This window comes from Carassius gibelio, chromosome A4 (genome assembly GCF_023724105.1).
Source record: "Carassius gibelio isolate Cgi1373 ecotype wild population from Czech Republic chromosome A4, carGib1.2-hapl.c, whole genome shotgun sequence".
Classification (NCBI taxonomy): domain Eukaryota; kingdom Metazoa; phylum Chordata; class Actinopteri; order Cypriniformes; family Cyprinidae; genus Carassius; species Carassius gibelio.
In genome coordinates this window covers 28,455,346-28,595,533 of record NC_068374.1, presented here as the reverse complement: position 1 = coordinate 28,595,533, position 140,188 = coordinate 28,455,346, and the positions used below count along the sequence as shown (strand labels likewise).

General features: G+C 38.2%; 1 protein-coding gene and 1 long non-coding RNA gene across 7 annotated transcripts; one reads left to right on the top strand and one right to left on the bottom strand.

Moving 5' to 3' along the window:
* Positions 1 to 39,669: 39,669 nt before the first annotated feature.
* LOC127976073 (uncharacterized) lies at positions 39,670 to 137,497 on the bottom strand. 4 transcript variants are annotated; one of them, XR_008157731.1, is made up of 4 exons: positions 137,101 to 137,497; positions 80,047 to 80,167; positions 40,300 to 40,343; positions 39,670 to 40,194 (listed from the first exon to the last, which is right to left on the bottom strand). It is a non-coding gene; the product is annotated as an uncharacterized LOC127976073 (long non-coding RNA). The 4 variants fall into 4 exon arrangements; XR_008157733.1 differs by lacking the exon at positions 137,101 to 137,497 and adding an exon at positions 124,595 to 124,675; XR_008157730.1 differs by lacking the exons at positions 39,670 to 40,194; positions 40,300 to 40,343; positions 80,047 to 80,167 and adding exons at positions 81,594 to 82,774; positions 129,818 to 129,899 and having other exon boundaries at positions 137,101 to 137,460.
* On the top strand, positions 67,890 to 108,962 carry LOC127976050 (LIM domain only protein 3). Of its 3 annotated transcripts, none has more exons than XM_052580167.1 (4): positions 67,890 to 68,095; positions 76,366 to 76,579; positions 99,753 to 99,878; positions 107,434 to 108,962. In XM_052580167.1, the coding sequence occupies exons 2-4, from the start codon at positions 76,374 to 76,376 to the stop codon at positions 107,537 to 107,539; spliced, it is 438 nt and encodes a 145-aa protein (XP_052436127.1). In that variant the 5' UTR covers positions 67,890 to 68,095; positions 76,366 to 76,373; the 3' UTR covers positions 107,540 to 108,962. The 3 variants fall into 3 exon arrangements, with proteins under 3 accessions (XP_052436127.1, XP_052436118.1, XP_052436117.1); XM_052580158.1 differs by lacking the exon at positions 67,890 to 68,095 and adding an exon at positions 71,165 to 71,481; XM_052580157.1 differs by lacking the exon at positions 67,890 to 68,095 and adding an exon at positions 72,009 to 72,538.
* Positions 137,498 to 140,188: the final 2,691 nt, after the last annotated feature.

Here is a 140,188-nt window from a genome sequence, read left to right as displayed (position 1 = left end):
TCTGAAAGTGTCAATCCTCTGACCGACATGACAGATCCAGCATCTGCATGTAAAGCATTACCAACAGGCATGATTTTATAGTCCTCTTGCATTCTGTCCAGTTCTGCCTATATATATATTTACATAATCTATCTGTATATTATGTTCATAGTACACCTATCTGTACATCATGCTGATAGTATTTATAATCTGTAAATTATGCCCATAATACTTATCTGTATAGTTATTACACATATTGTACACCTTGTATATTCTGTACTTACTGCTTATAGCTCTTCTGGTTAGATGATAACTGCATTTTGTTGCTTTGTACCTTACATGTGCAGTTACAATAAAGTTGAATCTAATCTAATTATGAACTTTTTAATAATTAGACATGTTTAGAGTGCATGATCTTCTCTTAAAAGGATAGCTCTCCCAAAAATCATTTACTTAAGCCCATGTGGTTCCAAAACTATATGACTGACTTTCTTCTGTGTTTTTGTGTAATGAACGTCAATGGTATGAAAGCCTTTTGCTGCCATGAGATAAAAAAATATAATTATAATAGTAACAATAAAAAGGTAATTGCGACTTTTTATCTCACAATTCAGACTTTTCTTCCTCACAATTCTGAGCTTTTATTTACATTTATATTTACATTTAGTCATTTAGCAGATGCTGTTATCCAAAGCGACTTACAATTGAGGACAATAGAAGCAATCAAACCAACAAAACAGCAACAACATGTGAGTGCATGTGACAAGTCCAGGTAAGTTTCATTGTTTTGTTTTTTTAACCTCACAATTCTGACCCTTCTTCTCTCAATTCTGAAAAAACGTCTGAATTAGGTACTCTAAGAACTCTAGAAGTTTCAATTGTGAGATAAAAATTCTAAATTACATTTTAAATTCTATATTCTATAACAGAAACAAAACCACAGAATAGCAAGCTTTAAAATCAGAATTCAAAGAAAAAGATTTAATTCTATAAAAACAGCCAGAATTCTGATATATAAGTTTTTTTTTTCCAGAAAAGCCTTATTATTAAGAATTATTATTATTATTATTAATATTATTATTATTTTAAATTCCATGCTGGAAGCAGGCTTTATACAAGGAGGTCCAAAACAACAATGGATTATTTTCACATAGTTTTGGAAACGAAACACCTATAAATCATGTACTGTATACAAACCATTAAATACACTTTAATTGGATAGTTCAGCCAAAAGTTTTAATTCTGTCACCCTCATGTCATTCCAAACCCATAGGACTTACTTATTTACTGCCAATACAATGAAACTCAATGGGGTCCAAAACAACACGCAGCCTGGAAATATGGAAATGTCCTCTTTTGCATTCCACAGAATTCCAAAGTCATTTAAATTTGGAACAAAATAAGGCTGGCAGAATTTTCTTTTTTGGCTGAAGTATCCTATTAAAGCCATGCAGGACACCGTGCACATAGAATCCATTATCACTCAACATGTTCATAAATACGACAACACTTACACTGTGCGATGTTCCCGTTTACATAAGGACTTTTTCTCGAGCGCCAGATGAGAACTCGTCCTTGAGGTATATGTTTTCTTGGTGAGCTGAAAGCTTTTTGTGAACATACCTAAGACATCAATGTCAGAAGCAATAACATCTTCAGTTAGAACTAGAATAGATAAACTAAAACATTAGTTTTGGTGTTGGAAGAACAACAGGCTGTATATTATACATATATGCTATTAAATCTTACAATTACACTCAAAAGGTGAAAAATAGGAGCACTGCAAATCGCCAAACTGTTAAAATACATCTTTAATGAGAGATTCATTAAAATGTCTGACAATATTGGCGGCTCTGCTCTTTATTGTTTTCAATTGTATTGTGTTTCCAGAACATTTGGTATTATAATAATTGGCCCCCAAAACAGACCTGTGCAAATTAGGCCCCATTTTGCCTCCAGGCTACTGAGGCATGAACAGTCAGAGACACCGCAGACAAAGGGTCCTTTTTCACCTGAGGAGAGGGGAAGGGGGGAAAAAAGCGGTAGGAGCGTCAATAATCTACACAAGTAAAGCAAGTCTCCCAAGGTTTTTCAGCCCTGTGGTGCATTATACATACTCACTGTAGCCAGAGGACTCTTAATTGACCCTTGCTCCTCGCAAAACTTCATGAGATGAAAGAATGCAATGTTTTGTAATTCAGTCCCCCTCACTCCAACTCAATAGTATTGGATTGCTGTTCATGAATTTATTCAGAAGCACAAAAAAAAAGAGAGGTAACCCTAAGCTTAGAGATGTCATAAGAAACTATGCTGCAGCTGCAGAACATATCGAATCACTTTGACAAAAACAAACACGGGCCCCATCACAACAAATAGTGTTCGGGCCCTGTGATGCTGAAGCCTTCTGAGGAATTTACAGGTCAATATCCTTATTTAACAGCTGTGATAAGAGCAAGGAAATGGACTTTTCATTTGTAACAAATGAGGCCTGCTGTGAAACCGGACGTTAAGTGGCTTCATGAACAGACTGTTTGCTGCTGAAGTACATGATTGTTCTCGTTAGTCTTAATTAAAGGGATTTGTAATACACTGAGGGCATTAGATGCTAGAAATTGTTTCAAACGTCTCCCAGGCAGTTTCTCTAGTGATTATAAACCCCATGAAATCTTTTTTGGGGGGTTTTGATCCAAATCTGTTTACTTGGAGGACAGTTATATGCAATTCTAGTTATTGTTTTTGTCTTTTGATGAAAATTTCCTTTAAATGATTAATAAAATACAAGAATAAATAAAACAACAACAAGAATTAACAGCAAAATGTAAACAAATATTAAAAGAAGTTAAACATTAATTTAACCTAAATCAGACATTTTATAAAAGCAATACTTTTTCAGTGTTTCAGTTCAGCTTTTTAATTGAAATAAAGCTGAAATAAAATACATATTACATAATAATTACTTAAACTTAAAAAATGAAGTGAAAAGTGAAAATGTTGCCTTTGCAATGAAAACTACAATAAATATAGAAGACTGGAAATATATATATATATATATATAAAAAAATATCAAAACTATTTAAAAACATAATTAAAAAATACAAATGCACATTACATTTCTAAAATTTAAACAAAAATATGAAAATTGAAAATAATAACTTATTTTACATCATAATAGTATATAAATAAATTACAATATTTTTAATTGTTTAATACCTTGCATGTTATTTTTCTTGTCATATTTTATCAATATTTAAAATGTAATTACCACCTTGATGTGCACTTTTCATCTCGTCTTGTTGTTAATGATGAAATAAAAAAGTAATTTTTATGAAAATAACATTTCTAAAGGTAGTCAAAACTCACTTTCAGCATGTAGTTGAAAATTTGTCTCTCACAGCCAAAAAAAAAGAAAAAAAAGACTGAGATAGATATCTTAAAAATACTGTCTCATCTTGTGCAGCAAATTACTGTCCAATCAAATGCCCTCTAGTATGAGACTGCCCAACTCCCTAATATCTAACTGATTCTTTAACAAATCCCACCCAGAACAGAAAACACACAAACACGGGCCCTTGAGAAGCCTTTTTAATCTCTACACTTTAAAAGCCTTATCTGAACCAACTTTATAATTTCCCTGCTTTATTTGAGCTTAAATTCAAACCTTTAAAGTGTGCGTGCACTCATTAGCTTATAAGGTAAATGACAGATTAAGAGCTAAGTCATGGACAATGCCAAAATCACATCAGCAGAGAAACGAAGGGAGTGAACAAGGCAAACAAATTGAAAGAGTGCTGCTGAGGATTTTCAAAAGCAATTTATTGTAATTGCCTATTGGTTGCCTTGATTAAAGTTTTCAATCGGCCCCCGCAACCCGACTCTCAATACTTATCGCATGTTTGAAAACGGTGAGCTCATTAAAGTAAAATGACTGTTTGGCCCTGGGGGAAAAAATAATGACATGGAAACAAACAGACACAAAAAAGTGGATTGACTCTCCAGTTGAGAAGGGCCATTGAAAAAATGAGTGCAAAACCCAGCGGTTTTCATGGATAATGATAAACTGTCATGCCTGCAATTACCGCAAGCACATGATGGCAGGGTTTTATGTGTGTCAATGAGGTTTGCTCCTTATTGAAAATGGGGGACAGTAACTCTCTTGAAAGCTGTCATTCAACCATCAAACAATGTGACGAAAGGCTCACCTATTGAATTTTTGCGTGCGAAAATTCTCCAGGTTGCGCGAGGGTGTTGTGTTTGTCATTTGTGAGCATCTATCACCAATACATTTGTTCTCTGGTGTCCACTTTTGGGAATGGAAATTAGAGCGTAAAAGTTTGCTCTGTGCACGGAGGGCCGGCTGTCAAGTTTTCACTGGAGATGCATCTAAAGTTAAACTCTTATGACACTAAATGTCCACGCCGCGTTTTACCTGCGGGACAGAGTGAATGTTTAGAGTTATGCTTGGGTTGTCACTGCATGTGTTTAACCAGTACCCAGACCTCTGGGATCCCATTTAAGTCAAAGCTGTGCTAGCAGTGCAGCAGTGCAAGTCATAGTGAACAAACAAGAGGCAGCAAATTCTTTTTCATTGCAACCGTATTTTTAGCTGCCTTTTATCTCATTATAATTGGTTTATTCTCTTGAGATGTTTTGTCTTTTATTTCAAAGTGATTAACTGCAAAGAGGGTCTGGTGGGCTCATGTTGCCTGTTTCATTTGAACATATTATTAGCACTCTGCTGTTCCTAATATGTCTGTTTTCATTATTGGGATTCATCCACGTTCAAATGTGACTTGACAATGCAAACGCACTCTTGGAAATGTCAAAAAACGACATATTAGCTACTTCCCAAGATAAACTTTTGAAATGCAGTCACAAATGCAGCCTTTATTCATGGTGATTTTTGCCTGTAGCAGCTCAGCTGTTTACCAGAATCCAGCAACTCTTTTGTTGATGGCAGTATGGCTCAGCAGGCGAACCGTGATGAACTGATGTGTGAGGTCAGCTCAGTTACCATCATCACCCTTGTTTGCCATATTATCCACCTGCTTTACTTTCTAGCTGCACATCCAGAAACAAGGTGCCTCGTTCATCTAATGATTCACCTTCCAGAATCCCCCCACAGCTAATTCTCCCAACGGGTGCCATGCTTTTAAACTCAGCAGAAAGCCTATTTACCCACAAATTAAAGCACTGCATCAGTGTGGCACCAGATCCGGTGCATTCAGAAAAACAGGGCAATTACTTGGAAAGAGCGCACCTTGGGAATAGCGCTCATCGCAGGAGAGTGGGTGCGAGGCTCGGAGTGAGCAGTCTCAAACTCCAGGCTCGCACTGAATATGCAGGGAAAAACTTTCAGCATGAAGTAAAAACAGAGGCATATCCAAAAAAAGAGCGAAGTCGGAAAGCTGCAAAGAGTTTTGGGAAGGGGGCAAACCTTGCTCGTTCATTACATCATGGGCGTGGAGAGTTTCTTCTCGGCGCTACGCTTCTGAGGATGGTCTGGTTCCAGTGGGGATTCCTTTGTTGTCTTTGTTTTGGGTGTGGATTGACAGGCTCTTGGGAAAGGACGGAAAAGGGAATACTGCTGGAGAGGATAAGGAAATATCAGCTTCATGAGTTTCATGATTCTTCACACCCACCCTCATCTTCCCATCCGTGTTAAATGCAAATATACTTGCAAGAAATTCACAAAACTTGCTACCTTCTTGTGGTCCCTCTGGGACAGCCGGCCTTGGGGAGCTTCAAACTCCAAATGGAGGCACTGGATACCAGTCACTATGGGAATGGCAAGATGTGTGCGCTGGTTTATAGAAAGTTTATGATCACTCACAGTGGAAGTTGTCAGCAGGGTTCTCTGTATGCTACTTACCACAAATCAGAGTCATTCGTATATCATGGTTTGCGCTTTTTGTTCACTGGGGATATTTTACCTCTCGTTACTAACGCTGAAGTGTACGTGAAACTCGCTGGCAATAACTTTCAGTAACCATCTCGTGCTTTCACATCATTAAAAAGCTATACTGAGGTAATCCAACTAATTCAAAGGGTTTGAGAAAAAAGTTTATTTCTTACAGCAGACAAATATTTACCAGAAAGATCTCAAATAACTTCTTGAATGCTAGTGCGAGGGTTTAAAGTGTTGCTCACTTGGGAAATACATTTTCCAACCGCTTCATGCATAGAAATTATCATTTGCAACCAATTATTCTTCCGAAAAGTGCAGTATTTCACTCATCAATGAAATAAAATAACAATAAACCAACAGAACCAATATAATCACAATAAAACCAAGAAGAGGCTTGAGTACGAAGTTGAAGTACTAAAATAACTCAAACTAAATAGACTACTAAATAAACTAAAGACCAAAACTAAAATTAAATACTAAACATACATATTTAAATATCAAACTGTTGTGAAAAAAACACACAACAAAATAGCTAAAATGTAAACTACAATTAAAAAAATAAAATAAAAATACGATAATAGTAAATACTGAAATAAGGTCTATTTAGCCACGTTGACTTATAATGACAATACTTAAAAATATCAAATATACTAATATTTCATGTTTCCATTCTGTCCGAATTCAAAAGGTGCATTATTTGTTATGTCCTTCCTTTAATATGCCTTCAACAGCATAAACCATTTTGATTATAACGGCTTTTAGTTTCTTTTAAAGAAATGAAAAAAAAAATGCTGATCATTTGCAGTATTTTTTTCCATTAATCTTTCATTAACTAAACTTAATGAAAAGGTAAAAATGAAAAGCAGATGCCTTTGAGCTTGCATCAGTGGCCTTTCTGTCTTATTATTACAACATGTGCCATTGCCTCAAATTATATTTAACCTGCTGCCCTCTGTTCAGATAGCTTTTGACTGTAATAAATTGCCTTCTGAGTTTTCACCTCATAAATGGCTCCTAAATCGAGATGTGGAGTGGTCTGATGATGTTTTAATTGTAACTTGCAAAATGTTTTTGCCGTGACCTACAGACTTTTCGTGGCAGCTTCTATTCAATATGTATGTGTGCTCTGACACCTTGGGGTTTAAAAAGGTTAATTAACCTCTGGTGGTAGACCTTTCCTTTGCACTTAACTTGGTCTATGTCCTGATAGTACCATTAACCCATGCCCTAGCCTCTTAACCCCCTCTATCATTACCCACATAAAATCCATTAAAACTTCCTTATTGATCTTTCGTGTTCTAACAAGACGTGTTTTTAGCAGCTGGTTTGCAATTGCAACTAGCTCACATATAGGCCGTAAGTGAAGACACAAACAAAGCTTTTAGAGTTTCTATGTGTGAAACTTTACCACACTTAATTTGAGACCATAATTGGCTGTGATTAACCTGATATATGCACTGTGTGCTATCCTACTGCATGCACTTTAAATCACCAATTCTCAAAATGTAACATCCAAACCGGGAGAAGCACTTGTACGTGATGATTTGTGGTGAGAGTTTAAAGAGGAAGGCATAAATGCGTTTGTCTCTCTATAAGCTGTGAGTGAGTCAGACGATAATTGATTAAAACATTCTCTGGTGGTGAGGTGTTACTAGTTAATGGAAACAACGTCCAGACTAAGTTTGATGGAGAGACATCAGGCTAAAATGACAACATTGTCTCTATGAGCAGACATCAAACTGAAGCCCCCTTTGCTCTGCCTGCTCTGTCTGAAATTATAAAGCACAATTAGCGGGGGATTCAGGACTCGCTGTTTGTTCTGTTACTGTGGCAGCAGCATTGATTAAAACTTCAGCAGTCTCCAAATTAATGATGGAAAAGCTCCTATAAAGGGGACAGTATGCTTTCTTTAATGCTTCAATGTCCGTGTCAAATTATTGCATCAGCTAACATAACAATAAAGCTACGTGTGCAAACAATTTAACATTAAAAGCAGCTTTGTAAATTGCTACTTGTTGAAAACATTAGCCTGTTACTGGTAAAGCTATACTATAGGAAAACATCAAAACTGCTATCATGCTACTTTAAAATGTAGTTAAGTCAATAGAGCATCTGCACAGCACCATAAACAGCACAGGAGATTTTGTGCAATTCAAAGCAGTTCAAAATCTGAGCGAAGAAAAAGACAGGTAGGTATGGCCAGTTCAATGCAAAGAGCACTACAGCCCACCTCCACAAACGCACTTGTAATCACCATTGATGTGGGCTTAACGCAGCACTCCGTGGGTAGCACAACCGAGAGAAACATCAACTCCCATTAGCCACAGCCTCATGCCAGGAGTAAGGCAGCTGATCAAAGGTGGAACGCTTGGGAATCAGAAAATGTGGGCTTTGTTCAGATATCTTAAAAGTAGCAGGGATTTAATTATGCCATGGATTAGCAATAGGGCAGGAAAGAATAGGCTTGCTGCTAGCCAAAGGTCTGAAAAGCTCTTGAAGACACAGATATAGACTATAAACTCATGATATTACAGGTAAGGATTTATACAAAACACATATTTGTCTATAATGACGCAATTGGAAAGGTGTATTAAAAGGCTATTGGTGCATTCACATAGCTAAGTTTATTTGCCTGATTTAGCAATTAGCGCTTCTTTAACATTTTGGCCTTCACTTACTGCTACCATAGTCAACAGAAAACAAAAGTACACACCCCACACAAAATGCATATTTTTCTATAATGGTGGAACTGGACAGGTGTTTTAAAAAGCTATGGGAAGAAATAACTACGGCAAGGATAGGCAACGTCGGTCTCGGAGTGCCGCTGTTCTGCAAAGTTTAGCTGTAACTCTAATTAAACACACCTGAACAAGCTAATCAAGGTCTTCAGGATTACGAAGGCTACAGACAAGTGACGTTTCTTTACTGTGTTGGAACTTAACTCTGCAGGACATCAGCACTCCATGACCTATGTTGCCTATACCCTATACCAGGTTCAGCTGCTGGAGTTGGGGTTGGAGGAGGGAGTTAATTGCAAGCAGCGATGCGAGGGAAGAGACACTGAAGAATGGGAATTTAAAAAGGCCGCATGTGATCGGTGTCAAGACTGGATTGGTACACGTCAGGAACAGCTGACTGTCGGCTGATGCAAGCGTGACTAACGTGGCCTGACTGAACTAACGCGATGCTCAATTTATGTTTATTTGCATGTTGTCTGCTTTGTTTTAGCAACTGATTTAGCAATACTTCTTTATCATTTCATCTGTTTCGACCTTAACAGCCTACTTTCTGTGGGTGCTAATTGATAAAAGTTTTTCTTATGAGGCGCAAAAAAGTGACAATAACTTGATAATTTCAGTTACTGGTTAGGTGCCATTTCCACTTAATGCATTAATATTTCATCTTAGGATCAGCCTCGGGCATCCCATCTTCAGATTTAAACCTCAGTGTGTGGCAATGACAATATCCTTTTCCTGCTCATTTAGCCCGCTAAATTCAAGGCACTCGTCGGCTTTAACAAAGTGACAGGTGGGACGCACGGCAAGACAGCAAGTTCACAAAGGTTGACTCTCATTAGGTTTCCAAAGCCCCACCGACAGGCCCTCGCAGCTGCCTCCTGATGCATGTTCATCTGCACCTGCATCTGTTAACTGCAACGAGACAGCGAGCCAGAGCAGACGAGGAGGACTCAGGAGGTGGGGGGCTTAAAGGAAGTGGGGAAAACCATTTTTGAATCCTGCAGTCAACAGCGGGTGAACTTCCTGCCCTCAGACATCTTCCCGGCCTAACTCCTGTCATGCATACCCTGACACGCTGCACACTCCAGACTACTCGCTTTATGATCCCTAATCCCAATTAATGTCCAAGAGATGTAATGGAGAGAGAATCAAAAGAAAATCTGTCCCAGAGATGGGGCATGATGGGAAAGGGGGAGTGTGGTAGAGGAGGGGTGGAGGGTGGTTGGCTGAACCAATTATTTTGAAGCGTATTAAGTCATCAGATTTACTTTTATCTTGATTGCATTGTGGAAATCGTGCATAATTAATGGAGGGAGCTTATTAGGAAAAGATGATTAGGCAAATTACACAGGTGTCGGATGCATTTTTCATGATGAATTTTGCTGGGACAATCCTGTATTTCCATCTGTTCTGCTCCTATCAGAATGTCACTGCAGGGGAAATTAATGCAACGGCATCAATACCAAATAAATGAGGAGCTGAAGGAACACAACAGAAGTAAATAAGTCTTTAGAGGTTGACGTCCTTTTTCACTAAGTAACTCAATTGTTAGCAATAGAAAGACTTCATCAATAAAATGACTTTCTAATGGCTATTTCAGCCTCCTGTTTTATGACTGCATGGTGCATGACCCATCATGTGATACAAGTTCTTCTATCGATAGGCTGAGGTCATTTATGCTTTAAGGTTAACATATTTTGACACTTATAATGAAGACTTTCTTCCACTTAGCTCACTAAAAGGAAAGAACATATGGGAAGAGCTCAATATTATGACCCTTTTACTTCCTCTGGACATTAATTTGGGTTTATGGGTCATTCAGCAATCCTTCCTTTATAATAGTACTAACGTAATTCAACACAGAAGCCGTGGACATGCATGACGGTAAAAGTGAAATGGTGTTAAACCTATTTCACTTTAACTAAACTGGATTTTCAAAAAGGGAACAAAAAAATGTAGGGCGGAATTAGATTTTATCCACCAAAAACAATGAAGCCAACTGAAAAGAAAGTATTTTCTAAGGCATCAAGTTAATATATTTTGATAAAGTACCATAGCCGTTTTAATGTGTAGTGACTTAATTTTTACTTGCTTTTTCACTTCTGTTGTTACAGTCATGTATATTTATATATACCATTTGATGCATATTGTATGTATTTGAACAACAAAAATAACATTTATTTGATCAAAATTACAGAATTATCAAGACGTGGTGAATGTAAATATATATATATATATAGTGCAGGTAATGTTTACATGGTTTCTAACCAATGCGACGCTACATTTTATTCGAAATTCATTGGATATTGACTAAATCTTTTTATAAGATTTCCCCAAGAAAGAGGCAAGCATGAACCTGCCATCCTTCATGGAATTTGACCCAGAAATGCTCTTATAGGAATTAAAAAAACCAAATTTTGCTTGTATATCAACATGCTTCCATTCTGTAATCAACTGAAAGTGTAAAATTACATTTAAACAAACTCTGGCCATTTTTCCATTTCCATTCCATTTACATTTTTTCGACCATAAGGTTCATTATTTCAAAGGTAAACTAGCTTGAAATATATTTACATGCCAACTATTTATTGGTGCATTTTAAAACCTTGTTTTTCAGGCAACCCCTCACAAAGATCTAACCATAGTGCCGTAACTATATCTCTACCACAATCTTACCCCCGATTCTTACATTATACACAAATCTTCTTCTATGTGTTGTGGGGTTCCCCAAGGAGTACTTCAAGGACCCCTCTTGATCATTAGATGCAGTGCGGTACCTATTCTCACCTCATGCACCTGTGCCACTAGTGAGTCCTCATCAGAAATTCTTCCTCCTCCTGTTCACCTTCTTCTGCAGGCTAGTCATTAAAGCCCTGTGTTCTCTTTCCTCTCACACTTCTCTGTTAGTCTGCTATTCCTTTGTTTTGTCTGGGTGGCATGCGACTGCTGTAAATCAGCCAAATCGCAAACATTCTTGTTTGGTCTGCTTAGGCATTAATTTGAGCTTCACAAACAAACATTCTCACCCAATGTGACTAATATGTAGGTGTGAGGCTTCAACCATCTGCCTCAGTGTGTTTTTAAAAGAAGGTGATAGAGTTTGTCTATACTATTTAGAGCAGAAGGTGCCTCTTTGTGGCTTCTTAAGCATTATATGGGTAGGATTAGTTTTCGAAATTACATTTGAGTTACAGTTATTAATATAGGACTTCCAATTCGGATTGTATTGGGTGACCTAACCATTGTTGGGGCCAACATATTACAAGTAACGTGAGTTATGTAAGCAGATTGCTAAGTAAAGTAGGCATTATGATTTACAATAAAACATCCAAGAAACTTTTTCAAATAAGTAACCCAAGTTATTCTGTTTTCCCATTTATCCACTGAAACTCTCCTGTCCCTTTGTTGAAGGAAATAGGGAGTCAGGTGTAGAGGCAATTCCCTTAGGCAAAGGCTTGTTCAGTGGAAAAAGGCCCTTAAAGTTGCCAAAAATTTAACTTTTTTGTTTTTTTGGTATTTAAGATAAATAAACAACCCACCTCAGTTGACAAAAGTAACTCAAATGTAACAATGCATTCATTACTTACAATAAAAAACAACTAAGTCACAGTTATTTTTTTAATGCAGAACCACAAAATGCATTAGTTTTAAAAGTAAATTTCCCAACACTGGAACTATCAGTAGGGGCACATTCTAAGGGTAATAATTTAATATGTAATATGTAATACTATAAATCATCTATAAAATGTAATCTATCTGATATCAAAGAATATATTAAATATTGTACCTGAAAGAGATGGGACTTTCCTTGCAAATATAATTCACTTTATCCATTGGATTTACCAGCATTACTTGAACCACCAACTGTAACTTTACACTAAAAAGGTCCAAATAAATAACAAACCAGTGCAGAATATAGCTTTAATTATTCAAACGAAATTTCTAATAGATTAGGAGAAGGGTTGTGAAAATATACTGCAATCACATACATTTCTTCTCAAATAGGATTAGATTTCTCAGAGGACCGCTGAATTAGCCAAAAACAGGCCATTTTCTCAATAATTTTGTTGTGTAAGAAACCATGTTCAATTTGGATGGGATTAAAACCACAAATGAAATCACAAAAACACAAATGTACTCCCTCTGGGAAACCCAGTCTAGTCCGGAAAGGCCTTAAACACCCTAGAGGTGCTGTCCGTTGGAAAAGGGCATGAGAAAATGAGTGCTAAGGGTTTGATGGATGAATGGACAGACATGAGACTGTAGAGGAGAAATTGGATCTGGCTCTTGTCTCTTGGCACTGAAGGTGGCGCAGAGCTTTGCAAACAAGTGGATGCCGTTTCAACTGCTTTTTTTTTTTTTTTGCGAAGCATGAAATTAAAGCTATTTATAACCTGAGTGATAATTACATTGTATGTATTCCATCATGATTAGATTCCTGCTTTTTATGGTAGAATGTCACGGTTTTAATTAAAACATCTCTCAGGCAGCTCGGCAGGCCAACTGCGCTGTTTGTTCATTTGCTCTAGTTTTCATGGGGGTCCTCCTCGACTTTGCATGCTGACAGTGTCAGCTATGCTTAAAACTTCAGATTAACTTGACCTAGAACACACAAACTTAAATCATAATGTTAATTTGGATGATTTGTCATCAATGTGTACATACTTATTTGAAATTAATGGCATGAGGCTGAGTACTGAGTAGACCTTGACCATCTGTCAAGCTTTCATTTGCTAATTTAATAGCTAATTGTACTGAAAATCACATTTAATTTGAAAGAACTGGCATGGGCCCTCTTAGATTTTTTTAATCAATTTTTATTTAGAATGCAATTTTCCCAAATATTTAATAAATAAAAAGTAAAATAAAAAATAATTGCAAAAGGATTTAGCTATTTTAGCTATTGTATACAGGTTTTTAAATAGATGATTTAAACCTGAGTCCCATTGCACTCTTAACGAAGAAGACAGAGCTACAAGTCTTAAAAAAATAAGACATTTCTCTTTGGTCATGTTTTATTTTGCATAAGACACAAAGTGACCCATAACTGCCACTGGTGTTTAGCGGCCTGCTTTAAATCTTGAAGGATTTATGTTAAAATTATGGAACATAAACTCCTGAAGTAGTTCAGAAAAGTTTTGAGTTAATGTTAGCAGATACTTGAGAAAAAACTAAAAAACTAAGAATATGGGAACACCCTGTAGGTATTGTGCACTGAGACCTAACTTAGGGCGAAGAAAGAAGTAGGCAATACTCTGTAAATTTTTTATGGATGATATATACTCAATAATAAATAGCTGATAAATAAAATATGATTTCATGTCTTGATTAAGGTGAGTGCATTCCCTTCCCCTGATGCCAACATGTCTTTGATTCTCATATCTGTGGTTGTGCAGTCCTCCTTCCTTTCTGTATTCAACATTTCCACTTTGTGTTGCACACTTGAAAAGAGAACGGTTCTTGGCTGGAGGGTTGCTGTACAGAAATGAACCGTAGAAACGTTTCGCCGAAGGTATTGGCCCGGGGTATTGTTCGAAGTTGAGGCCACCCCGGATATTCATTCATGTTTTATGGTGAAGAGGCTATCACTTTAAACGTGTCCCACTTGAGTGAGTTTTGGCGATACGGCACCAGGTGATGGAGCGGAGCAGTAATTAATACCTTGTGTATATTCCACATATCTAAAGATCAATGAAATCATGCAAAACACTTCTAATTATAAAGCATAGCCAATGGATGTTTCATTACTTACTGCTAACCGCTAATGTCATGGTAAGCAACAGGATTTAGATGATTATTATTACACTGACTGCTCTGAAATATTATGTATCAGGTCATGTCATCTCTGGTTCCCTTTCTGTGACATTTCCGTGACATTTCATAGATCTGTCTGTTAGGCAGCACCAATTCACAATATCCATTATCATTGGACATTTCCAAATTATATAAAGGCATATGTCCTGCATCATCTGCTGGAATGCCACTCTCCTTTGTGAACGTGTATGACAGTTAGCAGAAGCTAGAGATTACACTTTATAAAGTTTTATATTTCTTACACAAACGCATCGCTTCACTTCGGAAGGCCTTTATTAACCCCCGTTCCAAGGGGAGTACTTTTATGATGGATGGATGCACTTTTTTGGGCTTCAAAATCTTGATCTCCATTGACTGCCATTATTAAGCTTGAAAGAGCCAAGACATTTTTTTTATGTAACTCTGACTGTTTATTTGTCTGAATGAAAAAATGCACACCTAGGATGGCTTGAGGGTGAGTAAATCAATGGGGTCATTTCCATGTGTAGTGATCACGGGTAGACTATAGGTTTTTGATTTAATATCCCCTCAAACTATCCTCTGACATTTACCTTTGTAGCCTGACACAGTTCCCAGTTCAATGAGTTGATAGATATTCAAGTCAGATAACTGTTCTTTAAACCCTGGGAGACAGAACTAAAGGGTACAGTGGAGTAAACAGAATATATGGCCTTTAAGGTGATGTTTGGGTGTGGTGGGCTGCGTTCTTCAGTCGAGGGACTCTAAATGTTGCACACCTTTCTCTCTGCAAAGATCTGAACAGTTTTGACAGTCCCTCGCCAAACACCCTTCCTGGTGGCAAAGCAAAATGACCAGTAAGGTTTCTGCAAGAAGTAAACCTGACCTTTTCTCGGCAAAGAACGTAAAGGAGAGGTTCGCTGGGAGCACAGGCCTGAATCACAGCTGGTTTCATCCACCTAGAGTGAACTTAACATAAAGCCCAGTTGACAGTTCCTGTTGAAAGACTGGTAAATTACTCTGAACAACAGCCTGACCTTCTCAGTAGTTCCTGTACAGAATGTTTATGGCTATCATTTATAGATCTAAGCACAGGCGCACTGCTTTTTGTTTGTTTGTTATTTAACTTTCAGCTGTACTGTATAGGCACTAGAATCAACAGTCAAGTCAGATACATCGTTTCCTGCAATCAGGGTTACTGGGTAAGTATATAACTGCTACCAGATTTGCAAACTATTAATTGCATTAAGCCACCAAATCGACTGATAATATCATATTTAAAAAACAACATCAAATTATATATTAATAAAAAGATATGTATTCCTTCAATAAACAAATAAACTAATTAATTAATAATTAAAAAATAAATTAATTCAAAATGATGTTTGCTCATAAAGAGGTGGGATAAAAATAAATACAGAGAAATACAGGTGTGGGAAATAGCCCAGCAGTTTTTCTATGATCTCAGTGGCCAGATGGCAATTCAACCTTATGGTTGTTACAATTAGGTTTAGAGGAATTTAAAAATATCCCTATTTTAAAGGTCTTCTCTTCACAAGTATGCTTTCATTAAGATGGGGAAAATAACACATCATCAATAAACAAAGACCTTTTCACATGGGCTTACTCAAGAGACTGCATTAAAACACTCTAGTTAATGAACACCTTTTCAGAAGTTGCATGTTGGAATGTCTCATTATGCCGCACTTAAACTGACTGACCTTTCATTTTTGGAGGACACATACCTCTTAGTGAGCCAGTCCCAGCTGATTCACTGAAGTAGCTGCAATTTCTATATACATTTGAGTGCAATGATTTATCTCAAGGGTCTTCAACAGGATGTCTGACCATTTTTGATTGGGGGAGACTGGGGGCAATTGAAAAAAAAATTTCCTTCATAACTTGAAATACACTAGTCAACTTTTGATACAGGAAACAAATATAGGTGCACTAATTAATAATGCAATTGATATACTTTCACTAATAAGGACAAAACTATAATATAAAGTAAAATGCAAGAAATCAGAGTGTTAAAATTGCCCACTTGGTGTGGACAATTGTAAGTGTTTGGGGTCAATTAAAACGCTGAAAAATAACTCATACTAACCCGCTGTATTTCAAATAAAAGACTATGCACATAGTGAATGCACATATCCTCACAGAAACTGATGTATGATGTTACAGTTATGTAAAGTTGTCCCGATTAGTGGCTACATCTTCAAAAACACTCCAATCAGTGCAGTGGAAGCAGGCTTGTAAATCCCGCTCTGTCCATATTTGAATAGTCCTTAATACAGGTTTAGCTGATTTCAGTTTCTGCCTGTAGGTTGGTATGGCATGGAACTAGACAGTGATCAGAGAGCCCCAAAACTGCCAGTGGGACAGAGCATCCTTTATTGTGGTGTAACAATGATCCAATATATTACTGTCTCTGGTGGGATTTACATTTCTACAAAAACCTTGTCTTTTATGCCTGTATGTCTGAGATTTGTCTTTTTTTTTTTTTTATCGGGATCCTATAAAAATAACATTGACATTTTATATAAATATAAAAGGCATTCAATAATGATAAGTGAACGGAACCTAAACATATGATCCCTGAAAAAAATGTTAATTAACAAAAATCAAAAAATAAAAAATAAAAAAAAAAATTCTCAGACATATTTTGAGGTTTTAGTATTCGAAGTGTTGCATTAAACAAAAACAATGTATTAAGATTATTTGTTAAATGTTAAGCATTCCAGTTTCACAGTATAATAGAAGCCATTATCTACTGCAAAAAGAGACAAAAATAAAAAGTCTGGGTTTCCTTGTAGTTGGCCTGTGGTGCCGTTTAATATGTTTCCAGCAGGTAAGTGTTTGAAGGTACATTTATGGGGGGGAGGGCTTTACATACAATCACAAGTCCCTAATAGCTCAATCTGAGGGCAAGCAGCAATTCTAATTTTAAAGGCAGTCGCAACACTTTCATTAATGAGCACGCGGCCACCTCTCTCCACGGCAGCCGTCTCCATTGTGAAGTCGGCCACTCTGCTTTCATTAAGCTCCCACACTCTGACGGAGACAATAGAGCAATTCCAAACTGTGCTCAAGGTAATCTTTGTGGAAGGGTAGAAAACAATGGGTCGCCGAGGGGGAGTTCACATGGTAATAAGTGGACAAACCCAGAAGCGATTAACTATGTTGTAATCCCACTGAGTTCAATCAAAGGGAGCAAGCAGGGACTTTTTTCCAGAAATCATGAGCCAAAGAAAATGGTTGACTTTGAGTGCGGCACCTGTAGAAATCCTGGAAATGACATTTTGCTATTGTAGTTTTGATGGTTGGTGGAAGTTTGTTATAGATTTGTAAAACCATATGCTTGAACGCAATACTAAGTATTCAATGAGTTTCGATTGCTTCTGTAACAGTAGTGGACCTATTTAGTAAATTGATCTATTTAGTCATATAAAAGTATAAAGTTTCGTTTTCTCCACTGGACATGGGAAATTCAAATCCAGTAATAGATTCAGTGTTTACGGAAATCATGCACTGCTTGTGATATCTGAATATGTGACCAGTCTCTCTGTCATAAAACATTCCCATAAGAGGAAAGATCAATTCTTCATCATCACAATAGCAATTCATAGGGACCCCGAGCTATTGATTTGTGGGAGTGTCTGCAGACCATTGGAGACCACTGGAGACATGGACTTAATGAGAAATCATAGAGCACTGCAACATTTGTTTTGTTTTTGACACAAGGGAAAGTATGACCCTCGGATCGATGAGGGACAAAGAAGATTGAGTGAAGAATCCGATTTTTGTCATAACTTACACAGCACTTTTCCAGTTTACCGTAACTGATACAAGCTTAATATTGCAATCTTTATGTACTTAATATCCGATGGGCTTAACTTGTCCTCCTCTATTTCTTTTCCTGCACAAATGATTTTAGGAAAATAAACGAGCCCCTCTACTTCAATACTTTTAACTTTAATATGTTGGCTGACACTTGCCTAAGGTGGTAAATGCCACTGACAACAAATCTGTCACATCGTAGGAAGAGAGTCAGAACTAGTTCTCTTGTGAGCAAAACTAATATTCGAAGCAATTTCTGAAGTCCTACAACTTCAGGTTTGAGGCAAATACATTTCAAAGGGACACATTTAATAATTTAATAGAGGAAGTGCAATTAAATTCTCTAGTTTCTTTCAGAAGTAAAACATTTGGTATCATTTAATCAACCTCACGTCTTTGCAAACCTGCATGATTTTCATTAAAAGAGACTCAAAACTTACAAACAAAGCTACATTCAAATGGCAGCACAAACCTTAAATGCTATTATGTTTGGTCACATGAAGTGCAAGAACCAATGAGGTTTTAGTGTCAGTTGACATTTGATGTGTATGTGTGTATGTTAGCATATTTATCTAACTTTGAGTTCTTTTTTAAAAAGTCCGGGGTCCTTTGATTTTCTTAAGAACGGATTTCCTTTAAATATCTTCTTTTGCGTTTGGCAAAAAAAAAAAAAAAAAAAAAGACTTTTAAATCAGAAATACAGATTCTGTTTCAAATAACACCTATAAAGACTTTTAAAAATCAGTGCTATAGTTTAGAAGTGCATCACAAGATACAAGCAGAGAGCCAAGAGTAAATTATTCGGAAAGCATTTGGAATGACGTTTTGGGTGAAAAAACCCTTTAAATCAATGTCATTAAAAATGGCAACTTTGAGTAGTCCAAAGACAACAGTGCTAATTAAGGGGACTCTTATGAAGGTTCTGAAACCAGGAGGAGGCAGGGAGCATGGTAAGATAGTATTGATAAAATGGGAAATACGATCACCCACCAGTCTGTCCTAGCATTTAGAGAGACAGAAAGCAAAAGAGAGACAGAGACAGGTACTGATCAAGAGTATCCTTGCAGCTTTCTATCCCTCTGCTCTGTTCTAATCAGCATAGAAGCGACAGGCATCCTGTGTTACAGCGGCCTGGCTGCCATAGTGGCTATTGATGAGACTTCAGGGTAGAGGGGGCCCAACCCAACACTTTCTCATCTAGCGCTGGAGTCAGGTCGTCTGTCCACCACCCATCCAAGTTGAGACACCCTGAATTTGATCTGAAACTGGAGGTGGGGGGGGGGGGGGTCTCTCCTGCTTTCAGTGAGGGATTGGAAAGTGGCACCACTTTTTAAGCCAGACTGATCAATGGCACTTATGTATTGGGTCGAGCAGCACAGAGCAGATGTATGGTTCCACTTGTCTGCTCACAATTAAAGGGAGAAATAGATTGCCAAAGCATCACATGGTAAGACGAACCCGTACGGTTGCCTGGTCCCACCGGAGCCATTTGTTTTTGAAGTTTGAGTGTGGAAAAGCTGTCTTTCCCTCTGAGGTAAATGTGAAGACATGCTTGCAATATTAACATTATTAAATCATTTTTGGATTCAAAATTGCGATCAACTACTACTGTTTTTTTTTTTTACTAGTCACAGTGCAATTTGACATGACAAAAAAAATTTTAATACAAAAAAACATATATGCAATATTATTTTCCCATGTGTTATTTGTAATTTCTGATCGATATAGGAATCGTTGTCTCTTATAACTGTAAATGTTTCTATTTGTCCAATGTCCTACAGAGTTGAACTCCAACTGAAATCAATCACACCTGAATGAGCCAGTCATTCATTCTACTTGGAAATTAAAGGCAGGTGTGTTAAGGTTAGAGCTAAATTCTGCATGACTCTGACCTCTCAGGTGGCTTTCACACTGGCAGTTTAGTGCGGAACGGGGCACAAATCGGTAATGTGAACGCTGTCATCGGACCCTGGTGCGCACTGGGCTACCGTACCCGAGACTACCTGGAGAAGGTGGTCTGAGTATGGTTGCTCCCGAGCTGTGGTGCGGTTCGTGTGAATGTGCAAGCAACACGGACTCGGGTGCGCACTTGTTCAGAAAGTAAAGTATCCCACGCATGCGTAACACTGCCGATATCATTTGCTGTGTCCAAATTCAGGGTCTGCATCCTCCTTAGGATCCTTCCTACCCGGTTGAAGGAGGATGGGTCCTCCGACGAACGCAAAAACCGGAAGTCGGTGTTTGTGAATTTGGACAGCCTACCCTTCTTTCAGTTCCCTCCCTTACCCGTTGCTCATATCCTGTCGCCTAGCAACCGTGACAGCGCCAAGACGCGGGTGAAGAGCTCATCGTTCTCTCCCCGGAGCTTTATAAACACTTCTGTCTGCTCTTTCGTCCTTAGAAGCGTTAAAAACAGCTTCAATCACTAACAAATAAGCTGTGTGTAAGGGGATATTCACAAAGGCAGTAAGGAAGAAGCTAGTTTACGAAAGTAAACTTTTTTTTTTTTACATATACACGTACAAATGTAAAAAAAAAAATGCAAATTTTTGAAAAGCCAGTTTTTAAAAAACATTGAAAATAATACTCCTCCCCCACTCCGCTACCGCTCGCTTCGTCCTGCCGAAAAGAATTATGGGATAGGTAGGACGCGAAAGGATCCATCACACCCATCCTTCCAATTCGGGGAAAAGGAGGACGCATTTGTGGGCCGCATTTGAAGGATCCTACGAATTTGGACAGCCTTCGTCGCGGCGCTGTGACGTAACATCCTTCAAATGCTTCCTCCGAAGGATGTAGACCCTGAATTTGGACACAGCAATTGTTTCCTCAACACACGAGAGAGCCGAGGTTGATTCCACACACTCCTAAAAGTCTCAATTAAATTAATTAAAATTAAATAATGAAAATATTTTTAATAGTTTATTATACTGTGCATAATAGCACCAAAACAACTATGCACGTTCGCGTTGTGTTCTCCATGCGTTTTCCGTGTGCGTTTGTGATGATGTAAGGTGACTGCAAACGCACCTGGGTTCGATACAACTATTGAGTGTGAATGCAGAGCAACGCTGCGGGCGGCACCGGGAACAATCGCGCTCGGGCTAGGACCGCAACAAACGAGCCCAGTGTAAAAGCCCTCTCAGGGGCAGAGCAGAATAGTCCTGAAAAGACCTTACCAAATGTGAGATAGGAAAGGGTAAAGTGCTGAGCATTATACACAAGATGTTACCAAAAACTGAGGTGAATGAATGAAGGTGAAACATTATTCTGTTTGCTCTTAAGGCATTTTAGCATTTAGATGGTAATTAGTCTGAAATAAGTTTAAATTGGACTGCACAATTTGTATACGAACTCACATACTAATAATGACAATAACACACAAATAATATGGAATATTGCAATACTTATAGTCAAAGTATATGCTTAAGAAAATGTCAATTTCGTGGAAAAATGAATGAATAAATAAATAATAATTTAAAATACCAAGAGTTAAATGAGATTTAAAATGTATATATGTATATAACAAATATAAAATTATAATGCTAGATGTTTTCATGTAATGTATACAAATATATTTTTATATAAATATTTAGCTTTTTACACTGTTACTGCACAATAGTCAAAGCTAATTTTAAAATATAAAAAATAATTATGCATAATTTAGTCCATCTTTGTTGTACCCCCTATTATAATAATATTAATATATGAACCTGGAGAGATTTCAGATCACTACAAATGTACTTTTCACAAAATAATTTTGCTAAATTATTACAAACTGGAATATGTATTGATGAATGGACTGATAGGCAGGCTGCTATTAAATGGCCAAAATGCCTTTCATGATCAGTTTAACCCCTTGGGGAACACTGTTTTGACTTGCTGGTACTGTTATCATCCCATTTACTCAAAGGTGTTACTTTATTGCACATAAAGACAATCTCCTTTCTGTTACTAGACCTGTATAGCCTGATTACTGCTCTAGTAATGAGCCACAATTAACAGTGTTTGTTTTGACGCGATGGTATGCAGGTCACTCTGAGTTGACGGCCAACCCATTTACACTCCCTCAGGTCACGTATCGGTTAATTAGAGGTCACGTGAGAGAGGGGTTAACAGACCTCACTTGGAGTGAAGTGGCGCACCGCTGCACCTCACTTTTGATGTCTTGGCACTTGGCCCTCCCCTCTATCCACCCAAATGTCAACCAATTGGGATGACACAAGGGCTTGACAATATGTCTGCGGGTTATCATTATTAGTTTTTTTTTTTTTCATCGCTCCAACTGATCGATCGGCTCCCAACAGCAGTGGAGTTCTGGGGGGAACTGTCATCGCTAGTTAGGGATTGACCAGTGGGGATCATTAAGAGAGAGCCCAGACTTGGAGGAGTCTTTGTTGGGAGGTGGAAGGGATGAGGGAGGGGAGCTTTCTGAAGAAGCCAAGCCTTTCTCTTTAAGCCTCCTGGACTTGCTTGACCTTTCACTTAGGGAGCAGCTGGAGCCGAGAGATATTTAATTGAATGGAGTCTTCAGATGTATTTTGGAGAGAGCGATGCAAGTGAGAGAGCACTGGAGATAGTGCCATGTCAAGATGAGCAAGTCCAACCAAGGGAGAGTGAGAGAAAGATAGAGCTAGAATGAAAAAGACAGAACTGCAGAAGGAGCCACAGAGTGAGTTTGTTTGACCTTCAAAGCCTAATTGATAGGCTTTTCATAGACCTTGTTTGAGAAGTGCATGGTTCCTTGTTGTTCGGCAGCCCCTTACAACTCCTGGAGAAGTACAAAGTCAACTGCAGGTAGGGAGCCCATAGTGGCCCTGTACAATCAATAGTGAGCAGGCAGCACTAACGAGGGCTACAGTCATTCTCGAGTTCTCACAGGTGGCATTAATGGAGCAGAGGCAAGCTTAATTCCACAGCCGGCGCTCATTAACGTGGCCAAATGTGGCCAGATTAAGGAAACCGTTTATGGACAAGCAGATGTGGGGATGTGGCTCCGAATGATTTGGAATGGTATTGAACTGGACCTCAAAGACATAGCAATCAACTTAACTTAGTCTTGTAATCTACTCAGGAGTCTCTAACGTACTCTAACATATTCTGCTCACCCGGTTTCCGGCATCGGCCTGTATTATGAGGAGGATAACGGATGTGAATGACAATTTAATTTTTGCGAAATCCTTTCAAGAAGCTTGGTAAAAGACTGGGGCTTAAGGTCTGCCTGAAGCCCCTGGAAGTGACAGGGGAGGCATAAGAGGTGGAAGCCTAATTTTTTTATTCTTTCAGAGCAATTTAATTAGGATTAATTTACCCTCTGTGGGCCAGGGAAGTGAAATTGAGCAAGAGAGAGGACGAGCACATGTGAAACAGAGACTAAGGAGGGTCCTATAGGCTCTTGTGAAGGCTGTAGCCTTGGACACACAAAAAGGATTTCATAGGGATCATGTACGGAGATCAACAGATAAGCAGCTAATTTTGTGTACTAAAGGGAGCAGATGATTGAGAGCAGCCCCCTCCGGAATTCCACCAGCGGAGGGGATGAAAGGCAGAAGCCGAGCCGAGATCTTAGGATGTTTCGGCAATTAATGCTGATCTCGAAAATTAAAGATTTATACAGTACCACTTGATAGAGCTCACAAACGACACATACTGGATTGAGAGGAGGAAGAGAGGAGCTCTCATTAAAAGCCATCTTGAAAAGCATTTCAGTGAAATGAAAGACATACAGTAAAAAGTCATCTAGTTTGGGCTAATCAGTTAGGTTTAAGATGGTATTCTATATATCTCTTGAACAGGCTTACACCTGTTTGACAATTAAACTTCTGAGGTACAAGATAAATCACCACATTTCACAGTAAGTCAACATGTTTGATTCACATTTATGCATTTAGCAGACACATTTATCCAATGCGACTCACAGTGCATTCAGGCTGTACATTTTTACCTGTACATCTAACACCTGTACATGTTCCCTGGAAATCTAACCCACAACCTTTTGTACTGCTAACACAATGTTCTACCACTGAGCCACAGGAACACTTTAAACAGAATTGAGAGCTTCAATTGATCGTTTTAATAGTGAAAACAAGTTATTTTAGCCTAATAATTACACAAAGCTAATTGCCTCATAAGACATGAAATATAGTGCATAAGTCAACTTTATAGTGTGTTTTTTGCTTTTGAAATTGAAAGCATGTAATCACCATCAGAATCAAAACCTCTTTAATGAGCCTTTCCAGATTTCAATCCTCCACAACTGACTGAAAATTATGACATTTGGTGATCGTTTCCTGATGGATTAATTTAAGCTTTATGTTAACTGACCAGTTTTACTTGCAAATGCATTATTATGTACGTAAAATGACCACATGCAAAAACTCCCCAAGACAACCAATCACTATAAAAACTATCCACTTTTAGAAGACTATCCACCTGTTATCTGAAAACTCAATTTTCATATAAGGAACACTGGTAACACTTTATTTTGATAGTCCACCTTAGACATTCTACTAGCAGTAAGTAACTTTGCAACTACATGTCAACTAGCAGTTAGAAGAGTATTAATAGACTGTCTGCTTAATATCTTCTAACACTTTCTTTGTCAACTTATACTAAGCCTAAACCTACCCCTAACACTAACCCTAAACCTACCCTAACAGTCTACTCTGAGAGTTAGTAGACATGTAGTTGCAAATTTCTTAGATTTAGTTGATATGTAGTTGACATGTAGTTACAGAGTCAGTAGAATGTTTAAAGTGGACTATCAAAATAAAGTGTAACCGGAACACTACCTCTGATGTAGAGGAATAATAGACTAAAGTAGTCCTGATTTCATTAAAAGTACTGCCACCTCTCTCTTTGAGAAACCAGTCAGAAATATCCAAAATTTCTTATTTTGAGCTCCTACTTTGAGCAGTTTATGTTTTGTGTAAATCTTTTAACACATACATGTTGCAAAGCTCCTAAAAGTGACACTACATTGCCTTGTTATGCATACCAAGCAACAACAACAAAAAAGAAAAAATAGAAAAGAAAATGCAGCTAAATTACCCATGAAGATGTGCGTCTGGCAACCAAACCCCTCATTTATATATTCATTCTGCTCTTTTGTACTTCTTATCAAAATGGGACATGGTTTACACAGGAACAGATCTATGACAAAAATGAATCAGCATGTTCTTATTAATTCCAACCTTAATGTTTAGCATATGCTGCCAGTCAAAATCTCTTCTAAACCCCAATTCAAAGTTTTCTTTTGTGGTGTATTTTCTTTCTCTGTACAAATCTGAAGTTTGGAGCATGATTAGTTTTCAGCAATGCAATTTTTAAACTGCCAATGTAAAGTCTCTCTTTCTTCACTCTCTATCTATATTAATACTGTAACTATAAATTAATACTTTAACTGTTCTGGTTTTTTGTTGGATGGGCACCTGTAGTCACACCCTAAGCTGAGGTGGAGAGTGGACTCATGGGAGTCCAAATGAAGTCTGCTGAGCCATCCATAGCTCCTTTCACACTGCACGTCGGACCCGCAATATTTCCGGAACATTGCCTGGTCGCCTTCTGTGTGAAAGCAAACACGTCCCGGGATTGATTACCGCATTGAACCCGGGTCGGGGACCCTAGTAACATTGCGGGGTTCGACCCGGGACGAGCGCTGTGTGAACAAAAGCCAGATCTAATTCCGTGTCGAAGTGATGACGCATGTTATCGAGCGACTCTTTTACCAGCTGTTTTGAAGGAAGATCAACGTTCGCGACGAAAATATATGTGCAAACTGTAATGAAGCAGAGATCAGTTAGTTCCTCACTTTCCGCGCTGACGCAGAGATCGTTCGCTTGCTTCAGTGAAAGTATAACGTGCCTAGCGTTTTCGACTCGTACATTACATGTCACGCGCAGATGTCACGTGTCGTTACGGGATCTTCAAGGGTTGTGTGTGAAAGCTGGCAGTGTGAAAGTGCAAAATCTAGCGACCCGGGAACAATTGCAGGAACACTTTACCTGTGTATTTGCCGGAATGGCAGTGTGAAAGGGGCTCATGACTCTGTTCTCTGCAAGAGGCCAGACCTCAATGTTTAATCAAAGACAGGATCTGGCATGTTGTTGGTGTTTTTTCCACAGAGCTCCACCTTAATCCTGTACATGGTTGTGCTTCAGAAAGATCAAAATGTCCTGATAATTTGATCTGTTGCCAAGATTGATAATGAGCATCTAAATGAGTTTGGCCTATTAAAAGTCCCTGTAGATAATGAATAAATAATTAACCTAACAACCCTGATGTGATCCCTAATTGGGTTTTGAAAAAGAAGCCCGGTACTTTTTCCAGATCATATCCAAGCACCTCTAAATTAGCATGATCTGTAACTTACATTTTACAATAGATCAAGCACAGATGTTGTTACAATATTGTGAAGCATAGCACAGATAACATTCCAGGTGTATTATGAAATGAACTTACAGTTTTTCACAATAATAAAATAGCATGTAACTCTGTTTATTAGGCACAGACTTGTGTCCTTGGTTAATGAAGGCATGCAGTCATCACAATGAAACCTCTAAACTCCATTTTGCCATAGCCTTTGAGCGATGAGACCGATCAGAGAGAGAGAGTGAGTTCAGAGGGAAATAACCAAAGAGAATGAAGAGGAAGGCTTTGCTAAACAAAAAAAACAGGGCAAGGCTTTTTTTGTGAGCTAATTGCAAGAGTCATTTTAGAGTTGTGTAATTCATTTCAATTGCTTTGTGACATTTGGAGAACCACAGTCTTAATAACCCTACATTGACTCTTTGTACAATAATTATTCAATTATAAAACCTAATTGACAACTGACATCATCTTTTATTGGTTGATTTATTGGGTAATTGCACTGCTGCTAAGAAATGCCCTTCACCCAGGACTTTTGGAAGCAAAACTCTTGCCATGCCATGCCAAAGAAACACGCCGGGAAACCAAAAAACGAAAAATGAAGAGAATCCTTCAGCTGTCAAAGAAGCTCTCCTGATGTCTTTATGTCCTTGTTCATAATTATGGCACATCAAAAAGTATCTTTTGTCTGTGACATTAATTACAACATCTGCAATGCATTAAAAAGCTGAAAATGCATCCAAGTGTAGAGTACTTGTGTTTAAACCCTCGCTAGTTGAAACAATGGCGCATGTCAAAGGTCTGTTTGGTGTAGCCCCAGAGTGGACCACTTAAGCATTCCCTTGTCCTTTGCCTACAAATGAAGGTTTTCGCTCAATGCACTGGGTAAGAGAGACTCACGTGTGCTCTTCCCACACATATATCTCAACTTTCATTTCCTTTGATGACTCGTGGTAGAAGTTTCCCTCTGCAAAAGTACTCTGTAAAATAATAAATTATGAGAGTTTCTTCCTGCACTAATTGACATTAGACAACATCATTTGCATAATGATTCAAAACACCCCCGAGGGAGATGCTTAAACGGAGGGAAACATTATGGATTTGCTAATTAGCTATCCTCAATTCTTTTTTCCCTGCAGTTGTCGTCGTTAGTAGGAACGCAGTAACTTGATCAGACAACCGTAGCCTTTATGACAGTCATCATCACTACTCAGTCAGGATTATTGGTGATGTTGTCAAGAGGATGCTGCATTTTCCTTGCAGTGCCATTCATCTAGATTCCAAGTTTTAAAGTTGGGAATCTTGTTTCAAATGCGTACTCATCTTAAATTCACAGTAAAATATTAAGAGGTCCAAAACTTTGAGACCGACAAATGACGTTTTCGTTAACAAGGTTCGGGAGGAGCGCATCAGATACTTAGCCTAATCAACACAGGTGGACCACAATCTAGTAATCAATCACACAGTATAAATATCGCTGACTTTGGGGGGGGGGGTACTCTAGGTTCGGGCCATTCCTGAGCTCAGAGCCCTTCCCCGGACAGCACGCCAAATACACATACCATAACTCAGCTAATTATATGCAAGCGTGAACTCGTGAAACTAGAAATGCTTTTATTTTGTAATTTTTATTTTATTTTAACTAATTTTACAATTGTATTACCTGCATAAAATTGAGTGAAATGTTGACTTCCATTTCTAATTAAATGAAAATGTCAGACTTTATTAACTTTGCCCATATGTGTAATGACAGCTGCACTATAGTGTGAGATGTCCACTTTCAACCTTTTATTACAATCCAGATTTTTGTGCCTAATTTAGCATCATTTGTTGCTTTCATGGCTCATTGTACAGCAAGTACCCTGAGAGGTTCAGCTGTACACAAGGCCCTTTTGGTTGGAGTGCCATTGAGTTTTTGTTTACCTGTGTTTGTGGTTGAGCAGTGCTTGATAAACTGTTGTGCCGATATCCACTGTAAAACTAAATGTATGATTTGTAAAAGCATTAACTTGTTTGATAAAGCACGTTGTTTGTTTAAAGTGTGAGGTGCTAATAGATGTTACCTCTTTAAGAGAAATTTGATGAAATCTAGATTCCCAGGTGTGACTCATTCATTAATTTTGAACTATAAACATTTGATTGAAAGACATTACGCCTGTGCTTATGTTCACCATTTAAATGTACAATATGAAAACTATTACAGCAGTATCTCAAGAAAAGAACAGAATGCATCAGTACTGTAAATATTGGACAATAACACCTTGCATACACCAGAAAAAAAGCACCTGCTGAAAAACTTGGAACAACAGGCAGTAATTTCCTTCTTGAATGTCTGAATGAATCAGTTGAGTGAATAATTCCGTAACTCACTCATAAAGGCAGTCACTTGTTTTTGTGATTGAATGAATTAGTGGCTTTGAATGAATCCGAGAAGTGAATAATTCACTACTTCATTCATTATATGCAGTCAAGTGTTTTGTTTCTGAACAAATCATGAAGACAGACATGTGTTTCGTTACTATATGAATCTGAACGAATGAATAAATCTTACTATATGAGTAAATTAACGAATCAGTGTTTTTGAATGAATCCGTATACTCTTAAATATTTATATACATAATAACCAAGATGAATTCAATGAACGCCTTTTCTGCACACTATGCATGTCCTCATCTTAAACCACTGCACCCCTAAGCACCACCTGCCTAGATCTGCTTTGGTGGATCTACTTCTCTATTCTCATGTTTGCACTAATAAAGATTTTAGAGTTCATCCTGTGAGTTGTCATGACTAAACTAAACATATCAACTAAGCAAAGGATTCAATGAATAATTCATAAATGCAGCCACTTGTTTTGTTACTGAATAAATGAGTGTTTTCAGGAACAATATAGCTGCTAGTCATTGTCATCGTTGTCACAGTCTGTTTGTTTAAGTTTGTAGTCCAAAACTATTAAAATGTTATTCAGATGAAAATGTGTTCCAATAAAATGAATCATTAGAGCTGCAGACTTACACTGAATAGCAGCAATGTTCCGTTCTGATGTACCCTCAGATTTCACTTTATATGCTCAAAAGTCCTCCGTCTGTCCCCCATGTTCTGCCACATCCTCAATTACATTGAAGTGATAAGTTCTAAATTGGTCGGGAAGGCAACAATGGTGCAACGGTGCCTACACTACACTAACATTAATAGCCATAAACAAATTTTACTCTCAATTGTACGGTTCATGATTTGTTTTGCTAACAACAAACGCAATATTATGTGAGCAAGGTGCACACTTTTAATACACATTTAAAGAGCAAAAAAAAAAAAATGTCAGTGCAATTCTATTCGATTTACTTTCTGCCACTTGCTACATTCTCAACACAAAAGGCAAATATGGGGAGTAGTCAGAATAGCAGCACATCTCTTTTCTGTCCATTCTGTCTTGGCAGTTCCTCCACAGAAGAAAGAAATTAGTTAAGGTACCTGTTGAGAGAGCCCTCTAAACACAGAATAAGTGTTTATGCTCCAGGTGAATGTAAAGGCCAAGTTATTTTGTAAGGTTAAGAAAACAATGACCATTGGAAAGAGCAACCGCAAGAGAAGCAATGAAATAATTTCCTGTCAAGGGCATAAAACGTCTCTCAATTGAGGTAAACATTTCTTCTTTCAAAAGCAATTTATTTCCTAACGAGGGAGACAACACATATCATGTTGCTTTTCCCCTGAATTTTCATTGTGTTATTTCTAGGGATGCACCGAAATGAAAATTCTTGGCCGAAACCGAAAACCGAAAAAGAGAAAACCAAGGCCGAAAACCGAAACCGAAACACCGAAAGAAAATATGCCAATTATTAGTACCGTTGCATTTATTGCTATGACCGTGTACTAACTTTACTAAAATTAAGACATTGCAATTGCATAAATTAATATTAAAGTTTCAAAAATAATTACAATTACATAACTTATTTAAAAAAAAAAACATAAAAATACATAATTACAAATGATGCAAATATTTATTAAGCACATTGCAACAATGCACAGTAGAAAATAAAATTCAAACTAAAAATGTATCCCACTTGTGTATATTTAATAATAATGTACAGGCCTACTGGCCTGCAGAAAGGTTTTAAAATGAACAGTTCTCTCATAAAAACAAAGTGCATTTAGGTGAAGTGCATTTGAAATTTTTCTATGTAGGACTGTAGACTGTTATCACTTCTGGGGATGGGGACTTCAGACAGATAACCATCTAGCTGTTGAGCAGTTGAGCTTGTCATCTGCCTGACATTTGAGAAATATTTGAGAGAGTGTATTTAAATAGGGCCAGGGCATAAATAAACATTTTTATCAAATTAAAGCAGAAATCTAGCAGAAAATCTAGCATAAATATGGCTACAATCTGATATTATGTATGTATATATGTTTGTGTGTGTGTGTATAGTAGCCTAAGAACAAAATAGCCAACCTATTATTATTATTTGAGGCACTTTCTTGCAGAATTCCACTGAACATATCAGACAACGATGGTGCATGCCACTCATCTGGTGCAGAAACCAGTCTTTTCTGCGCTCTGATCTGTCTCCTGCACTTGGCGCTTCTCCGTCTCCACGCGGGTTCTCCGCATCCAGCGCGGCCTGGATCATTTCTCGTGCGCGCTGCCTTATTTCCGCATCCAAGTAATGGTCTTTATAACGCGGATCAAGCACATTCGCGATGAAGTGCAGAGGATCCGAAAAGATCTCAATGAGACTTGTGCTAACAGACTCTATAAGACTGTACTTTTCTTTGTTTTCACTTCGTGGTCCGTCTTAATCTCTTTGTTAGGAGACGCTTTAGTGCTGCGAATAAAGGAATAAGAAGAGAATGTTCTCACTGGTGTTAAGTGAATGTCGCGGGGAGCTCGTGGTCTGCGCTATGCTGGTGCACGCCACGTGCAGGTCGCGGTTTCTGTTTGCGTCATCATTTCGGCCGTGTTGTTTCGGTGATAAAAGTCTATCGGCCGAAAACCGAAAAGGCCATTTTCGGCCGATAATTTTCGGTGGCCGAAATTTCGGTGCATCCCTAGTTATTTCTCTTCCCTCCAAACCCTCATTTTCACAAGTTGCTGTTTACCACCAGCTTTGTCTTGGAGCCAAGATTTCAGATCTGCCAGCGCAAAATCACATGCGAAGAAAAGCGGTTTACGGTCAATTTTATATTGTTCTTGTTAAATGGGAACAGATCTCCTAGGAATTCTAGTGTTGTGATAGTTTGTCCATTGTTTTATTCATCAATTAAAGCATCTGATTGTTATTGCTATATTATTACTCAGGTTTAGCTATTTAGAGGTTTAAAGGTCACAATCATTATTTTCATTGCGTCACCATTTACAGTAATGAGCATAATAAAGAGAAAGAGAGTAAGATTCTACAGTTTTAAGCACAACTGATGCATGGATATTAAGTGATGAATCAGTCATGCGCATTATCATTGCTGGCTGTTTGATTAAAATCTTATATATTTTGTGGCAGGAGGAGCAAACCACAGACACAGTGGGTTTGGCGTCAGGCCTTGGAGAGGCTTTTATAAAAAAAATTTAAAAAATCAAACATATGTCTGCCAGCTTACGCCTCTGGCTGCGCAGGAGTCCCCATATGCACCCTTCCTTGGCCCACGAGGACACCAGCATGCATGCATGGGGGAAGAGACTGGTCTCTCGAGGAGAGGCGAGCGTGGCATTTAACAGCGACGATGATGAGGCTCCATTCACTTCAGATGTGTCTCATCACACACCACCAGACCTGGATGATTCTGCACCCCTTCTCTCTCACACACCCACTCCAGTCAGGAGCCTGGTGAAGGACGGGGATTAAAGGACTGGGTGATGATGATAATTAAGGGGAGGCAGCCCATCCATCACAACTTATATATAGGATTGGGGGTCTCATGGGGGGCTCAATTTCTGGGTCTCCAAGCCTTCTCCAATGTGGAATTGGTGGTCCTGGATGTACTTCAGTCAAGTCAGACTTATCTTATCACTTATCAATTTGGTTGAACATCCAATTCTCAGGGGAGCGTTTCCCAAAACCATAGTTGCTAACTAAGTTAAACTAACTTTGTCGGTTGCAATACAATTTCTCATTGACAACCAACTAAGTTGCTAACAGGTTAGCAACTATACTTTTGGGAAACACACCCCAAGTTGATCCTGCTATACCCCTTCTACACCACGGCTTAAAAAAAATCCCACTTTAACACATTAGACTTCCCATTTCAGCCAGATAATTACACAATTATCCGGCTTCACTCCAAAAAAAATAATAAAATAAAATACATCATGGGGTAATTGGTGCAGGAGGGAGGGGGGAAGCTACCCAGATTCCACTGCTCTTCCTGAGAAAGGTTTCGGGGGGAACGAATGCAGACAAGTCAAGCAGAAAAAGGAGGAGGGAGAAGAAACGGGGAAGGAAGAAAACATTAACACCTATTTGATTTTAATCTCGCCACTCTGGGTGCATTCAAAGAGCCTTCGTTGGTTTACCGGCGCAGACTCCTGCCAATAAGCTGTTATCAACGTCGAAAATGAAAATTTGAAATGCCACTGTGGGCTCTGCATTGAAGAGCCGTAACAGGTGCTTAGCTCCTAGTGAACCGGAATAATGTCCCCATTATTGGTTGCTCATAGATCTGTTACAAGTCGCATTGTCATGGTTCTGGGAAGACCATTCTCCTGGAAGAGCAAGTGTAACTCAATTATTTGTCCAGAAACACAAAACGGTGCTTTCATTGCACCATCGCATCAGCGCTGTCTATCAAGTATGAAATAACCTTGATAAAAGTAATTGAATTTCTTTCTTAAAAGGATTAACGAGTGGTAATTGCATGAAACAGAGGTGCTGAGCAGAGATATTCTCAATTAAGGTTAGGAACAATCGGCCAGGCTTTCACTTCTCATGCTGCATTTTTTCAGAAATCACTGGGAAAACAAGCGTTTTGTGTGTGTGTGTGTGTGTGTGTGTGTTGGGGGTGGGGGGGGGGCGGGGGTCTATGAATCTGTCTGAAAATAAGATTTCTACTCAAATGCCAGCGAATGTTCTGATTACCATGCATACGTGTGCACCCGTGCGGGCCTCTAAATGTGCTGAGCTGTGCTCTTTACAAAAAATTCAACACTTTTAAATCCCAGCTGACTTTATTAAGGGTGGGACCTTGTGTTTGAAGGCGGGGGGAGTTTGCTAGACAATGATGCAGGAAGAAGCGAAGCGAGTTTAGCAGGGGGTGTGTTTTTGTAGCACTTTCCCACCATTTCCTGCAATAAACGGCCTAAAGCTTCCCCTTTTAGCTCAGCGCGTGCACACCCACGTTTGCAAGTGCACGTGCTCGCACAAAACCGTCACTTAAAGTCCCCATTACTTCTCCAAAACTGTCTGAAATATCAAACAATGCGCTGCCGGTAGGGGGTGCGCAGTGCAGAGTTAAATCGGCCCAGACTCATTTCCATACCGCTTTACATGTTTCAAAAAGATATGCATAATTACAGGGTTTGTACATAATTGCTTCAACACATTGGAAAAAGCCAGGATTGTTCTTTTTGGTTTTTTTTTTTTTAAATGTTGGCGCTGCGGCTTAGAGACTTCGCTTTTCTTCCGTTATGTGGCTCGAACAATTAAAACAATACGGACGCCTTGGAAAGGAGCTCAGCTCTCATTATCGCCTTCTCTTCTTCGGCGTCAGTACATTTACAGCTTAAAAGAAGGCCCTGGCACCTTGGCATTGAAAGACACTCTTTTTTGGGCTCCCTTTTGCGTTCCTGGAACAGTGCGATGTGTGTGGGGTGGGAAAAAAAGAAAATGTAAATAAGATGGAGTTTGCGACAGCTCTGTTCTGTTCCAAGAGACGAACGTCTGCATCTGAAGCATTCAAAAAAGGCTTTTCTTAAAGAGTTTCACCCATCTTATTCTGACTCTTTGAACAGATGCACACATTGTTTGACTTGATACCAACACGCTCGACTCAAGAGGACAAAAAAATCAGAATGTGATTCAGGCAAAGGATGAATATTTGACTTGAACTTTTAACATGAAGGCAAATTGAGACTCGCTTTTATCATACCTTAGAATGCTAAGCAACTGGGAATGGTACCACCACGACTCATAATGATTTGTTTGGAGAACTTCGTAGTACATTTACGCATGTGAATTCCTAGGACCAGTGAAAATCACATTTTTAGAGGCAATATAGAGAAAGGAGATTTTTAATGTGCGATTCTAAAGGAATAATTCACCCAGGGATGACATTTCTGTTATTGTTTACCTCGTTTCAAACCTGTGGATTTTTTCAGTTGAATTTTTTTATCATCTTTGTGCAGCTCTTTTCTTTAAAATGAATGAACGAACTGACTTTAAAGTTATACAAAATTAAGAAAAAAAAGTATGTATGAAAATGTTGAAAGACAACACAATGGCTAAATAATACGGTGCCCGTAAGATGACTTGTTTAGTTTACTTAGTTTTGTCGTGGCCAGACATAATAACTCGTGGGAATGTAATAAATATCATAAATATTACATAAAGTGCATAATAAAATATATAAACCTTTTTTATACATCCTACACTCTTGTAAGCCATGCAAATACAACTGAATCAGTGTTGCCTAATGATTCAGTTAGAGTAAATCTTGAGTTAACAGCTCACCCGAGGAGAAAAGTAGCAGCAAATAACGTCATGTACCACAGAGGAAAGAGAGTGATGCAGATTGGTCACAGAAGGTGAATAAATAACTACAGATTTTCCATTCAGTGAATCATTCCTTTAAATCCTTAAAGTTGTCAAAAAATATATAAGGCAGAGTACTAGAGAGCGGATACTCTAACTTAATTAATGTCTTGTTTGAAAAAGACACCCTCACAGCAAATGAGTCCCATCAAAGTTCTCCCATGGCCTTAAAACAAGATCTAGGTCCAATTATTTTAGAGGGAGAAAATTATGGAAAAATTGGACTAACACTGATATCAGTTATGGCTATTTTAATGAATTCTGCCGTGTTGAGGGTACAGTAATTGTATTCAGAACTCTCATAGCCAACACTAAATTAGTCCGGTTTGCTGATTTAAATGTTATGGTCAAAGTCTTTGGGGTCTAAATTGGTCTCAGAGGATCTTTCACAGATGATGATTGCGCTTGGCTTTTGTGATGTATCAATACAGTGATGAGATTTCTTCAGCCCGGCACAATGCACACCACTCTTGGGATGGGCCGGCTGAGAGAAAAAAATATATCCCTTTCCAGATAAAATTACTTTTTCCTCCTGAAAGTCAGAAAAATGATCGAAATAATGCACTATTCATGGCATTGGACAGCAGGAGGTGTGAAAAACAAGGTAGAATAAGGTTCCCTTTTATATCCTTTTTTTCCATCCCCATACACCCCACTGCTGACCAGTGCGAAAATAAAAAATTCCAGGTATCCTAATGTTTATAAAAATAACACTATTATTTGCCGCTATTGAATCCATTTGCAAGAAATGCAGGTTGTAACAGATAAGGACGTGATGGAATCTGTCTTTGCACTATCTCAGCCAAAGTGGTCTCCGTATGAGTCAAATGGAACGGCGACGCACTGACAATTCAAATCGGACAGCAGCTTTGCAGTCAATTCACCTTGCAATCTACATGGATCCCCCCGCCAGCAGGCCTGGACAAGATTGCATTTTATACACAGAGGCCTTCACTTTGGAAGACCCTTCATATTCACTCACAATCTAATAAAGTTCCCTGGTATTCACGTCAAAGTTTCTTACACGACAACAAAATGGAAATTAGCTTAATTATTAAAGGAACTCCGAAATGAAAAATCTGTCATTATTTACTCACCAGCATAGCATTTCAAACTCATAAGGTGTCATTTAATCTGTGGCGCACAAAATAAAACATTCTGATGAATTTTCAGCCAGCTATTTTTCAATGGCAGTACATAATTAAAAAAGAAAAAAAAAAAGGATGTCTTTGAGGTCAAACCTGGTGTCTGTTCAGGGTGATACATAAATCAAAATGTCTGTATAACTACAGGCTGACTATAAGTAGTTGAAGGTCAACCAAACAGCCCAATTAAGGCATTTTGGGGCTGTCTATTACCCTTATTTACGGAGCTGTTTTGTTAGCTCTGTATAGCCTAAAAAGTAGCTTAAGGTATAAGATGGACACTGGAAAAAGAAAGAGTAAATTGAACAATATGCTATGTACCAGGCATGCCCTTAAGACATGCATTTTGTTTTTCTGCACTTGCTGAAGGGATAACACCAGTCTCTGACCCCACTGCAAACTTAAGCATGTCCCCCGATGCCCGGCCTTCATGAATCTTTTAGGCAGAGGGAGTCTGGAGTTCAAAGTTTCTCTGAACTCGAGAAATAATAAGCTGCCTGATTAGCGTTGCTAAAAATACCAGCATGGCCAAAAGGAGCCAGGTGGTAGGATGGTCCTCCGGCCTATTTGCATATTTAGAGGCTGATCAGACATGCCATACAATGAAAGGGGCCCTCCGCTGGTGCTTTCAAACGTGACACCAGACCCTCAACGCACGTTTTTATATACAGTAAATGTATATTACAGTAGTCTCGCCTTTCTTCTGCTACTGTTCAGGAAAAGACAAACAAGGATGTTGTTGCATGAGCAATATTGAACAGTTTGACTCATCACCTGCAGTACGCTGGATTGGAAGTTGTGCTGTCAATCATGTATCGGTAACCACATTGTCCTTCACACACCCACACAAACGCAAACAGAAAGGAAATATAGACTTTTGCTTTCATTCTCCTAAATATTAACAGTAGTGTTGCACTCGTCAAGCATTTCATGGAGTTTATTTTCCTGTGTTGATGACGTTTTTCTATTTGAATAGATCATCTGTTTTTTGTTTTTTTTGATAGCCACGTAACTGCCATGATTTACTACTAACTAGTCAGTTGTATGCGGCGTAAGGGGGCAAGACATTCTCCTTCAAGAGAGCATCTGATTGGACAGAAATCGGTGTTGTGCAAGATGTCGTCACTGCTCCATTTTTCCTGAAAGAGAAAAACATTTTAAATATCTATATACAGTAAAAGCAAATTTAGTCAACATTTAGGAATAGACCAGCACATAGACTAACTCAAAGCTACCAAAAAACACCTCTCGTTTTGATATCATGTTTTCAGGGTAACAAACAGGACAAATTCTTAATTTGTTCATATCAAAAAGACTTGTGGTAGAAAATCTGGAATTGCTTGGATGAAAGTCATTTGTTTTCCTGCTCCAGAGATCTGGCACTTTTTCCACAGACGGCGTCAGCCAAGATATTGCGTTAAACTCTCTGTAGCCACCCCAACATACGCATTTTCTCCTTTCCTTTTCCCTCTCTCCTCCTGTTTTATATTTAACTTCAACCTGTCAATTAAAGAGTGAGAGGGCAAAGAGGAAATAAGAGAGACAGAGAGAGAGAGAGAGAGAGAGAGAGAGGCAGCAAGAAGCACAGAACTAATTAAGCAACTGTGTAATTTTAATTAGCTGTTTTGATAATTAAACTAATTAGTTCCCCTGTGTTTCCAGTACGGGCTACCGACTGGAGTTGTTTTCCCCCTCTTTTTACAACACTGCTTCAGAGCTCCACTCCGTTGGTTAATTAGTCACTTTTGCATCAGAAAGCTTTATTGATAGCCTTAATTTGCAGTTGAAATGAGAAATCTGCTGTCAATAATTCAGATAATTGCCCGCTGTTTGATTGCGGAGAACAAAAGTGGCAGGCCTTTAAGTCTGAAGCTGCTGGAAATCCCTCGGGTCACTTCCTGGATGCTTAGCACTCCGTCCAATCTACATATCAGCAAATAACACTGCCATCCGCAACATCTCGACCCCGCTAACAAGACAGAAATCCTGCCAATAAGGAACGCTTTGACCTGCCCCATCTAGGTTTCCCATCATTCTCTCCTCTTCTCGTCTGCCTCACACCACCCAGTGTCCTACGTTTACGGTAACTGAGAAAGGAGGGTTGGGGGAGAGAGACTGAAAGTTGCAGCTTTGCTTTGTAGCTAATTAGTGTCCTTGGAATTAAATGAGCAGCTCTTTGTGCACCTCCGGCTCCATGCGGCCCATGTTTGTGAATTGAATAATTGATTCCCCTCCACTAATCAGAGAGCGACATAATGAGCCAGTTTAATTAAATGGGGATCTAACCTGGCGAACACTGGGAAAATATTTGCTCGTTTACAGCTAATCAGAAATAACAGAGTGAGATGGTTCGGGGGTGGGGGCTGGAAACCAAAAAGAATGGGATCTTAGAACGATGCATGTTGCTGAAGGAATATATGAGAAAATGCAATGCTAGGTTAGGTTTCTCAAGTAAGGAAAACTGGACATACATTGTGGCTCTTTGACTTCTCTTCTGGTATTTTCGGTGGTCCTTGGGATGATGGTAGCAGATTGACCTTTCCTTATCAGAGGCGAAACACGCTGACATGTTCCTCAAGGGGAGCACCCCAGGATGAGGTAGAGATAGCAGAGGAACCCTTGAGCATTGACCTCTCTGCCTCTTCTCACCTCCTTGATGTGCCACTAGAGGTACCACTTACACTCAAAGGCTTGTGGATCCGACAGACCTTTTAAGTACGCGAAGATAAAATAATGGTGGCTCAAGGTGTCTATAGCCAGCCACCAAGTGAGTGATGGAGATGGATAAAATGTGTAAAAAAAAAAAAAAGTTTAAGAGTCTGGGTTTTAGCCTGGAACAGTGAAAGATTAAAAAGTGTGTAGCACTTCAGTTACACTTCACAAAAGGGTTCAATTTGGAGACCTTGATGTCCATTAATGCAAAGGAACTTCAACATGATACTGAACAACATCTGTTGTGACTAGTGCATCTTATAATCTCAGTAGAAAAGTTATGTAGGAAACCTAAATTTTTCTTTCTCTCTCTGTGTCAAAAAGATATGATCAAAACCATGGTTTCTTCACATTTTTCCATAGGAAAGATGGAAACCGTGACCTGTTCTGTTTGCTGGGGGAAAATCTTTGAGTATAAAATAAGTAAATAAAATAAATTCATAAAAATAGTTATTTTAAAAAAAATGAAATATTTAGTAAATTGTTATTTTATTGCTACATATTATTGCCTGCCATCTGCTGAATTTGTCGTTTCCAAATACAGCGTGTCCTAAACTTCCAGACAATCTCACATGTTGTTCATTTGGAGTTTGGCTGGATTTGTGTTGATATTAGTTTACTGAAAAACATCAGCACCACTGTGGGACAGAAGTGGATCATTGAAAGAATACACACTCATCTTGCCCCAGCGTCCTCGCCCTCCTCAACCCCCCAATGAAAAATGAAATAGTGCATTGAAATTCCACACCAAAGGAAGGAGAGAGAGAAGCTGAAGCTTTGAAGCTGCAGCCTGTCAGTCTTTTTGTGTTTTGTGTGTGTGTGTATGAGAGCGAGCGAGAGGATGAGGGAGAGAGTTCCATGTTCTAGTGCTCTCTCTCTCGCTCTCTCTCCTTCTCTATCTTTTTCTCCATTCCATCTCTCTGTCCCTCTCTACCTCTCCCACCACTCGATTCCACAGGCCTCTTCTTTTTTGCACCACTGTCATTCCCAAGAGCCTGCACAAATCAGAAACACAGATTTGAAAAAAGTTGGGTTTGTGGACTTTGGAAAGAAGGAAAACATCCCTTTGCTTTTGAACTTGACAAGCAGCAAAACCACACCTTGGCTGTATCTCAGGTGTGTCTGATGAAGAGAAGAACAAAGGCTGGAAGAAGAATTAAGAAAGAAAAGGTTAACAAACAACATGTAACACTGGTCAATGTGGACAACCTGCTTTCCTTTAAACGCTACATGAAACACCTGAAGTTTTCAACATCACTCCCTAAGGGAAGAATTGATTTTTTTTTCTTGTTTTCAGTTTATTTGATCCATTTTTAACTTTTTCCCTAAATTCAAGCTTGTTTCTTTCCAGAAAATATATAGTATTTTATATTCAAAAACCCAAAAGCTGTAGGTAAACATTATCTAATTTTAATAATACTTCAAGCCAACACAATGTTGACAGACCTAGATAAAGTTTTTTTTTTTTTTTTTTTAAGTTGACTTTTCTGTGGAACTTGCATGACTGGTAGCCTGACTACGTCAGACTTCGTACTTTTGCTCAATTTCAGTTCACTTCTGTACTCAGTCTGAGATTGCGAACTATCTCCCAGTTTTTCTCCGGCTCCAAAACAGCGGGTCAATCAACGAACAGAGGGCGGGCTGAGAGCCATGACGTAGACACTAAGCGCCAAATTTTTTATTTTAGTTTAGGTTAGGGAAATCGAAAACGGACACGGAGACACGGGACGCTATTTGCTCAGTTGTGGAGAATATTCCTGGCCTTTGCCAACTGAAGCCCGAGCAAGAAGAGTGTTTTGGCCCTACTCCCGAGTCCCGACAGGTTTTGAGAAAAGTAAAATGTATCAACTGTTACCGATCATCAGAGAGAAACTTGGGAGGCCAAAGTCCGGCAAGGCAATAATTGTGATTGCGAACTGCCATGTTTACTCCGGTATTTTGTTCAATGATTTTGTTTTCGCTACATACCTGTGTTTACAGTGGTAGTTCGAGGTGGCCGAGCCGGTCATAACCAATACATTATGTGATTGGCTTACGGGTAACCAATGATTTTAAACTTCAGACTAACGAGAAAGAAAACACTTGTCAATTATGCCCTTCCAGACTCTGTTTACGAAGCAAAGCGAAGTAGCAGAGTTTGGTATTACCAGGCTACATGACTGGTGCATGGTCCATATGGCTTGTGCAATATATTCCCAGTCGACAGACAATAATTTCATGTAAAAAGAATGGATTTGGTCATAAACTAAAAATAGCACTTCGAATTGACAACCATATTCTCCTGCAACCTGAACCTGGCTGATAATGACCTGCTTTGAGAAATATCATCTCTCATTCTAACCATACCGCAGGGCATATATCACAAAGTTCTGATCCACGTGAGAGCCAAATCCACCGTCTATCCTCCATCTTTACTAAAGAGAGGTGCGTGTACGACATGAGACACTGTGGCTGAATATCAGACAGACAGAGGAGGATAACGAGCCTCATTCTTGCCGTTCATTAGCGCCGAGAACTCCCTAGCCTTAAGGGATGGGATAATTCCCACGGTAACCATTGCACATCCTTAACAAGCAACTACGCTGAACTTGCTGCAGCTAGTCCACCTGATTTGGCGGGTCCAGCCCACAAGTGTGTGCTTGGTTACATGAGAATGATTAGCAGGGTCTTATGGGACACTTTGATCCCCCACAGACACCGCTTGCTCATATCTGCAAACAAACAGAGCCTCTTTACAGAAAACAAGGTATTTAGCAGCCATTGATAATTAGTTGCGTAATACATTTAATATGGTGTCTGACTAGCATTAGCAGTTCCAATTCATCCCAAAGGGTTTTGTGTAGTCCAGATCAAGTTCTTTCCCCCCAGAGTCCATTTTAAATTCTTTCGTGATCACCTTATTGTGTGATCTTGTGCTTGTGAAAGAAAACACTATGATTATTTAGCCTCAGGAGTGTGTGTTTTCTGGATGAAGTCCTTGAAAAGAAGCATTAAAATTCGGTTGCCACTTTGAGGGGGCAGCCATTACTAATCGCTAAGAAATGTCCTTACTACCAGAGGGCCTGTCAGGTTGTAAATGAAAAGGAATTAAGAAGAAATCCATACATTTTTACACCCAACCCCCTTCCCTTGAGTTTGCTCTCCCAGCTTGTGCACACTAGATGGGAGTCTATCATTAGCAGACCAAATTAAACATTAGCTCTCTGGCTGTCTGTAGTTTGGGCTAATTGCTAATCAGCAGTAAAAGTTGCCTGGCACAGAATATTGCTTACCATAAGCTAAAGGTAATTTGCTGCTTGAGACAAGCTAGACCAAATTGTCTGTTGCTGGCCAGAGTCCGTTTCTAATTACTGCCGGAGGGCGATGACAGTCATTCAATGGAGATTAAGACTGGAATGGAAATGTGCCATAATGCAGAAATGAGCTAGAAATGCTTCTGTCTGCTTTTCCTTAATTTCCCCACTCTTGCTCCGTTTTCCTTCTGCACTCTGTCTATTAACAATAGGGATGGATTCTCGCATGTCAAATCGACAGCAAGGAAGCCTGTTGACAGTCAGTTGCTCCATCTTGAACTGTGCTTAGATCAACAGAAGATTCCTTGAGCTTTGGGTAACTGACACAACAATACAGATATATGCAGTTATATAGGGTACATATTGGATACTGCACATAATTACATTTTTCTGAATCTTTTCATTTGATAAATTTTAAGTAAATCAATTTGTTAACATGATTAATTTAAGCAATTCAAAGACCAAATAAAACATTCACCAATTGAATAAATAATTATTAAAATAATTTAAGCTTCTGTGACTTTTTTTTTTTAAGTAAGCCATTTTGCTAAATTTACTAGCTTTATTAGCTGTATTTATTGTATTTATTTTCTTAATCTTTCCATTTAATAAAACACTTCACAGATCAAGATTTAATTTATTATTTATATTTCATACTATTAATTCCTTTAAGATTTTTTTTTTTCAATTTTAACGATCAAAACAAAAGTAGCAACAATTTTTGTCATGATTATTCCTTTAAAATGAAAAATAAATCTAACAAGCTTTCCTAAAAGCTCAAGTATCTCATATTTTGAGGTCTGATTCATTTGAATGTTAAGTAAACTGATTTACTGATCAAATAAAAGATTTAAAGTGTAGCACAGCTAGCTGATTAGCTTGTGGCATAGCAAGCAACAGTTTCAATTAAATATATAGCCTATAACCTAAATATCTGTGCTAAAAGATGATACTTTTATATGAAACTACATATTTATGCTAGTTAGGTACAGTATTAGCGCAGATGAAAGTGGTGCTTTTTCCCCAACGTGTTCCCATCAAGTGCCACATCATCCTGTTCCTGATTGTCTCAGTGTCAGCCAACCCAGCTCCGCTGATGTCCCACAGGTCTCTGACTGCAGGATAAAATCTGAGTCTACAGCTATCATAATTAATAATCACCCACCCACAGGCTTCTCAGCCTAACCTTCAAAATCCAATCCAGCTCCTCTTCTGAACCCCAGATTGATAGATGCGCATGTTTCCGTATGCGCACACTGTAAATATGTATGTACTCATAAACTCAAACAACAATCGTCCCTTTCATCTGCAGGTAAGCTGTACAGGGAAGAAAAAACGTGTACAGATACACACTTGCGCACTTTTATCTAATGTCAGATATCAAAATGTCAAACCATCGGTCGGGGGGGAAGGAGGGCAGAGCGGGTAGTCGTGGATGTCTAACACCCTCTGGTCGAATCCCAGTGCAGTCCGATCAATACATCGTTATAGATCTTAATCACGTGAAGCATATAATCGCCTAAAACCTATCAATTATAGACAGTGAGATAGCTGGGCCGCCAAATCCTGGCCTGCAGCCACCTTCCTCCTTGGATTAGGATCTGAGATTGGGTCAGGATCATAGGAGACGCGCCCTGCCTGACCAGATAGCACATTAATGACCACTCCAGGGGCAGCTGTCTCTCAGCCTGCAGTCTAGCAAAATAAATAATAAATCATTTAGGCTGACATAATTACCAACTAAGAAGCTCAGTCCAGGCCAGCGAGGCTAGTAACAATTGCAGAGGAGGGAGTGATGGGATGAGCGCTCTGCCGTGATTTAGCACACATAAAGCTCTACTTTTATCTTTACAACAACCATATACCTTTGCTGCCTTTGCGAAGTTTACACACAGGATCATGGAATGCTGGTGCTGCACTTTTCGATGTCTCCATCATTAGTGGCACCAAACAGTATTAAAAAATAATAACTGTTATTCAACAGGTTTCACATTCGGTAACAGTGGGAAACTGTTACACGACTGAAGTGGAAGGTCACATAGCAACAGCAACATGGTGGATGCAGTATGTACAATTATATGCATATTACATGTATACTGATAAAATATGCTTTATTAGCAGTTGAAAGGCAAGCACATGAAGAACTCTCTGAAATTATGTGATTTTGGATCCAAGTACAGTGTAAAAGATTGACCGCTTGGAAAAAATGTATGGAAGAAATTGGTTTAAGTTTTCAATTGTGTTATGTTCGTATTACATACCAGAAGCTAAACCTAAAGATGTTATGATACTTCAAACTGTCCTTGAAATGTCTTTCTTTACTCACTCAAATAAATATAAGCTTATTTGAATGCCTGTTGTCTTGTAAGGATGAAAGAAGCCCAGAAACTTTGATCTCCTGTGAAACAGATCATACAAACGTACATGGGCATCTTCGGAAACAGGAAACTTCCTTCCCTTTTTTCCATTTGTTTCTATTCAAATCCCTTCACCCATCCTTTCTTCCACTCAGTCTGTTCAAAATTTAACATGAAGATGTCAATGCAAGTGAATTAACAGTCATGTCTGCTATCATTTGAAATGTATCAGTGGGACTGGTAAGATATTTCCTTACTCTCCCAGGGTCTTTCATGCAAATTACCTTCTGATCCCATTGAGGTGTAAACTACCCAGGTCTGGGACCTAGGTTAATGCAAATTCCAATTGTTTCTACATGCCTCCATTTGGGGGAGGTTTTATCTTGGTTTTGTATTTAAAGGATTGCACCAAAAGGGTTGAGGCGATTCGGTAGACCGGAAAGCCCATAGTGTGGTGTGTGTCTCTGCACTCCATCCTATTTTCCAAGGTCAGGTATGCACCTTTGACTCTTAGATTCATCTTTGAGAATTCTTGATATCTTTGAATTGGCATAATACATATTTACCTGACTGAATAAATTGTTACATTTGATTTTATTCTGACTTACTCTGAAATAATTTCCTCAAGTAGAATTCCTCAAGGCTCAGTGGTAGAGTATTGCATTAGAAGCACAAATGATTGTGGGCTCAATTCCCAGGGAAAAAATGTATAGCCTGAATGCACTGTAAGTTGCTTTGCTCAAATGGACACTTTTAAGTAGCAATAATAATAATATAAATATTTGTTAAAAAAATCACTTTTTTTTAACATGCCTGTAATTATTTAAAAGCTAATGTTGAGGAAAATACACCATCCAGGGAATGTTGCACGTATGTGTGAAAGTGGTTTCGCCCCAGTCCCCCTCTTCCTGCTGGCAAGCAGTTGCCATTCCCTCCCACTGACACACCTGGTTGCCAGTGGTGATGCAATTAAAGGGACGGAGAAACTCATTTCAGAAGCATGTCTCTTATGCTCGAATTGCCAATCAGGAAGGGCGAATTTTGAGGTAACTACAGAAATGCTGCCAACTCACCTCATTCATTTGTTCTGCATTCAAAGGAAGACTTATATATAGAGAAGAGGGAGGGCTGAAACAATTATGTTTTCGACATTTTCTAATTTATCTCACCTTACACACCTTTTCTGTCCAGAGAAGCTTCCTCATTTACCAGTCCAAATTTAAATTCAGAAAAATTCCTAAGCGGATTTTCTCAATTTAGCCATACTTTTAATCTTTGGCAAAAATGAGTGACTTCTTTCAATAATAATAATAAAAAAAAGCCTGACAGGCTTACAGCGCACACCGGCGGATTAGTTTCCCGTGGAGATGAGGTTTTCCTTTGTGCTGCCGTGTGTCTGTTTGATGGGGGTTTAACAGGAAACGTTCATGCTGAAATTGGATGCAGACAGGGATAGTGGTGCGATGGCCGGGTTTTGATATGGACCCCACGCAGTAACTCTGGTCTAACATACCCTCATCTTCCTCTCCCTGCGGCCTGCCTTCACCTATGAAGACTACTATAAACCCTAGACATACAGAGTAGCAAACTGGGATGTTATTTAAATGCATATATACCTAGATCTAAAGGAAAATGCACTTTTCTCTATGTTCATGCCAATTGAAAGTGGTTTCTAGAGGAAATAAACTGTTCTCGCTTTTAGATATATTGGATTCCTGTCATGTTGCTGTTCTGTCAAGGATGCTGACAAGAGATGAAAATACCGCGCATAATGGCGGACTCTTGCAAAGCAAGATGATTATGACATCTCGTTGCGTGGAAACAGGCCGTTATTGCAGCGAAGCAAGGTTAACAGGTTGTTTACCAGCTAAATCAGTTCAGGGGCTTGGAAAAGCTTCATGACAGTGCAATACAGAAAACAAAGAGCTGTCTTCCAATCTGGGCAATTTAGGACGGTCCTAGACAGGAAGCATCATTTGAAAAGTATTAGGATCAACACAAGGCCCTTCTTTGGCACGTGATTGGCCAACTGCTGTCCTGGTGTAGCCCACCCTCCCTTGCGGGCCAGGGTTCACAACAGATGGGCAAAGGCAAGCCTAAACTCAGACTGTCTGAGAGTCTCACCAGGGCAGGATGGGAATCCTGTCCTATCAGACTCATCCTCTCAATCCTGCAAACAGGCATGTGTTTGTTGATTTGGCTGCTTTAATGCCCCATTATACACCCTGTGCTGACAGACAGAAAACACTGGCTTTCCCCTGTTTCCACGATAATGCGTAAACAGTCTGAAATCATGATCATATTTCTTATTTAAAGTGATGTATACTGTTTTATTAAAATGCCTCTGGCAGTTATTTATGGTTTAGTAAGGAATAATGTACATTCGGTTGTTAAAGAAAACTAAATCCCTGAACCAGTTTGGAGATATAAAAAGTGAGTATAAAGACACAAAAACAGACTTTTTTGTTTTTGTTTTCCCAGCTGTATTTGCTCAGTGCAACTTATAACATCCAAGTGAAAGCTATAACACCAACGTGTCAGAAAAATAAATGAATAAAAAACAAAATCACTGATTTGGGAAAAGGATCACCCCCTTGTGTCAGTATTTTGTTGAACCACCTTTTGCTTTAATTACTTTCTTTAGTCTGTTGGGATTTGTCTCTACTAACTTTGCACATCTAGACTTTGCAATATTTGCCCACTCCTCTTTGCAGAACTGCTCAAGAGTTCAGTTCAATTTGATGGGGATTTATGGTCATTGTCATGTTGGAAGGAAAACCTTCTTCCCACTGACAACTTTCCGGAGGAGCTCAGCAGATTTTCCTCCAGGATTTGATGGTATTTTGCCCCATCCATATCGTTAGGTATTGAGGCCAAATAATTCAATTTTAGTTTCATCTGCCTCAGAATGTTCAAGGTGCATTTTGGCAGAGCTCAGACGTGAATGCATGTGGCCTTTCTGGAGTAGTGTTTTTTTCTTTCTTGCAACCCTCCCATACAAGCCACATTTGTAAAGAAAATGTGATATTGTTGTCACATGCACACAATGACCACTCTTTGTCATAAATTCTGCTTCAGAGTTGCTGTAGGCCTCTTGGTCATCTTTTTGACCAGTTTCCTCCTGGCTCTTTAATCCAGTTTGGAGTGACGTCCTGATCCAGGGAGGGTCTGTGTTATTTCAAATACCTTCCACTTCTTAATAATAGAATTTACTTCAATTCCACATCTTAATAAAAGACTTCACTGTGCTTCTAGGCATTGATAAAGCCATTGGTTTTTGATTAGTTCCTGTCCACAATGTTATCCTGGAGATCTTCTGACAGTGCATTGTACCCAAAGTTGATTGTTTGCTTCAGTTGCACTACCAAGGGCTGAAATGCTCAAGGAAAGATGATAATTTTTTCCAACTCAGTGATTATTTATTTAGTTATTTTCTGACATTTTACTGTTATATGTTTCACTTGGATGTTATAAGTTGCACTGAATCAATACAGCTGGATAAAACAAAAACAGTATCTTCATTTCAGGCTGCAAAGCAACAAAATGTGATTATTTTAAAGGGGGGTGATTCTTTTCGATACCCATTGTAAATATTAAATTTACATTTTTGTTTCGATACTGGATTTTAGGTTATATATTTTATGTTTAATATATTAAGATAATTTAATAAAAAAATAATATGAATAAGTACTGGATATTCTTTCTTTATTTATTTTTTCTGTCTATCCATTCATACATATACACGTTTCTAATTAGAAAAATTGGCATAATTGGTATCAAAGAGACATATTTTTGTTTTTATATTGGTGATTTATAAATAATTATATTTGATTTATAAAATAATTGACTTTATAAAAAAATAAAAAAAAATCCTGATTTTATTATATGAGAGGACAGAGAGCTTGAAGTGATACAAGCCCCTAAAAGCAACTAAGTAAATAAATCTGATTAAAGTATTCCGGAAAACCATGTAATAAGCTAAATTTAATCTGACCATAGGCATTTTTATAGGGCCAAAACAACACAGAACAACTATCACTTTAAATTCATAATGTTTCCTAATGCCTCATATTGCATTTGCTGCATTGCAACCAACAATACCACAACTTTATCCAAAATAATCTGATCTGGATACATCCTTTGATGTGCACTTGTACAAGTGCTGAGTTACGACTGAGATAAACCACTGAGGTGGCTTTCTAGTCTGCAGTGTTTTTTTTTAAAGTAGAGAAGTAAGGAGAAGAGAAGTGTATTGGCTTGTCGATTAAAGCTTCTGCTCTTGACCTACTTTTCTTAAATGGAGATTCTGAGCGCGAAAAAGAGCTGTTTATCAGATTATAAAAAACATAAAGACACAATTTATTTACTCAAAGCTGAGCAGCCAGGATTCAAAATGCTGACCCTTAAGGGGGGCTGATGGTCAGCCTCAAGATAAGGACTGTTGTTATTTAGCAGATGTCAAATAAAAAGTGCTTTTTACACATTAGCATTTCATAAGGCAGGCGTTTTAGTCATCCTATGTGATTTATAAGGAAAGGTAGCGAGAAGATGGTTTACTGTGGAGATCCATTGAAGAACTGCACTATTTGAGATTCTTCTTTGGGGATTTGGTCACTAGCGAATCAAAATTAGTTGAAGCGAGTCAAAATGAACTGGTTTAAAATACGGTTCCTTCATATCGTTGGTCCCAAGTGGGTTGAGCAGGTGTGTGGGGTTCTTCACGAATTCAGTGGGAGGGTGCGTGCCAAGCGTCAGCAATTAGAGTCGCATTGCACTCATGAGATCCGTAGCACTTCAAAAAGAATTATTCAGGCCTTCCCTTTATTTGATTATGGCCGGTCCCCTGACTTTCCCTTGCCAGCGACCACAATGCATTTCATCAATTAGCTGGTTCACCTGGCCACAAATGATGTGCTGTCAGAGAACCGTGCTAGGTGCAGAATGCTTAATAGTTGCATCTCAATCCCCAAATTATTCACTAAAGCATATAAATATTTGATTCCTGTACCCTGTAGCTGTGTATTGTATCTTTTTTTTATTCCAACCTCCATAAAAACACAGATGTTTAATATAAATATTTTAGGTCCTCAACTCTCCTCTTCCCCACTTTCTCTCCCTCTATAAATCCTTTCCTCATTAACTATTTGAAGCAACTATTAGTGTTTTAACACCACAGGAAAGCGGCTTCATTGAAATGCAATGAAAACTGCACAGAAAAGGCAAAGTTAACTAATGGGCTCAAATTTTCAAACGAATGCAAGATTAAAGTCAATTGAATCTCCCATTGGGTTTTGACTGAAACCCTTTGAAAAGGAGCCCCGTAGTGGTTTTCAGAAATGAAAAATAGGACTTGTTCTAAAATATTAATAACATTTTATACCCTCATTATGGCAAAGCAATTACATTTATTCAGAAACTTACTTTCGATTCTACCTTGAGGTTATTCGCACGCAGGTAATGCTACCATCAGCCTTGTGAACAGTCTTCTATGCTGTTCTCCAAATGTACTGAACAGACACATCAGAGAAAGAGCTATAATTTAATATAGGCCAAATCCAAATTTGATCTGTGCATTGTAAGTAAGAGCTCTAATACTCCATGCACCGGCCTGTCATGAATCTGTGAATGCCAAATCTCGGTACGAGATGATTCCTTTTCTTCACGGTCATCTGGAGGGGAATCAGAATTAGAGATCTGAGATGCAATAAAACCGTAAAATTGCGCATAAACCTTTCAGGAGAGCACAACTTAGTTTTGTAGAGTGTTTTTGTGCATTAGATATCTCCCATCAACTAGTCTGACCTAGTTTTCTATAACAGATGCCATTAATTAAATATATTGCACAGTGTGCACCCTCATAGATATAAATGAAGCATGCAATACAAAAACAATTCGGAGAGGAGATTAGGCAGAAAAGTTGCATTTGTTCACCATTGACTCCTCTCGCTCCAAAACCCTCAAGTTCCTCCCTGGCTCTTCAGGTTTTTAGCACATCTCAAATCACATACCGCAATTCGACAAAAAGCAGCACACTTCCTGGAGCTCACTCGCATTCAGATGAGAGTGACAGGGAAAAGGATTTGAAACTCCTCTCTCGTTCTCACTAGCGCACGCTCTGCCCGTAATAGGGTAGAAGTCATTAAAAACATCACTGCTGGCCTAATTAAGACGGGACATCTGGTCTCTCCTCACAGAACGGATCGCAGTCAAGTACAAATTACTCCTTCATGACAAGTTGTGAGGTGTCATACATCTCAGTGATCGTCAATCAACAGGGGACTTAGGCAACTCTTTCATCGTTAACGAGCGAATGCTTTGTTTTCCCGTTATAAGAGAAAACATTTTGACAAATTTCAAAGGAGGGGTTGGAAGCAGGGTGTCTTGTCATTTTTCAATACCCCTTTTATGTTGCTGCCAATTAGTTAGTGTAAACTTTAAGTTGCCTTTGACAATGATGATTTTTTTTCATAGCAAATGCCTGTACAATGGCAGATCTGCCACTGGTTGGTCTGCAAGTGACAATACAAAGGAAAATGAAGATGGAATATCTGTGCTTCACTTAAAGTTGACACTTTCTGTGAGATCTGACTGACTGCAACAACCTTACGGATCAATACCAAACAGCAAAATAATAACTGTTTCCATACAGGTTTCCTAAACACTCCCCTTGTCTTCTATCGTTTGTATTTAAATATATAAACATTGAATTGCGTGCATTTGTTTGTGAAAATTCACATTTTTATTTGAACAGTATTTAAAACAGCATAAAAAGGAATATTGTAAAATATTGCCAATTTAAATGTTTTTATTATGATGAAGTCGAATTATCAGCAGCCATTCTCCAGTATTTAGTGTCACATGATCTTTCAGAAATCATTCTAATATGCTGACTTGATAAACATGTTTTATCAGCAGCATTGAAAACAGATGTGCTGCTTAAACATTTTGTGCAAACCGTGATGATTTTTATGTTATTTAGTGTGTATGTCTGTATATACACAATATTATTATTAAATAATATTTTTTGGTACATTTATGTATTAGATGCAGCATTAAAAAAAAAAAAAAAAAAAAATGGACCAAAAGAAGCTGACTAAAGCATTCACTGAATCATTTCTAGTCTGAAACGGCAAACTACTCAGCTTAATACATCGATATCCACTCAGATGTTGATCAGCATCATGTGCATTAGGTATCCACTTGGCGATTCGATATGTTTGGGTATTTGTCACTCTTTTATAAGATTAGAGCGAATAGCAATTCACAGCTTGCTACAAAAATGATAACGCTTGCAAAAAGGCAACAGCACAAAGGGTTAAAGTTGTACAGCGCAAACCCTTTAAGGAAAAGATGATCAAAAATACAAAGATGGATTAAAAAAATAAATAAAGAACAAAGGCAAAACAACAAAACCTAGTCAGAAGCTAAGGGAGACAATGCATGAAAATAATTGGAGCCCAAGGGGTGATATTTGTTCTCCTGAAATAATAATTACTCTTATGGACTGTGTGCAAACACTTTAACACTAAAATCACATTTCTATCAATAATAATTTCTACAGCAATGTGGTCAAGCTTTCTTTATATATATTATTATTTCTGCACTTGATACACTTTGCTGCTGTGAATGTTTCAACAATATCACCTTGCATTTTAATTCGATAAATAATAGAAGCAGAACTCTATAGGACTGAACCCTAGGACAACTTCAGTACGCTTTAAAGTCGAAAGGCGCTCTCCAACCCTGATTGCGTATAATTCTAATCAGAACCTTGCCATCTTATAGATAAAAGAGAGAAGCAGATAATGGGTAAAAAAAAAAGACCATTGAGTCTAAAATAAGGCAATTTCTATGTAAATCGGCAATAAAGCAGAACTTTCCTAACTGCTGAGGGCAGTCGCATTGCTGACATGTGGGCTGTTCGGAAATTGTTTAACTGCCTGATAGCAGGAATCTTGCTAAATATTTGCTTACCTTTCCTCTTCCATTAACCCTTTAAAACCGCACGTATCATATTTGATACATGAGTTTCTAAGACATATATTGAATCAGTGAGAGCAATACTTTCTTTGAAAACCTGTTGTATCTATTTTGATACGTGTATTCTGCCATCTTGTGGAATTTCACTGTACTGCAGGCAGTAGAGGGGTGATTTTTTAGCTTTTCAAAATGGCAGCTGCGATTGGATCAAGCCAGACGCTTTCGGCAGGAAAATAAAGGCTAATTTCAAGTTGTTAAGGTAAAAAATGATATTGGATTGCGCCTGATATAATTAATTTAACACTTTCTGAATTGAAATAATGCATAATTACTTAATAATTTAATCATTAAATTACAAGTAAATCGTGTTGGAAATTGTGTATCAAATTTGATACATCAGGTATTAATGGTGCTTTATGTCTAAACAGTAATGTCAAATTGTAGTAATGTTATCTACTTTATGACTACCACAGTGCAAACACACACAATATTGGGATGATTCAATTAATGGCAATTCATGACTGAAATGTCATATTAAAATATATATTGTGTTAAAAATGCACATATTAAATTTGAAACTGCAGGTATAAGGTTCTTTATCCCTGAATAGTCGTGTCAAATATTTTTTTAATGTAATCTACAATATGCCTACCACAATGTCATCTTACAATACATTTAGGTTATTTTTACAGTAACAATTCCTCTAAAATTATAATCAATATGCTGGAATCATCAATTTTTATGTGTATTTTTAGATGCCAAAAAGATTAGAGGAAGAAGAAAGAGAAAAAAAAGCATCTTCAAAATGTAATCAACATAATAATGGATGGCAATTCAAGTGACCTAGAGCAGTTAGAGGAAGAGGAGGAGAAGGAGGAGGAGAATGATGAGGAATGGATTCCTCAGGCCATGCATGATGATGGAAGTTCAGACAGCAGTGATGAAGAAGATTATCAATTCGAAAGTGTAGTCCAGAGCAGCATAGAAGTTGAGGTCCCAACAACACAGGACAGATTCAAATGGCAGTCGGTGAAGGATAATGCAAAAAAGAAAGAATACAGATGGAGATAAAAACAATTTCAACCTCCATCTGTCGATTTCATTGCATCTGATGAGGAAGGGACAGAAGACAGGTGTAACTGGACTCCATACATGTATTTCAAACAGTTTGTCACTGATGAAATGCTACAGGAAACGGCAGAACAAACAAATATGTACAGCGTACAAAAAGAGGGCAAGTCAGTAAACACAACTGCCAAAGAGATAGAGAAAGTTGCAAGAATTGAACCAACAATCATTTCTCACATGTGTACTGTAAGAAGTGTAAGGTGCATCTTTGCCTGAACAAAGACAGAAACTGCTTTCGTGACTACCACAAAGTGAAATAAAAGGACTGGAAAAAAGATCTATGTAAAAAAAAAAAGAGAGAAAAACTGCCTAAAATGTTCTATATTTTCAAATTGTTAAAGGCATAATAGATTTTTTTTGTATCTAAAATCTACACTGTTGTAAGCAAAACGTTCCCTAAAAGCCTGATGTATCAAATGTGATACAAAAAATATATCATAAACAATATGAGTTGGCAAAATTTTTGGGGGGGGATTTTGATTCAAGGATTAATAAACATCTAATTTCCAAAAATATATAATTTTCTGCCATTTTTTTAATGTGTCAGGCTTTAAAGGGTTAATGTCCTCTGTAATATTAAGCCATCTTCCATGCAAGCAAACAGATGCCGCTCACTCTTTAGCATCTGATCAGTGGTTGGTAATTCTATCTCCACCAACGACTGCATGCACTGTAAGATTGCCCGCAATATTATGTGCAGGATAAAGCATATCCATCCATCTCGAATTGAACTCTGGGATGCATTATTGATTGACTGGCGATATTGTGTCAGAAAAAATAAGTGCCACTGGGTTATAGTTTAATATGAATGATAATGCACAAGGGCCTTAGTGAACCATCAAAGCTAGGTTTGTTTTCATAGGTAGCAGTGCGCATCTATTATGAAGCCCGAAGCTGACTCATGCTCAGTCTTTGTTTGACAAAGTTAAGTTTCCACAACTTTGAAATGAGATGATAAAAGAATCCGTGTGTCAGCGGTTCTCTTATTGTAACTAGGACTTATATTTCCCTGCAGGCCTCCTAGAGGGATTATGATTATACAGTAGATTAACACGTTTATCCTTATCTGTGAGCAGCAAATTATCGGTAGATGAGGCACAAACCAGCGAAACAAATAGTATTCGTAGGAACTGCTCTCAAAATTCTTCTACCCTGTCAAATTTTAACCCGAGAGGTCATCAAACTTGCCAGCAGTGCAAGTCGAGGTAGAAGGAAACCTGATTGGATGAGATAGCCAATGTATTTTTATGTGTGCATGTGCCTGTGAATGACACCGTAAGCTTAAAATGTAAAGGTTAAACCTTTTGAGTGAGAACTAGAAGATAAAGTATTAGGCATGTATGTTCTGTGTACCCAGTGAATGCCAGTTAATTCAGAGTCATGGTGCATGGCCATGTCTCGTGCCCGGCTGAAATTTGTTTTGGGTTTCTAGTGGAGACAAACGTGGTATCATTCATTTAAAAGTCAAACATAGCAGGTGTAAATGTTACAGGGACTCAAAAATGACAATTCTGACATCAATTACTCACCCTATTATTATTTTGTTTCTTCTGAATGACTTCTGTCATCCGTACAAATGGAAGTAAATGGAGACCGGAAAATTACAAAATACCCAATAAAAGCACCAACGATATATGAGGTTTTAACTTAGAAATAGCTAGGAACCCATACATGAATTTTCAAAACAAATTCACATAAATATACTTTCTACCAATATATATATGTCATTTTTAGTCTTTTTTTTTGTCATTTCTTTAGCATCTCTTGCATATTTGAACCCTTTTCCAGCAGTGACTGTATGATTTTAAGATCCATCTTTTGATGCTGAGGGCAACTGAGGCACTCAAACGCAACTATTAAAAAAGGTTCCAACATTCACTGATGCTCCAGAAGGAAACACGATGCATTAAGAGCCAGGGTGTGAAAACGTTTAGAATTTGAAGATTAAATTGTACTTAAAGGGGTGGTTGATTGTGATTTCACGTTTTTAGCGTTATTTAGTGTGTAAAGTTGATGTTTGAGTATAAACATTATCAGCAAACTTATGGCGCTGAAAGTCCTATGCAAACTGATATATCATCTTTTAAAATGTAGCATATGCTCAGTATATGCTTACCGTATTTAACTTTTTTATTTAAACGGTATAGGACGAAATATAGAAAGATCAAATGCAATAAAAATATATATTATTTAAATAAAATTACGATGTTTTATAGAATCGCAGGGGCAGAAAACACAACCTTAATATGATGCCGGTGGTCTCATTCTAATTTCAGTAATTCATGTCCAGGACAGTCCTAGAGAACATTGTTACATCACAGAACATTTCTGTTGTCCAAGTTCGCAAGGCATGTACAGTAGCTGTGGGCCATTAATTTATTCATGGTGTTTTCTTGAAATATTCATACAGTGGCAATCTGTTGAAACTCATTGGCCGTCTCCTGAGCGCTGGCCAGAGCGACGCGGAGAAGAGAGAGATTGAGGGCCCGACGGCAGTCAATTATTAAAAATGTCAAAAATAATCACTAACTCCCTGCAAACCTCCACTGTCATCGAATGTGTAGCGTATATCTGAATTCTATTCAGCAGGTTAAAGGCACGCTATGGGAGCCACTAATAGCAAAGCAACAAAAACTCTCACAGATGCATTGAGGAATGGTTTTGTAAGCTGCTACACAGAGGCTCAATAAATGATGGTTAAAACATGACCTCCATCCTACTGACATATGTCGTAACTGAAAACTACTTTCACCTCTATTTTCGCTGCTTTGTGCGTGAGGTGGCCTCATTTGAATCAAGGCTGTCATAGTGACTGAACAGGAAAGGATGTATTGAATCTTTACAAAACCCTCCACCATGGGCTGCTTTTACATTAAAAGACCTTAATCTGTCCTTTAAATGCCATCGGAGCTTATTCAGAGACATGATTGTGTCTCTCATTTTAGGTTTTTGTTAGGGCTCTTTGTTAAAGTTTTTGTCCTGTGTAACCTTTTGTACACGTCTATTTGCTCTTTGTATATAATTTCCAGTTTCAAGAACATTGAATCAGATTTTTTTTCTAACAATGATTCACAATGTTCCTAGATAGACAGGTAAATCAACAGATGGATTCTAACAACTCTTCCTATATAGATTAAATAGACAGATAGACAGATAGACAGAAAGACTAAGAAGGAACAGGTAAAATATCTGGTTTATATGCTGTTTGCTATTCAATCAGTGTGAGAACAGAATCAGTCCATGTGTGGTTATATCCAGTTATCTTGCTCAAGTGCATCCACTGAAAGCAAAACTAATGGAATTCTGCGCGGTGGGCTGACTGCCGTTTTCTGATCACTAGAAGATTGCCCTATTGACCAAATGTCAGGCGCAGAGAGATGCAATGATCGAATAAAAGAGTATACATAATCGAAGGCGAGAACTCTGCCAGGGCCGCCCTCTGTTGCCTCTCTAACTACACCCTGGGAAATTCTCAAAAATCATTACCCCTCCCATCACCACACACACACACACACACACTTTTGTCATCCCACTTCTGCTCTCTTGTGATGCTCTCTTGAAATGCTTTTTTGCTTTTTCTCATTAAAAGCAAATTTTATATATGTCTCTCTCACACACACCACATCTCTCATTCCAATGCATTTCTGCCCTGTTGCCAACAAACTGCTGCTTGGTATCTGTCTGAGGACATGTTATGAAATATTTTGGGCCCAAATTAATGTGCCATTACTACAGGAGCACTGAGCTGAAGATGACAGAAAGCCTCAGGATATTTAGATCACTACCAGATTGGTTACTGGAAGGTAAAGTGGGTGTTGACTCCTGGAGACCAATACACCACCCCCCCCCCAAAAAAAACATAACTCACCTAAGAGGGAGGAGGAGGTGGAGGAGGCAGCTAACAGATTAAATTCTGATTAGGGAGAAGATGCCCAGAGGAATTTATTGGTCACTTGAGAGGCTGAGTGATGTTCTACCAGTCTGACAACTGCTTGAACATGCTAACGACGCTGTAGCATTTATAAATGTAACACAAATGTGGCAAATGAAAAATGTATTCCCTCAAAAAGAGGGTTTTTTCCCCACCTACTTCGGTTCTAAAGTGATCTAAATCTGTCAGAGGTGAAATAAATTACATCTTCTCAGGAAAGGAATGACTTTTTTAGGGTTCTGCCTTATAGTCTGTATTTTATTTCTATTCGGTGTAAATACATTTATAAAATTGTTAAAGGTATAGCTCACTCAAAAATGAAAGTTTTGTCAGTAAATCATATTTGTCTTTCTAGACCTTGCGAGACTTTCTTTCTCGAGCACAAATGAAGAAATTTTGTACAGGTTGCTTATTTACATGCAGTTGAAATGAAAGGGCACTTCAAAAATGACACAATGCAAAATAAAGGGAATCTAAAAGTCATCTTCTTAAGTCTTATTTGTATGTAAGACAAAATTTAAGTAATTGTTCACTGATAATCTTCAACTCCAGTGGGCTATGGAGTGCTGTGACCAAATCATGAATCAGAAACAGAATCAGTCTGATTAATGAAAATATCATTCAGATCAAGTGTATTCATTAAAGAGACAATGAAAGAATAATTTCTTCACACATTAAACATTGTCACATTACATGACTTATGTAAATATATATACAAAATTTATGTAAATTAAATTATATATAAATAATTAAACATATTAAAATCAAATGTAATCTAATCTTGACAAACTATATGTCGTTGGAAAGGTCTAAGACTCCCAAATATATATTTTTCCAATATTTTTTGTTAAAAATGATGTAGGAAAAGTAATAGATTAATTTATGACAAGAGTGCACCCTCAGAAATCTACATTACAAAAGGAGTTTTGACCTTTGTTTAAAACAAAAGACTTCCTCGTTGCCTTTTTCTCTATTACATTTTAGAAATCATCAGAAGTTATATACCACTTGAAAACATAAAATCTCAAAATTCATCCTTTAAAATATATCTTGAATATGAATGAATATATATATATATATATATATATATATATATATATATATATATATATGTTTTAAATAAGTAAACATAAATGTGTCAAATTTATTTATTTATTTAAATTGATTTAACTTTATACATTTATGGTATAAAATTACAGATATAATATAAAATCTATAAATAAAAATATTGAATGTTATTAATATATGAATAATGTTAATTAAACAATAAAAATAATTAAATAAAACGTGCAACTTACTTTATACATTTATGGTGTTTTAGCATCCTTTTTGAAGTTTCGAAAAAATGAACTGTACATTCTTTAAAATTTAAAACACAGAAAGACTGAGTACCTTTTTTAGTATGATGGTAGAATTTTTTTATTTTTTTGCACCTGTGCTCTCTTAGAAACAGCTCAAGTCCCTCCCTCTCTCACCACTTGTGCATGCAATTACACCTAAATGCACTAAAATGACTGACTGAACCATGTGAAGGGCATATACTTTTTTGTGAAGCGTGACATAATCGGAGAGTTTAGATTCCTTTTTATCAGGAGGCCCAGGTAATAATGAAGGCCTGGGATCCATTCAGAATACTCATTTACAGCTAGGAGAGGATGGCCCCATCTGTTCTGTGGCAAGGTCCCTTCCAGCAATCTTTGATATCACTAAACGCTATTAGCTGAGGAAGAAGCTGGGCTAATGGACCTTTAAGAGCTCATTTATTTGAAGCAATTATTTAGAGGCGACTCCTTCTTGGAGTTGTGCATTGCCCTCACAAATGGGAAGATTATGCCATGTTTGGAGGAGAATGCATTTGACTGAAGGACACAAGGAACTGGAGTAGGAGGAAGGAATTCATTTAAGGGAGGCAGACTGGAGACCCGCAAACAAGTGCTCAATGTACTCTGATGTCAACTCAAGGTAGTACTTTTCAGTATTCACGAGCGCAGGTTTGAACCAATCAGTTTTTAACAGAATGTTGCAATAGTGAGAAAAAAAAACTCGAAAAGGAAGCAGCATTGCCTTTACAGTGGGCCAGGCCTTCACATCACAATGAAGATTGAAGAACTCAAAGATGCCGTTCTACTGCACAAATATATTAACATGTTGGACGTCCCACTATGGAATAAGTCTTTGCCCAGTTCTGACTATAGTTATGTTTACACACTTTGGGGTGGGGGTGATGGATAGCTCTCACATACCTTTTAGTATATTATTTATGCTACTGTTTTGAGGAGCTAAAATATTAAATAAAAAATAGTATGCTAGAGGGCAAATATTCTTTATTTATTTATTTTTCAAAAAATACACAAAATACACAAGAATTTATATTCCTTTATCAAATATATTTAAACAAATAATCGTAATTATTGTACTACCTATAAATAAAAAATAAATAAAAAACAGCATGAATAATTCACAAGATAATGGAAATAATAGTAACAATAATAAGCCATTATTTACAAAATATTAAATAACATTATGTAAAAAAATATGTAACTTAGATGTCTGTATGTAACAGTTTCATTAAATTTAAATGTGTTAAAATATCTCTAAAAATAAAGTAAATATAAAATACTTTAAAACATATATATATATATATATACACATACACACATATATATATATATATATATATATATATATATATATATATATATATATATATATATATATATATATATATATATATATATGCAACTTATACTGTGTGTGTGTGTGTATTTTTTTTAATAAAAAAGAAAAATATTTACTCTAGTGTGTAGAACCTAATTCATACTATCTAAACATTGTTAACATTCCTATATCTGTCCTTTTAAAAAAGATTCTTGAACATGCTTTAACAATGGAGTTGGCTAAACACCCAGGGTAATTCAGTGAAATAACATGTCCTGATAGCATCTCCTAAAATCCAAAATTATTAGGGCATAACAGACAACAACAAAAGAATTGCATGGCACTATGATTCAGAAGTGAATCAAAAACTCATGTTCTTTTTTTTTGCAACACATTCAGAATCTCAACAGATCGACTTTCGACTTTTAAAAGAAAACTGCCAGAAAGAACACTTAGTCCCTAGCTGCACAAATAAGCCTCTCCTTCTCCCTCCCTTATGACCGGGGTGCATTTGAGAATATCACTCACTTTGCTAGGATATGAAAGAAGCAAGACCTGTAAGAACATTGCAGTGGCTTCAATACATGACATTCCCAAAGTAAAAAGAACAATCGAATCTTTTATGATTACGCCTCTTTTATTGAATGTTTCAATCAACCAAATATAGACAACCTCGGCAATTTGCACTAACCTCACCGGCAAGAGCTGCGAGTTTGTGACATATTTGTATTCTTTTGAAACGGGTACATCCGCTTCTTGCCAGCCTTATTTTCTTTTTTAACCTTAGCTGTATTCTGAGATCAGACAATGAGCAAGTGATGCAATATCGTGGCCTGGCGGACTCAGTAATGTAGTCAATGGTATAAGTCCTACTGCAATTTAAAACTGCTTATCCGAGCTGAATCCAGATGGGAAATCACTCCCAAACAGTTTTCTCTTATAAGCACTCGTCAGGGCTTAGCCAGGGTGGTGTTCATCTCCACACAGAGGATGCGCAAATCGCTTTAGTAAAAAAAAAAAAAAAAAATTTAAGGCCTCATGAGCGATTTGATGAGACGCCGACTCATAGGCCTCTGTCTCCTGCCTTCAATTTGGTGGGCCCAATGCTTCAGCTCAGTTGCGCATCCCCTTCCATTTTCAATATTGCTTCTCCTATCATGGCGAAAGAGTCCCTGCAAAGAAAGACAGCCTCATATTGGAAAATAATGGCCCTTGAACTGCCGGAGCTCTACAGTCTCTCTAAATTCAACTACATTTTTGGTGTTTCCTTCTGTACATCTGCCATTCAAATTTCCTGACATAGCCATAGATATATTCATCCAAGTTGTTTTACATGTGATAATTCAGCATGTTTGAAGAAGGTGCACCATAGATTGGGCTACTTTGAAGATGGTGTAAGAGCAATCTGAACTACAGTGGGGTGTGATGTGAGAGGAGGATGTCTGAAACACCTTTTCACACCCCTACCAAGAATGGCATCCGGTCTGATAGTCGCTGGAGGATTAGTCACTACATGCAAAGAGAGCAGCCAATTAAAACATGAAGCTCCTACACAAGTGAAAGAAAGTGAAAGTCGTGAAATTTGCTAAGTATGGTAACCCATACTCTGAATTGGTGCTCTGCATTTAACCCAACCAAGTGCACACACACACAGCAGTGAGAAGTGAACACACCGTGAACACACACCCGGAGCAGTGGACAGCTATAGATCCAGCACCCGGGGGTTCAGTGCCTCGCTCAATGGCACTTCAGTCATGGGTATTGAGGGTGGAAGAGAGCGCTGTTCATTCACTCCCTCCCACCTACAACTCCTGCCAGCACCGAGACTTGAATCAGCGACCTTCAGGTAACTAGTCTCTAACCATTAGGCCACAGCTGCCCCAAAAACGTGGATAGAAATAAAAAAGGAGAAAGGGAAAGTGTGTGCGAGAGAAAGAGAGGGAGACGAAGAGACAGGAGTGAGATGTAAAGATTCTCAGTTTGCTTGTACATCAGTCCCGTTTTCGTCGATGTGTACCATATGAATCATGGAAAAAGCCTCAGTCCTGGTTGGCTTTGAACCACCAAAAGACGCTTGAACTACAAGCCTAATTTTCAGCTTTATGCCAGAACACATTCCCATGAGGCACACAGGGGCTGTGACATGAGAAACCAAATGTAGAAAAAAAAAGAAAAAAGGAATGAATGACCAAGTCTGCCAGATGTTTAGAATATTCTCTTGCTTCCGTACTAGGGACTGTATGTGATAGAAACAAACTAGTTGATAACTTTCTTTATCTTAGGGGGTTTCAAACTTGGAGGGCCCCAATGAGAGCCATGAAGGGTTCCAGAGAGTCCATGGGTCCATATTCAACACTATTTGCCCATTTAATCAAATCAATAATTACATTATAGAAAGGGCCCCTCTTAAAAGGGTGCCTTCATATTTGGGAAGTCATGGAACCAAAAAAAAAACAAAACAAAACAAAAAAACTGATCTTGCACATTTCATCCAGGGTATGTCTCTACTCAAAGCTAATCTTTCAGGTAATGAGTTCAAGGGCTGTTGGAGAAGCTAAACCACTCATTAAGGTAAAGCATGGCTGTATATGATTAGCATGTACTTAATTTGATGATGCATTTTCTGCAGGCAGGTGTGTAGCAGATTATATCACTTTTCTCACTTCCCATGGCCTTATGGTGCAGCGCCTCTGCATAATGTGTTAAGGGGAAGTAAACCTATTCACAAGCAGGACTTGACTCGGGACAGTGGAGTGGATAATTGGCGCAGTTTTATGATGTCACATGCTTGTGCAGAAGCCGTCGAGTGGATCGTAAAGTGTGACAGTTGATTTAGCCACTGTGAAATGTGGCGATTAGCCATCTTAATTAGCTGTCGTCTCCAGCTCAGCCACCGGCCCCCTCCCTTGCATTCTGGAAAGTTGTTCTCCTAGGATCGATCATAGAAAAGAGGAGGCAATGGTCTTTAAATTCTTTTTTTATCCCTCCAACTTACATACTAGAAAAAAGGTTGCAAAGTTAGTCAAGGCTGTATCAGAGAGATTCACAATCAGGGTCCAAAATATTAGTCAAATAATGACATCTAAAAGCCACTTCAGCTGATTTTCCTTTCAATCCTACTTACATAGACTTACCTTGAGAGCACTCAATAGCATGGAAGTAAGCTTATTGCTTTGACTATTTCTCTTATGTTTTAGGACTATGAGTTTTGGAACCTGCCAAATTCGCAGCCCTTGCTGAAGGTGAAGGTTAACGCTTCTCATTCAAACAACAGAGGTGTAGGTGCTTAGAATGCCATCTATTGACGTACTAAAAAATTATTGCACACCAAGTATGTTTTGAAAAGCTCACCAAAGTGCAAATTCTTCCCTTCCCAGGGCCAACAAGAACTGGAACACTTACTGCACAAAATTACATCTCTTTTTTTATAATGAGGCCATTAAGAGGCTGTCTGCGCACGCTTTTAGTTCATCCCAGGGACCTCACCTTGTGTGTTTTTGAGTCAATTAGCATTGGGGAAGAGAATGAGCTAGAGGCTAATGGCACAGAACAGAGAGGTGATGTCCTTCAATGTTTCAAATAAAGTGAGAGACTTTACAACGTCAAAGCAGATGGAGGATGGGCCATCATGTCATTGCCTCTCATGTCCTGATCAAGGTTTAGTTCCCTCTCCTTGAATCACAGGCTTAATTATTTTAAGAAATGGCACAGCGCTGATCTCAGATCAGTGTAAAAGGGCAACTTGTACAGTAGCAACACCATGTCATTACACTGACTGACGCATGTGGGTGGGAAAATTGCAGCAAGAGCGCAGGAGAACATCAGTCACATCAATCATCGCTTCATCTTGCCAATTAGCGTTCCCAGATATACACACAGATGAAAATCAGAGTCTCATCTAACTGGCTGACAGACTCTGAGATCAACCCCCCCAGCCCCCAAAACCGCATCAGCAGTGCCAAAACTTTACAATGAGATGTCTGGTTTTGTTCCTGTGCCTCTGGAGTCATTTGTCAGTGAGACAAAAGTTGCTTGCATATTTTGACTCCTTTTATTTGCAATCAAGACAAAGCAGACATGATTAAGACACTTTTGATGGGTCAAAAGGGGACATATTGCACCATAGCCACCATATTTCAAACAATCATTTTCATTATGTTGCCATGTTCAGTATACATGAAGATTTGACAGTTTTCCATCAATTAATGACAATAAATAAAACGTGAGGTTCAGTGCCCTCGAGAGTTGGGGTGAATTTTTTTACCTTTCAATTGGATTTAAAAATAAAATATAAATCCATCTACTCTTGCAATAGATAATGAGATTGAAGACATGAGCTTTATGCATGACAGATAGTTGATATGAATATTTAAGAGAGTGCTATTTAAATTTACGCCAGTGACAAAACGGACGCCAAAAGTGGATTAATAGTTGCAGTTCATAATTTTTTTTTTTTTATTATTGGAGTGACTAGTTAGAATTTTTCTTATTCTTGTTTAATTTGCACTAGTTGTTGTGCTCGAGATAATATATTATGTGAGCTTTCAAAGATAAACCTTGAACTGAATTGAAAAAAAAATATTATAATATTAATTAAAAATCACATATGCAGCAATAACTGCACTGCTTCTGAGCAGAACGGACTCCAAAGACAATTATACTGCGATTTACAGCATCTCTTTGTCTATAGTGTATATACAACAAGTCAACACTGCTTTGTGTAGTACATAAACTAGAAGCTTCATCACAAGCGAGCTTCCATTTTACTGTCAACTGATGCTCAGCACTGCAATCAGGGATTGTCGGCAAGAGATTAAAAGATATTTTCCTCTTCAGGCGGAGTAAATTGGTTTTGGATTAAGGCTGATTGATTGCCGCAGAGGTATACAGCAGTCTGTTTGAAATTCTTAGTTCCAAACACACAAGTCATTTCAAGCGAGCTACTCAAGGAAATCATGCTGGATAGAATCAATAGATATTATGTAGCAGGTACCAGTATTGCTCTAGGTTATCATTAAAGGATTGTAGAAATATTATTTAAAGGCTCGTCTTCTTGTGGTTTTGAAAACATGTGGCTGTGTTTCGCCTAACAATCAAAATGTATTGATTAGTTTATTGACAGTATAGGCTCCATTTTAATGGAAGATTTAAATGGAAAGCATAAAACTGACCTCCAAAACTCCAACATGACGTAGAGGCTCAAGTGTCAAATCACAACAAAACAATAATTGTAATAAACCAAATGTAATCTGGTACTTGGATTCACACAAAATAACCAAAGCACAATCTGTAAAGGAAGTACAACTGTTCCTACATGCATCCATTCACATTTGCAGATATCTATAATCTCTATTTTGGAATTATATAGAATGCCTTAATAAATATCTAGTGCAATGGAATGCAAAAAAAGTTAATGGTCTAATTCAATTAATGGTCTAGATTGTCTTAAAAAAAGCAGCAGTTTATTCTAAACATAATAACTGTTAAAATACAAACATCCCAAATCAGAAAAATAGAATTGCAACATCCTTAAAATCATCCTGAATGTGAAAAGTAGTTGCACATTAAAATGATCTAACCTTACTGCAGACCTACCTACTTACAACCAGCCTTCAGCCAGTCAAGGAATGCCCTCCTTCTGACATGGCGTTACATTGCACTTGCATATACTAGCTCTCAGACTGGCCTTAACATATTTGCTGGTTGAATTAAATAATCTTTTTAGATTCCCATTGCGACAATATAAGCCAGTATATAGTGGTCTGGGTGTTCTTTAACTTTAAAGGTGTCTCCTCAGGCCCATTACTAAAGGTGATTCTCCAGACTTTGCAGAGGAGACTTCATTATTCGCTCTAGATGTCTCTTGGCCAAAAACGAAAATTGGTCTACAGGGCAGAGAGAGCAAGGTTGGGAGTATAAAAGTTGTCATTAAAACTAGGCATCCTTTGACCCTGTTGAGGGTCACCTACCTGAAGCAATTATTGGGTGTCTCTTTAAGGAGAGACTCTTGTGGTCATTAGTGCAAAGTCACATGTGTCCCTTTGTGTCCACTGGGAGCAGAGAACTCTAGGATAGTATGTGGTATTAGATTGAGTGTGACTCTACCACAGTCAGGGGGTTCTTACTAGATTGTGGAAGTATAGTGTGGGTAACTTAGTTTGAGATTTTGAAAAGCGTCAGAAAAAGATGATGGGATGAGATGAATGGATGAATATAAAAAGGACACTTGTGAATCTCAACAGGGCAACGGCTCGTTAAAGAAAGATATAAAACGGTACATGGCAAGGAAACTGGACACTGGCACATGCTATATGATGACTGCAGGTGATGCATCGTAAAACCCTGATTTGTTCTATTACTCTAAAATATCTTAAACTGTGTTCCGAAGTTGAACGGAGGTCTTATGGGTTTGGAACGACATGAGGGTGAGTCATTAATGACATCATTTTCATTTTTCAGTGGACTAACCCTTTAAGTGCGTAAGCGTGACATTCACATTTCCCTGAAGTGCTCTGTGTTTTAGCACGGTGGATAATTAAGCGGGTGGAGGGAGTGGCTCTGAATGGCATCATAAATTCTGCACCATCTCTGCTCACCATTCACACCACCTGCCTTTCCCTCCTGCACTCACGTTCACCGTCAGAGGAATTATTAAAGATAAAAAGGCACTGTGGAAAGAGATCCTCCGCTGACAGATATTATCATTACAACCTTTTATCAAAAAGTGCAAATTTGTTTTTATCCATCTGTCTCCCCCCCAATGTGTCTCACTCTCCATCCTTCACTCTTTCCCTGGGTATTTCAGCAGGAGGAGAAAACGAGAACCAGAGAGAGAGAGAGAGCGCAAAAAAAAAGAAAACGAAAGGGAAAAAAGCTAGACTGAGCTCTGTCAATTGGAGTGTGTGCACTACTAAGTCTGGCTTCACTACAAAGGTTAGCAGATCTGACTGTCAATACTGTCAGAGGAATGGAGTCTTAGGGAGGGGAGGGAGCAAAAGAGGTGGAGACACGAAGGTTAGGTGGGGGAGGCAGGAGGGTTTGCTTTGAGAGAAAGAGATACTTTGATATTTCGGAATGTTAGAAGGGTGAATGTGGAGAACTGGAGGTTGGGGATCTAATTACCGGGCCATAATTGGGGGCTAGGGAATAGGTTGCCGTCCTCTCAACTCGCTGCAGATCAATTATGTTAAGAGAACATCTGTAAGTAGAACTTAATGAGGTCCATTAGAGCAACATGCGCTGCCTTCCCTAACGGTGCTTGTCAGCTTCTTGGATGAGCTGGAGTGTGCTGCTAACTAGGGACCTGGGGAAGGTGCTTAAATAGGCAAGGAGACGTGCAGGTCGGCTCAGGTCTATTTTGCTTTGCTGCCGGGGAGGGAACGAGACCGCGAGCAAAGAAACAGCCATCGTGGGGAGAAGGAGGGGAATCTTTTTAGAGCGGGAGCGAGGAGGAGTTGCAGGAGTGTTTTTAACCCGCTTGCCTGGAACTTGACAAGGGAACCGGCTATATTTGAGCTCTCATCTCGTCTTAATCTGCAACTTTTCATCGGTACAGTATCTTTCAATCAGATTTTTTTCCCCCTCCTCAAACATATTCTGCTCTGCAGCCTCATTAAGAAGCTTGGGAACGATTGTTTCGTGCAGTGTTTTAATTTGACCCTAAACCGGAACTAACTGGTGATGATCTTTTGTTCTCATTGAAGTTGTTAGGATAAAGGATCTCTGGATAATTGCCAAGTACTTTGACGTTTTCTCTCCTAAATAAGGAAGGGAAGAGTTTAGAGTCGGTTGTTACAATGTGAGTGGCTGTGGTGGGTGCGAGAGAGCATTAGATTCTCTGTACGTTACTAGTAGCGGTTTAAACTGGGATTACGTTGAAGCTTCCTTGAAATGAATGGTCACTGGAGATGCTCAAAGGAGGCTTAAACCAGAGTATGAGTACCAGGAAATATATTTTTTACTCCAATCCTCTCCAAAAAAAAGATTTCTCCTCTTGTGAATCCCGGTAATTAAACTCCTGCTTTCATTTCCACCTCAAAAACGAACCTGCATTCCTTTCGCTCGGATGAAGAGGGGTGGTTATCGGCTGTCGGATATCCCTCGCTTTGCTGACATGACATTCTGTGCGTGTCTGTGTGTGTGAAAAGGAGAGGGGGAGTGGTAGTGAGTGACTGTGAGAAAGAGAGAGAGTGAGGCGAAATAATAAGCAGCTCTTCATTTTAACGACGTCCGTTCGCCAAGACTGCGCGTGCTTCCCGCCATGCGGGCTGCGTGCTGGACTGATTCGCGCGAGCGTCACACAACGTGACGGAAGGCTGAGTTCACTTCACGCGGCACTCTCTGTTGATGGCACTCTTTAGCTCATCACCCCCAATAATTCAGATATCTTCGGTGAATAATTGACACGATAATGCGCCCGATGAAGTGGTGGCGGGGGGATAGAGGAAGAAGGGGTTACAGCGTCCCCTACACACACACACTCTCTCTCTCTCTCTCTCTCTCTCTCTCTCTCTCTCTCTCTCTCTCTCTCTCCTGCTCCCTTTTACTCAGCTTAAAGCATCTCCCCCGCAAATTGCATGATTACCAAGATAGCCCGCTTTGAAATAATTCAATCCATGACAAAACCTAATTACTGGCAGGTAATACCCTGTCAGCTTTAATGCATCTCATCACTCATAATGGAAGCGAGGAGCATTTTATGACCCATCTCATTACTGCAGTATTTTTATGCAGAGATGATTGGCATGGGACCACAATCTTACCAACTTTGTTACCAACAGTTATCCATCTCCACATTTTCGGTTTAGTCACTTCCAGTCACTTAAATGACTACTTTTGGGCCATGACAGAAAATAAACTCTACAGTGCATGTGTGATTATGTTTCCTTTTCTCTCTGTGTGTGTGGGGAGGGAGGATAGGTGGCACTGAAGGCCTGTGATTCATCCTACCTCGGCAACATGGGCATCAAGCAGTGCTAATTAGAGTGAACAGGTGTAAACAATAGGCGAGGAATAGCTTTAGAAACACAGACTGAGAAAAAAAACTGTGAAAACATTGAAATGTATTACTCTCTCTCTCACACACAAACACACATGCACAGTTACAATTTTTATCTGGATCTTCATGTACTTTGATTTTGCAGGTGCACAGTGATCACATACATAAAGCATGAAAGTTTATGATCCATAATGGAAAATTATCAATGTGTGGCCTGGGGTAATACATCATGATTTATTCCTAAACGTCTGATGACGAACCAATAACCATAATGATTTCAGACACAAGATCACACACAAAGTGCTAGATATTGTAGGTTTATGCAAAAGCATCATCAGCTTTCTTTTTTTTTTTTTACTTAAAAGGGGTATTTTTAAATGTGTGATTACAGATGACACAGTTGTGGAGACATGCTTTTTACAGCTTTATTGTTATGTTTTAATTTTCTGTGAATGATCAGCATGTAGAAGCCTAAAAGAATTAGCCTCTTAGATCAGTGAATCCCTACTAGAGGTACACGGACACCAAAGGCACTTTCAGGTTTCAGGGATTACCTGGAAAGATTTAGGTATAAAACAAAATAGTGCGTAATGTCGCATAATGTACACTACTTGGTGAGTTTATCTTACATTTACATTATTTTTTTAAGTGACTAACAATACAGCTAATGTTAAAGGATATCCAGTGTAATACGAGTTAAAAAAAAGACATTTTTGGTTTGCTGATTAAGGCAAATTAATATCAAAACACTGTTTTAGATTATATAATTGCTTTTCTAAGTCAGCAAAGGCTGCACTGAGTAATTTGGTCTTAACCAACATGGCCTATGAAGCATTACTAAATTAATCACTTAAATACTGAATAAATTAGACGTTGATTTCATATGAGACCAAAATATTCCTCGATTAAAAAACTGATGTGCACCTGATGTCCTCACAGGTGCTGTACTTATTCATATACTGTAATGTAGCCTGCGTTTTCATACTCTTTAAATGAAATGTTCCTTAGTGATTTATTGCAGCACCTTATGATCAGCAAAGGGATTTTTCCCATTTTTGTTTCATAGGATTATTTAAAAGTCATTTATAAGCTTTTTTTGGGGGGAGATTAAAAAAGTTTTTGATAATAAATTATAGCCTAAGTTCTTCATATCAGCATACTTGCTTCTTGCTCTTTTAAAACGTCATTATATTAATGGCTTTATAAATAAACATGATCAAAAGTTATTTGTAAAAGGTTGTTATATAGGGCATCAGGATGTGAAAGCCGTTTTTGTTCTACCTGGAATCTTTATCTTTTAGAGTGTATTAACCTGCATTCAGAAGTACTAATATAATTACGATTCAAAAAGATGCACGTGCATAATGACAGACATATGTATGCATAAATAAATGTATGTGTTTTATGAATCAGGCCTATAAAACACTATGCAGCACCTAGAAGTTGTTGCTTAGCTGCTAAAATAAAGAGAGAGATAGAAGGCGAGTCTAAATGTGTAGTACAGAGCTCATAGCATGTTTGCGCGCGCGTCTTTGAGAGGTGAGCATTAAGTTTGTGTTAGCGAGCGCGCGCTCAGTTACTCCGGGTGTCGGTAATAACCGAATGACCTTTTCCTTCTCGTGTACTGTCTCACTGGTGAGGGATTGGGTTTGAAGATAATAAAGCTAGGCTTCACTATTCCTCGTTCCTCACTCACTGATGGGCAAGTTGTTGTAAGCTTTCTCAGAATACTCAATACATGACGGCTCGCGCGAGAACACCTGTAGATTTTGGTGTGAACTACTACTCGTATATGATCCATGTGGACCTCGTTATTTTCAACCTGAAGATCACTATTATCCCCGGTGCAATGTCAGATTGGTGAACTTTTGCTCCGAGGAATATTGGAGTTGGAGTGGGTGCACTAAGTTAACCTTCTGCATAACTTGGTCAAGAAGGTGAGTTGTGCTTTAATTATCTTTTCCAAACGGACTTGCTCCAATACTTTTGGACTAATTACTTAGTCTTTGGTGTCAAGTACAAAATTCAGGCATGTGTGCCTCACGTAAATGGATCAAATCATAACTGCATGTGATTCAGATTATTTCACATTAAATTATCCTGCGGAGTCAGGTGTGCTGAATTTTTGTTGTGTGTGCACAGCAGAACAACGGACAAAAACGGAATGTTCTTTCTTTAGGAAACTTCATTGCAACGCATTACGAACATTCAAGCTATATGCATATAAATTACAAACAATAGCAAGACAGTATTATCACAGTAATACAGCAACATATATAATAGATGTGGATGTGCATGTATAGTATGCATGAGAATAACAAGCACACAATATTTAGCCTACATTAAAGTTTGTGCATTTAAAAACAAGGCTACAAGAAGTGTAGTTTTAAGATTGAAAGAGACTGTGACAGGTGTTGGTAAGCGCATTTATTGTTTATATTCTAAAAACACGGAATCAGAACTAATGTAGTTCGTATAAGTGCTTGACAAAATGTTGCGTTTTAGTATATCCGAGTTCCTGTATGTTGTCTATTGTATATATCCAACTTGGTGCCTCTTCCTGCACGCGCAGTGAAATAGGCGAATAGCAAGAGGCAAGATAGGATTATAAGATTACAGCGCGCGCGAAGGGGTAAAGCATATGCCTTTGTCATCCGCTGTCATTTGTTCGCCGCCACTTGCCTCGCCACGGCTGCTGCTCGATCTAATTTCATAGTCGAGCACTGTTGTGACAAACGGAGTCTTAACAGCGTGTGGCGCTGAGCGATAGCGGCTCGCTCTTTCCTTCTTTCTTCATCCCGTGTTCTGTTGATTGGTGTTTTCGTCGTGTTCACTCTTTTCCTGCGGATTGTTACTTGTAACAAAAGCGAAGCACCCTCGCGCGCGTACAGCTGCTCACTTCACGCGCATCTTTGGCTCGCGCCTCGTCTTGTTGCATGGTGTTTCTGGGAGCCGACGCGGGTCAACCAATGCAGAAAAGGGAGAAAAGTTTCGGTAAGAGCTGGGTTTTGCATCCTATGAACGCGAGTGTGATGTTTAAATGTGTAGTTGGGATGTTTCTATGCGTATAGCGGCAGTTTGGTCTAACCTCACACAGCTGCATTTTACCGAAGCGACGCGTTTTCCTCATTTCCCCCGTGTGAATTGTCCTGGTTTGCTTAGACACTTGAGAATAGCGTTTAATGTGATGTCCCGTCGCGTATCACCGTTTCTAGCACGTTAACGGTTTCATTTAGTCGTTTTGCAAGCTGCAAACCGTATTGGCCTTTTCCGCGCACTACGCTGCCATGGCAACAGTAATTAAACTGATAAGAGGGTGAAATGTCAGCATCTCCGGCTCGCGCAGCTGTGATGTGAAATCAGATTGGTACTTTGCGCCCGGTGTTTGCCAAGTCTCGCCTGAAATTTCCCCATCAGTGTCTGCGAACGGTGAGGCGCACAAAGAGCATCGTATCACTGTGCGAACGGGACATAATGACAGATCTGAGTGAGCGAGCCAAGACAAACAAGACACCAATGTCCCAGGCCTGTAGGAAGGACAACTGAACGATTTTGGTTGAGAATTCGATTGCACGTAATGGGTTCGGTTCCGTAAGGGTTCCACTAATGATCCTTTTAGTACTCTTGAGAAATAAATATATCGGGGGAAACTGCGATTCCCGTTGCATTTACTGCACTCAACAGTCTATTAGCAAATGATGATATAATTTCAGAGTTCATCAGCACCGATCTTACAAAAAAGCAATACATTTAATTCAGTTCTTCAAAAATATGTGTTTAGATGGACTTGACGACTTGTAGACTTTTGAGAGGCGGCTTAAATGCAGTCTAATAATTGGTCGTATTTATAAGTGAACGTGTTCACAAAAAAACAAAAAAGTGGTGACCTATTTCTTTAAGCATTCATTTATTTTAATAAAATAGGTCCACTGACTCATAATATGTACCTTAAAGTGCTTATCTCATGGCATTCAGTCAGTTGAAGTCTCACGAGCCTTAAAGCTGCAGCAGGTAACTTTTGTAAAAAATATATTTTTTACATATTTGTTAAACCTGTCATTATGTCCTGACAGTAGAATATGAGACAGATAATCTGTGAAAAAAATCAAGCTCCTCTGGCTCCTCCCAGTGGTCCTATTGCCATTTGCAGAAAATACATCGCTCCCGTTAAGAAACAACCAATCAGAGCTGCGGTCCGTAACTTTGTTTGTGTTCAAAATATAGAAAAATGTATATAATAAGCGAGTACACCATGAATCCATTTTCCAAACCGTGTTTTTAGCTTGTCCTGAGTCACTAGGGTGCACCTATAATAAGTGTTTATATTCTGACTATTTAAGATTGCTTCGGGGGTACAGCGGCGGTGTAACCCAGTACCTTTGTGATTCTTCATAGACATAAACAGAGAGAAGTAGCTCCGGCTACGATGTTCTTCCGCAAGACGCAAGCAGTTCTGTTTATTAACCGCTAGAGCGTCAAAAGTTACCTACCACAGCTTTAAGTAGCCTACAACATAACAGGGACAGTTATTGGTTCATTTCGACTCGAATATGACAAAAAGCATTTCTGAGGTTCAGTCAAGCATCAAATTAGTTCAGTAATAGCTCCGACTGGTAAAAAAAAAAGTATATTTGATTCGCTAAAAGAACCATCTCATAAGAGTCATTAGTTCAGGTTCGGATTACATTGTTCAATCTGCATGTATTTGATTCACTAAAAAGAACCGTCTCATAAGAGTCATGTTTATACAATTGAACCGAACTGGTCTCGCATGATTCTGAATGACTAAAAAAGAACCGGTTGTAGACTCAAAGAACAGAAGTGCAGAAAACACTATCAGAGTTGTTCAATATAGTGTTCTGCATCAGTAGAAAATCTTTATGAAAATCATTTAGTTTTTTGTATATTTTAGAATGACTTCCCAGGCCCAATTTCAGCATGTTAGATTAATATTTTTTCACTATTTGATATAGAAAGATCTATGAGGCCATGAACATCCCACATTCCAGAAAAAAATCAGAATTGGGTACCAAGGCCTGTGGATATAAGGGCTAGTTCGTTTGTGCAACAGTCGATTCATTTAGGACTATACGTGTTTGTGGACTGAGGGGAGTTGATTCTCTGACTTGGTAATGAGAGGCGGTGACTTTGTTGTGTTAAGCAGGTGAGCTGGGACGGCGGGGATGAGTGGGACAGAACAAGGACACATAGCAGAGGAAATCAGCCATGTGCTACTCGAACAATCCAATCCAGCCAATTAAAAGCTCAACAGCTTAAACACAATGGGGCAAACAGTGCGGCAGTGCTACCTGTCTGATTTGCTTCCTTGCTATTTTCCCCACATCAAGCCCTCTCGTTTGAATAAACTCAAAATAAAGCATCATAAAAACACCAGTGAGGTCGAAGTAATCATCATTATCCCTTGCCTCGTTTTCATTGAATGTTTCTACTTCTTAACGAGCATGGTCCCACAGCGGAAAGAAGTTGTTCACAGTCTAAGCCTATGGTACTGCATCAGATATTTGCTCTAGGCTATAATTATGACCCTGGAGGGATCGGCTACCTGCTGTTCCTTTCCCTGCATTGTAATGCTCAGTTGAATTGAAACAATTTCACACCTGTCCTCAGTCTTACTAATTGGTGCACTGTCTTGTTTATTTTCTGTGAGGGCCAACTGCCACGCTTTTGGCAAATCATTTTTGAAAGTAATTATCGTCAAGGCCACATGTTAAAAAACAGAAAGCGGGAAACTCTTTCTCGGTTAGGTAGGGCAGAGTCATAATGGTTTCCAAATGTGTTGACATGCACAACTATTTAAAGGGATAGTGCACCCAAAAAAATATTCCAGCATCATTTACTCACCTTCATGTCATTCCAAATATATGTATGACTTTCTTTCTTCTTGAACGCAAAAGGGATTGAATGTGTCAATTCATTTTCATTGCATTATGTTCATACGATAAAAGAAGTTTCTAATGACATGAGGGTGAGTAATGATGTCAGAATTGTCTTTTTTGGATAAACTACCACAAATTTCCTCAACGTTATACCAAATGTTTCACAAACTTTTCTTGTCAGATTCAGATTCACACAGCCCAAATAAGGCTTTTCAATCTCGTATTCCTCTATGAATGTATTTCAGCGAGATTGCCTGAACAACGCATCACGGCGACGAGTGCATTATAACTATCCCAACGGAGGTCCTCAATTCAGACAGAGACACTCAATTTACCACAGCTGAGAAATCTCTCAGTGACCCTCTCACGCAAAGTTCGCAATTTCTCACTGCTTGCGCTCTCACCCCCCTACAAGAGCAGCATATACATTAGGTGGAATCTATGGCTCTGACAGCTTCCCCTGCACAAGGTGAGAAATGGGGACTGTCTCAGTTGCAGGACAACAGAATCAGACGTGCTTGTAAAAATGTAGGACAAAAACTTTTTGGGCCGGGACAAAAAAAGAGGGGCTGGAGCAGTGGCGTGGGGGAAGCGGGGTACAGCTTACTCTCCTCTGTATGAAAGGAGAATACTAATTACAGGCCTTCAGCATTAGACCACATTGTTCCCTCTCTACCCAACAAAGCCCTTTCACGCCCTGTAAAGGGCTACACAATGCCTGCTCTAGGGGCAAGCTCTGGCCCCTCCCTTAAAGAAGGGGGAAGAGGAGGATGTTAGCTACATTGGCTTCTTGTTATCGTTAGCCAAAAAGTGTGTGTTGATCTCTTGACTGAAATACACAGCACATTGACTGATTGACTGTCAAAAGTCACCAAGGAACTATGTTCTCACCTTCGTGTCGCCCCTTGTCACCTGTCTTTGTAGGTATACAAATGCTCTCCGTCCAGCCGGACACCAAGCCAAAGGGCTGTGCCGGCTGCAACCGGAAAATCAAGGACCGTTATCTGCTGAAGGCCCTGGACAAGTACTGGCACGAAGACTGCCTCAAGTGCGCCTGCTGCGACTGTCGACTCGGCGAGGTGGGCTCCACGCTGTACACAAAAGCCAACCTCATCCTCTGTCGGAGGGACTACCTAAGGTAAGAGAAAAGCTTGCTATTTGTGTCATAACACACACCCTGGACACTACAGATTGTAAGTTACAAGATGTCACTGAAAATAACTGAATCTGTACCGCATTCAAAAGAGAACTCTCTCTTGGCCTTGCGTCAAATCCCAAACAAAGCAAGCACCACAAAAAGCCATATTGCTGCTAACACTGGCTTTAATGGCTGCCCTTAACACCCAGAGTACTCCCATGCTGTTAGATATCCTTTGCTCTTCATAATAGAAAAGGAGCTCAAAGGGCATCTTTATGAGCCTATAAACTGCTGCCATTGCTGGGAGTTTTCAATGGATTCACTTGTTGGATCCAATCAACACACTGAGGCTTGATAGAGGGACATTGTTTAGCGAGAGACCACCCTGGTTCTTGTTCAATCAGCTTACCTTTGTCCACTGATGGAAGGGTTTCCTTAGAAACCCAACCTCTCAATTTCTTGCTTTTCTATGTGTGCGCCCAGCATGCATCACTTTTAAAGCAACAAGTCTGCAAGTATGGATTTTTGGCATACAGACCAATATAGACTCCAATATCGGTCATTTGTTCACCCCTAAAAATATTTCTCAACCTCTTTGCTCTACAACTTCTTGTTTTCTCTTAATAAGTAAAAAGGAAAGAATGCATAAGGTACTTTCTTGTAGGATTGCATGAAATTGAGAAAAACATATGCAATCAACTTTTGATGGAATAAATTTCAGTTGTTTAAAGTAGATCTAAAGCCAGAAAATGATTACACATATAATATGCATATATTCAGTACTACCTGGGTAAAGAAAGCATCACTCAAACTTCTCCAAGTGACCAGCAAATTCTGATATTCTACAAAAATAATGAATGACTATCAAATTGAAATCTAAAAACCTTACCTCTCATTTATCATAGACTGCCTGAAGAAGTTTATGGTATTTGATCTTTGATTGGCTCCACACACATTTTGTAATTTGAATATATAATTAAATATTAATAAATAAATATTAACATATAACATACTATAAAACTACAAATAATATATAATAAAAAAATAATATATGCATTTTCATCTTACATTCACATTACTCCTGCATGACACATGACATCATTAGCATACAGATTTAATGCTTTAGATTTAATGTTGATTTGCAATAGTTGCCACTTTTTGTCTAGTTCTACTATTCAGCATTTTATTCCCTTCTAGTGTCTCTACCTAGTACTTACACATGCTCGTGTTAATAAACCCATGTACACATGTGCTACTTATGTGTATAAAATGATATAAATGCTCAACAGGATGCTCCAGGGAGTCAGAGCTTTGTGAGCATGCTAGAAGCTACAGTAGACAGGAGGCGCTTTGAAATGGCACAGTTCATTTAATTTTGGCATGGGCGATGAGAGAGTCTCCATTAGGCGCAGTACACAACCAGGCTTTGGGGAGACGTGACTGTAAAGCATCGCCAGAGGGCCAGAGGCAAGCTGAGATTACCATCTCGCAGTAAGCCTCATTGACTGTGCCCTGCTAAACTGCATCTTCATTCACGACGATGCTCACAAGTTTGTGCCTCAGACAACAGCGGCAACGAGATAGATGGCACCAGATATGTCATTAGGAGACGTGGAGATCCGTCTTCATGGTTAAGGCGATGGTTTGTACCAGATGCAACTGATAAGGTTCTTGTGCATGGGTTTACTCCGTATTATCTCTTTTAATAATTTGACAACACCCGTTGTATGTGATTCTTTTATCTGCAAAGTTCAAGGTGACTGAATCGATTCGATTCTAGCCATCTTTTGAGCAGTCTTCCCATGCCTCCAGCTCAATGTCTCATCGCCAGCAGCAAATTAGGGGCGAGTATGGCACGCTCCCAGATCCTCAAATCACATCTGCAAAACAACAAAAGAAAAGCAGCCTCCATTGAGGAGCCAATCAATCGCCAGTCCCACAAAGCACTCCGACGCACACTCCCCTCGATTGGATCGTTTCCTTATTTATTTTCTTAAGTTAGCGCCGGCGAGATAAGAGATGGACTTAATCCCTTCCTCTTTGTTCTGTGTTCTTTTTCGCCCTTTCGTATTCTGAGTAAATTATGCTTGGATTTATTTTACAAGATTCCCCACCCCCAAGTCCGCACAAAATCAACCCAGTCCTGTTTAGCAGTGTGGCATGTTATTAAGGCTGACATAACCAGGGTTAATAGAATTCTTCAGGGCTCTACAACCATGAGCAATGTGATCCTACTAGCTGAGAAATAATAATCCCCATCGCAACACACACAAAAACAAATTAAATAAGGAAAAAATAAAAGATTTATGCCTTCCTGGACCTGTCTCCCTTAGTAAGTATTATCAACTATGATGTGGGGTTTTTTGGTAGTCAAAGGGAGAGGCAGAAATCATTTTGGTCTGGGGAAGGAATATCATTTATGATTATCAATTCATATTCAAAGCATCCAGAAGGTAATTATTGATGGAAAGCATTATCGGGCCCTGCTGAATGCTCGTATTGCTCTCAAAATATGGGGAAATGATATTGGCCTGTCATATGAACAACAAATGATTCTTTTGATACCATGCAGGCATCTCTATTGATGATAAAGGTTATAACCGGCATGCCAATGTTTATGCCGATGCGGTTACATTTCATAGCGGGGAGCGATAAAGTTAAAAGGAGCAGACAAAAAAAGCAACGGACACATTTAAGTTGAAAAACGGGCAAAAATGAACCCTGTCAGAAAGTAGTTACAGACAGAAAAGCCCAGGGTGCAAGCAGGAAGAGGGAAGCTGTTAGACATCAGTTAATGGAAAACTGTAAATTTCAAGGCATCCATTTTAAAGACAGCACAGGGTGACCACTTATTTATTTATCTATCTATTCATTAATTTTTTTTTAATCCAACTTCAATTTTCCTCTACAGTGGTTTTACTAAGATTGTAAATGCAGGCAAACTCACAGAGCAGTCAACATGACTGGATTTATTACCGTTATGGAAAGCTGGCTATCGGTGAAAGATAACCAACATGTAAAGCATGGTTTGGTTGTAATAACTTGTTTTTTTCTCCTCTTGCCCCTCATTCAGGAACCACTTTGTAGTCCCCATCTACCTTGTGCTGTGTACACTTTTGGAAATGAACTATAAAAATGTATCTCTCACTTTTTCATGCAGTATTTGCATCTGGAGTCAGGCCGTAGATTATATGCATTTATGGATGTGCCATATGTTTATCTGTAGGTCAACAAAATGTGAGTAATCTCTGAAGTCAGGAACTTTGGCAAATTGAGCTCAACAGAATCGGTTTTGTGATTCATTCCGGTTGCACGCTCACAGATAAAGTTATAATTACCTAGTTGCTTGATGAAATTATGATTTCAGGATGTACATTTTGAACAAAATGATGGTGTTAAGATAAAGTAGTTGTATTGAAAACTGCAGGTGGCTTACACAATTTATAAAAGAAAAACAAATAGCGTACCTCAGATACAATTTCTGCTCTTCACTATCATGCAAAGTGAAGTTCGGCTTCTATCTCCCTCGAAAACATGAGAAGCTTCATACTTGGGTGTGTGCCATGGAGAAGTCCAAAGAGTCACCACCTAAGGAAACAGAGACAAATTATTTGAATAAAAATTGCAGTGTGGGGACACAAACTGTGTCCGATCAGCTATTTTAGTTTAATCTATGTTTTGGGTGCTATGCAGGTGTGCAATACTCATTTTTTTCTCGGCTAACCTAAGCTAGCACTCTCCTTGTAATTTGGAAAAGGTCAGAAAAAGAAGTTCTCTTGTTCTTCAGTGCTCTAGTTTATGCCCTCAACCGATAAGAGCAATAATTCTTGAATAAAAATGCATTTATTGTAAGCTGACATGACACTAAAGTAACAAAGTTGCTGCCGTGTTGTCTGTTAAAGGTTAGGATGGTCTCTCCGGCGGGACTAGCGCAGTGCAGCCCGGTGTAGTTTGTCTTGTGTTTTCCTCAGTCGTTTTGAAGCTAGCTGAAAGATTGAGGCCATCTCTTGTTCTAATGACCAGTGCAGATGTTCACAAACAGTGCAGTGCTCTCTGTCTCTGAAGGGCATTAAGCATGATTTTGGCTTTGGCAAACACTGAATACTAAAACAGAGCATTGTTAACATTTCATTTTGCTTCTCTTCAGCCAGAATCAGTGTTGGGAAGTAACTATTGTGACAGTAGCCATGTAAAATGATAAAATGTAACATTTATAGTTTTTGTAATGCACACAAACTAGAGGCCTCTCTTCTGTCTCATACCAACATCAATGTGAATCAGTTTTTTTTGGTATATACACTAGTCAACATTTGAAGTGCATCAAAACCTTTCATCAAAGTCCTAAAACCAAACTCAAAATGCGTTCTTTTATGAACTATTTTGATCCACTTCAGATGTTGACTAATGTATAAGTATACATATAGTGCTGAGAATTCTGTTAGTTTGAATTTTTTCTTTCTTTAAAGAAATATCTAGTTAAAGTCCACTGTTCATCACTGTTTTTGACTCATCTATATAGTGTGTTTTTAGGTGTATTTAGAACACATTTACTTTACAAGTTTAAGCATCAATCATTGAGGCCTGTCTTGTCTTTGTGCCAGATAAACATTACTTTAAAAAATAAATTACTTGTTTTATATTGAAGGTTTGTGCCTTTAAGTGGCTTAAATAGAAGTAGCTACTTTTTCAAAAGGTTCGCTTTGTTTTACTTTACATTTAGAGCATGTTTGGAAAGCTACAACACGTTTCAAAGTATGATAAATGAATATACTGGAATGGCTTGTCATCCTTGAGTTAATGTATGTGTTTATTTACTAAAAAAATTTAGATACTGACAACTGCTTTCAATAGCTTGGAATGAGTTAACTACCCATTTTAGCATAGTTCAGCAAAGTCATTTTTTTTCCAGATAATATATTAAAATCTAATCCGCATGAAAAAAGTTTCTTGTCTGCAGCAAAAACACAGCATTTAAACAGAAGGTGAGATATGCTTTTTTGAATAAAGACCTGTATTAATATAAAATAATTTAATGACAAGCATAAAACAAAACAGTTGACAGAAGAACAGTTTACCATTCATGTTGAGATATTGAACATCAGTGTGACTAAAATGCTACACAACACATCAAACGCATGTTGTTTATATTTAAAACATTAAGACTCTTTATTAGCATCCCACATTTCTTGCCAGCGCCATCTCTAGCTGAAAAATTTCTAGGCCCTTGGGACAAGTTTGCAAGGTCAGCTTTTGAAAACACTCTGCACCCTACATAAAGCTATTTTCTGTGGGTGCACTTGTGCTATAATTGTTTTTTTTTTTTTGTTGTTGTTGTCTGTCTGTCTGTTAAAATGATGTCTTTTTCTTAAAGCTAATGGAAGACTTGTTTTTTTTATGCTTATGGGATATTTCTGTTCGTCTCATTGTGGTTTTTGCATGTTCATCTCCAGTGCATCTGTTGATGGCTTTAAAAAAAAAGTTAGATAGCCCAATTAGTAAGGAAACTATTCTCCATTATGTTGGAAGTTGATGCATACCATTTCAATGAACCTTTTTAAATCAACCTTTTTTTTCTTTTTTTTTTTTTACTAAAATTTGAATTTGAAGGGACAGTGTATAATTAAGGTACTTTAACTGGTCACAACATCCATAATAATTAAAAACAATTAACAAAGTGTTGTTAAAAAAGTTTTATACATTAACTTTTAATGTCAAAACCATTCCAGAATTCTGTTGGTACTTAATGGAGAGTTTGATTTATCCTGCCATCATTTTCAGAATGTGCGGCCTTATGAACTCTGATTTCAAAAGAGGAATTATTGATGACTTGAAGGAGTTAAATCCTTGTGGAGAGGTGCTCCAATAGGAGTGGTATGGAATCACAGGCACTTGAGGTGTGGATTCAGCAGGTGTGCAGTTTCTCTCAGCCGCAGATAGTATTCTGTCTCAACGGCACTCGTTACAACAGAGCACTCAGCGTGTACGAAAGGGCTTCTTCCCAGTGAAGATTTTAATGGTGTTGTGGCACTGGACACTTTATCTCCTCATCCCCCTTGTCTCATTAGAAAGCCCCTCACCATCTTCTGTTCCTTTCTGCTGAGCTTCAGTCTTTAATACTGTGAATGAAACCTTGTGATGACCAGTTTTCGTGCAGGCCAGGTTATTGTTGTCACTCAAGTGTAAGTTTGTTTAGTCCTAAAAAAAATAAATAATAATTTATTCACTCTCGTGTCATTCCAAACATGTATGGCATTCTTTCATCTGTGGAAATGGAGGAGAAATTTACAAGAATGTACAAGTTGCCCTTTTCCGTTCAAATACAATGAAAGTGCTTTTTTTTGCAGCAAGAAAGTTCCTGTCAGATTCCTTTTTGGTAAATTATTCCTTTATGATTTGCTTAAAAAAAAATGAGGATGCTTTCAAGGTTAGCCACACTGATGAGATTAATGTACATTTTAATGTAAAATGTTCTTTTCAAACACCTGGAGTTCGTGGAAAATAAGAGAATGCAGTCACAAGCTATACCATAAATCTACTACAACTACAATAATAACCCAAGAAAGTTAGTGAGTAAGAATTTCAACGTCTTTTTCCGCACTTTCCCACTGTTTGTTTTATTTGTTCCCCATGGCGTCCTGGAGGCAGCACAGCGTGCCTCTAAACAACAGCAACTGCTCCATCGCCACAAGGTGAACCATTCCCTGCTGTGCGTTATTATTAATAACTGTCAGCCAGAGGGGGTCACCCACGACAACTCCTTGAAAAGAACCCAGGGCAAGGCAACTAGGCCGCAGCTGTGCGCCTTGTAAAACAATACCTACCTCCCCACTCCCTGCTTCCCCAGAGGATGAGTGCTTAAGGCAGGAATAATGCATGGGGGCGATTGGTGAGTAGGGCACGGCCATGTTTCCAGCCGTGAAAAATTAAGATGTCACTACCTTGCCATGTTAAGCATAACTTTTGCCAGAGCACGAAGCTATCTATTAGAACAGGACAGAGCAAAGACAGCATTTGAACGTCTCCCTTCCCACCTTCACCTCCAGTCACACCCCCTCCTCATCATCCCATCTGACTGTGGCCTAAACGAAAAAATATAAAAATAAATAAATAAATAAAATCTTTATTTACTCACCTCAGCCTTTAATATATAATATAATATAATATAATATAATATAATATAATATAATTCTAACATATTATAAATAATTCAAAAATGATATTATAAAATAATTCTAAAAATGATATTATAAAATAATTCTAAAAATTATATTATATTTAATAAAAATTATATATCATTCTAAAATCATAAAAACATTTATAAAATATATTTACTATAGCTACACTTAAAAAAATATTCATATCTTCTACTTCTGTGGCACGGAAAATAAATAATTTAAATGTTTGTTTATACAACATTTAACAATATAATATAATATGTGTAAAATATTTAATATAGATGCAAAAAATATTCATAGATCATCCACTTTAATTGTATGGTAAACAAATAATTATTACTTTTACTCAACTGTGCCTATATAATACAATTGAATAATACTTATTTCTGTAATATAATTTAACGCTTTGTAAAATATTTTTACAAATTCTATGAAAAATGACAACATATGGGCTATCTACAATACATTTGCCTGTATGGCAAGGGATATGTAAAATTTATTTAGTACTGCACAGTTTATTTATGTATGTATTTTTGTCTTTGCAGAAACTCACTCTTTTTAAAATAGCGGATGTTGTTGTTCTCTGCATAGCTGCATTGCTGTGGTCAGAGCAACTCCAAATAAGTGTTCCTCCAATCTCCCTACACCACCTCTAATCCAACAAGTTTCCATTCAAATGAATGTTATAACTGAAACAGGGCGCCGAAGATGTGTGTGGGAGGGTAGTGACAGCAATTTATTTGTGCTCACCTCCTCTCCCGTGCACTCTCACTTTGAATGCATTACAAATCCTGCTTTAATTTTCTCCACTGTACCACATAGACATTCAGCTACATCACTCCAATCTCTCCGAATGAAATTGGTTTTGGAGGGGTCAGAGTTCAGCACACTGGTTGGTGTTGTGTTATGATTTCCATCTAATCTGGGAGAGGACTATAAAGACCTAATCCGCCCTACCTTTTCCAGGCACTGCTGCACTCTTGAGCCTGCGTATTTGAACCTTGTAATAAACCGAGAGGGGAAAGAGGGATGATCATTTTTTCAAGTCCAATTTGTTTTGTGGATTTATGGGAAGCGAACTGTTGGATGACTTCAACTGTGCCACGAGTAGACAGACTCCATGAGGCCAAGGCTAGATTAAATGTTAACTTTGACCCTGTTTGCTGATCGGAAAGGGCCACCCCAGGGGCTTCAAATGGGTTTGATTTGGTCCAGAGCAGGAATAGGAACCCCTGTGGATTTACTGCTGTGAACAGCCCAGTTTCCCCTGCAAAATATTAAAGCCAGAGCTCTTTTCACTGAAGTCCTTTTATTTCTTTGTACAGTTAAATGTGATTTGATTTTAATGTGTTTCACCTAACTTGTGTTTTTTATTTGAGTTTGGTGCATTACTGAATATCTCAACTTGCACCTTCCAAATTAATGTGTTTACTTTGTTACCAAGAGTGAAATTGGCCGGACAATCGTGCACAACATGGATGATCACAGAGCATTAGACAAATGGCTTTGAAATACTGTGTGTTTTGCAGAAAGCCATCATTTCATATTCATGATGCCTGACAGTAGCAGGTGATACCGTGTAGGATGGTTACAGCTAAAATGGTCGTCCATGGAAAAACACCTTGCTAGCTGAGGAACACATGCTCTTATAACACAACAACCTGCTGAGTGTGGTATTATCTGTTATTGCAATGCTGGAGGAACTGTTTTTCCGCTGCTTACAGTAGCTGCACATTCAGCTGTATAGATTTCCTCAGTTTTTTTGCTTTTTCTTTGTATATGTCTACAGCTCTGTGAAATTTGAACAGAATGCAAACAGAGAAAGCAAAGCTTTCATGACATTGTGTACATGCATCAATAACAATAGGCCTCAATCACTTAAACGCTCTAAACAAATGGTGCTAAACAGTGTGTGTTTATTGGCTCATAATCATAGGGGAACCACTTTAAGATATAAAAATACAGCACCTGTCTTTAACGGTTCTCTACAGCACCTTTGTCAAATGGTGCTATGTTGAACCACAAGAGGAACCCCAATTCTCCTCCTCAGATTTTAGATATGTTGCCCCACTCTCATATGTTTGTAATAGGAATCTATTACAATGGCAAAAGCTGCTTTTCTGAGGTCAAAAAAGTAAATATATTTGTGTGTGTGTGTGTGTGTGTGTGTGTGTGTGTAGTTACGTGGAAGGAAAAGATTCTTACAGAAAGTTTCTACTGGATGAACAGGTACATTTGCACCTAAATATGTTCTTACCCTCATTTTACCTTCGTCTATTTAAGTCCCTGAAGCAGCTGAACAAGGTTATATTAGGGCTTGAACAAGGCTTGAATAAACTATTACCTTATGGGGCGTCGTTTTTGATGAGATGACTTTCCTGAAATAGTTGTCGTGATACATCTCGTTGTCGAAAGCACTTCCACAGGCATTACGACCATATGGGTACTTCATTTTCCCCTGCGCTCTTGTCGTTACATTAATTTTCAGAAACTGTGGCTGTCGCTTAATGCCAAAATTAAATCCTGCACCTGCTGACTGGACTCAACGGGGCGATCACTCCTGTACCCTGAAATTAACTTTCTCCAGAAGATATTTATGTGAATTTCTTTGTCCTCCGATCCCAACTATTTGATATCCTTGCTCCTCAGAGATGAACCTTTATGCCCTTAATAAATGCTCTATATTGACATCAAAGGAATGGGGAAAATGGCGCAAGGCCATGTGGGAAGCGGTCCGGGAGCTTCGTGAAAAAAACTCAGGCCTGGGCTCTCCTAAGCGAGAAGCCTTAATCTGGGCTGAGCATATGGAATTTATCGCTCGTCTTTGTCTTTTTAATTAAACTTGAGCACAGTTTGGATTCGACCTTTCTCAGCCCCCTCTTTTTTAGAGGATTGCCATAGGTCATTTCCATGCATATATTACCTCATTTGAGCTATTCTCTGCTTCTAGTGTGTCCATGATCCACTCGGATTTACAGATTAAGGGGAGGTGCGGCTGAAGAACATCGGCCACTTATTATATCTGCTGTTGGAGGGAAAACTTGAAGATCAAGTATATCATTTTAGGTAGGCCTTACTGAGCGTTAGCAACCAAGAGATGTGCTTTTATGGCGTGTAACTGTCAAACGTGTTTCTCTTTTTAACATTCAATTTTAATTTGTTCAGTTCAGTGTTCTTTTGCGAGAAGAAGCATTGTCTGGCACAGCTGTGGCTGGGGAGGTGGTGCCACTGCATCCTTGGCTGGCATCAGTTCTCTGCCGGCATGCGAGAGTGTGATAACAAGCCTTGTCGCTTGACACACTAAGATATGCAAGCCCCTCTGCCTCCCCCAGAGCTTTGGCAGACACTGATCGGCTTTTGTTTCTGGGTTGTGCATTTGGAAGCCATCCGCCATCTTGGCTCACAACACAGCCATTTGAAAACCTTGTGGCTCATTTTCCAGCCTAGTGCAATCCCTCCAAAACCAACTCCTCTTTTACCTGTGATAAAGCAACAGACCCAATCCAGCAAACAAGAGGAACAGATTCCCTGCCCTGAGAGGTAGGCCAAAAAAAATAAACCCCACTTCTCTGGAGCATTGCCTTGCATGGCCTGGTAGCTTTTAAACTATTAATGGGGAATTGTGCAGAGTAACAAAGACAGCCATGTTGTTATAGGATAAGATGCACGCACAAAGTTATTTTGGCTGGTACTTTGTCATTCGGTATAAACCCGATTCGGTCTGCATCGCAATCCCATAAAGCCTACACCTCCAGTTTTCTGTTTTCTCCTCAAGTGCAAGTAGCATAGTCTGTAAATCCGCAAGCTCTTTTTTAAATCCCAGCAGTTTGACTAAGAAACACATCGAAGGCTAAAACGCAAGATCTCAGACTTATTGTTTAAGGCATTCTCACTCCTCACCTTCACACTTTCTGAACATCAAATTATTTAGTACAGATTTATGGGTCCTTGGTCCAAGGAAGTTCTCTCTCTCCAGACCGGTCCACTATGCTTACACCTTTAGACTGTAGACATCAGTCCTTTTTACAGTGATAAGTTTGTAGATTTCAAAAGACAACAATGCCTCTTAGTACCCAACTTGAACATCAACCACTATCTCTCGCACATGCAAGTTTAACAACTGAACAGAACAAAGCACCACAGCATCAACTCAAACCTTGGATCTTCCCTGAAATGCTTGCTTTAGGGCTCTGCAATATTGTGTATGTCTTAGCATATCCCACTCTGGAATACCTTGCCGTCTTCGCCTACGTATGACTGCCAGCTCTACGGACCTCCACAAAGCAGTCAACTCCACTTGCCGACAGTTACACTGCAGTTCGTGAGGACAGGCTTGGCCTCAGCCCTAGTTGCACAACCTTAGTAATGAGTGTTTATGGAGATAAAAAAGGGCGAGGGATAGCAGCAGATCTGTTCATGGTAGTCAGGAATGGTAGGGTTTTAGTGGCGGAACCTCGTGATGGTGATTGGTCCATGTCAGCCCCACTTACAGAGGCTTGATTAGGATAGGGAGCACAGTGTAGCGAGCCCCCTGCGCTCAACCCCTGAGCGACTTCTCAATTAGTGTGCTGCCTAGCGGAACTGTGAGACGCCACTTGATGCTCCTCACCTCAGCCCCTCAGCTCCAGGCACACAGCATCAGCCAAAATATCTCATATGATCACATGGTAAGGCTTATTTTGCTGTGGATGCTACAATACACATGCTTCTATTGAGAGCAGCAGACCAAAGCGTAGCCTAACTGAAAAGTTCAGCAGGCACACATTTGTTTTAGGTATTGGTAAAAACCTGTAAAGCACCGCTTTCAAGATATTAAATGGTTTATCTTATTAAAGTTATTTCATTATTCTGAATATAATCAAAATGCAGCATTCTCCTTTTATATATAATTTGTATATCAAGTCATTTTAGTCTATGTTAATAGTGTAGGTGAAACCAGTCAGGCCCAGTTGCTCAAACGTGCTTGTGTAAAATGAGATGTAAATGCAGCCGTTTTAACACCCTGATTTATTCATAAGAGAGCCAAGAGAAAGAGAAGAATGCAAATGAGGCTCTCATGTTTGCCCTTGAACCGGACACATCCACAAACAATTCCATCTCACCAAAAGAATTAACAACTTCTTTAAATCATTGGATATAGCCCTCATGTAAGTGTGGGGGATACTTCCTGTGCAACTCTAGTTCAGCATTCAGCACTGCTCTAGAGAAGCCATCAATCGTATGTTTAGATGTTTTAGTTTTGTTTCCTCATATATTTATTGTCCCCATTCCTTTATTCCTCACTTATAACACTAATATAATCAATGCATTACTAAAATCGCAAACAACCTCTTCAATAAATGTATATCTGACATGGGTACTAAATGCATAAAAAGAGAGGGAGAAAGAAAAGGGTTCTGCTGCCACTGAATCACACCATTTTCCATATACTTTAAATCTCTAAATGCTAAAGAGGCAAATTAAAGTATGCATTAGTGTGCACCAAAGTCCGTGGCTCAGCTTAGCTCCTCTGCATTAGCCATGCGTGTCCAGATCAATCGTGCACACTGTTTTGTTCCTTTATGGCAGCTCTGCCTGAGAGAGAGTGTTGAGCTGTTGTCCTGTGACTAGCACTCTAAATGCTGTGCACATTGCATGTTAAATGCTATCACTGACTAGCTATTTAAAGGCAAAGACAGAGAGAGAACAGTATAGCATTGGTTTGTTGTCGTATAGCATTGACCAATTCAGGATAAGCAGAGTCATAAGAACTGACATTATACTCTACAGTGAGATTATAAGCTAACAAAAAAGAAAAATCGCAACATGATGGGCAAAGCAGGCTGTCGTAAATTGCTAAACATCTTCCCTCCAATCAAAGTTACTGTGGCATCCCTCCACACTATCTGTTCCAGATATTTGGATTTGATCAGACCCATGGCCTTTGTAAGCTCTCATTAAAAAAAAAAACATTCTGCTCTTGGCCTGTTCATTAGAGACTTTTCCATTGTCAGGCTTGGATGGCAAGATCATTTGCACTGATTCACTTCTCTCTACCACCAATCTGCATAAAAAAGAAGCATCACACCACAGGAAGTGTAGGTGCTGCTGTCCGTAACGCATTACTCTGATACCCATATGTCCCCAGCACAAAGCAACAGAGGGTTTTGATACTGAGAGGAATGTATATAATTAATTTGATTTTGAAAAGAGGGATGTGGGTGGAGAGAGCGGGGTGCCGGTTAATGTATTGATCAAGAGTTCATTTGGCTTTATCTTCATTCTACTAATTACTTTACTCTGAATAATATCAAGGTGGTTTTCATTTTAACTGCCACTGGGAATTCCTGGGAGAAAAAAAATATATCCAATCTATTTTATCAGTGATTAAAACATTTCAATCACTGGGTCCACAAAAAACACCCCTCAAGCTCAATGTGGGGCAGCATTCAGGATTCTGTCTAATTAAAATCCTACATTAAATATTTCTTAATTATCTTTTTCAGTAAAAGAAAGGAAAGGAAAACTAATCAGGTTGGTTTTGAAGATCTTTCCACAGATGGGATCTGGAAATAGTGCTGCAACAATATGGCGCTATTGGTTTTCTCCTTTCCTACAGTCAAAACTGTACATAGTTTAAAATTACATTGTTTGACATCATTTATTTAAAAAAAATCATTTTGCTTTGTTTTGTAATTTAATGAAATTTCTCTGACAAGAAAAAAAGTGCATATAAAACTAAACGAGGTATAAAAACTAAATGGATGCACATACAGTATAGTAACAGCATGTCCATCCATCATCGACAATAAAAAAATCTATTAAAACTCAGTAAAGCTTGTACAGTTCAAAACAACTTAAGAACCTTTTATTGAAGCATTTGTTGCTTCAGTTGTTCTGACAGGCTTGCAGTGCATGCAGGAAAAATACACGAAAACAGTTTGTAAAAATAATTCAAAATTAAAAACAAAAATAAATTGCAATTAAAAGATAAATATTATAAACTATAAAATATCTAAAATATCTACAATATTTTAGACACAACCATCATCAAAATAACCCGAAATGGTTTTTTTTTCTGAAATTCCGCACTGATAAATAATAGCATTTTTTTTTCTTTTTACTGAATATTTTCAAACACATATTGATAGACACTCTATCCGTGATTTTAATAATAACTAAAGATTTAGGAATCATTACTGCATAAAAACAAATTTGTTCACTGTCAGTTTGCCATGGTTGAGTTTTAGCTGATGCATATATATGCACACAAATCGCAAATGTACTGTGCATGCATGTGAAAAGCATTAATAATGTTTATGTAATGTTAAATTAAATGTCATTATATGTGTTGCCTTTAAATACAAACAGTGTCTGGCAGTGTCCAGTTTCTGGCTGCAAACAAGTGGTTTTGATCCTTCAATAAGCCCCAAGATGTTTTTCCTTTTATCTCATTCTCCCTTTCACACAGTTTCTCGTATCTAATGACATTTCAAACACCGGCTCAAAGCAGGAGGCCTCCATATTATGAACAAAGTGTCATCTGAGGAACAGATGGTTTAAGTCTTGCATCCTCTGGAAATAAATTAACAGATAAAGCTACAGAACAAAGAAATCCAACGTACCCTCTCTTCTCTATTTTTGTGTTAAATGAGATGGCGTGGAGATGTTAAAAGCTCTGAAGGCGTCCTGTAATTGCTATGTTGTGCTTGGAAAAAAAGCTTTGCCACCATTAACCTCTCCTCAATACAATTCACTTCACATGTCTGGCAATTACGTGGCCAATAATGCTCCATTCTTGCAAATGTGTGTGTTCTAGTCTTCCTGTAATTAAATTGGGCTTTTCACATGTAATCTGAAATCGTGGAGAGGTCAAAAATGGGCACTTGTAATCACCATCGATCGAATTTGAAATAGAGGTGCAAATATTTAATCATCTATTTTTCTTCCATGCTAAATTGTCCTGATGGGAAGGTCAGGGATTCAGCTAAGGGGTCAGGGGTAGGACAGTATTGTTTTCTCCTTTTCAATCCTTGGCAGAATAGGAGTTCCTCTCTAAAATGCCATTCGTTCCTAGGTGATTTATCCTTCAAAGCATTTCATGTAGCCATTACAATTATTCTCCATATGCAAGTCCACATATGCTGCAATGCATCTTTCCAGCATTTTCTATGAAGTTAGACCTTTAGAATGATCCATTCAATTTGTTGACACCTACACAGTGCCCTGATGCGACAGCTGAACACGTTTATTTGTGATGCCATGAACATCCGTAGAACATTCTTTCTGCAACTTCTTCAAGTTCTTTCTCTTTTAACAAAGCAGCAGAATAAGGATGTCAGTCCTGGTTTAAAGTGCTGAAAACACTAGTTACTGCTATTAAATATGCGGCCACAGCTGAAACTTTACCCAGGGTAAAGTAGAGACTTTGGGCTGGTACTCTGTGTATTTCCACCGCAGGAACCAGGATCTAAATAAAGTTCCGGGTAAAAAAAGCCCCTCAGAAAGTCCCTTCTCGCAAGTTTGTACTTTTTCAAAGTTCTTTAACTTTCGGGGGCGGGACTTGGGCGCTAAACATGCTAATTAGTTGAGTTCACACAGCATTGTGTTGTCAACCACCATTTATTCTGAGAATTTTCTAAATATTAATGTTATTGTGTCATGAAATGTAGTTTTAAAAGTATTTCAGGTGAGAATGTAGTTGTTTAAAACTCAAATCTGTGGTTTATTTATAACCACAGATCAGCGGGAGCTCAGAGCTCATGTATCCGCCGAGAGCAGTCTCAACTCGGCTAGTCCTTCTGACAATTGCAGCTGGCTCTGATGTCTATTTAGTGGTAAAACATGAAATATAATTTGTTTTGGGTAAATCTAACAGGTAATCTTTGGTCTGTATTCAATTGATCTATATGTTAAAATGAAAATAAAAAGAGTCAATTTATATAATATTTCATTTCATTGTAATGGCTGTATATATACACATTTCCCTAACTAAGTACATTTCTGCGGCTATTATTATGTTTAAATGAAAACTAAAGAAGGCAGTGGTATTTGAAATCCTGTTTCGTTTTATTGTAAATATACAGAGGAGGAAAATTGCAGTAGCCAAGACGAGCTGACTGATGTTATAAAGTACGCTGCTGTTTGCAGAATTCCTGGATTTACGTAGTCGTTGACATCAGACTCCTGAGTCAAATGCGCAAAGTCCGAACTACAGAGGATGCAAGTCCGAAATTTGCGTACTTTGTATTGAGAAATGCGCACTGACCTACATCAACAGACTATTTGCCTAATCTTCTCAGTACTTTAGACCACGGTGGAAAATCAGAAAGCAACAGGTCTGGGGGGAAATAGTTCCTGGGGAAAAAAGATCCTGGTACAATTGTTCCGGGTAATTTCGGTGGAAACGCGACATTAATGTGTCAATTGCAAATTTACAGTCATCTGTTATGGAAGTTGGTATCTTTGACAATTAGTTGGCTATTGTAGGAATATCAAAGTGCTTGAATTCAGTTATTCATTCATAAATACCGTATTTGATTTGATTCTGATTGCTATTTTGATGAATAAGACAATTCAAAAGTCATACCTGTTTGTAAATATGCTTGTCAATCCCAGATACTGACTATATGAATGCAACCTCTAGATCAGCCACCATTTTGTTTGCATCCAAGAATGTAAAGCTCACAATACCGGCATTTCCATTCGGGCGAAACGGTTTTGAGATCATTCGCCTGGACACATTATGTTTTTGGATGGTCCCCTCCAGTTGAGATTAGCTTAATTGGCTGTGAAGAGCAATGACTCGTGGGACTGCGCATGTTTGGTGCAGATAATTGCAGGGCTAGTGTGGCACACCCCAGTGCCCAGCTTGCAACTGCAGGTGGGTTGGCACAAGAAGTGCCTATCAAAGTGCACATCTGGGCCCTGCGGGGGTTGAAAACTTTCATTATACCCCTCTTCAAAATACCCCTCCGAATCCCCGCACACCCCTGCCAGATTGTCTTGCTGAAAAGCCCTCCAAAGCTTTTAGATGGTTTTTGTATGGTGAGGGCATAATTATTTTGTGTTTCGCTGTGATTTTCACTTGAAAGAGGCTTCGCACCTTTCATCTCGGCTGTTTATTGAATACACAGATGCGTGAAAATGTTTGACTGCCATTGTTTTTCGGGAGTCCATTAAATTCTCTACGTTATTATCTCATAACAGCGGTTTCTCGAGTGAACTCCTCAAGTTGTTGTATTCTTAGAGAGCTGTTTACAGTAATTACCCTGTTGAGGCAGATAGAGGCAGTAACTTTCGATGTCAGTAAACAATTACCCTTTACTTTCAGGAAGAATTTATATGCTCGATCTCACGCCCAGGTCGTAAAAACCATCTCTGCTGCATTTTTACTGAGCTGAGAGAGAGGAAGAGACAGAGTGAAGAGCCTAATGGCTGAATGATGTTCATGCGATGCTCATGAGTTTTAAACATGCACATGGTCTTTTCTGGGTAATTATCGCGGGTCTCTGCTTCAACCCAAGTAAGCTGACAGGTCAGCAGAGAGCGGTTCTATCTGCCTTGCAGTGGAAAGCTGAGAGGCCCATATTTCATCATTAGGATATCAGAGTCCAGGTGCAGATTAGAACTGATTGAGCCAGCAGCCAGGCAAAGTCAGGGCACTCAAGGAGGAAAATCTTATCCCACAGACAATTCCCAGGTCACGCCCGCTGTAATTGAAATAATTTTGCCCCAAGAGTTGTTTAATCTTCGAAAATCACGTGTAGGCGCTAGATTGAAGAAAGTACACATTTGATTGCATCTCCCAACACGTTCCAGCTGGTCTCTTCTGCTGTTTGTAAAGGGATTGGGTGACACTTTTTCTCAATCCAAATACTATCAAAACTGATACCCTTTTTTAAGTGGAATGTTCTGTGATTTCTGAGGATAAAATGGGCAACTGCAACTGTTTAACTTTAATAATCATATAGGCCAATACTAATTATCAGACTGTTTTGTCAAAACCCCAAGAAATCAAAATGGACATTAATCTCTTTCTCATTTTCAAATTAATCTTTCTCTTCTGATGACTCTTTCTGCACTGCAAATATTTTTGTCCAATCAAATGCTCTTTAGAATAAGAATGCCCCTCCCCCTAATAACAACTGAAAGTGACTAGCTAGTAGCAAATCATGACTCTGAATGTTTTAAAAACAAAATGGCAAAAAAGGTTGTTTTTTTTCTATTGGAAGCACGTCCAGGACAGAAAACTGTGCTAATTAAGTAATTTAAAAGGATTCACAATTGTTTTAAGTTATATCATACATTACCAATGTGACTTATTTATTTGTTAATTTTTTTTGCTTAGATGTTCATGATACGCATACATTTTTATTCTACTAAATAATAAAATCACTAGCAAGTTTTTAACTTAAGATCCCAAACACTTACAGTCAATATTTTTACACGAGGATCAATCCTCCCTAAAACATTAACACAAGCATCAATATTTCAAGATTAACCTGGGTTTTTTAGGCTCTCCAGCCCCAACTCACAGCACCCCAAACATTAACGTTAAAGTTAGCGCAAATGCTAATTGCAGACACAGTGTAGCAGTCAGAGAGCCTGTGGCTCGAGACGCAACAAATCATGTGTCTGTTATTAACCCTGAGCCTGTAATTATGCAGATTGCCATAGATTTTCACTGGGTGCCAAGAAGTGAGATCCAGGGGTTGCTCTCAGCGTGGCAGGCGGACACGAGAACGGCCGCGCATTACTGAACTTGCCACATTCATCACTGTGACTGATGGCACAGGCGGTTGGTCCCTGGGTCCCGGTGGTTAATGTAGTGGGTAATTAACTGTCATTTGCCTGGTAATAGGCCGATGATCAATGGTTTGTGAGGAAACAAATTCTAATTCGGCAGCTGATGAATGCATACTGAGGCCAGAGCGATTGAAGTCGTGGGGGTGGTGGCAGGAGAGAGGAGCTAGACGGAGAGAGGGAGCCACTGTCAGAAATTCAAATGCTTCTAGAGGTGGCGGTGTTATCAAAAAGTAATGTAATGCTTAATCTGTTACCCTTGGTGTTCAGAAAATGCCCAAACAAAGAAAGCAAAGAATACAAGCTTGACGTTTCAGATAAACGTTATGGTTTGCTCAAAAATCTTTTTTTTTCTTCCCAGACCCTCAACTATCAATCCCAGCATAAAAAAACAACAACATTTCCTCCATTATAAATTTAATTTAAAACATTATCTACCAAGGTTGTACAGAATTCAGCCTCTGTTTCAATTCAAGAGCGTCGGGATGACAGGAAATAGAACTGAACTGTGTAACTGAACTGGAATTCCAAGAAATTCAACATAAGCATTGTATTCTGAAAAATGAAGTGTTCTTCCACACTGGCCCACAAAAGTTAATGTAGTGAGCTGTAATGTAGTAATGTACAGTTACACTGTAACAAGGACACCTTAAAGAAAAAGTGTAAACTTTAATTCTACTTTCTTACATTCAAACTTATAATTGCATTTCTGCATCATGCTTGTTACCTCTATTTAATAATAATCAATAATCAATTAATAATCTATTTAAATTCAGGAAATGACTTAAAACATAAAACACATTCTTAATTCAGTTGTTAATGGTGCAGAACCCTGATTACTACCCTGGATCATTACTTCGAAAATTGGAAATAAGTTAATAGTTCGAAATTAAATGAAAATTTTATGATCTTCTCCGTGGACCACTGGTTGAGTATAAGGGGTCCTAAAATGACACAGTTTGGACCATAAACAGAGTGTCTCATTTCTTTGTCTTATCTGAATCACTTGCATATTAGAGTCTTTGAATGGTCTCGTTTGATAGGAAGTAATTTACAAGGATTTCATCAAGTTGGATGACATCGCTCATGCATTTTCCATTGGGGCACTGTCTAATGATTACAGTAAAGCTGCACGCTTGAGCCTCGCTTCTCCGACCACTAGGATAAAGCCTTGTGGAATAATTTAATTGGTGTCTGTTTTCCTCTCATCAAATTGGTGCCATTCAACTGTGAAAAGCCGCTGTGCACCTCCAACACCTTTTGTGTCCAATCAGGTGGTACTGATTGTGCATTCTCTTTTAACTTATGAATCAGAGACGCCATGAATTTTAATTTCACGCTGCCTCTTCAGCCTGCTAAAATATTAATGCTATTTTGTCAACCTTTATGTCAAAGGGAGTTTGATTTCCTCTATAATACCACTGACCATTGACTGAAAATTGGACTGAGCGATAAACTCAGTTGAACCGTTGTACATTTTCTTGACCCTACAGAACATAAATGGGAAAACTGGTCTGCATTTGTCTCCGGACTCTCAGGTCTTTCTTTGCAGACTGCATTTAGAGAACATGCACCTCCGAATTCATTACAAGCCAAGCACGCTTAATTTGCCGCCTCCCTTGAGAGCCATTAGCGTCTGCAGCATCAAACTGGCAGACCGGTGAAAGACAAGTGGCAGGTAGGGCTTCATCCGTCTTACCGCTCCTCCCCTTTTCCTGTTGGGCTGAGAGAGTTCTCTGAGATTCTACTGTATGCAGGGACATTAGGAGCTTGTGGCCCAGTTCCCTAGTTTCCCTTACGTTTAGCAGCAGTGGGTCATTATAATGTCTGTAGAATTTATATAAACAATGTTCATTTATCGGAGATGAGTTCAGATACATAAATAGGTTGGCTTGAAAAACATTTCAGTAAATTCTCAAGACTGCCTTTTCACAAGATCTAACTCAACTTGGAACTCAAACATAAAGGAGTATATTAATGTGCTATGTGAAAATGTGAGCCAAGAGTAAATCTGTCAGTTTTGAAACAAGGGAATAGCTAAAAACAGCAGTCACAATGAAGCTGCAAAACAAGTTCCCCAAGGAACATTACTGTACATCAAGATACCCCACTTATATCTAGTTTCTGATGGATCACAATCCATTCCACAGAAAAAAAAAATAGTCTTTTCTTTAAATAAAAAAACCATATTTCTCTGTGTAGTGCATGTAATACACGGCCAGATTCTCAGGTGAGAGCAGTTGTCTTCACTCAATGCTTTGTGTTTTTGAAAAGCACAGACCTCTTTCCTAAAATGCTCAAAGCAAAAAGGCATGACTGTCCAATTCCAGTAAAGGTATTGGTTACTTTAAATTTGCACGAGAACAGACATTTTGAGCTCACAGCTCGCTAGCGCGGCAAACCCAATATAAGTTGGATTCAACCTGATGACAAAAAGACCTTCGAGCATCATTTTTCATACTATGGATAGTGTCTATCATTCATCAGGGTGAAATCTGGCGTGTGCATAAATGCAAATTTACACGCAAATAAATACATGCATCGTAATAATATATCAGCGAGCAGTGAATCTATCCTTTTTATATTTGCATTTAGATCTTAGCTATATAATTGCAAGATGTTAGTGGAAAGAAAATATGCCTCATCATTTTATCTCTTTCATGCTGAGGCCTTCTGGCTATGCACTTTTTCTGAAAATAGCGGAGACGTGATATCACAAACGGGTCTATATTTAGACAGCTCAAAGAAAAAGGTACAATCCTTTTAACTAAATCGGCACCAATCCACTAGATGAACTCTTGTTTCCTTTCTCCTCATACCTGGAAAGCTATTGTAACCCCTTAATTTTGTTGGTATTCATGAGAGTACAATCTATCTGCTGAGCTCTTTTTTATTTGCCTGTGGGAAACATAGTTTCTGAAAGTTAATAAACAACCCTGCATATCCCAGACCCCAAGATCATTTATCAGATTGGGATCTCTTACAGAGCGGGAGAGTGGCATACAGTTTTATCATTTTAACAACGACAGCTAAAAGTGCCCGAAGAAGTCCGCCTAATAGGTTATTTTGTTATATGATTTTGTTATCAGATATTTATTTTCCCCCTTCCTCCCTTTACTCAGTCTAGGTCGCGGTGGAGTAACAGCCATGAATCCCTAATGAATGCTCTCCGTAATGTCCCATGAGCGGACTGGAAGATAATAGGCTCATCCCTGGGCAGCGGCTCTGTAGCACTAACCTCATACGGCCTGGACATCTCCATGATGGTCACATCGCACTCCACTTACGTGTTTTAGTCTAATGCACAGTCTTTTTGAGCCTTAAATAGCGTAGAAGAATGCATAATGGGAAATACTGGCAGACTCTTGGTATCACTATAGTTTTTTGGATTATATTCACAAGCTCTTGGAGCGGTTTGATTCATTTTGTTAATCAGTCTGGAGTAAAACACTATAATAATAATGTGTATAAAATTATAAACTTGTACAACAAACCCCCATAAATTAGAATGAAAAAGATGATTCATTAAAGGGCAAACTCATAAGAGTCATTTGTTTGTGAATCAGACTACACTGGTTGAGCAGTATGTTCTTGATTCATTAGAAAGAACCCGTTAATCAAATAAAAAATATAATATTTTTTAATATTTTTGAGCATTATCAAATCTGGTTGATAAAAAGTAAAGCTTATTATCTAATTATCTGTGTAACACACTGAAGTAAGGTTAAAAGAGTATTTTGAGTGTGAACTGGACTACACTGTTTTTGATTCATTAAATAGAACCAGTTCATAAGAGTCATTTGCTTGTGTATCCAACGACACCGTTTGCTTTGTATGTCTTTGATTTACTAGAAAGAATGGGTTCATAAGAGACATTGTTTATGAATCAGATTACACTGGTGGCTTTGTGTGTTTTTGATTTACTAAAGAAAAAAAAACTGGGTTCACAAGAGTTAACTGTTTTACGTGGTTGTTCTTTATATCTTTGATTCACTAGAAAGAAACTTTCATAAATGTCATTTGTTTGTGAATCAGACAGAACTGTTTGCTTTTTATGTTTTTGATTCTCTTAAAAGAACTGGTTCGAATGATTCATTTGTTCATGAATCACCCTTATTTTCCCATTTCAATCTTAACGATATGGTTTTATCCAGTGGTTCTGACCCTAAAAAAACTTATTTTCTGACCCTAACACATATTTTTCAATCTTTCAGGTTGTTCGGTGTGACTGGGAACTGTGCGGCTTGCAGCAAACTCATCCCAGCATTTGAGATGGTCATGAGAGCCAAGGAGAACGTCTATCACCTGGACTGCTTCGCCTGCCAGCTGTGTAACCAGAGGTTAGTCAAATCATCTTCAGCTTTTTCAACATTTTGAAGTACTTAAACATATGTATCTCTGTGCAGATGTGCTGAGCCTCTTAAAACTAAAAGGCTTTCTTGAATCCAAAGCATCTCACAGTACATTTACTGCAAGGACAGTCCCCGTCAACCCCCATACCGTGTATTGCTAAAGGGCAAAATGGTGATAGGGAATCCCAGCAAGTCTCCGGTTCATGAATCATACCTTCTAGGGTTTGAAAAATGACTTTCGGATTAAAGCCCACCACCCTACCACAGAAAGACAGTTTGGGCAGATTTTTTCTTATCCAAATTACATCAGTGTGTTTACTACAAGTACAGTCTTCCTGGAGCAAGAAGTACATTGCTCAAGGGCAAAACAGTGATTTAGGGGATAACTTTCAAGTACATGAATCGCCCTTCTGGGGTTTGAACCAGAACCTTACGATTTTGTGTGTTGTCGCCTGCATCTGCGCAGTGCGACCTGATGCGGCCCCTGAAGAGAGACAGAAATACTGCAAAATAATAATAATAATAACGCGATTAAACGAGACGAAATAACGTTATAACATTTCGTTTCATCTCATTTTGGTCAACGAAAATGAAGAGACATTTTAGCATAGTTGTTATTTTGTCAACCACATTTAGTCTCGTTTTTATTCGTCAACAATATTGCATTATACATTCAATTATTGTCGTCGTCACATGACCAGAATTTACGTTGCATCTCATCTGGTTTTTGTTACGTGATAAAGGTTTGTTGAACAACGATATTTAGTCAAATTTTGTTGACGAAAGCAACACTTGTCATGAGAGGACCACATTGCATTTTTTCAAAAAAAATTGTGAAATGTCAAAATAAATTTCTTATTTCTGTGGTTCACTACAAAAACAGCAATTTAACACCTAAATTTTCTGTGGCCTGTGGTTTTCGTCATTACTTCGGGCAAATTGTGTTATTTGTTTTCATTCTCTGTAAGAAGAAAGGCCATTTGTCTTAGAACGTGGCCTCAGCACGGGCTATTCATTAGATATCTGCTTCATATAAACACACAGGTGCCAGAGAGCAGTACACATGAGAGGGGCAGATTGCAGGGCAGGATCCGGTTACGCTCAATTAACACCGGGTTATTGTCTTGCCTATTCACTTGTTTGCACGAACCACGCTCACCTAATCTAAGAAGTCAGCTAATCTTCATCAGCAGAGTCAAAGACAGGTCCACCCGCTCACCCGACATTACAGCCCATTTAGAGCCAGGCAAATCTTTCTTTTTACATTAGGCCAGCCGATCAACTGTTAAATATGAAATCTGCGTCAGTCTGCTTTACACGCTCTGATGAGGCCTCTAGTATGCATCTTTCATTCGTCCATTACAACAAGATTTATAGCATGGAGATGATGCTAATTGCCCACATTTCAGACTGAAGCTTAAATTTCCTGTCAGTTTATTGACATTTTTGGTTGTTTTGGCAAAGAGTCGGATGGTGGCCTTCGCAAAAAAACTCACATTCGGAGGTTCTAAACAGTATTTGGATTCTTACGCCATGCTTTAAAATGCATTGCACTACATGAAAAATATAAAATGAGATCCAGTTTATTCTGTTCAAAGTTTGGGGTCAGTAAGATGTTTTGAAAGAAATTAACACTTATTTTGGGAGGACACATTTAATTGATTTAAAGCGAAAGTATATACATTTATACTGCAGCAAAAGATTTCTATTTCAAATAAATACTTTATTCTTTTCAACTTTCAAGTGGTTTTAAACACTGATAATACAAAAAGTTTCTTGCACACCAAATCAGTATATTACAATGATTTCTGAAGGATCATGGGACACTGAAGACTGGAGAAATGAGTGCTGAAAATTTAGCTTTGCCATCACAGAAATAAAATTTAATTTTATTTAAATAAATACATTTAAATTAAATGTAGGTCAACAGTATGATGATGCCACTTTGATTTCTAATTAAGTAACCAATTTAATTAATGTTTTCTAATTAATTGAAATTAATGTATGCAGCTTTAAAAGATGTCTAAATATGCATTAGGCCCACTATACATTACAAATTACTTAACGCTGTATTTATCCTGACTTAACAAATAAATCGATACATTATAAAGGACTTCTTGCATCAGATCTCCTATGGTCTAAACACTACCCAAGAGAGGACCTGATATGCAAATACCCCCCATTTGACCAAAAGAAAATTCATTTGTCAACAAGCTGACGAGACATTATCTCCACAGACACCCGCCACCCGACACGTCTCAGACACTTTGTTGTTCTGTCAGTGCCTTTCGTGAAAGCCTCGCAAATTTTGATGGACTCCTCCAAAAGAGAAAAGGATGGCAGGGCTTTTCATGACACGTCCGTCATTGTGACAGATCGCCGCATTACCCCAAGTACAGCCTCAGTTCAGTGATGCTCTTTGATAAACATCAACACAAACAGCAAAACTGTCTCAAGAGCCTTTTAATAGAAGGAGAAACACATTGCACATTATTGTTTCCACTAACCAATTGGGCCGGATTGAATTTTTTCCGTTTGTTTCGTTCTATGGACTTAGTGCTTGAATGAAAACAATCAATAAATCAGGGGTAAAATCACTAATTTTTGTAGTTCAAGTGCCTCCTGAAATCTAAAATAGAGTGTTATGGCTTTTATTCCATGTATCTTAGCTTTCAGGCTGTCTGTATGTTAATATATACCAAAACCTTGAACAGAATGAACTGTAATATTTACGGTCAAAAACACTGATGACTCATCCTGCACTAAAAGATTTCCAATCAAATGTTCGCTGAATAAGAATGGCCAACCTCCTTTCTTTAAATAAGGCTTCTTTTGTTACTTTTCCCCTTTTTTTGTCTATTCCCCTTCTTTCTACTTCCATATACATCCCATCCTGCTTGTACCCTTCTCATTTCGACTCTTCAAACAATATTAAAGAGGCTGTGGCCTTTAAAAGAGCCATCTAATCCATCTTACAAAACGCTCTCCTCGCGGTCAGTGACATGGGACAGGCATTCTGATGCTGGGAGCAGGCTATCGGGTCGGTAGAGGTCACACCGTATGATTATGCTTCTCTATGAGGGTCAGTAATGTCCCGACATTACCGTTTGATGCTTAAATTATTACAGTCAAGCTTTTCATACAGCTGGGCCACCCCTCCTTTCCCCCACACACATCAGCAAGGCCATCATCTCCTACAGAATCGTTTCATTAGTCAGGCCACACAAAAGCCCCATTAAATACCTCCCATGATTAGCTTGATTTCCACAAACAGTGTTGAACTATGACTGGCTTGCATATATGAAAAATCAGAAACTTCCACACAATATGGTAACAAATCTTTTAAGTGGACAAGTTGTTAAAAGCCCTCACTTTTGAAGCTTGGGACTCTTTAAAGACTAACTAGCATTTGACACCCATTTTTGCATCAAATTAAAGTTTCTATCGAAGGATATTTCTTTTATTGTTTTAGTTAACAATAACAGCACTGCTAATCACTGACTGAACACTATGTTTCAGATTTTCTTGACATTACAGAGGACATCAGACATGCTCTGTGTCGTCGGTAAAAGTCTCCAATCATTCTGTGCAGCTATAATTAATCGGGCATGATTATTCATGGGTTGGATATGAATTTGCTCACCTGGCTTGAGGTTATATCCTCAGCTTAACAGGGATCATGGCAACAGCCATGGCGGTGAGCGCGAGCACAGTGTGTTTGTGTGGTTTTGAGGCTCTAGCCGGCCGTTAGCCACAGATCATCCCTGAAGGGACAGCTAATCGATGAGTCTGTCGTCCGCTCAGGCCTCATGAGCCAACCTCAGGAGTCCCAGTTCCTTGTGATGAGCCCAGGCCACGATGCTCTGAGGCCTCATGGGAGATCCGGAGAAGGCCTGGGTGGCAGAGCAGGGAGGTCATCGGTGCGGGTCACCGTTTTTGTCATAAAGTCTGGAAAGCCAGAGCCAAATTGGGCTTTACGTGCTTAGGGACTGCAATAACTAAACTACGCCACAGACGACAGTCTTGACCACTCAGAGACATCTGCAAAGCTGATTCGATAGAAGAAACCATGCGGTTGCATTGCAGACGGTGCGGCAGATCCACTCTATTCTGTCGGATAATGTCTTGTTCACATCTAATGACGTTCACTTTCTTTCTCTCCGTCTACAGACCTCCCTCCGTGATTCATTTCCTCTCGCTTTTCCCTCACTCTTTCAAGTCCACTCTCCCCCACTCAGCTCCAACATGTTATTTCACAGAAGAGGAATGTTACTACTCTAGTTAACAAAGACCTCGGAGGCAAATAGCTGACGAAGCCATACATCATTAAGTCCACTGCCTTGGAAGCCATCTTTTCTTTAACAAGATGGGTCTCAATAGACATATTCATCATTACTGTCACACCTGAGGAAAAGGAGAGAGGCAATGACGTAGAAATGAAAGGGAATATAAGAAACAAAAATAGAAGAATGTAAAGCCAATGTTAATCAAAAATATAGGGCTGACAATCAATTGAAATATAACTGATTTAATTAGAATAATATGCCAATTAATTCATCAAATAAAATAGCATTTCATAAAAAGCATATACTGTATCTATAAAGGTTTCGTTTAGAAAATGAAGAGAATTGAAATATTTTTATTTAATTTTAATAATACTATAAACAAAATTCCAAAAAAAAAACAAGGGCAGAATAAAGCTAGAATGAAGGTGGTACTTTTTTAATTGCTCAGATGTAAGGAAAAAACACTTTTATAATAATGTTACATTTCCTAACATTATTTAAAGCATTAGGTATCATGAACTAACAACAAAATATTTTTACAGCATTTATCAATCTACAGGTTAATATTAATTTCTAAATATTCTATTGTTAATTAAAAATAATTGGCCAAACCAAAATCTCTCTCTCTCTCGCTCTCTCTCTCTCTCTCTCTCTCTCTCTCTCTCTCTCTCTCTCTCTCTCTATATATATACAGTGCTCAGATAAATTTGTAAATGTAATTTACATATGGGTCAGAACCATGATAAATAGCAGATTTTTTTTCATCACATTATTTTCTTTATGATTAATCACACTCAATTAATTTTTTAAAGTGGCAGCCTTCGAAAAATAAAAATAAAAATACCTGAAAAGCCCCAGATTTATGGTCATACCAGAGCAAACACTACAGCATATCAAATGCATTTACTTATTTTTCTCCTCCACTTGATGGGAAATACTAAAATGCAATTAAAGCAATCTTAAATTGAACTCATCTGGGATGAGAGATTGAAAGGGGAGGGCGAGGAGGATGCATCAAACTAAGGGTAATGTAGGTGCTCGGAAACATGTGGTGATCGGTAATGACTGCACGAGCAGAAAAACGGAGGGCAGCACAAGGGCATTGATTACCGCTACCTCTGACGGGCTGACTGCAATATCCCCGTCATAATTGGCACACAGATGTCACAAACGCTGTTGACATTTCACCAAGCAGAAACAATTTGGCACTGCAAAACTGGGCGGCGACATGGCTAAAAGGAAACAGAAAACACAGGCTGTAAATAAACACAGAGAGATCCTATTAGCTGCGAAAGCGAGAGAACGAACGAGTGAGATGGAGGTGCTCAGAAGAGGAGGTGGAGAGGGCCAGGATGTCAGAGAAGACAGACACTAATGGATTCCTGGCAAGAATGTGTCATTTAAACAGGACGTTTTTATTGGAGTAAATGACACCATTACATTAAGCACACCTCTGCTTTGTGTTAATCACCGTGTCAACAAGCGCGATTAATGGATATTACCTGTTGATACTTGGTCCAAACTAATGGCTGTGGCTTCCCGCTTGACACTGCCGTGTATAACAAATAAAAAAAAGTTTTCAGAAGTGCGTGTTTGTGTGTGTGAGGGAGGAAGCCGTTTACAAAGTATCCCAGTGCTTGCTCATTATATTCAACAATGATGGAAAGGGTAAAGGCGCTCCGATCATATTCAACCCCTCCTGAGGATGTTTGAAGGAATACTGTATGCTCAATACAAATTATGCATAATAGTGATTACCACTAAAAAAAAAAAAAACATTACGTTTCTCTAAAAATTTAGTTAAAAAAAATCACTAACTAACCTTTTGACTTTAAAAATCATTTAACATGATTACATGTCAAATAGTACAGAAAAATTGTGCTTTATAAAATGAGGTTCACATTTCTGCTTTGAAATCCTGCAAAAGTTCTCAGGTTATATTTTATTACAGTAGTCCACTTTAGACATTCTAGACAACTAAATGTCAACTATCTCTCAAAAATTTGCAATTACATGTCAACAAGCTCTCATTAGAGTATTAGACTGTTAGGTTAGCATTAGGGTTAGTAGAATAAGTCTGTTGGCAGACCGTCAACATAAAGTGTTAGCAGATAATACTCTAATGAGTGGAATTTGACATCTACGGGCAAAGTTACTTATGATAAGTAGAAAGACTAAAGTGGACTGTCAGAAAGTGTTACCAATTGGCCCCATTAACTTCCATTGTAAGTGCCTCAAGGTAACCTTGATTTATGCTTGGTGGACAAGTCTAAATGATTTTCTTTGGTAAATGACAGTTATGCCACAAAGCCCTCAAGCTTAAAGTCATTATGTAACAGAAATAGTATCTGCAATATTTTGGTGTCCATCAGAATGAAACAGGTAATTGAAGAAGTAAAAAATATATAACGTCAGTTAACTTCAGTACAGTCCACTGGTTTTTCACCAGTTCTTCATTAGAAGATCGAAGCATGATATTTTGAAAATGTAGTCAAATCTAATTGTAAAAAATTAAACGTATGCATTGGTGAATTATTCACGGTAAAATCAATAACAGACAGATTTATCATTTCCATTGCAGAATTTAACTTGGCATAAACCCAGACCGTTCCTTTAATGCCAGTAACTTTCTAGTAATCCTGAAGACTTTTATTAGCTTGTTCAGCTGTGTTTGATTAGGTTTGGAGCTAAACTCGGCTTGTCTAACATTGTATTCCCAATACAAACTTTTAATCATTAAAATGGTACCAGCAGACATTCGAACACATCGCCTGTCTTCTCGTACACAGGCAGGAGAGTTTAGTAAGGAACGCTAGCCAGTAGACACGAGCGCTCGCCGGCGCTCTGACCTTGTCGAACTCTCACTACAAGCAAGATAAGTGGCCCTCAGGATGGCTAAACACACAGAGCGCTCGCTCTCAATCCCTCTCTGCCGCCTTCTTTGTCTCTCTCTTCTGCCTGACCAACATAATCTACTTTCCAAAAGGTCAAGTGAGACAGCGGCCCGTCAGGCAGCGCTAAAGCCTGCGCTCCGTCTGTGATGAAACAGCTGCAGGTGAAGAAGATGCTAGGTGCACTCTAGAGATACTCTTTCCAGACCGACTGACGTGTCCGCAGGATAACGTACACTAATATTTGTGGGGGCGGGATGCGGCTCTGTGGGGAAGCCTGCAACTTTAGCTAGTAATGAGTCCTTCTGCGTCTCTCTCGAGTTATGTAAACACCATGTTTCTGTTTCTCGTTTCGCCTCCATGCAGGTTCTGTGTCGGAGACAAGTTCTTCCTGAAGAACAACATGATCCTGTGCCAGACAGACTACGAGGAAGGACTGATGAAGGAGGGCTACGCGCCACAAGTCCGCTGACCACCCCACAACCTCGCTGCTCACAGAAGGGGAAAAAGCTGTGAGAGGTCTTGAAGGGGACATGCAATCAGACACAAAAAGCACTAGTGTCCTCTCCAGCCCATGAACCTTGCATTGTATATATGAAGAGCCCAAATAAGGGACGGTGTTCTGTACAGATTAGCCATAGAGACATTTTTGGTAAGTGGAAGAATCTTTCGAAGATGGACCAAGTCTGTGGTTTGGTTTTAATGACGCTGCCTAACGGCCTTATGAAGACAAGACATCTCAAAGGCCCAACTTTTGTGAACTTAAACACACACGAAGTCCACATTGCAATTCTAAGTCACTTGCTTTACAGGGTGAAGACCACAATGTAAAAAAAAGAAAAAAAAATCAAGTATTTATTGGCGAATGAGTTTGCGAGAAGAAAAGGAGCCATGTCAACATAAGATCTCAGGTTGAATGGGTTTCCGCATTGTCCTTTCTTTTTCATTACATTGTGTTTTAATTACGTTTCCAGTGACAAGTTATTTGGAATAAATACCAACAGCCAATCAGAAGATATTTGATGTTTAATGTACAGTTGCGAGAACCAATGAGATTTGATAGTGGACGGAGCTACCCAGAACAATGCCACAGATATAGACGCAATGTCCTGGCTGTTTAGGATACCTTTCGCAAAATCGCACCTGGTTAAGGTGTTAGCTTTCTAACAGATCTTTGGGCTTCAACATGTGGTGTGATTTCATAAGTGACGTTTTGAAAAACTTCGTTCACCCTGTTTTATACCTAAAAGACCCCACTGGTCAAATGCAAACTCTTTGAACATTTGGGTTTGGCACATGTGTAATGGGTTGGGAAATGATGGGTTTGTTGCTTTCTTCACTATATTTATTTAATAGGCTTTTCGTCATTGCGCGTAACTCAAGGCTCTATTCCTGACATGTTTATACCTGAACTGAATCACCACTCAGTCGCCAAGCATCTCCTCCAGACGTGATGGATGTCACCTCATATTTTTTTTGTGCAGCCCATGTTGATCAGCTGACACGGTCCTCTTTAAACACAATCAGGTTGCATAAACTTGGCATTACTGGAGCACGTGAATACCTGGTTGGAGGATTTGCCTTTACCGGGTTTTGTTTACTGTCAACTCAAGGCAACACACAAGCGCAAATCACTACTGTAGCCTACTACATTGATAATCCTTTCCTGGGCTATGACTACCTTTGGAAACCGAGGACATAGCCTAGAAAATATGAGGACAAACCTAATTTGTATATGGTGGTTGTACATATTTTAAAAAACTCTTTTTTTGCTTGCTGTTGTATATGGATTTTCTTTTTATGTGTTATTCAGCATGAGATGTTTATTTTTAGGACGTGTACATACTGTACTGTAATCATTTTAAGCACAAATGTAATACAGTTTTATTGTGTTAGCACTGTCTGATGGCTTTCTTTGTGTCCTCTTTGTTTTTTTTTTTCACAAAAAGCATTTGGCACTTTCCACAAAAGGGAACAAAATAGTATTTGAAATACTTTTTCCTCATTACCAAATATAAAATAAAATGAATGAAAGTATATATATATATATATATATATATATATATATATATATATATATATATAAAAGAATTCACATTTTTATTAATGAATAAAAAATAAAATAAAATGTTTTCTTAAAAAAAATCTTAATTTATTTTTACATATAATTTGTTTAATGGTTAAATTTGAGCTTCTACAATGGGTCCAAATGATGTTATTGTTTTTAACTGTTTTTAATTTTAGAATAAAGTCAAGATGAAGGTGGAACTGGTCAAAATCCCCATTTTAAAGAACGACATCATGCAAACTTACCTTCAATTTACATACTGTTGATAATAGTTTATTAAAATGTATGTAATAGTATTCTCATAATAACAGATATGGATAGATCTTTCACTCTCTCTTTCTTTTCTCTCTATCTCTGTGTGAAGAAAGCTGATGGGCCAGTTTGCATACACTGTCATTTTTAAGACGGAGTGTTTACTGAAGCAATTTGGGTTAAGTGCCTCGCTCAAGGGCACAACTGTGGATGCCAAGCAGCCAGTGGTGAAGCTTCAGGTCTCCACTCCATTAGCCTATCCACCAGACCATGCTGCACTTCCGGTTCTGAGATTGATCATAAGTGCAATTTGTCATTTTGTCATCCATTTCGTTGTCACTGCCCCTCAAATTTTTCCACCCCTTTAGTCTGTAGGAAGAAAAAAAAGGGCAAGAGAGAAATAAATGGATCCACCAGTCCAGCTGAAAACAGCTGCGTGTTTAACCGCAAGTTACTCCGCTTTGGCTAGGGTAGACACCCAGTAAAGAAATAACCCTGACACAAAACTATTTTATCCTGTAAGGGTTTTTTTAGACTATGTAATGCACACAGAGTGCCGTTTTAAATAGTCAATATCCTGCTGAGATTCAGAACAACAGCAAGTGAGATATGGTTTTTATTCATTACATTTATAAACAAGAACTTCATAATGAGTAACAAAAATAACCCACTGACTAAATAAATGAAATGCTTTTTTAAGCAGATTAATATTTTAATTAGTTTAATTATTGGATGTGATTTGCATCAAGCCTTAAAATGCAGTAATTAAATAATTAAATAATTTTTTTTATACATTTTACAGTTTTATTGATGACAAAATGAAATGCAAAAAAAAAAAAAAAATGCAAAAAAATTTAATATAAAAAATTACAAATAAATAAATAACTAAAGAATAAAGATTTGTATATTCTCATCTCATAAAAAATAACCACATATCTCATATATGTCTCGTATCATGTGGCTGATTTTCTAAACAAAAATCTAATAAATTAAAAAAATAAATTAACAATTTAAATAAATCAGAAGTTAAGACATTTTGATTTTTTTTATATAACCAAAAAAAAAAAAAAAAAAAAAAATCACCCACAAAATAATACAAGAGACATGAAACTATCATAGCAACTGTGTGTAGGAAATCAGCTGCTTTAGAAAATAATCAGATACATATTAAAGGTCATTACACAAACATTTGATCAGAATTATGTATTCCAGAGAGTAAAAACCGGCGATATTGTCTGCCAATAAATCTATACAAGTATGTAAGAGAGGCCCACACTTGAGCTATTTAAAAGCTTTTGTAGATTGCTTAGTTGCAAGCAAAGCCAGAATATTACTTGAAGATCCTCTTCACTGTACAATTGAAACACTGAGATTAAAGTTCTCCATCTAATTAAGGAGGCTGTTTAAAGTAGCCTGTGAAGTTTGACAACAGTGGCACTCACATCACATTACAGCCTATAATAAGCAGACCAATTAAACTAATTGAATTTCTTTAGTCTGAAACACAGAGGGAAAAATGTCTTTGATTAGACTCAAGCTGTTAAGTCCTTCCATAAAAAGCAGAGACGCCTCTGAAACCTCACTAGAAAACAATCCGGTCGACGGGAAATGGGGGATCTACTCCGCTAATTTACCGTAATTGTCTCATATGTTGAAGTGTTTGAAGGAAGATATAATGAAACAATACTGTTAGCGGTAACACTGGGGTCATTATATATAAATATATATATTTATACAACAGAAGTACTTTAAAGTGCACACAATCATGCACAATACAATTTAGAAAAGCACCATATCATCTTTTGATGAATATCACATAGTTGTTTACAACATATAAAGAAAAGGATAGAAACAAATGAGTCTGAATGAGCATGAGCGTGCAGCACTACTTGCATGCTACATTCTGAACTAAATTAATAATAATAATAATAATACTCAATTCCAAAATTATTTAAATACAATTTTAATCAGATTTCAAATGTCAGATTTGGTCTTCAAATAAATAATAGTAAATCAAATTTCACTTGTTGAATGTTATTTGGAACACTTCTTAAAATAAAATAATTAATAAGTGAGGTCTTGAAATGCACTTAAAATAAAAATAATTCATATATAAAATAAAACAAGTCAAACATTCAGAATAATAAATCAATAATTGTATTAATATTTAAAAAAAAAAAAATAATAACATTTTAATTGTTGGATGTGATTTGGATCAGATCTAGGAAAAAAAAAAATCAATCAAATTTAAATCAGATTTTAATTGGTGAATGTGATTTGGATCAGATCTTGAAATTGAAAATGAATGAACAGAGGGGATTTCAGTTGTCGGATGTGGTTTTGCTCAGGTGTGTAAATAAATAATAAACCGATTTGAGGCAGATGCACCAAAAAGCTATTTGCTACCTGTCTGAATAGCATACAATAGCATCAAATTTGTGTTTTTTGTTCCTCTGTCAGAACTCCTCATCTTGCATTTCTGTATTTCTATGTAAATACAACTTCTTTCATCACATCAGAGAGAAAGAAAGCTCTGAAAGCACTGAAGGAGACAGCACAAACTGTCTTATTTAACACTTTTATTGTTTTATCATGGGCTATTCATAAGGGCGTTTGTTTTAAACCAGTCCTCGACAAAAGAACAAAAGATGATGTGTGTGTGTGTGTGTGTGTGTGTGTGTGTGTGTGTGACTTAGAAACCTCTCGTCCTCAAACCTCTAAAAAACAGCAAGCTGACTAAAGCAAAAGCGAATAATAAAATGTAAGATCCTTTCATAAAATAGTCATTAGGGGCATTTAGAAAGAGAATTAGCTGCCAGGGCACGTATCGTTAGCGTCTCCCCCTCCACACCGCAGCTGACCGCCGAGTCTGAGCGGCCGCTCTGCTCATACGACTCTTCTCGTTTGGCAAATGGCTCCAGGGGTGAAAATAATGATCTGTGTAGACATGCCAATGCTATCTGGACCAGATAACGCTGTCTTAATGACTCCTTATCCTTCGGCCTTTTCGTTGAGATGTGTGCCACAGCACATATATTCTCGTCATTGGGTCATTAGCTCTTTATTGCACCGATAATGGACTTAAGAATTTTTGGTCCAATTCGAGTGTATGCTTCCCAGTGGAAAACAGCCCTCGGATAGATTAGCCAATGGCTAGTAAGGATGCTCAATGAGCACTTTTCCCATTCCTGATTAGCTGGTATCGGCTAAACACAATGACACTTTCTTACTCAAAAACCTGATAAAGACATTGTAATTGGGTCTGGAGAATGGTTATCACTGTAGTCAAACTTTAAAACAAATCCCTAATCACACTTCATACTTGTGAGGATTTTGCTAGCAATTTTGTTCAGACAAGCTGCAAAATATTGGTCAAATCTGATCCATGTAGCTCCCTTTACAAGAAAAGAGTGAACACTAGCATGTTTTTTATTCCTTTATACAGCTTAAATTATATCAAGCATGAATTAATAAATATAATTTTATTATTATATATGGTTTGTCTCAGGTATTTGTAGGGCCTGAAAGGATGTTTATGTGAGAAATTAGCCTTTAGCATCATTCAGCAACATAGAAAGCTGCAAACTATACATTTTCTGCTTCATTCTTGACTAGCATCCACATACAATCAGTAAAAGAAGGTGTTTTATATGTCAGCCTGGGTTTTAAAGTTAATTTGAGCAGCAGAAACAAAGCTATATATATATATTAATGTCAACATTTAGATTATGCTAATCTAAATGTTATTTTTAGCCCAGACATGCACCAGTTAATTTAAACTGTCAACATTTAACCTAAGCTAAAAATGCTATTCTTGGCCTAAATATGCACCTGTTACCAAGCACAAATTATGAAGTATATCAGGAAAATCGATATCAAACATTTTTAAGACATTTAAGACATTTTTTTGCCTTGCTTTACAGCTGAAATATCCTTAAAACAAAATCAATTCACTTAAACAACACTAGCAGTGTTTCTCCTAAATGACGAGAAAACTTAAACATTAAACATCATTTACATTAAAGTCCACAAATAGATGGATGACCTCGAGTTTTTTGTAAGTTTTTGCTTTTTCAACGTACTAAAACCAAATCATTTTTTATGTTAAATCTAAAGCAAACCGTAGATCAGACGAATCATTGTGATTCTGTTATCGCTGCTTAAACTATTACCATCACCATTAACACAATAATCTATGCTCAGGGTACATGACAGAATGCCTGTCTAGGGGTCTGTAATAAAGATGCACACACCACAAAAACCCAAGCTTGTGCGCACATACAAACATGCCTCTCCATCCTCGCGTCAATCTCAACTCCGCAGATGCACATAAGTGGCTCATCATACACTGTTAGGCGGGAAGAATGCTAGTTATTTCACCTTAAATGTCACTGGCAATTTATTCCATGCGGCTCATTCAGCTGATCTGTGATCTGTTATTTAAAGAATGCAAGGCGTGTTATCGACACAGACGGATCTGCAAAGGCGGCCTGCCATTATCAGTAATGTGCTCTGGATAGCGCAGTGCCGCCAAACGAACTGAGAGATTCAGAGTTTGCAGGCCCTGTGAAGTTCTCCCTTTTGATGTGGCACAGTAAGCTATACCAGATGGACCAGGGTTGGTGCAGCAGGGAGGCCCAGCAATGACACAAATGTACATGCCAGACAAATGGAGATATAAGGAAACACACACATAAACACACTCAAACAAAGACACATATCTGAGAACAAAACAAGGAGAAATATATGAAACATAAAAGATATGTATATACATATATAAAGCCAAAAGGGTGCAAGACATTGCATTTATTTTACCTATTTATCATACAGTTTTCTATCTTAACTATTGTACTTTTCTATTTATGTTATATTTTTATACTTTACATCCCTTAGTAGCCTCAAGTTTAGAACAACACTGAAGCCCCTTTCACACTGAGATTCCGGATAATACATGGGTAATGTGTCCTGGCAATTGTTCCCGGATTGTTAGTTTTTGGTTCTTTCACACTGCTAGTGATTTCCCGGAATATGTGCGTGTGCTCACACACAACCCATAAAGGTCTCGTAATGACACGTGACATCAGGGTGTGACGTGTAATGTACAAGTCGAAAACGCTAGGCATGTTAATTTTCACTTAAGCTTGTGAACGATCTCAGCTTTAGCACGGATTACAGTTTGCTTTATTACAGTTTGCACATATTTTTTTGTCGCGAAGGTTGATCTGCCTTCAAAACACTCGTAAAAAAAAAAAAAAAAAAAAAGTTGCACGATAATGTGCGTCATCACTACGACACACCATTTGCGGCATTGGTTCTGGCTTTTGTTCAACACCGAGCTCGTTCCGGGACTGAACCCAGTAGGTCCCCAAACCAGTATCGATCCTGAAATCAATTCAGGGACGTGTATGCGTTCACACAGAAGTCAATCTGGCAATGCTCCTGCAGTGTGAAAGGGGCTTTAGTAAACTACACACTGGGATACACCTCAGGTCGGCAAACATGCATCACTGTGTTATTGCAGACCTTGAGTTGTAAAGACCCAGATTTGTGGAATTTAAATGAAGATTGCACTTGAGCTGGTCATGCAGCGCAGCACTAATGGCTATTTTAGTGTCTTAGTTAACACCTTCTTTCAAGTACATCTACACAGCTGAAGCCGAGAATAGCTCTAGCTGTTTATGATGGGCTATTCCAATTTGACCTAATTCATACTAAAATGGAGAGATGATTGTATTCAGCGGGGGGTGCGAGACACACGTAGCTCCTGACAACACCCTCACAAACCCTTTCAAAGCAAATATTTGAGATTATTCAAGGCAATTTTCTACCATCTCTACCTCGAGCTTACTTACTCAGGACAGGCGTAACGACTTGAAACATCTTATTTTGCCAGGCTGTAATGGGAGCGGCAACAGAGAGAGCTGAGCTCCAGGTTTTCTCAGCGGGTGATTTAAGAGTAATCAAGCATTGCTGCACTGCTATGGGAACCGACTAAAGCCCTTTAAACTGAAGTCCAGTGAGATAAGACCAGCACTACCTCATCTCGAGCAACCTCAGAAACAAGCGCAGACCCTCCACTGAGACTTATTTGCAGCAGATGGGCTTGTGATTTCTCAAACACGTGGCGAGTTACCCGATGAGCGATATGAGAAGAATGTTGATCTGTCTGGCATTAGCGCTTGAAGACGTGGGCCGGCACATACGTGTGGCCTTGAGCGTCAAGCCGAAGCCTTCGGTGGATGAGAGCTTTAATTCAGGTGCATAATTGGACTCCTGGCTTTTTATGGCCTCATTTACTGGAGGAGTTCTGGCGCACTACCACATCTGTCAAGGTTATGTTTGTGCCCAGGGATTTCTGCACACGACTTCTGTGCTTTTAACAGGTGTAGGGTTGAGCTACATAAACCAAATTCTACTACTAAGCATGGACTTGAATCACAAAGTCAGTCCTAACAAACGAAATAAGCCAGAGGTTCTCAACTCTGGGATCGCCATAGCTGCAGGTCATGAACTATATTTTTTGCAGACAAGATTCCTAAAAGTCTGCATTAATAATAATGAGTATATAATTATTAAATAAATATATTTGGTGTCCAAAAAAGGTTGAGAAGCCTTTCAGTAAACATTTTACACCTTGTGTCCACATAGCTAGCAAAAAGAAAGAAAGAATATGAGAAGAGGGAAGAGAATGGGGTGCTAATCAGACAAGTGAGCCACGTTACTAATGGGCACCCAGGAGACCAGGGCCAGTAGACTCTGCCAATCCACGGCATCCGTTTTGACACCACAGAGCAGCGGAGCCGTGCAATTACAGCCCACCATCACACTTATGACGGCTGTAATACCTGACGAGACTTTAGTTTTACACTGGACTTGAGACTGGGGTCTCATCACTGACCCATCACTAACCGATCAGAGATTGTAAGCTAACATCAAGAAAAAAAGTAGGCGCGACAAAAAATAGATTTTGACAATGTTTTTCGAGCAGGAATACAGCATGGGAATACTGAAGAACTTTCCCTCAATCACGAAATGTGCAAGATAAAGTCTGCATATCTCCGCTTTTTGTTTATTTGCCGGTTAAACGTGTTTATATTAGCAAATGGCGATAAAGACGTCTGTTTTCCTCCTCGACTGGTGACCTCTGGATGAAGCTAGAAAAGTACACCCACACTCCTGCTGTGCTTTCTAGTCTTGGGTCAGATATGTGGGTTGGGCAAAGAGAGCAGTAGAGAGATGGAGAGAGAAAGTGTGTGTCGCTTGTTTTGAACCTCTGAGCAAATTCTAAATGTGAGTGATTAGTTCTTGGATGGTCGTCTGAAAGCTTTACTATTGCCAGCCCACTGCAGGCTTGGGAAAATAAAGCACACAGTTATTTCCTGTCTCTCCACGTCACCTTCGAGCACCTCCTAGAAAACTATGCACAAGAGCAATTCAGAGAATACCGGGACAGCATAAAACAATAGAAGTTGTCGCAAAAGACCGAACAAATGTTCAACACATGGAGTTTCATGGAGTTCCAACATTCTGTCACTTTAATTTAATTTAGGATTAGGAATTTGAACAAAAGTAAAAAAAAAAAAAAAAAAATCTTGCATCTTTTGCATTCTAAAAATACAGAGCACAAGTTTTACTTTAGTTTACAAGTTTTCTTTAGCCCTTTGTATTTTTACATTTCACTGGCTTGCGTCTCACATTTTTAACCAACAAAAAAATTTGTTGTGTGTGAACTAGCGTTAAAACTATTCAGAACCTTTTAGAAACTACACAGCAATGCTACGGCAAGCACTCAAAAATCATGATAACGAATCATGAGTTTCACACGCAAATGCCAATATTCTTCAGAAAACGTGAAAGTCTAGTTTCGAACAACTCTTGTTTTGCTTGATGGAAACAAAGTTGGATAACTGGAAATATCAGACACAAATGACCTCTGTGAAGCAGCCCACAGCACTAATTTCCATTGCAAATCAACCAAGGAGTCGCTGAACATCTGCTAGGACGAATCTCCACCCACAATCACAGCTCTCCACACAAAAACAAGCGTCACGTGGAAGGAAAGAGCATCCATCTGGACCATACTGAATTATCTGTGTCCTAAGAGCACCCCGATCTTAAAAAGAGCCCTCCAGGAGCCATTTGTTAGTTTGGCCATTTTATTCCTCGACCACGACCACTCTCCTCCCTAAACTTAATCAAATGATGAGGGCTTGAAACAAGGGCTGGTGAATGAAAGTGTTGGAATGGTAATGATGCCATGTAATGATTTCCCCTGAGGAGATCGGATTTATTGCCAGGAGGGAGAACGGGGAGAAGAAAGACCTGAGGGAGAGAGTCGGTTTAAAGAGGGAAAGACTCCACATCAGCATTTCACACAAGCACCTCCATCATGAAAGAGGCTCCAAGTGGGAGATGGAGGCCATATTAAGATGAGAACGTTCCGAATTGCACCCTGGGCGGCTTGATTCCGCGTTCTCCATCTCCCTTTCTTTAGGCTATCCGGTAAAATATCAAGTATTTGGGAGGCAGCAAGTGATATTAAACAGCTGAAAGGTACGATTTAACAATGCTCAAACTTGGCGTAAGATAAGCAACAAATTAGACGTGTCTGTGTTAGGGAGATGGGAGGAAGGGAGTAAAAAAAAAAAAAAAATAATAATAATAATAATAATAATAATTTCGCAATCGCTTGCGTCGTCAAAAAAGAATTTGCTGTCCTGCGTCTGGGACTCATTGCCAAAGTTTTTGTAAAGTAATAAACACTCATGTAACTACTCTCTCTCCTTCCTTCTGCCCAGGAATCTGCTTTTGGTTTTGGCACGAATGTTTTAGCTGGAGAGGCCAGACATCTAGAGTAATCTAAACCATGTCCCCTTGCTGCGACAATTGGTTTAGATGGCTGATGGGCTGGACCAATGAGAGCAAATCCACCGCATTCCCTTTTGAGCAACAATTTGGTGATGCTTTGTAAACACAAAGTCGGAATTGGGTGGAAAGCCTGCTGTGATTTAACAACTGGCATGTGCGCTGAACCATTAGCTGTACGAAAATGTGTTAAAAATAGCTAAATACACCCTACACCCTAAGTATTTTTGAAAGACTTGATGGGTGTTACACAATCCATTCTTTGGTAGCGTAGCTCAGTGTCTGTGGTAACAAAGCAGGTGTGTATGGGCAATAAGAGTACTGCGTCTGTTAAACCAGAATGGAAATGCATCAAGTCTGGAGGTGACAATGCACTTTTGGCCATTTGCACCACATTACGGCCTTCTCCCAGCAGAAAAGTGCTTTCTGCATTTCACCTCTCTTTACACTAAAGTAATGGAGCTTTTTCACAGAGGTTTTTGCAGGCAGCACACTTAATGGTGTTCGGTTTTCACCGGTGTGTTTGCTTATAGAGTTCATCCCTATTTGTCTCAAGGAGGGCTTCTGCCATTGTTTGGATCGAAATTTCCCAAGCCAGATCTGAACCACACTGAATTCCTGACAACTCAAGGCACCATTAAAATTGGGAACTTTCTGTATTTCTGCATAAATTTGACCTACAACGAAAATCAAAATACAAAAATAACACCAACATATTGTTTTAACCATGTTTGCGCAGAAGTACCGAAAATTAAGAGTTCACACACTTTATTGAAACACTGAAATCCCAATAGTACTAGTTATTGTAGTAGTTATTAATCACTGTCTTTACATCTTCAAGTTCATCATATTTGTTATAAGCTTCTTACACAAATATAAAAATGGGCCTACACATAGGGCTTAAACAGTGTAAACTAGATTTGTAGCAATAAACTTATTAAAATAAGCATCAAAGTAAAATGAACTAATTTATATGAAAGTTAACTAAACCAGAAGAAGAAAGGGTTTTTTTTCTCTCTCTTACATTTCTCATAAATCAAGCGGGGGAAATATATTTTGTTTTATAATAACTTGAGTTGCAGGGTTTAAAGTTGTGCTTAACAAATGTTCTCAAGAAAAATAATTATTGCAGATCATACTTGTCTAGAAATGTTATGCTTTGAGTGTCACAATTCTATTAAATGTTTTCTGTTGTTGTTGTTTTTTTGTAATGGGTGAAAATTTTAGTTTTGCTAGGTAGTGCTAGTTAGGATTTTCAGACATATCTAACAGTCCTCAAAAGAAATAGACACGGACTTTTTGTCTTTAATGCTTAAAAAAGTGCTGCCAAACATTAATACACTAGTTGTTCTGAAATTCTCTATCTTTCAGGCTGCATTTGGAATTCAAGCAGCAATTTATTTCACCTCCAGATGAGTTTCTCCCGTGTTCAGAAATGGCGCTGTGTGTGTAGAAGCTATTAACCTCGGTCTGTTCAATTATTGATTGGTGAACGCCACAGGGTGAACAAAAGTGCGCAATACGAAGACCAAATAAATCTTTGTTTGGACTTTTTAGGCTGTGCCTTCGACTCCCTGGACTTGCGACAGTAATGGTGATGCTAAAACCACAATTATTTCTCAACAAACATCAAACATCTGCTCCACAGGTTCAAAATGTGGGCTTCCCAGCTTATCAGCCAGCCTGTAAAGGTTTGAGAGGACTGCACTTTGTTCTGTTAAGACACACAATGCTGCAACACCTTTGTAACATGCAGTCTATTATGGTCCATTTCTATAATTGACAGATGCGGACAGCATCAGTTTCACTTTTATTATGACATCTCGGATCAGTTGTGTCCGGTACTATTCCCATCATAAGTTTTTGACAGGATGGATTTGAATGATATTTCCAGAGTGATTGAGCTGCCAGCCGTCTCCCTCAGGCCACTCACAGCCTCTGAAGCAGCTTTTATTTCTTTCATAAAACCGGGCAGATTTATCTATTATTAACTCTGCTCCTCATAGCAGCCACATTTTTATGTATTGCTGAGACAGGGTTAAATGATTTTCAGTTAATTAGCTTGCCTCCAGGTTATTGATTTTCCTTCAGAAGGCAGCGAAGCTCCAAACCAGGGCCTCTGACTGGCTTTAGCTCCATCTCGGATTATGGCCTTATGAAGGTACAGCCAAAGTAATGCTGAGAGACAATCCCATTGCACCTTCTCTGCAGCATGCAACATGCTGGAACTTTGAAAGTCTAGATTCACCCACAGAGGGAACAACTTTTGTAAGACGCTCTCAAGAACAGCGACATTATAAACACTTAAAGCATTGTAAGTAGTTGGAGAAGCTAAATCAGTTAAATCTTTTGCCATTTTAGCAGCACAAGGACTCATATGTGATGTGTGTATGCCCAATGGGGTCATGAAACAAGAGTATTGAAGGTCTACTGCACATACTGGAGAACTGACTGAATGGATCCACACAAAACTGCACAAAGAATCTATATGCTCTAATCAATACAACAATAGTCAAATAAATCATTATCCTTCCCTCAGATTAAACTGTTCAAGTCTTGTATTCTGTGTGCAGAGCCTTCAATGCCACGTTCATCTTCCGATTGTCAAGTTTGTAGGTCGGCTGAATCCAATTAGACTTATCTAAATGGAAAACATGTCAGAGCCATGGCCAAGTCTATTGAGCTGTGGTGCTCATGTTGGCAATTCAAGTTTGAGTTTGACTCACATTCTCAATCTCGTTCCAATCATCAATTCCTGTCTTTTTGACTACCTTAACTGTCCAGAGCTGCCTATCCCCAAAAAAAACTTGGCCTAGATACTTTCAAAATGTTTTGGGAAAATGCTCAAGCATTAACTTTAGTTTATAGTCAAATGTCTTTGCTTTTAGAAGAAAAACATTTCATAAAATAGAACACAAACTTTTTTTACCGATCAACGAAGGTGTTTAATGTGCTATTCTCTGTCAGCTTCCTAGGGGTCAACGTGTGTAATCTTTGACTGTGATTGTGCTTAAATCAAGATGACATCACACCAACTTTCTGTCTGAGTGGGAAAAAGCGCTTTGATCTTTTCATGATAACAGAGTCCAAATGGTCTATTCTCTACCTCATCAATGTTTCAGGCCCGAGTAATGAAGTCGAATGTCGCGCAGTCGCTCTCGTGTGTCTCACACACACACGTGAACACACGGAGAGCCACATGACGATGAATTATGCCAAGACCCCTCCCTACTTGACTTCCACAGAGGAAGGCTCTCTGACAAACATAAATTATGTTAATAGAATGAAATAAAAAACACTTTATTGCAGAGGTTTCAGTACTTTGAGATGTCAGAATGATCTAGTACGCTACCTGCAGAGAACTCCGAAACTTAAGTCAGAGCGCTAAAATATTAAAACAAGAAATTTGCGCACACTCCCGAGGTGCTGGAAAGGTGGGTGAAAAATGGAGAACGCATGAGCGTGTCTCCCAGGTGGAGTTTTTCCATTCATTAATTGATCCGAGCACCAAATATAACTCTGCATAAAATCACAAGGGAATATTGTAGATACGAAATTTATTTGAGGGTCCTTTCATGGGAAGAATTGTCATTAGGCCTGTTTTTTGTCCTGTTGCCTCAATCAAGTGCTTAGTCAATGCTATCTAAATGCCAAATTATAATTAGCATCGAATTAGGCGTTTGATTTAAAAGAAGTTGATTAACTCCCAAGGTTGTTACACTAGGGGGGTTATCTGGCAGGAAGCTCTCAGGAAACAACATTTTCTTCTATTATTCTTGTCCAGATGAGAAACATGGGGGACGTTTGCATCCAAATTGGAACAAGTCCCACTGCTACCTCGGCATTCCCTGTGTATAATGTGAAGGGGGCTGGGATGCTAAGCAGCTAAATTAACCAGAGATAGGATATTAATTGAACAATTCCATTGTTGCTGTGGCAAACAGCCAATTGATTGGCCCTTCAAGGCCAGATCCTTTCCTCTTTATGGGGCACTCCCCAGGCCGCTCAATGCGTTTTGGTTAATGCGAGAGTAAAAAGAGGAAAAGGAGAAAGGGTGCAGGGGCTTGGTCATGGTGTTCAATTACAGCAGGCAAGAGGATAAATCAATATAATTTAAATTGCTTATGGTAATCACCTGTGATCCAATCACTAAGATCAGCATAGGATATCTGCTGACCCCAGCCGAGTCTAACACTCCCCTAGCTCCAGCACTCAAAATCTCCTACTGAATCACATATGTAAAGGTCACGCTTTCCAATGCTCAAAGTAGATTGGGTCAGGGCATTGCCTTAGTGACTGCTATTATGGGATTCGTGATGTGAGTTGAATGAAAATTGCACGTGTAAACAAAGCAGCAGACGATATGCAACAGCAGAATTGAAAACATTGTAAATTTGTCATTCATAAATGATAAAATGGTTATCAGGAATGAGCAATTGCACAGAGTTTTAATCATTTCAGAATGAAAGAGTTGGCTCAAACTGAATTTATAAGTTTTCATACATCTGAATTCATACATCTATTTTTCAAACAATAGGTGAGCACTGAGCTCTTAAATGCATAAGTCAGGTTTCAAGTACATTTTCAGGTCATTCTTTGTCTGACATGTTGCAAAAATAGGCTCAGTACTGAAAATCTACTCGCACTTGCGGCTGCATTTCTGCTGTTAACACAAGCGCTGAAATGATCCTTATGCTTAAATGTTAGCTGAAGCACCACTTTCTCATGGCTTTTGGCCTACAGGCCATCTATAAGGCATAACGCTGAGATAAATATGCTGAAATCATTGAGTCAACACAGGGCATTTGCTTCACTGAGCATTTAAGGTAGATTTATGTGCCCCTTCAAGTGGCCTCTACAATGAGAGTTTTACCCCACATGAGGTAATATGACTTCCTGTCTATAAATGGCACTGACAAGTGTAAAAAAAAAAGCTCAATAATGGGTTTCGTTAGAGATTAAGGGCAGAGAAGAGAGCAGCAATGCGAAAGGCTTTAGTTAGTCCTTATTATGTTTGCATTCCACTGAATCTGTTCTCGGGCTGAGAAAGGAGTCAAACACATGTTCCTGACCTGATCTCTACACCCATTATTACTTCACATAAACTCACAAGTCATTCGTTTGTGCAAGAAAGAAAGCATGCCGTCATTGACGAAAGGTCACAAGACCGTGCATTCACATCTCGCCCCTGACCTATTTCGTCCAATGCACCTCCAAAAATGCTCTAAAAATGTCTAGTCTGGCAGATACAGTCGGTTCCGGATTGCAAGGCTCAAACTCAAATTGATTTATATTGCGCCGTGTCGCCTATAAGTCGGATCCTGGCTAAGCGTTCATTAATTTTTCAGGACTGTGGAGCCATTGTGTGATATAAATCTCTTCTGAACCTTGATACTGGCCCATGCCATGACTGCGTAGTGCTGCCTAATTAAGCGTCCAAACAGTTAACGAGCCTTACAATAAGGCAGTTGGAAGATCTGAGAAATATATGATGTCTGTTGTAAAATATAAACAGTGTGGGAGGAATACACCGTTTTAGCATCGGTCTATCAATATATATAGACCACTAGCGCTTTTTTGAGCACAGACACTGAATGTCCATCTTAAGAACAACTTAAAGGTTGACTCGAAGAGCCTTGAGTTTCCATCGGGTTTCCAAAAATCTTCTCAGATAGACCAGACCCCTGCTTTTCCCCAGTGGAGAGAGAGAGCCCCTTGTGGGCGGATCAGTGATTATTGATCACAGAGCAGGGTTTAGCTGTTCTTCATCTGGCCAGCCTGTAAACTGCTTGGCTTGACTGAAATATTGCACACCCTGGAGCTGGGCACAGACCCAAAACAAATGAGAAAAAGCCTTTACGGGGCATATGCGTGGCCAGCCGTGGCGACCTTGGGGCTAAGTAGTAGTATTTACTGTGACACCAAGAGAGGGACGAAGGAAGGAGCTGAAGGAACTTGTCCATTGAAAGTCTGACAATCAAATTTGATTGTTTTTTATTGCACATTGCTGGTCTTAATGCAAAAAAAAAAAAAAATCCATGCATTACTTTAAGGTCATTTTAAATCAAAATGACTTGCTATTCCCCTGATCTGACTCATTCAACATTCACTTTTCATAATTTTTTTTTAATCAACAACCAATTGATCAAATTCCTCCCTACATATTTTGTTGTTCAATGTGCCATTTCACTTAGAAATAAGTCACAAACTTAAAGTCAGTCATAAATTGCATTTCAGAAGGTCCCAAAGTTGTCTGACAGTGTAAAACTGAATTCCTGTAATGGCAAATAATACACTTTCACAGTTTCAGACACAAATAGGCTAGTTCATATTTTCACTTACCTTCATAAGGTTCAGATTTTCAGATATTCTTGTTTGGCTTCGAAGTTGAAGAGTTGTTTTCCAGAAGATTTGATTAGTCGTTACTTTGAGGTAATCCGTGTGCATTAGACAAACATTGAACCTAACATTGGTACCATTTGGGCTTTCAAATAGCTCCCTCTAGTGAAACAACATGTAATGCTTTCTTACACGCAGCATTAACAGCATTGCAACCACTTGTCACAAACGTCCTCTTTTTTTATTTTTAGACTTTATTAAATCCATTAATACACTTTTTGTTGTCATCCATTGATGCATTGCTAATTAAACATTTTCCTTTTCTTGTCTTTGCAACTACTGTGAAACGGTGCAGACAAACCTATATACTTGACACTGCAAATGTATTAAATAGAAAAGATTTTGCTCAATGTCTTATCGGGATTAATGAGTAACAAAAAACAAATGTCTGTGTGGCGAGTGGGGCGGGGTCGAGAGGCGTGGGAACGAGGAGTGAGGCCAGGTGTAGTGATTGAAGATGAGCTGCACCTGTGCCCCACCGCCGGTCTCGAGTCCCACGTAGGAGATGGAAGGATATAAAACTGGAGCGACTATAGTGAAGGACGAGAGAGAGGACCAGGCCTGGGCCATTATTTTATGTTTTGCTTTTATTTATGCGCACCAGTCGTCCGTGAGGGGCTGGTGCGCTGTTTTGTGTTTATTTTGGAATTATTAGTGTACAGTAGGAGTTGTAGTTTCATCCTCAATTGTGTGTCAGGAGTTAAATATTAGATTAATTAAATATTATCAGCAGTGTAAAGTCGTATGTTTAGTTACATTCATAATATATAAAGCATTCATGGGACTGTGGTAGTGAAAGCCAATAGAAAATGCACATAAAAAGAGCCAACTAAACCAAAGTGACATAAAAACAGCATTTTTTTGGTTCAATGTATTTTCTTTGACATAAGACATGTTAATTAAAACTAAACTATTTCAGATTAATTGACCATTAGAGAAAAAAAAGCTGTGGTGAGCACCCGATAAGCCATAGAAAAAGAAACATCCCCAGACCAAATTAAAAAGGATGTAGTTGGATTTAAACCGAAAACTCATTTAATACTCTTTATGTTGCATAATTTAAAGGATTTAATTTTTTTGGATGTTTATTATTGTTACATAAAATATAGTTTGCACAAACGTGTCAATTTGTCTGTTAACGATTATAATAGAAACAATAGAACGAACTTAAGATGCCACAAGGCCTCTTTGGAATGTAAAACAAATTATGCAATTGCACTTTAAATAGCCTTAATATTAACAAGAAACAAACAAAAGTACAATAGCAGGAAGTTAAACTGAAATCTAAGATTAAATATTAGTGTTTTGATGCATTTCTCAGCTTTTTGGCCATCAACAATAAAGCATTTTTTTTTTCTTTTTTTTGGCACAATTTGTTTACATTGCTATTACTAGCAATGCCAATGAGTTCGATTCTCAGGAAATGCATTATTACTGCAAATATTTATGCAAATATTACTGAGTGCAGCACTAATCTGGTCTCAAATGCCATTAACGTAAAGTAAATGCTATTTATTTTTATTTGCCCATTTTATTAATATTTCTCATGGTGATCGCTAACACAAATCTTAAAGCTATTTCTAAAAAATATTTTATGCCATGTGATAGTCTATTCAACAGACTTTTGAACGGATTCAAAACTATAAATTTAAACAATGTAATTAATGTGAAACACACACAAACACAAAATGAAACATCAAATGTTGCATGCTGCACTGTTTTGCATTTAATAAATAAACTTTGACTTGGTTTTGTAATGTCTCCCAAACGGTTCTTTGCACACTCGAGCAGATGAGATAAGGCTGCAATAGATATATTAAAACCTAAAATAAAAAGGTCATGTTTAAGCAATGGAGAAAAGCAGGTTTGAGCATTTTGAATGCACACCCTTAAAAGCTTGTTAGCATTGATAGCAACTCTTATTGTAATGTTGAGTCACTGTGACAACGACTTGTTAACTGGTAACTGAAAAATTATAAAAAAAAAATAAAAAAAACGATGACATGTTGACAATTTTGGAAATTGCATACAGCTACATACAGGGACATGCACACATATTGTATACATATATATATAAAATTAATCAGCAGCACAAGTGATAGTCTGAATGAGTACTTCATGTGTGAATACTAGATGTAAACAAAACAAGGTTATTAAGGAGGTTTTATTTCATTTTAAAATTAAACAGTGTTTTCAAGCTTTGAAGTTATGGTTTGTATCACACAATACATCTAAACTTAGCACTAGTATAATCACAAAACACTTCTAAAAATGATTTTAAAGTGCTGTTATGACACTCGTAATGGGAAAGTTATAGGTCCGACCCAGTCTCATGAGAAGCTATAGGAATTTTTATGAGAAAAATACAATAAAAAGAAATTATAAACAAAAAAAGGCGTAGGATTTTGACTACAAATTATTACAGCTGAAAAAATATAAATTTTGTGTTCTTCAGCTTCTATATAAATGTGCCTCTCTTTTATTACCTCAGATGTTTTCAGTGTTATGCTGAACGCTGCATGGTGCATTCTCAACCAATAGTATCTTGTAGCCATGTGTTTAAGATGTCTGCTTCATTAGGTCTTATTCAGTTGACTGCACACAAAGGCATCATGCCATGTAATTGTAGGCACTAAAGAGATCTAGTCATCTCCACTACTGTCATCTTCTTCTGCAGAGTATCTCGAAGCGAGAAGTTAGTCTTGTCTCAAGCTGAGTGAAGAGCAAGACGTCTAATTCCCTCCTTACAATTACACCATTGTCACACTAAAAAGCTGCACCTCATGTTGCCATTGTGCTTGTGTTTTTGTAAGGCATTGCAGGTGCGAGCAACATCCTCATCTCTGCTGGAACATATTCTGGTCTTTATATATGCATGAGCTGCACGAGAAACTGTGGCGTGGAGAACTAGTCGATAAAGAAACTGATGACATATTCTCCTACTGACATGCTGCTGTTTGCTATCTTCTCCTAGTAATACGTTTTAACTCGTGTTTACCATGCCAGAGGGAAATTTGGGGCTGTGCTACTTTACCAGAGGAGCACATGAGAGATGTCAATCAACATGGGACAGGGGATTTAAAGAGGTCGTGCGGCACTCAGAGATTTATGAGTGTGGTCTATGTCAGGTGTCAACAACTTCCCCATCAGAACAGTAATGCTGAAAGACATCATTAGTGTTGGATTTGCACCTCACCTGAAGAACGCTAATACTTCACATTTATTAAAAATAAAAATAAAATAATAATAGTAATAGACCTGGATGGCTGCTTAGTGTAAGCACAACTTCTTGGCTCTTCAGCACTTTTGCATTTATGAATTTCAATTATATGAAATATTTCTATCAAGTTGAACTGGGTGATCTTTAAGTGGTGTACATATTATGAATTCAGAATAAATACAAATTAGTTAATTAAAAGCAACAAAGTATGAGTGTTTAAAACTTTTACAATACATTTGGTGAATGGCAAAGCAACTTTCATTTGCATTAATTTAACATTTTTTATACATTGCAAAGTTAAGTATAAGCACAAAACTGTTCAAAAGTGTAGGTCAGGAAGTTTTTTTTTTTCAAAGAAAACTTTCATTCAGCAAGGATGACAGTAAATAACATGTATAACATTCTAAAAAAAAAAAATAAAAAAAAAAGAATGCAGGACTTTTCCACAAAAATATTAAGCAGTCTTTTTCAACATTGATAATAATAAGAAATGTTTCTTGATAATAAAATCAGCATATTATAGTGATTTATGAAAGAGATTAATGGCTGCTGATAAAGGAGTTATTTTAAACTTTAATAATATTTCTCAATATCACTGCTTTATTGTATTTTTTTAATAAATAACTGCAGCTTTGTTGAGGATAAAATAATAAATATAAAAGCAAAGCAAATTATTATATCCTTATACACAAATTTCAGGTTGACAAGATCATTTTTAAACGCTAAAATATTTTTTGCTAGAGTAAAGATTAAACTTTAAAACGGATACTACTCGGAGCATCCCGACCAGTAGAATATGTTTGTCCAGATAAGGAAATGTTCAGGAAACCTGTTTAAAAGTATTAATTGTTTTTTGCTACTTTGCACGTTTCTGACTAGAGTAGCATTTCTTTCTTCCATATGAAAAAAATAAAATAAAATCAATCATGCAATCAAACAATCACAACTTAATGTTAATGTCTTTCTAAATGAGATTCTAAGTTTCTTTTTAATGTCTTTCTAAGTGACATTTTGCAGTAACTCTGGTAGGTATAGCACACAACCTAATAATAAATGTTATTGTAAGATCATTGATGTGGGAGTCGCATGAGGCAAAGCGAAACAAGGTAACCAGGACTTTGGCTGTACCATCTCTTGTTGATTTGTATAATTCGCTGTTTTAGAGCAAGGCAGTGAAGGAGAACGCTTGTACGAGTGAGAAGAACCGAACACAAATAATGCAGTATGATTTCCCAAAAGGACCTGCTAATGGCCAACACATGAATTGATCTCTCACCAGTCTCACCAGTAATTGGGATGCAGACTGTGGTGTCACTTTATTGATTTTTCACTGGTAGCCAACTAGCAACCGGGTTGTAGGACAACGATGACTAAATAACAGCCAGACCAATGATCTTAATGCTAGGAGCCAAGCACAGCTATTGATTTCATTACTGAATGCCTCCTGGGCTCCAAGCACATACATTTTTGTATCGACCCAAGGCGGTGTCTACATTTCTTCCAGCACTGTCACATGCACTGTGCCTGGACATTCAAAAGCAGAATGCTGAGTATGAACAAATACGTGTTTCAGTGCAATGTGTACGCCATAAATTTCACATCATGCAATCTGCTTGTGAAGGTGACTTGCTTTGATAGGGACAGTTTTATGCTGCCAAAAACACGTCTACCTTTTTTTTTTTTACAAGATTTTCTGGAATACTTGATTCTGATTTGCTAACTGTGCATTAAGCTAAATATTCTTGCATAATGATTACCAAACAGTATGTCTTAACCACTGTCCATGTCAACTTAACAATGCTACCAAAGTCCATTTCAAAGAAAATCAGGTCACTTTGTGGCCATATTTGCAGCTTTTTAAGGCGTGCAAGACGAAATCCTAGTTACATGAATGAAATAAACCTTGAAGGGCCATTCAAATGATTTACACTTTTTTTTTTTTACACCTTGCTTAATATTGGCCATCCATTGAGGGAGCCCTTTCCTGTGGTCTGAGGCACTGGGATATGTTCCAACCCACCTGCAACACTGCAGAAGATAAAGTGTTATGGTAAATGGATTGATGGATGGACCCTGCTTAATGTTAGAGATGCCCTTAGTCCATCTGTACTGCAACTGTAAACATCTAGCAATGTTACCTAAGGTTAACACAAGGAAATATATATATAAAAAAAAAACATGACTCCTTCTGGTTAAGAATCTTGTAAGTTGTCCTACAGTTCCCGTAGGTGCCTGTTAGGTTCTTTCAGTCTTTAATAATCGATCTATCGACAATGACCCTTAACTAGCAGAGCCATTAGGAAAAGAGGCCACTTGTTCCGCACTTAATTACAACAACCACTGGTGCTGATTATCATAGAGTGCTTGTTTCCTCATAAGCGTCACCTAAACTTTGAGCTTAATGACAAAATTAGTCAACCTGTACAGCTGCTAATGATCAATTATGAAAATCAAACACACAAACAACAGTTAAGTGGAGACTTTAAAGTCACTTGTAGAAAACATTACCAACACAAATCATGTACATATTTCAAAAAGCACCGTGTTGAAATAAATCCTATGCACTTGCAATGGGTTGTGGGTTCGAATCCCAGAAAATGTTTCACCCAAAGGCATATGTTAATGGGATTAACTACGAAAACAGAAACAATTCTATCCTTTGAAAAATCATAATGCTAGTGTTTACGATGGTTTTAAATTCAGCTAACTACTGCATGTTAAGTCTACTATTTTCAAAACTGCAACTACGGGAAAAGTTTTGCAAAACTAAATATCTCAAAGTATTTCAGTCAAAAAACTCTGTTCATCATCTCACATTTGCGACAGTAGCTTGACACCTTTCTGTGATACGGGCCTACAAGTGAGTTACGTCAGACTAGTCATGGACAGAAGGTCTCATATCATATATGGCTCCGGGGTGCAAATTAAGATAATTACATACTGGGAATTCCTGCATAAGTGGCCCTCTAAACGCAGACGGTACCTTATTCATGCTTACTTAATGCATATCAGAACAAAAGCGAGTGTTCCTGCTAGGCGTAACGTTTAGGCCTCGGCGCTCTGCAGGAGGGCTCATCTCATTAGGATGCTTATTTTAACGAAGCGTCTCCATGCTGCATATCACTGCGTGGCCCCATAGATCTGCTATCCTCCTCACAAAGGGAAATAAATCTCTTTTCGGCAGGATAATTACCAAGATAATTTTATCCGTAATGATGCTTGTCAGTCAGGAGAGCTGATGAAATTAGAGATGATCTTGTCTAAGAAAAAAAATAAATAAAAGAAAATCCCAGCAGATTTATCTGTCAAAAAAGAAAATAGATGAATAAAGAAACTAGCAAAATAACTTTGTTGTCTCCAACCTTACACATAATGGTGCTTGGGTGAATCTTAGACAAACCACAGGGTGTTATTAAAGGAACAGTTCCCCTAAAAGTGAAAATTCTTGGAATGAAACGGAAATATAACTTTTTTTTAGAACAAACAGTATAAGTATAGCATGGCGCGAGGTCATTGGTTCGATTCCCAGGGAAAGCAAAAACTGATTAATATTTGCAATTTCAATGCAATGATGATCTGGATAATAAATGGCTTAACATGACTAATCCAGTATATTCCATGACTTTTGAAGTCATACTTCAGTTTTGTGTGAGGAACAGGCCACAGTAAATAAACAAATACACTATTGGCTTTGGTTGCAAAAGCCTTTTTTTTTTCAATTCTAGACTTGAAAATATACAAGATTCAACATTATCTGCAAATCATTTTAGACTTTTCTTCGCATAATGTTATCGTTCAGTTTCAGAAGACCTATTCTGAATGATATATATCTAGCACTATTCTAAAGCTTACAGGAAAAAAAATATATGTTAAAAATACTTATGTTGGGTTACATGCTTGGTTTATTCCTTCTGCTTATATCCTACAAGTGGCTTTGGATAAAAGCATCTGCTAAATTAATAAAATAGCACAGCTGTTGTGCTGGGTTTTGTTTCTGGCACAGCATGGAGAAAGGCAATTGCAACTTAATATCTCACAATTGCATATTTATTTTTCATTTTCACAATGTGATTTAAAACCTTTTTCTCTAAATTACCTTTTTATAATTTATGGATGCAATATATCAAAGAGCAAAAAGATATGAATGACCATTGTTGACTTACATTGATGTTGGTGTTCGAGATCAATCAGTCTCTCGGTTGGTACATAATAAATGCTTGCTTTCCATCAGTGGACATCATATATATCTTAAAACTTAATTTGCTGTTCACACACTTGGCAGTAAACACGCTCAACTTTATAGTTAAACGCTAGGAAAAGATAACACAGCCTTTTTATCACAAAAAAAGCACTTGAACACAACATAGAAAGCTAGACAGCCAATACTTACTCCAATGGCACTGCAACAGCACAGCTTTGGTCTTAGATGTGAATTCTCTTAACTTGTCTGGGCTTCAAAAAAGGGCTACTTAAATTTTTTCAGAAACTGTGGATTTGGAAAGATAAAAGTCGGAAAGAAAAAAAAACGACAGGTTTGTTATATTACTTCGCATAAGCACTGCTGAGCATCACTTAAAGGAATAGACATCTTGTGTTTTTCCCTTTAAACAACAAAATTAACACTGAGGAATTGGGACCCTGAATCACTCAAAGTCGCGTGAACAGTTGCTTATTATGTCAAACTTTGACAATGACAGAATTGGAACAGGGCTTCTTCAGCACTCTATCCCCCACTGGGAGCCCCCCATCCCCCTACATACACACACCAACTCTGGAAAGAAAGTTAACTTTCCTTGTTATATGAAATTACATTTGCATTTGCAGAGCATAGCAGGCCATTAGAAAGGAAAGCAGTAAGGTTTGTTGTGAAACATATGAAAGATCTTTAAGGCTGGTCATAGTGAAGGACTTCAGTGAACTCTTTGAAACACTTCGAAGACTCAAAGTTCGGTTGTTCATCAGTGGACCACTCCCAGCAAGGGGAACAAATATGTTTTCACGGGTTGTTTGGGCTGAACACATGGCTACAAAGATCTTGTAATATAAAAGGTGTGATTTTCATTGTCAACTTCAATCTTTTCTGTGGTCATAGACAACTCTTTAAAGCGGATGGCCTCCACCCAAACAAACTTGGTGCTAGAGTGTTTCAGGATATGTACTTTTCCCTCCATCATCCTTCAGCAGAGTGCGTCAATCCATTCAGCACACACGCACACCTGATCTGAGTCATCATGAGGCTGACATATCCCAGAAGGACACTGATAACACCATGAAGCCACAACAAGCACTGCTGATGGGCACTATCCCGGCTGAGCCCTGCCCACAGAGCTCCTCACAGACTGACTGTGATGTATCAAAACAGCTACAAGATTCACCACCCAATGACGACTTTCTGGAAAACAGCCAGGGAAGCCAGGACAACATATCACAGTCACCGGAAACACCAGAGCCACAGTCCCGCTCACCAAACACTCTCTCCAGCATCTCAACTTTTGTGCTTCTCAAAGAAAATGGAGAAACTGGTGTATGCTGGGACTAAACTCTCCCAACATTTCATCCATTTTTAAGGACTTAGCACTAGCTGATCACTTCTGTATTTTCTTTGATATATTGATCTCTGCTACCACTGAATCTAGATCGGTCTCTGTCAGAAGGAGATGCATTACACGAGAACACTAGTGTGCTGTGTATGGAGGCTATATCTTTAAAGCCAAGCATTTCTGCAGACTCTGTTGAACTTCTCCTTGATTCCTTCAACTCAAAAGTTAAAGAATGTTATTGGTGATATTGCTCCAATAATAATCAGTAAGAAAACAAACAGACAGAAATCAGTTTGGAGAAGATCAACAACAGTTCAGACTATAAAAAAAAAGAAAATGCAGAAAAGCCGAGCAGATGTGGCGGAAAACAAAACTTTAAATTCACCATAGCATCTATAAAAGACAGCCTTCATGCTTTTAATGTGAAACCAGCCACAGCTAGACAGCATTAATTCTCAAACCTTATAAACAGTAACTTAAACAACACTCGTACTCTTTTTGCCACTGACAAACCCTCAAGTCAGATTCCCAGTGAAATGCGCTCAGACAGCAAATGCAATGAGTTTGCTTCTTTCTTTTCTGAGAAGATCATCAATATCAGCAAGGCGATTAGCACATCCTCAAGTAATGCAGAGGTCAGACAGATTTGGCCGCAATATCAAAAAGATGCTATGTCTATTTATTAAGCAATTGATAGCAACATTTTGGAAGAAATAGTGCTCCACCTAAAATCGTCAACCTGCTATCTTGATACAAGATATCAGTGCTGGTATTGCTAGATCTCAGTGCTGCATTTGACACTGTCAATCATAACATACTGTACTACTAGAAAAACTGGAAAACTGGGTCGGGCTTTCTGGGATGGTACTCAAATGGTTCAGGTCATACTTAGAAGGGAGAGGTTATTATGTGAGTCTAGGAGAGCATAAGTCTAAGTGGACGTCCATGACATGCGGAGTCCCACAAGGGTCAATTATTGCACTGCTCTTGTTTAGCATGTATAAGCTCCCACTAAGTCAAATAATGAGAAAGAACCAAAAGGCCTATCACAGCTAAGCTCCCATTGACTCTCTTTGCCAATGTATTGATGCAATTAATAGTTGGATGTTTCATAACTTTCTTCAATTAAACAAGGAAAAAACTGAAGTCATTGCATTTGGAAACAAAGATGAAGTTTTCAAGTTGAATGCATACCTTGACTCTAGGGGTCAAACAACTAAAAATCAAGTCAGGAATCTTGGTGTGCCGTGATTAATTGTATATATTTATATAAAATGTAATGATTTTGATTAATATGCACAAGGGAGAGAGAGAGCAAGAAGCGCTCATGTTGTTTGAAGACTGTGAGTGCGCGCGCAGACGGAGCTCTCTCTCGTACGTGCCCCGTCAGGCGCAGCAGTCATTCTATTCTACATCCCTCACCAATCAAATAAGGCTTTGACAGCCCCTAAAAAACAAAAAAAAACAATGCAGGAAAACCCCTGGATTGGTTATATATTGGACATTGGACAGAAAGTTGATCCAGCCATAGCGTATATTCAGCGCACATAAGGTAAACGTTTTGCAAACGTTTTTTAGAGAAATAAAAACAGGTCGATGAATCGATGCGCATATTTTGTGTCAACTTATTTTTTGCGTCAACGTCATCGATGACCTCGACGCGGTGTCCCAGCCCTAATATAGGTACATTAGCATTAAAGTTCAACAGCCCAAGGCAGAGTGGCGAACATGATCTTGTTAATTGAACTTTGTATAAAAGCAATGTTAAGACAAAGTTACATTGTAGGCACAATACTGTTACTGTTACTGTAACTGTTACACAGTTAGTGTATTTTTGCAGTACCAATGAAACTAAAGCAGAACCACAACACACAGTGTTTCATTCCAATTCAAATTGAGTAAATTATACAATGATTCACTCACAAATACAGTCATTTGTTTCATTTTGAAATGAATCAGTGTTTTCTAACTATCTGGATGAGTGAATAAGTAATTGACTCACTCATAAAGACAGTCACCTTTTAACAATGAAATACAAATTTTCAATTTTAAACTAGCAAACTGTTGTAAAAGAAAATCAAAATGTCTATAAACTGCAATTTTTGCAGCAGTTTGCTACCTGTGCACAGTCAGGCTGCGTGAATGCAGCAGTGAGCGAGGAGCTTCTCTAGACACAGAAGCTCATGTGAAGAAAATCTCTACCAAAGTACACTAAAAATAAAGGTGGAGGTTTTAACAGCTCAACATTTTGATTCCACAAAGTCTTTTTTCTGAATGAAGATTTTAAACATCCACTATACATTTTTCCACTCTAAAGAAACTAATGTGGAATGGAAAGATTGCATGGATGTTAAAGGTTCTTCATGGAATCATCAAAGTCAATAACGGACCTTTACTTTTCAGAGTGCAATCTGAACCTTTTTTAGTCTTATTTGATTTTACTTTGGAAAACGTTTGCCCCAAAAGCCTGGATGTATAAATTGTAATTTTTAAAATAGTCAGATTGGTCCAATTTAACCACATTTCATGATGTGCAAACCTGAATTTTAAAATGGCATTCATAAAATTTCCCAGATGGCCTCACAGGAGTCAATAATTACACATTCTGATTAGAACCAAGACGATCAATAAAGATCACCGGCATGTTTTTGGAGTATCCATCAAATGTTGTAATCTACGAATGGAGCTTGATCTTTCAGCGCCCCTCGCTGAAACTCATCTCCACCACCTGAACTTCCTCTGCAGCCTTTTTTTTTTTAATGGAGCATTGATTGTGTTGCAAATGTGGCCTTTTGTTTGGTAAAATCCAAAGTCAGCCTGAAATATGCCCTAGTAAATATATATATCAGGTTGCATATGTTCAGTTTCTCCCTTATCAAGAAGCTGAAAGCTTGCAGTGGTCATTACAAACACCAATTATTAATTAGTATGTTCAGGCAGTTGCAAAAGGCCACATAACGTCAAAAAAAATAAACTATCCTGAAAAACTGAAATCTTTTTATGTGTACTCAGTTAGTTGCCTAATTAGAAATGAAACTATTTAATCACAAAAAAAACATTTAAATTTTTGCAGCTTCCAGCTGAAATAAACACAGTGGTAGTAAAACACCAATCACCAATTTTTAACACACAAATAATTAAATTATTATATTACAGGGACAAATTAGGTTTTGCAAAATGTGCAAGAGACAATGCAATATCAATTTGCAGAAATGTCGCCACAGGCAAATTTTTTTCCAACGGGTCTGGTTTGTTTGTTTGTTAAAAAAAAGCTAACACAACAGCCCACTAGTTTAACTGCTTAAAAAAAAAGATTTTGATTAGCTGAAAACGTTTTTTGGCCAGGGCAGGACCTTACATAATGACAATATTAATGCTAAACTACATGATATAGCAACTGCCAATGATACTAGCCAGCTAACATATTTTAGCTGTGATTCACAATAAACAGTCTTTTAGGTACAGTTTTTGGTTCTCAGCTTACATAACCTTCTACTTGAATGAGGATTTATTGATATTGGGTAAGTTAAATGTCAACATTAAAACTCGCGTTAGTCTTTGTAAAAGCCATTCACCTTCCGTTTCGTCAGCACTGTAGCATTTTTAATGGATTATAAATACTTGGCTGATCGGTCAATGACTATGATCATTTATCCTCTGCATATCTAAAAGAGATCAAAGCGAATTACCTTTTCCTCGTTAATTTCAGCAGCAGTGTTTGACAAGTGTGGCTGGAGCAAAGACTCTTCAGAAAGTCAGACATCAGACCGCTGGTGCCAGGTAAGGCCCGAGTGCAGGTTTGATCTCGTATACATGTATTCCTTCACTACTCGGTCGCTAGGGAACTCCGTACCAAGGTCAACATTCAAAGACAACTGTACGCAGTGAAAGACACTCCTGCACGAGCGGTGCTTTACGCTTTTTTTTGTTGTGCCCATCACAGCTGCATCAGAGAGTCCAGACTGACACTAGTGAAGATAACAGCCATCGCTACCGGTTTCCGTCCCCTTCACAGGAAAAGCTGGTGTATGTTCTAATTGCATCATTAATATCATTAGGGATTAATTGTCTCCTCCGACTGGTTCACTTTTATTGCGTTGATGAGGTGCAAAGTGCGAGTTTGAATGACCTTCAACCCAAAGAGAACAAAATAAATATTTTCTCCAGTGGCTGAATGGAATTTCTTGCTGTGTACTTGAAGGACGGTTTTTTTCTTATGTGCAGAATTCATTTTCCCAAACTATTATTCATTCTAGCTGTCATTTTAACCTTTCTGGCAGATCTGAATGAAATATTTTCATTCTAAATGAATCATAATCTCATTTAAACCTGGAAATGTTGGCAAATTTTCTTGTAGATCAGATCGGATGACAAAAAAATAAAAAAAAAATAAGATGAGAACATAGGCCTATATAATATATGGACCCCCCACACATGAAATGCAAGAAAAAAGAAAAAAATTGTGCGCACGATTTACTAATTCATTCCCTCAATTTACAAAAACGTGCACATGATTACTATTGCGTTCCCTCGATTTAGTTCCCTCAATTTACTATTGCGTTCACTCGATTTGCTCACGATTTAGCAAATCGAGGGAACGAATTAGTAAATCATGCGCACAATTTATAAATTGAGTGAACGCAATAGTAAATCGAGGGAATGCAATAGTAAATCGAGGGAACGAATTAGTAAATCATGCACACGATATATATTTTTCCAATATATTTAGCCATATATTTTTTCCTGCATGTCATGTGCGGCTCCGTAATAATAAAATGTAAATATTTAATGTACTAAAATATAGTATAAAATAAAAAAGTGTCCCAGATGGAAAGGCTTGGGCCCGCAAAAATTAAAATAAAATGTTCAAAGCAGATGCAAAAGATAAAAGGATAAAAAAAAAGATTAAAAAAAATAAAGATTTATTAGAGGAGAAAAATAACTATAGCTAGTTTAGGCATAAGAGTAGATTGACTGTAGCTAAATTCTATTAGATTGTGACTAGCATGTAGCTTAGAAAGTTAAGTTGTCAAAAGCAGGTTTCTCAAACAATGCGAACACACCATTACACGTATAAATGGACAATATCGGTTTTGTCAAACTCCAAAAATTGAGGATGTCAAAACAAGCAAGTTAACATGCAATTGACACAAAACTGTCAGGCTTCACTGTCGTATGTCAGCTCAACAAATGCTACCAATTATTCATAATCTCACCGGATGTGTTTCGAAGACAACTTCTGACATTCTTTCACAGATCTTTTACAGTCGTTTTGCTCTCTTTTGTCTCTCAGTATGTTAAAATTCAGCTTCCGAGATATGACTTCCCAATGATAAGCAAAGGCAAGCTACCAGAATGAACGCAGCACAGCGCTGGATATTTCTGTTTAAGCATCCTTGAGCAACTCTCAGACAAATGAGAGAAACATAAGATGTGTGTATGCTATTAATCACACAGAATAACATGTTTCCATAGCAATTGATTAAGAGCTAGGCTGGTGTTGCCGCTGGGTAATATGTGAAAAGAACACACATAAACCTCCAACACGCAAAATCCTGGCCTGTGATGAATGTAGTTGACAGGTGACTCACATGCCATTAAAAATGATTTCCTTAGCCTGGAAACACCACCCTGAGCACACAATTTTTCACAACTGCTTCAAGGAACAAAGAAAAAGAGAAAACATTTATGAATAAAACAGCACTGAAGCAATCAATCTGAAAAAAAGACATTTGTCAGAGAGTGAGTGAGTGGTGACCAGCTGACAGAGTCAGATTGTTTCAGAAACCGGGTTACTGCCGCGTACCAGAGCGTTTGCACCGCCGTTTACTGGGTTAAAACTATATGACAGATTGACTCCTTGTACATTAGTTTATTAATAAAAATCTGGACTGATAATGCTGGCAATCGTGGTCCAGGTTTACTTTTTTGCTACCGCTGCCAGTGAGATGGAAAGTAAGGTCCATATTCAGTCCACAAATACACCCCAAAATATGTATTTATTTCTAATTACTTTATAAATAATAAATTATATAAATAATTTGAATGATAACATCAGCAACAACAACAACTTTGCATAATTTAGATTATAAACATATGCGTTTAGTCCTAATAGTATAATTTTGGGAGCTATTCCAAGTCACAAGTCTCTGATTAACATCAATCTCATTGAAGGTCAGATTACTGTTCTTACAAATCTTAAAACATGTATTGTGGCAAAGTAACCAGCCAAATAGAAACCAAGTTTTATTTATGCACCAAAGCCAATTTTCACTTAACATTTGGTACTTAGTGAGTGTTAATTTTGGATCCCACTGGGAATGCAATTGTCAACCACAAAGTTTTACTATTACAAGCTTTCTATGGGATTTTAAGAATTGTCTCAGATTGTGTGTCAAATGCAATGAAATGCTTCAAATGCAAAACAGCGCCTTCAACAGTAGACCTTCATATCCTAATGAATAATTCACATGTAATTCAGTCATTCCCTTTGGCATTTCAGCTTTTTCCTGGCTTCATTTACATTTCATTCACTGCATGACCTCATAATCAAATTAGACTGCTAGAACAAATGGATTTGTTCATAAAGATTCGAAATAAAGAAATGTAACATTGGGCAGAAACTAGGACTTGGTGATATATATTGCTTATTAACACATTCACAATACTACTGGCAATAAAGACTACAACAAACTTCAGAAGCAAAATACTTAAGTTAAAGTTATATATTTTATATATATGTGTGTGTGTGTGTGTGTGCTCTTGTTTTTGTGACAT

Coding starts and splice junctions, on each gene's coding strand:
- LOC127976050 (XM_052580157.1), top strand. CDS start 72,481: ATGGTGTTTCTGGGAGCCGACGCGGGTCAACCAATGCAGAAAAGGGAG. Junction 76,580..99,752: donor TGTCGGAGGGACTACCTAAG/GTAAGAGAAAAG, acceptor TCAATCTTTCAG/GTTGTTCGGTGTGACTGGGA. Junction 99,879..107,433: donor TGCCAGCTGTGTAACCAGAG/GTTAGTCAAATC, acceptor GCCTCCATGCAG/GTTCTGTGTCGGAGACAAGT.